Below are 144179 nucleotides of genomic sequence, written 5' to 3'. Positions count from 1 at the left end.
TTTCCTTGCCCTTTTGACTGAATAACAGTTGATATCTACTCTAACTTTTGCATCTTTCTTTTCAACCACAGTAGAAAGTGCTATCAAGTTGGGGTAAATATATGCTGACTGACTCCCCTGTGTCCATGTATTTTTTAGAATTGTTCATTAGTGTAGGCCTTTCCTTTCAAAACACTAGAGGGTGCTGTTTACCTAGAAGCTTGGTCTGCCACTCTCTGTTTTTGTATTTAGTGTAGGTCTTTGCTTCATACCTCTCCCTCCATCTTGTAACTTTTAAGTGCTAATGACGTGGAGCGACATTTGGACACTATTTTGCATCCTCCTCTGCAGCCATTTTGCACTCTCCCTCTTGTCTAAAAAAATCAGTTGATATCTACTCTAACTTTAGCATCTTTCTTTTCAACCAAAGTAGAAAGTGCTATCAAGTTGGGGTAAATATTTGCTGACTGACTCCCCCGTGTCCATGTTTGGTCCCTTACATTTACAGAGCCCCTTTAGATGACTACAAAGGCAAGCACTCCTGATACTATATAAGAATAAGTGCTTCTCTTTAGTGCAATCATGTTGCAGCATATGCAGTGTAAACACTAGATGGTGCTGGTTTACCTAGAGGTTTGGTCTGCCCCTTCCTGTTTGTGTATTTAGTGTAGGCCTTTCCTTTAAAAATGACTTGACCTCTTTTCTAAATTCAGGGGCAATAAAGTTCATAATTGTTGTATTTGCATGAAGTGCTTTTAAATGTGTGAAAAGTCCACCCATGCTGAAAAATGCTGAGTCGTTCCAAAGATGTTATATCGGCAATCAAAACTTGATGGGCTTTACAGAAAAGCAGAGTGTCAACGACCACGGCAAAGCCAAGGACACACTTATATTGGGTGCTGGTAAACCACATGGCTCAGACCAGCTCTTCCTAAAAGCAGGCAACATTCTCCACGTGTCTCTGACTGCAAAGGATCTCGTCCGGTCCTGCCGTGTTCCAGGCTAGAAACTGGAAAAGATTTTCAGCTGCTACTACTGTCACCCTCGGTACCCTCACAATGGCACTAACTCGTCTGTTGTATTTGGTAAGTGCTATTTGTTGGGGTAGTTTCAAGTGATCAGTGCTTCAAGAGACAATTGCCTTCAAGAACTACAGACTGCGTTCTCCATGCAATGCTCATTTAATCATGCAGAGTTCAACCCATTAAGATTACTTCAAATGGGAGCATTGATTGGTCCTGTGTTCATAAGTGCTTCTCTTTGGGGTAGTTTTAATGAGGAAGTGAACTACAGGCAAGACTCAACCTCTTTTCTATGGAATTTCATTTTTCAGTATAGCTAATATTGTAAACCCTTATACCTCTCCCATCAATGTTTAAGTGAAAACACCTTAAAGCAACATTTGGACACTTTTTTTTGCATCCTTCTCTGCTGCCATTTTTCATTTCCTTGCCCTTTTGACTGAATAACAGTTGATATGTACTCTAACTTTTGCATCTTTCTTTTCAACCACAGTAGAAAGTGCTATCAAGTTGGGGTAAATATATGCTGACTGACTCCCCTGTGTCCATGTATTTTTTAGAATTGTTCATTAGTGTAGGCCTTTCCTTTCAAAACACTAGAGGGTGCTGTTTACCTAGAAGCTTGGTCTGCCACTCTCTGTTTTTGTATTTAGTGTAGGTCTTTGCTTCATACCTCTCCCTCCATCTTGTAACTTTTAAGTGCTAATGACTTGGAGCAACATTTGGACACTATTTTGCATCCTCCTCTGCAGCCATTTTTGTACTCTCCCTCTTGTCTAAAAAAAATCAGTTGATATCTACTCTAACTTTAGCATCTTTCTTTTCAACCAAAGTAGAAAGTGCTATCAAGTTGGGGTAAATATTTGCTGACTGACTCCCCCGTGTCCATGTTTGGTCCCTTACATTTACAGAGCCCCTTTAGATGACTACAAAGGCAAGCACTCCTGATACTATATAAGAATAAGTGCTTCTCTTTAGTGCAATCATGTTGCAGCATATGCAGTGTAAACACTAGATGGTGCTGGTTTACCTAGAGGTTTGGTCTGCCCCTTCCTGTTTGTGTATTTAGTGTAGGCCTTTCCTTTAAAATGACTTGACCTCTTTTCTAAATTCAGGGGCAATAAAGTTCATAATTGTTGTATTTGCATGAAGTGCTTTTAAATGTGTGAAAAGTCCACCCATGCTGAAAAATGCTGAGTCGTTCCAAAGATGTTATATCGGCAATCAAAACTTGATGGGCTTTACAGAAAAGCAGAGTGTCAACGACCACGGCAAAGCCAAGGACACACTTATATTGGGTGCTGGTAAACCACATGGCTCAGACCAGCTCTTCCTAAAAGCAGGCAACATTCTCCACGTGTCTCTGACTGCAAAGGATCTCGTCCGGTCCTGCCGAGTTCCAGGCTAGAAACTGGACAAGATTTTCAGCTGCTACTACTGTCACCCTCGGTCCCCTCACAATGGCACTAACTCGTCTGTTGTATTTGGTAAGTGCTATTTGTTGGGGTAGTTTCAAGTGATCAGTGCTTCAAGAGACAATTGCCTTCAAGAACTACAGACTGCGTTCTCCATGCAATGCTCATTTAATCATGCAGAGTTCAACCCATTAAGATTACTTCAAATGGGAGCATTGATTGGTCCTGTGTTCATAAGTGCTTCTCTTTGGGGTAGTTTTAATGAGGAAGTGAACTACAGGCAAGACTCAACCTCTTTTCTATGGAATTTCATTTTTCAGTATAGCTAATATTGTAAACTCTTATACCTCTCCCATCAATGTTTAAGTGAAAACACCGTAAAGCAACATTTGGACACTTTTTTTTGCATCCTTCTCTGCTGCCATTTTTCATTTCCTTGCCCTTTTGACTGAATAACAGTTGATATCTACTCTAACTTTTGCATCTTTCTTTTCAACCACAGTAGAAAGTGCTATCAAGTTGGGGTAAATATATGCTGACTGACTCCCCTGTGTCCATGTATTTTTTAGAATTGTTCATTAGTGTAGGCCTTTCCTTTCAAAACACTAGAGGGTGCTGTTTACCTAGAAGCTTGGTCTGCCACTCTCTGTTTTTGTATTTAGGCTGCGTTCCAGTCCAAAATTGTCATGCCCTTCACTTGCTAACTTCCCTTCGTCTCGTTCACTCGGATGTACGTCATTGCGAGTGCCCACTACTGGCAGAAACTGCAATGGTCTGAACTGGAACATCCTAAGCCCTTGATCACTTGGAATCAGCTGTGGAGTTGATTTATTATTTACATTTTGTTCCCTTTAAGAATTTGTTTAATGCAGCATCCAAATGTTTATAGGTGTGTTTGGGTTGTTTTAAATTTAAAAAATATATAATTAATATATCATAGAGTTGTCTGTTGTGGTGGTGATTAGACGAGATCTGTGGTGACGTCACAATCGTACTGCATTGTGGGACATATAGGTGCCTGAAGTGTACATTTGAAGTAGACTCGCTCCCTCGGTCAAAATCGAGGGAACGAGGGTCTGTCCATATAAACTTCCCTCGTCCACTTCACGAAGTGGAACGCACTTCAAAATGGCGGCAGGGATTCCCCCGAGGGGAAGTGCTTAGGGAAGTTCGCAAGTGCGTGTCTAAAAGTGGACTGGAACGCAGCACGAGTGTAGGTCTTTGCTTCATACCTCTCCCTCCATCTTGTAACTTTTAAGTGCTAATGACTTGGAGCAACATTTGGACACTATTTTGCATCCTCCTCTGCAGCCATTTTTGCACTCTCCCTCTTGTCTAAAAAAAATCAGTTGATATCTACTCTAACTTTAGCATCTTTCTTTTCAACCAAAGTAGAAAGTGCTATCAAGTTGGGGTAAATATTTGCTGACTGACTCCCCCGTGTCCATGTTTGGTCCCTTACATTTACAGAGCCCCTTTAGATGACTACAAAGGCAAGCACTCCTGATACTATATAAGAATAAGTGCTTCTCTTTAGTGCAATCATGTTGCAGCATATGCAGTGTAAACACTAGATGGTGCTGGTTTACCTAGAGGTTTGGTCTGCCCCTTCCTGTTTGTGTATTTAGTGTAGGCCTTTCCTTTAAAAATGACTTGACCTCTTTTCTAAATTCAGGGGCAATACAGTTCATAATTGTTGTATTTGCATGAAGTGCTTTTAAATGTGTGAAAAGTCCACCCATGCTGAAAAATGCTGAGTCGTTCCAAAGATGTTATATCGGCAATCAAAACTTGATGGGCTTTACAGAAAAGCAGAGTGTCAACGACCACGGCAAAGCCAAGGACACACTTATATTGGGTGCTGGTAAACCACATGGCTCAGACCAGCTCTTCCTAAAAGCAGGCAACATTCTCCACGTGTCTCTGACTGCAAAGGATCTCGTCCGGTCCTGCCGAGTTCCAGGCTAGAAACTGGACAAGATTTTCAGCTGCTACTACTGTCACCCTCGGTACCCTCACAATGGCACTAACTCGTCTGTTGTATTTGGTAAGTGCTATTTGTTGGGGTAGTTTCAAGTGATCAGTGCTTCAAGAGACAATTGCCTTCAAGAACTACAGACTGCGTTCTCCATGCAATGCTCATTTAATCATGCAGAGTTCAACCCATTAAGATTACTTCAAATGGGAGCATTGATTGTTCCTGTGTTCATAAGTGCTTCTCTTTGGGGTAGTTTTAATGAGGAAGTGAACTACAGGCAAGACTCAACCTCTTTTCTATGGAATTTCATTTTTCAGTATAGCTAATATTGTAAACCCTTATACCTCTCCCATCAATGTTTAAGTGAAAACACCTTAAAGCAACATTTGGACACTTTTTTTTGCATCCTTCTCTGCTGCCATTTTTCATTTCCTTGCCCTTTTGACTGAATAACAGTTGATATCTACTCTAACTTTTGCATCTTTCTTTTCAACCACAGTAGAAAGTGCTATCAAGTTGGGGTAAATATTTGCTGACTGACTCCCCTGTGTCCATGTTTGGTCCCTTACATTTACAGAGCCCCTTTAGATGACTACAAAGGCAAGCACTCCTGATACTATATAAGAATAAGTGCTTCTCTTTAGTGCAATCATGTTGCAGCATATGCAGTGTAAACACTAGATGGTGCTGGTTTACCTAGAGGTTTGGTCTGCCCCTTCCTGTTTGTGTATTTAGTGTAGGCCTTTCCTTTAAAAATGACTTGACCTCTTTTCTAAATTCAGGGGCAATAAAGTTCATAATTGTTGTATTTGCATGAAGTGCTTTTAAATGTGTGAAAAGTCCACCCATGCTGAAAAATGCTGAGTCGTTCCAAAGATGTTATATCGGCAATCAAAACTTGATGGGCTTTACAGAAAAGCAGAGTGTCAACGACCACGGCAAAACCAAGGACACACTTATATTGGGTGCTGGTAAACCACATGGCTCAGACCAGCTCTTCCTAAAAGCAGGCAACATTCTCCACGTGTCTCTGTCTGCAAAGGATCTCGTCCGGTCCTGCCGAGTTCCAGGCTAGAAACTGGACAAGATTTTCAGCTGCTACTACTGTCACCCTCGGTACCCTCACAATGGCACTAACTCGTCTGTTGTATTTGGTAAGTGCTATTTGTTGGGGTAGTTTCAAGTGATCAGTGCTTCAAGAGACAATTGCCTTCAAGAACTACAGACTGCGTTCTCCATGCAATGCTCATTTAATCATGCAGAGTTCAACCCATTAAGATTACTTCAAATGGGAGCATTGATTGTTCCTGTGTTCATAAGTGCTTCTCTTTGGGGTAGTTTTAATGAGGAAGTGAACTACAGGCAAGACTCAACCTCTTTTCTATGGAATTTCATTTTTCAGTATAGCTAATATTGTAAACCCTTATACCTCTCCCATCAATGTTTAAGTGAAAACACCTTAAAGCAACATTTGGACACTTTTTTTGCATCCTTCTCTGCTGCCATTTTTCATTTCCTTGCCCTTTTGACTGAATAACAGTTGATATCTACTCTAACTTTTGCATCTTTCTTTTCAACCACAGTAGAAAGTGCTATCAAGTTGGGGTAAATATTTGCTGACTGACTCCCCCGTGTCCATGTTTGGTCCCTTACATTTACAGAGCCCCTTTAGATGACTACAAAGGCAAGCACTCCTGATACTATATAAGAATAAGTGCTTCTCTTTAGTGCAATCATGTTGCAGCATATGCAGTGTAAACACTAGATGGTGCTGGTTTACCTAGAGGTTTGGTCTGCCCCTTCCTGTTTGTGTATTTAGTGTAGGCCTTTCCTTTAAAAATGACTTGACCTCTTTTCTAAATTCAGGGGCAATACAGTTCATAATTGTTGTATTTGCATGAAGTGCTTTTAAATGTGTGAAAAGTCCACCCATGCTGAAAAATGCTGAGTCGTTCCAAAGATGTTATATCGGCAATCAAAACTTGATGGGCTTTACAGAAAAGCAGAGTGTCAACGACCACGGCAAAGCCAAGGACACACTTATATTGGGTGCTGGTAAACCACATGGCTCAGACCAGCTCTTCCTAAAAGCAGGCAACATTCTCCACGTGTCTCTGACTGCAAAGGATCTCGTCCGGTCCTGCCGAGTTCCAGGCTAGAAACTGGACAAGATTTTCAGCTGCTACTACTGTCACCCTCGGTACCCTCACAATGGCACTAACTCGTCTGTTGTATTTGGTAAGTGCTATTTGTTGGGGTAGTTTCAAGTGATCAGTGCTTCAAGAGACAATTGCCTTCAAGAACTACAGACTGCGTTCTCCATGCAATGCTCATTTAATCATGCAGAGTTCAACCCATTAAGATTACTTCAAATGGGAGCATTGATTGTTCCTGTGTTCATAAGTGCTTCTCTTTGGGGTAGTTTTAATGAGGAAGTGAACTACAGGCAAGACTCAACCTCTTTTCTATGGAATTTCATTTTTCAGTATAGCTAATATTGTAAACCCTTATACCTCTCCCATCAATGTTTAAGTGAAAACACCTTAAAGCAACATTTGGACACTTTTTTTTGCATCCTTCTCTGCTGCCATTTTTCATTTCCTTGCCCTTTTGACTGAATAACAGTTGATATCTACTCTAACTTTTGCATCTTTCTTTTCAACCACAGTAGAAAGTGCTATCAAGTTGGGGTAAATATATGCTGACTGACTCCCCTGTGTCCATGTATTTTTTAGAATTGTTCATTAGTGTAGGCCTTTCCTTTCAAAACACTAGAGGGTGCTGTTTACCTAGAAGCTTGGTCTGCCACTCTCTTTTTTTTTATTTAGTGTAGGTCTTTGCTTCATACCTCTCCCTCCATCTTGTAACTTTTAAGTGCTAATGACGTGGAGCGACATTTGGACACTATTTTGCATCCTCCTCTGCAGCCATTTTTGCACTCTCCCTCTTGTCTAAAAAAATCAGTTGATATCTACTCTAACTTTAGCATCTTTCTTTTCAACCAAAGTAGAAAGTGCTATCAAGTTGGGGTAAATATTTGCTGACTGACTCCCCTGTGTCCATGTATTTTTTAGAATTGTTCATTAGTGTAGGCCTTTCCTTTCAAAACACTAGAGGGTGCTGTTTACCTAGAAGCTTGGTCTGCCACTCTCTGTTTTTGTATTTAGGCTGCGTTCCAGTCCAAAATTGTCATGCCCTTCACTTGCTAACTTCCCTTCGTCTCGTTCACTCGGATGTACGTCATTGCGAGTGCCCACTACTGGCGGAAACTGCAATGGTCTGAACTGGAACATCCTAAGCCCTTGATCACTTGGAATCAGCTGTGGAGTTGATTTATTATTTACATTTTGTTCCCTTTAAGAATTTGTTTAATGCAGCATCCAAATGTTTATAGGTGTGTTTGGGTTGTTTTAAATTTAAAAAATATATAATTAATATATCATAGAGTTGTCTGTTGTGGTGGTGATTAGACGAGATCTGTGGTGACGTCACAATCGTACTGCATTGTGGGACATATAGGTGCCTGAAGTGTACATTTGAAGTAGACTCGCTCCCTCGGTCAAAATCGAGGGAACGAGGGTCTGTCCATATAAACTTCCCTCGTCCACTTCACGAAGTGGAACGCACTTCAAAATGGCGGCAGGGATTCCCCCGAGGGGAAGTGCTTAGGGAAGTTCGCAAGTGCGTGTCTAAAAGTGGACTGGAACGCAGCACGAGTGTAGGTCTTTGCTTCATACCTCTCCCTCCATCTTGTAACTTTTAAGTGCTAATGACTTGGAGCAACATTTGGACACTATTTTGCATCCTCCTCTGCAGCCATTTTTGCACTCTCCCTCTTGTCTAAAAAAAATCAGTTGATATCTACTCTAACTTTAGCATCTTTCTTTTCAACCAAAGTAGAAAGTGCTATCAAGTTGGGGTAAATATTTGCTGACTGACTCCCCCGTGTCCATGTTTGGTCCCTTACATTTACAGAGCCCCTTTAGATGACTACAAAGGCAAGCACTCCTGATACTATATAAGAATAAGTGCTTCTCTTTAGTGCAATCATGTTGCAGCATATGCAGTGTAAACACTAGATGGTGCTGGTTTACCTAGAGGTTTGGTCTGCCCCTTCCTGTTTGTGTATTTAGTGTAGGCCTTTCCTTTAAAAATGACTTGACCTCTTTTCTAAATTCAGGGGCAATACAGTTCATAATTGTTGTATTTGCATGAAGTGCTTTTAAATGTGTGAAAAGTCCACCCATGCTGAAAAATGCTGAGTCGTTCCAAAGATGTTATATCGGCAATCAAAACTTGATGGGCTTTACAGAAAAGCAGAGTGTCAACGACCACGGCAAAGCCAAGGACACACTTATATTGGGTGCTGGTAAACCACATGGCTCAGACCAGCTCTTCCTAAAAGCAGGCAACATTCTCCACGTGTCTCTGACTGCAAAGGATCTCGTCCGGTCCTGCCGAGTTCCAGGCTAGAAACTGGACAAGATTTTCAGCTGCTACTACTGTCACCCTCGGTACCCTCACAATGGCACTAACTCGTCTGTTGTATTTGGTAAGTGCTATTTGTTGGGGTAGTTTCAAGTGATCAGTGCTTCAAGAGACAATTGCCTTCAAGAACTACAGACTGCGTTCTCCATGCAATGCTCATTTAATCATGCAGAGTTCAACCCATTAAGATTACTTAAAATGGGAGCATTGATTGTTCCTGTGTTCATAAGTGCTTCTCTTTGGGGTAGTTTTAATGAGGAAGTGAGTTAACTACAGGCAAGACTCAACCTCTTTTCTATGGAATTTCATTTTTCAGTATAGCTAATATTGTAAACCCTTATACCTCCCCAGCTAACAGGGAACGTTCCCAGAACTTTCACTAACGTTCTTTAAAAGTTGTGTAAATGTTAGTACAAAACGTTATTAAAATAATGTTTTCAGAACGTTCATATAACGTTATTAACGTTCTTGTAACGTTGAGAAAAAAACGTTCTTAGAACAACGTTCTTGTAACGTCTTTATGACGTTATTTCTGTTTGATGAAAGTTCTCATAATGTTGATAGAAAACGTTAAAAGAAAACGTTAGAAAAGTTTGACGTTATTTGTGTTTGAAAGTTCTCTTTATGACGTTATTTGTGAATGATGAAAGTTCTCATAACGTTGATAGAAGACGTTCTTTGAACAACGTTCTTGGAACGTCTTTATGACGTTATTTGTGAATGATGAAAGTTCTCATAACGTTGATAGAAGACGATCTTAGAACAACGTTCTTGGAACGTCTTTATGGCGTTATTTGTGAGTGATGAAAGTTCTCATAACGTTGATAGAAAACATTCTTAAAACAACGTTCTTGGAACGTCTTTATGGCGTTATTTGTGAATGATGAAAGTTCTCATAACGTTGATAGAAAACATTCTTAGAACAACGTTCTTGGAACGTCTTTATGGCGTTATTTGTGAATGATGAAAGTTCTCATAACATTGATAGAAAACGTTCTTAGAACAACGTTCTTGGAACGTCTTTATGACGTTATTTGTGAATGATGAAAGTTCTCATAACGTTGATAGAAAACGTTCTTAGAACAACGTTCTTGGAACGTCTTTATGATGTTATTTGTGATTTTTGAAAGTTCTCATAACGTTGATAAAAAAACGTTTTTAGAACAACGTTCTTGGAACGTCTTTATGCTGTTATTTGTGATTGATGAAAGTTCTCATAATGTTGATAGAAAACGTTCTTAGAACAACATTCTCGGAATGTCTTTATGATGTTTCTTTGTGAATGATTAAAGTTTTCATAGAAAATGTTCTTAGAACAACATTCTCGGAACGTCTTTATGATGTTATTTGTGATTGATGAAAGTTCTCATAGAAAACGTTCTTAGAACAACATTCTGGGTACGTGCTTATGCTGTTATTTGTGAATGATGAAAGTTCTCATAACGTTGATAGAAAACATTCTTAGAACAACGTTCTTGGAACGTCTTTATGATGTTATTTGTGAATGATGAAAGTTCTCATAACATTGATAGAAAACGTTCTTAGAACAGCGTTCTTGGAACGTCTTTATGACGTTATTTGTGAATGATGAAAGTTCTCATAACGTTGATAGAAGACGTTCTTAGAACAACGTTCTTGGAACGTCTTTATGGCGTTATTTGTGAATGATGAAAGTTCTCATAACGTTGATAGAAAACATTCTTAGAACAACGTTCTTGGAACGTCTTTATGACGTTATTTGTGATTGATGAAAGTTCTCATAGAAAACATTCTTAGAACAACGTTTGAGGAATGTCTTTATCACGTTATTTCTGATTGATGAATGTTCTAAAAATGTTGATAGAAAACATTCTTAGAACAACATTATCAGAACAACTTTATGACGTTATTTGGGATTGATGAAAGTTCTCATAATGTTGATAGAAAACGTTCTTAGAACAACGTTTTCGGAACGTCTTTATCACGGTATTTATGCTTGATGAAAGTTCTCATAACGTTGATAGAAAACATTCTTAGAACAACGTTCTTGGAACGTCTTTATGATGTTATTTGTGATTGATGAAAGTTCTCATAATGTTGATAGAAAACATTCTTAGAACAACGTTCTTGGAACGTCTTTATGACGTTATTTGTGATTGATGAAAGTTCTCATAACGTTGATAAAAAAACGTTTTTAGAACAACGTTCTTGGAACGTCTTTATGCTGTTATTTGTGATTGATGAAAGTTCTCATAATGTTGATAGAAAACGTTCTTAGAACAACATTCTCGGAACGTCTTTATGATGTTTCTTTGTGAATGATTAAAGTTTTCATAGAAAACGTTCTTAGAACAACATTCTCGGAACGTCTTTATGATGTTATTTGTGATTGATGAAAGTTCTCATAGAAAACGTTCTTAGAACAACATTCTGGGAACGTGCTTATGCTGTTATTTGTGATTGATGAAAGTTCTCATAACGTTGATAGAAAACGTTCTTAGAGCAACTTTCTTGGAACGTCTTTATGACGTTATTTGTGATTGATGAAAGTTCTCATAGAAAACATTCTTAGAACAACGTTTGAGGAATGTCTTTATCACGTTATTTCTGATTGATGAATGTTCTAAAAATGTTGATAGAAAACATTCTTAGAACAACGTTATCAGAACAACTTTATGACGTTATTTGGGATTGATGAAAGTTCTCATAATGTTGATAGAAAACGTTCTTAGAACAACGTTTTCGGAACGTCTTTATCACGGTATTTATGCTTGATGAACATTCTCATAATGTTTAGAGAAAACATTCTCATAACATTCTCAGAATGTCCTGGTATTATTTGTTAAGTTACCCATTAACATTAACATAACCCTAACCCTAACCCTAACCCTAATCCTAACATAATACAAATATTGCTTGGAACCTGAAAGGATTAAAAATATAATTGGTACCAGAGAAAATATTGGTATAAGAAACTGACTTCACCCTCAATGTTTGTAACTTTAAAAATGTTCAACCAAGGAAAAAAAATAAGGCTTTCGGGGGGTGCAAGGACCCTAGGTTGATTTTACTATCCCTTTTAGTCAGGTCTCAGTGTGAAGTCCAATTTTCCTATTAAAAGTTGGAAAAAAAATCTGGTTGTAAGGGACAACCACTCTGGGCCCGGTTTCCCGATAACGCTCACTCTTAGAGCGCTAAGAAAGCTCGAAAGATATATCTTACCAAAGTTGTTTATGTTCCTAAGTGTGTTCCCCGAACCATACCTTAGGAAGCTGCTTAAGATATACCTTCTTACGTGCGACGTTACCCGGCGCTGTCCGTGGCGATGGTGCTGAATTGTTTGATATCGATGGCTCGAGAATCAATTATTCTCTCGTGCAGGGGCTGTTTATGTGAGAAAGCGGTGATCTTTATAAATGAAGCACTTCAGAAATAGTTGAAATTGCAATTTATTATGATTATTGGATATTATAAAAAATAATCCAAACTATAATAACCTATAATAGCCTAGCCTACATATTTTAAAATTGTAACATATATTGCTGCCACAATAACCTTTTCAAAAATTTACGTGCCTTCTTCTCTTTCCCATTTTTGTTCGCTGAGGTGGAGCTGCGATGAAATATTGTTCTTGTAAATACTTTCCAGCATTTCAGTAATAAAAGTTTACATCTTGCTTACGGTGCTCGGAGTCGGCAGTGATCAAAAAGGATTTAAACCATGAATTTTGAATCTCTTGTAAACTCAGAGATGTGGATTCAGACGGCAATTAAATTACCACACGACCTGTTTGTCAAAAAACAGAAGGTACTAATTTGGCCAGGGATTTTTACGCGGGTTGGGTGAGAAAAACACTGATATTATGGATTCGGACGGCACTAAAATCACCGACTTACCCCTGTAAATGTTTAAAATACCGGACGAGCCCATGAGAAACAATATTAGCGTCCGAATAGGACTTAACTGACAGTAGCCTATGCTTTCACTGGCCTTTAAAAGAGCGTTTTAATTAAATTAATAATATTGTATAATAATATAATTAAAAATCTAACAACAACCAGTGTAATGACAATTTTATTCTTTGCATAAAAACACTTGAATTAGCCTAATTGAATACTGTCTGGGTGTATTAAAACTTCAGAATTATATTCATATAGACCTGCAACAGTGATAAGGTAAAGCTAAGAGTGGTCCAGACCAACCTTACGAAAGTGTGACTTACAGAAGATATACTTAGCGAACGAACGTTTCGGGAATCGTGCCATAAGATTAAGAGAGAGGTTAAGGAATAGGTTAAGAACTACTTAGAGATAAGAACGCTTTGGGAAACCGGGCCCTGGTCTTTTTTTTTAACACTCCATGATGCATAAAAGAGCCATATTCAGATATATCAGCCGAATGGTTTAGTGCAGGCACTAATGGCTCCATATATGTATCTCATAAATTACCCCACTAATAATGCCCAGAATGGGACCAAACTTCTACAGTAGTACAAATAGGTTCTGTACTCAGAAACGAGGCATTGGAAAGTTTGTAAGTACATCAGGAGTTTATTTTAATAATACTTGCTGACGGTTCATTCTTCTGCTAAACCGGATGCCAACATCACTTCATTGAGTTGAGAAAAGCATGTAAAAGTCCTGGCAGAAACCAATGCATAAGGATGTACTGTAACTAAGTTGTCAATACTTAGAAAAAAAAAATCTTCGTGTTAACTAATAATTGTTGTAAACTGATACTACCAACAAAATATTAGCATGCCTGGAACTTGCCGTCATATTATACTACATGCAGTGTGTGAATAGGCTACTACAAATGATGGCAAAGTGCCAGTGCAAAATCAGTTTTTGTGTGTGTTTTTAATAATTGTTGTTTTGGTGTGTTTGAGTGCTCATTGTTACAATTACACAGCAAAAGTTCAGTGACATTTTTATTTATGCATGGAAGAAGCACCAAGGAAAATTTAACTACACGATTCAGGGAGCAGGCTACACAGTGAACTCAGAGAAAAGCTGTGAATAAAATACAATATTCAGAAGTAAACAGTGTAGCTGACAGAGTGTTTATGCCAGAATGTTTATTTTTAAACAATTACCTTATTTTACCGATATATTTAACAATATCTTTTGCATTTCTAAAACAAACAACGTCAAACTTGACACTGCACTTGTGCCCGTAGCAAAAAACCTGTCAAGTTTGAAAATGTTGTTAACAGACAGACAGACAGACAGACAGACCTTCCTAATTTATAGATAGATGTATAGATAGATATGCTATTCACATATGTGAAGCACTGTTAAATATATTGAAATACATTGAACATAAATCTTTTAAATTGTTCCTCATGTTACATCTGTAAATATGTGTACGTATGTATATTTCACAAAATATATTCATGCCTTATATCATGTTTAGTTTTTAATAAATGTTTTTCCAATTTTATTTCTACACCACGTTAACCATTTATAAAGCTATATAATATTATAGGCTTTTATATATTACATTATATTATAGCCTATTATAACCTATTATATAAATGATTTTGTAAACATTGTTTTACACTCATGCTTCATACTCATTCCGTTTACAGTTTGGTGATGGCCACTAGCCTATACAATTAATAATGTTAACCTCACATTTCAGGATATTTTATCTGATTATCAAATAATTCCCTCCATCAATTATGTAAATGCTGCGTGACTTCTACGTCTTTTAATTGGCGCGCGCACTTGAGTTGCATTTGAACCAGATTTGAACTGGAGTTACTATGGAAACGGGCGGGGAGCTCAACTGACACAAGCTCAACTGGCAACAAGCAGCAGCTCCGTCTCTCACTGTTGTCTTCGCTAATTTCAGGTAAGTTTAGTCACCAAAATTACACAAATAGTACACAAATGTTTCTGACACATTCTTTCATGTAAATGACATGCTTCCGTTGAATATTTACTTTATAGAAATGGTTTAGTGTCTTCGGGAAAAGTCAGTTAGCATCTCAACTTTTAGGCTAACGTTAACTAAATTAGAGGTAGTCCAAATAGGTGGTTCGTGGAAAAACGGCCATACAAATAAGCTGCCATTGGACGCTTAGTGCCCCCGATGGATCGCAGGGCGAATATGGATGACAATTGCCCATTAAATAGTGGGCATTTGTCACTTTGTGATAACCCCTGCTCCCGCAACGCACTGTTGCAATAACCCCAGAGTAGTTTAGTTGGCGCTATTGAGCTAATGCCCCCATAAACCACCCCAACTAACCCTCCCCCCCCCCCCCCACATCCCACTAACCCACTATTTTGTCCAATAAACAACTACAGTTTTGAAATGTTCCGTTGTCCTCCCCCCCAACAACTGCTAAGGTTCGCCCCCTTCCCATGATTTCACTTTTTGTCCGATAACCCGTAAAAAATTTTTTTCATGAAATCCGCACAGAGTTGAAATTTCAATCTGGCCTATCTCTGGAACCAAGTTGAGTTGGGGCCCCATACTCTGGGCAGACAGGGCCTCATAGTGCACTGCAATTTGATCAATATTATAACCTTATTCAGTAAGAAACATAGGGGGAACAGAATCCGACGGCAAATAGTTCAGCTGTCGATATCCGTTCCCCCACCCCAATGATGAGAGGTGTTGATGTATCGGCTTAAAATATGCTGATTCTATTTTGTGTGTGGATGGAGCTTAACTTGCATCAGTTTAAAGAATATATTTATTTATTTTTCCTTTTATTATGATTGGACAGTATTGTAAAGTTCGACGACCCGGGACTTGAACTCGGGTTGCCCAAAGCTAAAAAAACAAACAAAAAAATGGTCAGGTCACTGACCACTAGGCTATTGAGGCTACTAATTTGCTACAATTTGATCAATATTAGAACCTTATTGTGTAAGAAACATAAGGGGAACAGAATCCGACGGCAAATAGTTCAGCTGTCGAAATCCATTCCCCCACCCCAAAGATGAGATATGTTGATGTATCGGCTTAAAATGTGCTTATTCTATTCTGTGGGTGGATGGAGCTTAAACAGCATCAATTTGAGAAATATTAGAACCTCAGTGTGTCAGAAATATGGGGGGAACAGAATCCGACGGCAAAAAAAACAGCTGTCGGAATCCGTACCCCCACTCCCATTATAAGAGGTGTTGATGTATGGCTTAAAAAATGCAGATTCTCTTTTGTGTGTGGATGGAGCTTAACTTGCATCAGTTTAAAGAATATATTTATTTATTTTTCCTTTTATTATGATTGGACAGTATAGTAAAGTTCAACGACCCGGGACTTGAACTCGGATCGCCAAAAGCTAAAACAAACAAACATTGTCAGGTAACTGACCACTAGGCTATTGAGGCTACTAATTTGCTACAATTCGATCAATATTAGTACCTTGTTGTGTAAGAAACATAGGGGGAACAGAATCCGACGGCAAATAGTTCAGCTGTCGAAATCCGTTCCCCCACCCCAAAGATGAGATATGTTGATGTATCGGCTTAAAATATGCTTATTCTATTCTGTGGGTGGATGGAGCTTAAACAGAATAAATTTGAGAAATATTAGAACCTCAGTGTGTCAGAAACATGGGGGGAACAGAATCCGACAGCAAAAAAAACATCTGTTGGAGTCCGTTCCCCCACTCCCATTATGAGAGGTATTGATGTAATGGCTTAAAAAATGCTGATTCTATTTTGTGTGTGGATGGAGCTTAACTTGCATCAGTTTAAAGAATTATTATTTTTTTTTCGCCTTTTATTATGATAGGACAGTATAGTAAAGTTCGATGAACCGGAACTTGAACTCGGGTCGCCCAAAGCCAAAAAAAAACAAAAACATTATCCTGTCACTGACCACTAGGCTATTGAGGCTAGTAACTTTCTGCAATTTGAGCAATATTAGAACCTTATTGTGTAAGAAACATAGGGGGAACAGAATCCGACGGCAAATAGTTCAGCTGTCGAAATCCGTTCCCCCACCCCAATGATGAGAGATGTTGATGTATCGGCTTAAAATATGCTTATTCTATTCTGTGGGTGGATGGAGCTTAAACAGCATCAATTTGAGAAATATTAGAACCTCAGTGTATCAGAAATATGGGGGGAACAGAATCTGACGGCAAAAAAAACAGCTGTCGGAATCCGTTCCCCCACTCCCATTATGAGAGGTGTTGATGTAATGGCTTAAAAAATGCTGATTCTATTTTGTGTGTGGATGGAGCTTAACTTTCATCAGTTTAAAGAATATATTTATTTATTTTTCCTTTTATTATGATTGGACAGTATAGTAAAGTTCAACGACCCGGGACTTGAACTCGGGTCGCCCAAAGCTAAAACAAACAAACATTGTCAGGTCACTGACCACTAGGCTATTAGGGATCGCAATTTACTACAATTTGAGCAATATTTGAACCTTATTGTGTAAGAAACATAGGGGCGAACAGAATCCGACGACAAAAAAAACAGCTGTCGGAATCCGTTCCCCCACTCCCATTATGAGAGGTGTTGATGTAATGGCTTAAAAAAATGCTGATTCTATTTTGTGTGTGGATGGAGCTTTACTTGCATCAGTTTAAATAATATATTTATTTATTTTTCCTTTTATTATGATTGGACAGTATAGTAAAGTTCAACGACCTGGGACTTGAACTCGGGTCGCCCAAAGCTAAAAAAAAACAAACATTGTCAGGTCACTGACCACTAGGCTATTAAGGCTAGTAATTTGCTGCAATTTGATCAATATTTGAACCTTATTGTGTAAGAAACATAGGGGGAACAGAATCCGACGGCAAAAAAAACAGCTGTCGAAATCCGTTCTCCGACTCCCATTATGATAGGACAGTATAGTAAAGTTCGATGACCCGGGACTTGAACTCGGGTTGCCCAAAGCCAAAAAAAAACATTATCCTGTCACTGACCACTAGGCTATTGAGGCTAGCAAATTGCTGCAATTTGATCAATATTAGAACCTTATTGTGTAAGAAACATAGGGGGAACAGAATCCGACGGCAAATAGTTCAGCTGTCGAAATCCGTTCCCCCACCCCAATGATGAGAGATGTTGATGTATCGGCTTAAAATATGCTTATTCTATTCTGTGGGTGGATGGAGCTTAAACAGCATCAATTTGAGAAATATTAGAACCTCAGTGTGTCAGAAATATGGAGGGAACAGAATCCGACGGCAAAAAAAACAGCTGTCGGAATCTGTTCCCCCACTCCCATTATGAGAGGTGTTGATGTATGGCTTAAAAAATGCTGATTCTATTTTGTGTGTGGATGGAGCTTTACTTGCATCAGTTTAAAGAATATATTTATTTATTTTTCCTTTTATTATGATTGGACAGTATAGTAAAGTTCAACGACCCGGGACTTGAACTCGGGTCGCCCAAAGCTAAAAAAAAAAACACATTGTCAGGTCACTGACCACTAGGCTATTAAGGCTAGTAATTTGCTGCAATTTGATCAATATTTGAACCTTATTGTGTAAGAAACATAGGGGGAACAGAATCCGACGGCAAAAAAAACAGCTGTCGAAATCCGTTCCCCCACCCCAAAGATGAGATATGTTGATGTAATGGCTTAAAAAATGCTGATTCTATTTTGTGGGTGGATGGAGCTTAAACAGCATCAATTTGAGAAATATTAGAACCTCAGTGTGTCAGAAATATGGGGGGAACAGAATCCGACGGCAAAAAAACCCAGCTGTCGGAATCCGTTCCCCCACTCCCATTATGTAATGGCTTAAAAAAAAATGCTGATTCTATTTTGTGTGTGGATGGAGCTTAACTTGCATCAGTTTAAAGAATATATTTATTTATTTTTTCCTTTTATTATGATTGGACAGTATAGTAAAGTTCTATGACCCGGGACTTGAACTCTGGTCGCCCAAAGCTAAAAAAAATATATATATTGTCAGGTCACTGACCACTAGGCTATTGAGGCAAGAAGTTTGCCACAATTTGATCAATATTAGAACCTCAGTGTGTCAAAAATATGGGGGGAACAGAATCCGTTCCCCCACTCCCATTATGAGAGGTATTGATGTAATGGCTGAAAAAATGCTGATTCTATTTTGTGTGTGGATGGAGCTTAACTTGCATCAGTTTAAAGAATGTTTTTTTTTTTGTTTTTTTTTTTGCCTTTTATTATAATAGGACAGTATAGTAAAGTTGGGTGTCTCAGGCAGCAGTCATTAAGTTACGGGTTCTGGTTTGAGTGCACGCTGGCGCGCCTAGTTGCCGCTACTCACCGGTGAATTTTTAATGTTTTAATGTTTTGATTTTAATGTTTTGATTGTCTACTTGCATTACTGGACTGTGGATTTTTACTCATCCAACCATTAATACTTAGTCTATTTTGCTCTACCGTGAGAGAACACGTACTTTCCTCCGGCTTCTACTCTGCTCTGCTTCTGTAACTGCTTGCTACTATGTGGACCAACTCTATTCACGTTTGGTCTGCACTCATCTGGACTCTATCAATAATCCTCCACCAACCTGTTGCTGGTCTGCACCAGTACACAGCCGCCGAGCTCCTCTGGATCCGCCACCTACCTGGATCTCGACCGGCTTCACTACACCTCGATCCGGACATCGCTCATCTTTTCCGCCGGAGATACATCCACCGCACGTCACGCAGGAACTTTCATTACGAAAACTCCACTGCAATTAAATCCTTGTGGTCCACCTCTCGCCGTCGTCCTCACAGGAATTCCAGCCGGGCAGCTGATCAATCCTCGTTGGCCAGCCTAGCCAGGTCGGCTAACACCACTAATGGATGTGGCAACACTACCGTCAACTTTGGCTTCCTCAATATCCGCTCTCTCACTGGAAAGGGTCATTTCATCCACGATCTTATCAAAGATCGTGACCTTGACTTCATGTGCTTATCTGAAACTTGGCAACAGCCAAATGACTTCTCCCAAGTTAATGACGCTACTCCTCCGGGGTTTGTTTACCTCTGCAAACCACGTGGTTCTCGCGGAGGAGGTCTCGCGATAATTCATTGCGAGAAGTGGAAAGTCTTGCCGGAGTCTGTTCCTGATTTTAATTCATTTGAGTATTTGGTTTTTAAATTACACGGACCAACCCCAACGATCATCACATCAGTCTACCGTCCCCCTAAGCCACACAAGGACTTTCTGCTTGAACTCTCAACATTACTCACTCACCTATCTACACTCTCATCAAATGTAATAGTGCTTGGGGACTTTAACATACATATGGACAATAGCAATCTTCTTCTCACCAAAGACTTCTCATCCTGTCTGGACAGCTTTGGATTTAATAAATACATCAACTGTGCAACTCATTCCAAAGGCCACTGCCTGGATTTATTGTGCTGCTCTGGACTTACCCCTCTTAACTGTGCAGTTGATGATCTCCTTATCACCGATCACTTCTTCATTTCTTTCAGTGTCACACTTCAGCTCTCCTCAACCAAACCAACCCGGCTTATCTCCTTTAGGAATATTAAGGACATTAACCCTGATACCCTCTCCTCCTGCATTGATAATATTAACCTACTGGACAATAACTCTCTACCTGATGACCTGGTTGTTCACTATAATGATCAATTAGCTCTCATTCTAAACTCCCTTGCTCCAGTTAAAACTCGTTCTGTCTCTTTCACTCAGTCTGCTCCCTGGTTCACCCCTCAACTCCGGACTTTGAAAACTAAATCCAGACTGCTTGAGCGCCTCTACAGAAAGACTGGTCTCACTATCCATAAAGAAATGTATAAAGCTCATATGTCTCACTATAAGGACTCAATCGTACAAACCAAATCATATTACTACTCTGGTCTAATCAACTCCAATAGAGGCAACACTAAGTCACTGTACTCCATACTCAATAAGATTCACCAGCCACCTGACTCCCTTCCTTCACACATGTACTCCACTGCCACCCGTAATGCCCTCCTGTTATTTTTTAATGATAAGATTCATAACATTCATCGTCACATTGATCCAAACATCCTTCCCACCTCCTTATATGATTCTCCCCAACCATCACAATTATTATCCATCTTCCAACTTCCCAGTCCCTCTGAAATTGCAGAAACAATCCGTAAGTCAAAGCCTTCTACCTGTCTGTTAGACCCCCTTCCCACTAATCTGGTTAAATCTTGCCTCCCCTCTCTGCTCCCCCTTATCTCCATCATCATACATGCATCTCTTACCACCGGTATTGTTCCTTTCCTCTTCAAAACTGCTGCAGTCACTCCAATACTTAAAAAGCCTGGTTCAGATCCAAACATTTTTAATAATTTTCGTCCCATTTCTAATCTACCCTTCATCTCCAAAATTTTAGAAAAAATAGTTGCTGCCCAGCTCCACATTCACCTCACTCACAACTCCCTCTATGAACCCTTCCAGTCTGGTTTCCGTCCACTCCATAGCACAGAAACAGCCCTCCTCAAAATAACAAACGATCTTCTCATTGCAGCTGATTCTGGTTTATTATCCATCCTGGTTCTCCTTGATCTGAGTGCGGCCTTTGATACAATTTCTCATTCCATCCTCCTCCATAGGTTATCCTCCATCGGCATTGTTAACACCCCTTTTCATTGGTTTCAGTCATACCTATCAGGCCGCACTCAGTTCATCACTATCAAATCCTTCCGCTCCCAGCCGTCTCCAGTCACCTCAGGTGTGCCCCAGGGCTCTGTCCTGGGGCCCCTCCTCTTAATCACATACATCCTTCCCCTTGGCAATATTTTCCGCAAATTCAACATTCAATTTCACTGTTTCGCGGATGGCACCCAGCTTCACCTTTCCAGCAAACCAAACTCCACACTTCCTCCCTCCTCCCTCACCACCTGCCTACAAGAAATAAAATCTTGGTTCAGTTCAAACTTCCTAAAATTAAACACAGATAAAACAGAACTTCTTGTCATCGGCACCAAAAACACCCTCTCTAAATTTGACAGTTTTTCTCTCCTCATTGATGATACCTCAGTTTCCCCCTCCCCTCAGGTAAAGAGTCTGGGTGTCGTCCTCGACAGTACACTATCTTTTCAATCCCACATCAACAGCATCACACGGTCAGCTTATTTCCATCTCCGTAATATCAACCGTCTCCGCCCCTCCCTTACCATTTACTCTGCTTCCATCCTTGTTCACAGCTTGGTTACATCGCGCATTGACTACTGTAATTCTCTCCTTTTTGGTCTCCCTCACAAAACCCTTCGTAAGCTCCAGTTGGTTCAGAATTCAGCAGCACGTGTCATAATCAAAACTCCCTTTTCGCACCACATCTCGCCTATTCTTCAACAACTACACTGGCTACCAGTTCAATACAGAATTGAGTTCAAAATTCTCCTGCTCACTTACAAGGCCATCCATAACCTCGCCCCTCCTTACATGTCAGATCTCCTCCATGTTGTCACCCCGTCCCACTCTCTCAGATCCTCCTCCTCTACCCATCTCTCTGTTCCCTCTGTCCGCCTCAGTACCATGGGGAGCAGAGCCTTCTGCTGCTCTGCACCCAAACTCTGGAACTCTCTTCCGCCTCACATCAGGAACATTAACTCGCTCACAGAATACAAATCCATACTCAAAACTCACCTGTTCAAAATATCTCACTCATTGTGAAACACACATTGTCCTGTTTACTTGTATTTGTGCCATGTTTTATTTTTATTTTATTTATTTGCTTGTTTTTTTTTATATTCTTGTGTTTTTATTTTGTACAGCGACCTTGAGTGTCCAGAAAGGCGCTTTTAAATAAAATGCATTATTATTATTATAAAGTTCGATGACCCGGGACTTGAACTCAGGTCGCCCAAAGCCAAAAAAAAACAAAAATCATTATCCTGTCAATGACCACTAGGCTATTGAGGCAAGAAATTTGCTGCAATTTGATCAATATTAGAACCTTATTGAGTAAGAAACATAGGGGGAACTGAATCCGACGGCAAATAGCTCAGCTGTCGAAATCCATTCCCCCACCCCAATGATGAGAGGTGTTGATGTATCGGCTTAAAATATGCTGATTCTATTTTGTGTGTGGATGGAGCTTAACTTGCATCAGTTTAAAGAATATATTTATTTATTTTTCCTTTTATTATGATTGGACAGTATAGTAAAGTTCGACGACCCGGGACTTGAACTCGGGTCACCCAAAGCCAAAAAAAAAAACTAAAAAATGGTCAGGTCACTGACCACTAGGCTATTGAGGCTACTTATTTGCTACAATTTGGTCAATATTAGAACCTTATTTTGTAAGAAACATAGGGGGAACAGAATCCGACGGCAAATAGTTCAGCTGTCGAAATCCGTTCCCCAACCCCAAAGATGAGATATGTTGATTTATCGGCTTAAAATATGCTTATTCTATTCTGTGGGTGGATGGAGCTTAAACAGCATAAATTTGAGAAATATTAGAACCTCAGTGTGTCAGAAATATGGGGGGAACAGAATCCGACGGCAAAAAAAACATTTGTTGGAATCCGTTCCCCCACTCCTATTATGAGAGGTATTGATGTAATGGCTTAAAAAATGCTGATTCTATTTTGTGTGTGGACTGTGGATGGATCTTAACTTGCATCAGTTTAAAGAATGTTTTTTTTTTTTTTTTTTTTTGCCTTTTATTATGATAGGACAGTATAGTAAAGTTCGATGACTGGGGACTTGAAAACGGGTCGCCCAAACCTAAAAAAAATAAAAACATTATCATGTCACTGACCACTTGGCTATTGAGGCTAGCAATTTGCTGCAATTTGATCAATATTAGAACCTTATTGTGTAAGAAACACAGGGGGAACAGAATCCGACGGCAAATAGTTCAGCTGTCGAAATCCGTTCCCCCACCCCAATGATGAGAGGTGTTAATGTATCGGCTTAAAATATGCTTATTCTATTCTGTGGGAGGATGGAGCTTAAACAGCATCAATTTGAGAAATATTAGAACCTCAGTGTGTCAGAAATATGGGGGGAACAGAATCCGACGGCAAAAAAAACAGCTGTCGGAATCTGTTCCCCCACTCCCATTATGAGAGGTGTTGATGTATGGCTTAAAAAATGATGATTCTCTTTTGTGTGTGGATGGAACTTAACTTGCATCAGTTTAAAGAATATATTTATTTATTTTTCCTTTTATTATGATTGGACAGTATAGTAAAGTTCAACGACCCGGGACTTGAACTCGGGTCGCCCAAAGCTAAAAAAAAAAAAAACATTGTCATGTCACTGACCACTAGGCTATTAGGGATCACAATTTACTGCAATTTGATCAATATTATAACCTTATTCAGTAAGAAACATAGGGGGAACAGAATCCGATGGCAAATAGTTCAGCTGTCGAAATCTGTTCCCCCACCCCAATGATGAGAGGTGTTGATGTATCGGCTTAAAATATGCTGATTCTATTTTGTGTGTGGATGGAGCTTAACTTGCATCAGTTTAAAGAATATATTTATTTATTTTTCCTTTTATTATGATTGGACAGTATTGTAAAGTTCGACGACCCGGGACTTGAACTCGGGTTGCCCAAAGCTAAAAAAAACAAAAAAATGGTCAGGTCACTGACCACTAGGCTATTGAGGCTACTAATTTACTATAATTTGATCAATATTAGAACCTTATTGTGTAAGAAACATAGGGGGAACAGAATCCGACGGCAAATAGTTCAGCTGTCGAAATCCGTTCCCCCACCCCAAAGATGAGATATGTTGATGTATCGGCTTAAAATATGCTGATTCTATTTTGTGTGTGGATGGAGCTTAACTTGCATCAGTTTAAAGAATGTTTTTTTGTTTTTTTTTGCCTTTTATTATGATAAGACAGTATAGTAAAGTTCGATGACCCGGGACTTGAACTTGGGTCGCCCAAAGCTAAAAAAAAAAAATACATTGTCAGGTCACTGACCACTAGGCTATTGAGGCTACTAATTTGCTACAATTTGGTCAATATTAGAACCTTATTGAGTAAGAAACATAGGGGGAACTGAATCCGACGGCAAATAGTTCAGCTGTCCAAATCCGTTCCCCCACCCCAATGATGAGAGGTGTTGATGTATCGGCTTAAAATATGACTATTCTATTCTGTGGGTGGATGGAGCTTAAACAGCATCAATTTGAGAAATATTAGAACCTCAGTGTGTCAGAAATATGGGGGGGAACAGAATTCGAAGGCAAAAAAAACAGCTGTTGGAATCCGTTCCCCCACCCCAATGATGAGAGGTGTTGATGTATCGGCTTAAAATATGCTGATTCTATTTTGTGTGTGGATGGAGCTTAACTTGCATCAGTTTAAAGAATATATTTATTTATTTTTCCTTTTATTATGATTGGACAGTATAGTAAAGTTCGACGACCCAGGACTTGAACTCGGGTCGCCCAAAGCTAAAAAAACAAAAAAATGGTCAGGTCACTGACCACTAGGCTATTGAGGCTACTAATTTGCTACAATTTGATCAATATCAGAACCTTATTGTGTAAGAAACATAGGGGGAACAGAATCCGACGGCAAATAGTTCAGCTGTCGAAATCCGTTCCCCCACCCCAAAGATGAGATATGTTGATGTATCGGCTTAAAATGTGCTTATTCTATCCTGTGGGTGGATGTAGCTTAAACAGCATAAATTTGAGAAATATTAGAACCTCAGTGTGTCAGAAATATGGGGGGAACAGAATCCGACGGCAAAAAAAACATCTATCGGAATCCGTTCCCCCACTCCTATTATGAGAGGTATTGATGTAATGGCTTAAAATATGCTGATTCTATTTTGTGTGTGGATGGAGCTTAACTTGCATCAGTTTAAAGAATGTTTGTTTTTTGTTTTTTGCCTTTTATTATGATAGGACAGTATAGTAAAGTTCGATGACTGGGGACTTGAAAACGGGTCGCCCAAACCTAAAAAAAAAAAAAAACATTGTCATGTCACTGACCACTAGGCTATTGAGGCTTGTAACTTGCTGCAATTTGATCAATATTAGAACCTTATTGTGTAAGAAATATGGGGGGAGCAGAATCCGATGGCAAAAAAAACATCTGTCGGAATCCGTTCCCCCACCCCAATGATGAGAGGTGTTGATGTATGGCTTAAAAAAATGCTGATTCTCTTTTGTGTGTGGATGGAGCTTAACTTGCATCAGTTTAAAGAATATTTATTTATTTTTCCTTTTATTATGATTGGACAGTATAGTAAAGTTCAACGACCCGGGACTTGAACTCGGATCGCCCAAAGCTAAAACAAACAAACATTGTCAGGTCACTGACCACTAGGCTATTAGGGATCGTATTTTTCTGCAATTTGAGCAATATTTGAACCTTATTGTGTAAGAAACATAGGGGGAACAGAATCCGACGACAAAAAAAACAGCTGTCGGAATCCGTTCCCCCACTCCCATTATGAGAGGTGTTGATGTAATGGCTTAAAAAATGCTGATTCTATTTTGTGTGTGGATGGAGCTTAACTTGCATCAGTTTAAAGAATATATTTATTTATTTTTCCTTTTATTATGATTGGACAGTATAGTAGAGTTCGATGACCCGGGACTTGAATTCGGGTCGCCCAAAGCTAAAAAAAAAAAAAAAAACATTGTCAGGTCACTGACCACTAGGCTATTGAGGCAAGAAATTTGCTGCAATTTGATCAATATTAGAACCTTATTGAGTAAGAAACATAGGGGGAACAGAATCCGACGGCAAATAGTTCAGCTGTCGAAATCCGTTCCCCCACCCCAAAGATGAGATATGTTGATGTATCGGCTTAAAATGTGATTATTCTATCCTGTGGGTGGATGGAGCTTAAACAGCATAAATTTGAGAAATATTAGAACCTCAGTGTGTCAGAAATATGGGGGGAACAGAATCCGATGGCAAAAAAAAATCTGTCGGAATCCGTTCCCCCACTCCTATTATGAGAGGTATTGATGTAATGGCTTAAAAAATGCTGATTCTATTTTGTGTGTGGACAGTGTATGGAGCTTAACTTGCATCAGTTTAAAGAATGTTTTTTTTTTTTTTTTTGCCTTTTATTATGATAGGACAGTATAGTAAAGTTCGATGACCGGGGACTTGAAAACGGGTCGCCCAAACCTAAAAAAAACAAAAACATTGTCATGTCACTGACCACTAGGCTATTGAGGCTAGTAACTTTCTGCAATTTGATCAATATTAGAACCTTATTGTGTAAGAAACATAGGGGGAACAGAATCCGATGGCAAATAGTTCAGCTGTCGAAATCCGTTCCCCCACCCCAATGATGAGAGATGTTGATGTATCGGCTTAAAATATGCTTATTCTATTCTGTGGGTGGATGGAGCTTAAACAGCATCAATTTGAGAAATATTAGAACCTCAGTGTGTCAGAAATATGGGGGGAACAGAATCCGACGGCAAAAAAAACAGCTGTCGGAATCCGTTCCCCCACTCCCATTATGAGAGGTGTTGATGTATGTCTTAAAAAATGCTGATTCTCTTTTGTGTGTGGATGGAGCTTAACTTGCATCAGTTTAAAGAATATATGTATTTATTTTTCCTTTTATTATGATTGGACAGTATAGTAAAGTTCAACGACCCGGGACTTGAACTCGGGTCGCCCAAAGCTAAAACAAACAAACATTGTCAGGTCACTGACCACTAGGCTATTAGGGATCGCAATTTGCTGCAATTTGAGCAATATTTGAACCTTATTGTGTAAGAAACATAGGGGGAACAGAATCCGACGGCAAATAGTTCAGCTGTCAAAATCCGTTCCCCCACCCCAAAGATGAGATATGTTGATGTATCGGCTTAAAATATGCTTATTCTATTCTGTGGGTGGATGGAGCTTAAACAGCATCAATTTGAGAAATATTAGAACCTCAGTGTGTCAGAAATATGGGGGGAACAGAATCCGACGGCAAAAAAAACAGCTGTCGGAATCCGTTCCCCCACTCCCATTATGTAATGGCTTAAAAAATGCTGATTCTATTTTGTGTGTGGATGGAGCTTAACTTACATCAGTTTAAAGAATGTTTTTGTTGTTTTTTTTGCCTTTTATTATGATAGGACAGTATAGTAAAGTTCGATGACCCGGGACTTGAACTCGGGTTGCCTAAAGCCAAAAAAAAAAAAAAAAACATTATCCTGTCACTGACCACTAGGCTATTGAGGCTAGCAATTTGCTGCAATTTGATCAATATTAGAACCTTATTGTGTAAGAAACATAGGGGGAACAGAATCCAACGGCAAATAGTTCAGTTGTCGAAATCCGTTCCCCCACCCCAATGATGAGAGATGATGATGTATCTGCTTAAAATATGCTTATTCTATTCTGTGGGTGGATGGAGCTTAAACAGCATCAATTTGAGAAATATTAGAACCTCAGTGTGTCAGAAATATGGGGGGAGCAGAATCCGACAGCAAAAAAAAACAGCTGTTGGAATCCGTTCCCCCACTCCCATTATGAGAGGTGTTGATGTAATGGCTTAAAAAATGCTAATTCTATTTTGTGTGTGGATGGAGCTTAACTTGCATCAGTTTAAAGAATGTTTTGTTTTGTTTTTTTTGCCTTTTATTATGATAGGACAGTATAGTAAAGTTCGATGACCCGGGACTTGAACTCGGGTCGCCCAAAGCTAAAAAAACAAACAAAACATTGTCAGGTCACTGACCACTAGGCTATTGAGGCAAAAAATTGCTGCAATTTGATCAATATTAGAACCTTATTGAGTAAGAAACATAGGGGGAACTGAATCTGACAGCAAATAGTTCAGCTGTCGAAATCCGTTCCCCCACCCCAATGGTGAGAGGTGTTGATGTATCGGCTTAAAATATGCTGATTCTATTTTGTGTGTGGATGGAGCTTAACTTGCATCAGTTTAAAGAATATATTTATTTATTTTTCCTTTTATTATTATTGGACAGTATAGTAAAGTTCGACGACCCGGGACTTGAACTCGGGTCGCCCAAAGCTAAAAAAAACAAAAACATGGTCAGGTCACTGACCACTAGGCTATTGAAGCTACTAATTTACTACAATTTGATCAATATTAGAACCTTATTGTGTAAGAAACATAGGGGGAACAGAATCAGACGGCAAATAGTTCAGCTGTCGAAATCCGTTCTCCCACTCCCATTATGAGAGGTGTTGATGTAATGGCTTAAAAAATGCTGATTCTATTTTGTGTGTGGATGGAGCTTAACTTGAATCAGTTTAAAGAATATATTTATTTATTTTTCCTTTTATTATGATTGGACAGTATAGTAGACTTCGATGACCTGGGACTTGAACTCGGGTCGCCCAAAGCTAAAAAAAAAAAAAAAAAGCATTGTCAGGTCACTGACCACTAGGCTATTGAGGCAAGAAATTTGCTGCAATTTGATCAATATTAGAACCTTATTGAGTAAGAAACATAGGGGGAACAGAATCCGACGGCAAATAGTTCAGCTGTCGAAATCCGTTCCCCCACCCCAATGATGAGAGGTGTTGATGTATCGTCTTAAAATATGCTGATTCTATTTTGTGTGTGGATGGAGCTTAACTTGCATCAGTTTAAATAATATATTTATTTTTTTTCCTTTTATTATGATTGGACAGAATAGTAAAGTTCGACGACCCGGGAGTTGAACTCGGGTCGCCCAAAGCTAAAACAAACAAACATTGTCAGGTCACTGACCACTAGGCTATTAGGGACCACAATTTACTGCAATTTGAGCAATATTTGAACCTTATTGTGTAAGAAACATAGGGGGAACAGAATCCGACGACAAAAAAACCAGCTGTCGGAATCCGTTCCCCCACTCCCATTATGAGAGGTGTTGATGTATCGGCTTAAAATATGCTGATTCTATTTTGTGTGTGGATGGAGCTTAACTTGCATCAGTTTAAAGAATATTTTTATTTATTTTTCCTTTTATTATGATTGGACAGTATAGTAAAGTTCGATGACCCGGGACTTGAACTCGGGTTGCCCAAAGCTAAAAAAAAAACAAAAAAATGGTCAGGTCACTGACCACTAGGCTATTAAGGCTACTAATTTGCTACAATTTGATCAATATTAGACCCTTATTGTGTAAGAAACATAGGGGGAACAGAATCCGACGGCAAATAGTTCAGCTGTCGAAATCTGTTCCCCCACCCCAAAGATGAGATATGTTGATGTATCGGCTTAAAATATGTTTATTCTATTCTGTGGGTGGATGGAGCTTAAACAGCATAAATTTGAGAAATATTAGAACCTCAGTGTGTCAGAAATATAGGGGGAACAGAATCCGACGGCAAATAGTTCAGCTGTCGAAATCCGTTCCCCCACCCCAATGATGAGAGCTGTTGATGTATCTGCTTAAAATATGCTTATTCTATTCTGTGGGTGGATGGAGCTTAAACAGCATCAAGTTGAGAAATATTAGAACCTCAGTGTGTCAGAAACATAGGGGGAACTGAATCCGACAGCAAATAGTTCAGCTGTCGAAATCCGTTCCCCCACCCCAATGATGAGAGGTATTGGCTTAAAATATGCTTATTCTATTCTGTGGGTGGATGGAGATTAAACAGCATAAATTTGAGAAATATTAGAACCTCAGTGTGTCAGAAATATGGGGGGAACAGAATCTGACGGCAAAAAAAACATCTGTCGGAATCCGTTCCCCCACTCCTATTATGAGAGGTATTGATGTAATGGCTTAAAAAATGCTGATTCTATTTTGTGTGTGGACTGTGGATGGAGCTTAACTTGCATCAGTTTAAAAAATGTTTTTTTTTTTTTTTTTTTTTTTGCCTTTTATTATGATAGGACAGTATAGTAAAGTTCGATGACCCGGGACTTGAACTCGGGTCGCCCAAAGCTAAAAAAAAAAAAAAAACATTGCCAGGTCACTGACCACTAGGCTATTGAGGCAAGAATTTTGCTGCAATTTGATCAATATTAGAACCTTATTGAGTAAGAAACATAGGGGGAACTGAATCCGACGGCAAATAGTTCAGCTGTCGAAATCCGTTCCCCCACCCCAATGATGAGAGGTGTTGATGTATCGGCTTAAAATATGCTGATTCTATTTTGTGTGTGGATGGAGCTTAACTTGCATCAGTTTAAAGAATATATTTATTTATTTTTCCTTTTATTATGATTGGACAGTATAGTAAAGTTCGACGACCCGGGACTTGAACTCGGGTCGCCCAAAGCTAAAAAAAAATAAAAAAAATGGTCAGGTCACTGACCACTAGGCTATTGAGGCTACTAATTTGTTACAATTTGATCAATATTAGAACCTTATTGTGTAAGAAACATAGGGGGAACAGAATCCGATGGCAAATAGTTCAGCTGTCGAAATCCGTTCCCCCACCCCAATGATGAGAGATGTTGATGTATCGGCTTAAAATATGCTTATTCTATTCTGTGGGTGGATGGAGCTTAAACAGCATCAATTTGAGAAATATTAGAACCTCAGTGTGTCAGAAATATGGGGGGAACAGAATCCGACGGCAAAAAAAACAGCTGTCGGAATCCGTTCCCCCACTCCCATTATGAGAGGTGTTGATGTATGTCTTAAAAAATGCTGATTCTCTTTTGTGTGTGGATGGAGCTTAACTTGCATCAGTTTAAAGAATATATGTATTTATTTTTCCTTTTATTATGATTGGACAGTATAGTAAAGTTCAACGACCCGGGACTTGAACTCGGGTCGCCCAAAGCTAAAACAAACAAACATTGTCAGGTCACTGACCACTAGGCTATTAGGGATCGCAATTTGCTGCAATTTGAGCAATATTTGAACCTTATTGTGTAAGAAACATAGGGGGAACAGAATCCGACGGCAAATAGTTCAGCTGTCAAAATCCGTTCCCCCACCCCAAAGATGAGATATGTTGATGTATCGGCTTAAAATATGCTTATTCTATTCTGTGGGTGGATGGAGCTTAAACAGCATCAATTTGAGAAATATTAGAACCTCAGTGTGTCAGAAATATGGGGGGAACAGAATCCGACGGCAAAAAAAACAGCTGTCGGAATCCGTTCCCCCACTCCCATTATGTAATGGCTTAAAAAATGCTGATTCTATTTTGTGTGTGGATGGAGCTTAACTTACATCAGTTTAAAGAATGTTTTTGTTGTTTTTTTTGCCTTTTATTATGATAGGACAGTATAGTAAAGTTCGATGACCCGGGACTTGAACTCGGGTTGCCTAAAGCCAAAAAAAAAAAAAAAAACATTATCCTGTCACTGACCACTAGGCTATTGAGGCTAGCAATTTGCTGCAATTTGATCAATATTAGAACCTTATTGTGTAAGAAACATAGGGGGAACAGAATCCAACGGCAAATAGTTCAGTTGTCGAAATCCGTTCCCCCACCCCAATGATGAGAGATGATGATGTATCTGCTTAAAATATGCTTATTCTATTCTGTGGGTGGATGGAGCTTAAACAGCATCAATTTGAGAAATATTAGAACCTCAGTGTGTCAGAAATATGGGGGGAGCAGAATCTGACGGCAAAAAAAACATCTGTCGGAATCCGTTCCCCCACTCCTATTATGAGAGGTATTGATGTAATGGCTTAAAAAATGCTGATTCTATTTTGTGTGTGGACTGTGGATGGAGCTTAACTTGCATCAGTTTAAAAAATGTTTTTTTTTTTTTTTTTTTTTTTGCCTTTTATTATGATAGGACAGTATAGTAAAGTTCGATGACCCGGGACTTGAACTCGGGTCGCCCAAAGCTAAAAAAACAAACAAAACATTGTCAGGTCACTGACCACTAGGCTATTGAGGCAAAAAATTGCTGCAATTTGATCAATATTAGAACCTTATTGAGTAAGAAACATAGGGGGAACTGAATCTGACAGCAAATAGTTCAGCTGTCGAAATCCGTTCCCCCACCCCAATGGTGAGAGGTGTTGATGTATCGGCTTAAAATATGCTGATTCTATTTTGTGTGTGGATGGAGCTTAACTTGCATCAGTTTAAAGAATATATTTATTTATTTTTCCTTTTATTATTATTGGACAGTATAGTAAAGTTCGACGACCCGGGACTTGAACTCGGGTCGCCCAAAGCTAAAAAAAACAAAAACATGGTCAGGTCACTGACCACTAGGCTATTGAAGCTACTAATTTACTACAATTTGATCAATATTAGAACCTTATTGTGTAAGAAACATAGGGGGAACAGAATCAGACGGCAAATAGTTCAGCTGTCGAAATCCGTTCTCCCACTCCCATTATGAGAGGTGTTGATGTAATGGCTTAAAAATGCTGATTCTATTTTGTGTGTGGATGGAGCTTAACTTGAATCAGTTTAAAGAATATATTTATTTATTTTTCCTTTTATTATGATTGGACAGTATAGTAGACTTCGATGACCTGGGACTTGAACTCGGGTCGCCCAAAGCTAAAAAAAAAAAAAAAAAGCATTGTCAGGTCACTGACCACTAGGCTATTGAGGCAAGAAATTTGCTGCAATTTGATCAATATTAGAACCTTATTGAGTAAGAAACATAGGGGGAACAGAATCCGACGGCAAATAGTTCAGCTGTCGAAATCCGTTCCCCCACCCCAATGATGAGAGGTGTTGATGTATCGTCTTAAAATATGCTGATTCTATTTTGTGTGTGGATGGAGCTTAACTTGCATCAGTTTAAATAATATATTTATTTTTTTTCCTTTTATTATGATTGGACAGAATAGTAAAGTTCGACGACCCGGGAGTTGAACTCGGGTCGCCCAAAGCTAAAACAAACAAACATTGTCAGGTCACTGACCACTAGGCTATTAGGGACCACAATTTACTGCAATTTGAGCAATATTTGAACCTTATTGTGTAAGAAACATAGGGGGAACAGAATCCGACGACAAAAAAACCAGCTGTCGGAATCCGTTCCCCCACTCCCATTATGAGAGGTGTTGATGTATCGGCTTAAAATATGCTGATTCTATTTTGTGTGTGGATGGAGCTTAACTTGCATCAGTTTAAAGAATATTTTTATTTATTTTTCCTTTTATTATGATTGGACAGTATAGTAAAGTTCGATGACCCGGGACTTGAACTCGGGTTGCCCAAAGCTAAAAAAAAAACAAAAAAATGGTCAGGTCACTGACCACTAGGCTATTAAGGCTACTAATTTGCTACAATTTGATCAATATTAGACCCTTATTGTGTAAGAAACATAGGGGGAACAGAATCCGACGGCAAATAGTTCAGCTGTCGAAATCTGTTCCCCCACCCCAAAGATGAGATATGTTGATGTATCGGCTTAAAATATGTTTATTCTATTCTGTGGGTGGATGGAGCTTAAACAGCATAAATTTGAGAAATATTAGAACCTCAGTGTGTCAGAAATATAGGGGGAACAGAATCCGACGGCAAATAGTTCAGCTGTCGAAATCCGTTCCCCCACCCCAATGATGAGAGCTGTTGATGTATCTGCTTAAAATATGCTTATTCTATTCTGTGGGTGGATGGAGCTTAAACAGCATCAAGTTGAGAAATATTAGAACCTCAGTGTGTCAGAAACATAGGGGGAACTGAATCCGACAGCAAATAGTTCAGCTGTCGAAATCCGTTCCCCCACCCCAATGATGAGAGGTATTGGCTTAAAATATGCTTATTCTATTCTGTGGGTGGATGGAGATTAAACAGCATAAATTTGAGAAATATTAGAACCTCAGTGTGTCAGAAATATGGGGGGAACAGAATCTGACGGCAAAAAAAACATCTGTCGGAATCCGTTCCCCCACTCCTATTATGAGAGGTATTGATGTAATGGCTTAAAAAATGCTGATTCTATTTTGTGTGTGGACTGTGGATGGAGCTTAACTTGCATCAGTTTAAAAAATGTTTGTTTTTTTTTTTTTTTTTTGCCTTTTATTATGATAGGACAGTATAGTAAAGTTCGATGACCCGGGACTTGAACTCGGGTCGCCCAAAGCTAAAAAAAAAAAAAAACATTGCCAGGTCACTGACCACTAGGCTATTGAGGCAAGAATTTTGCTGCAATTTGATCAATATTAGAACCTTATTGAGTAAGAAACATAGGGGGAACTGAATCCGACGGCAAATAGTTCAGCTGTCGAAATCCGTTCCCCCACCCCAATGATGAGAGGTGTTGATGTATCGGCTTAAAATATGCTGATTCTATTTTGTGTGTGGATGGAGCTTAACTTGCATCAGTTTAAAGAATATATTTATTTATTTTTCCTTTTATTATGATTGGACAGTATAGTAAAGTTCGACGACCCGGGACTTGAACTCGGGTCGCCCAAAGCTAAAAAAAAATAAAAAAAATGGTCAGGTCACTGACCACTAGGCTATTGAGGCTACTAATTTGTTACAATTTGATCAATATTAGAACCTTATTGTGTAAGAAACATAGGGGGAACAGAATCAGACGGCAAATAGTTCAGCTGTCGAAATCCGTTCCCCCACCCCAAAGATGAGATATGTTGATGTATCGGCTTAAAATATGCTTATTCTATTCTGTGGGTGGATGGAGCTTAAACAGCATAAATTTGAGAAATATTAGAACCTCAGTGTGTCAGAAATATGGGGGGAACAGAATCCGACGGCAAAAAAAACATTTGTTGGAATCCGTTCCCCCACTCCCATTATGAGAGGTATTGATGTAATGGCTTAAAAAAATGCTGATTCTATTTTGTGTGTGGACGGAGCTTAACTTGCATCAGTTTAAAGAATGTTTGTTTTTTTTAACACTAGACCATCAGAAAATGTTAAATCATACACTTACAGACTGTATAGGCTAAATGATGTATAAGATGAGTCATATTTACAAAAACAATTCATCACATCTTTCTGACTTATTTCAGAAGCATCATACAGTTAGTACTACATTCTCTTTAATAAATGATTCAATAACAAATACATTTTATAACAGTCACTTGTCCCCACCTTGTGGCGAAACAATATAATCGATGCATGCGTTATTTTAAGGGGCCAATCACACCTAACGCATTTTTGGAAGTGAGAGGCGCCTTTTTTCAATTGATTTCCTATGGCAGTGCACGTTCTCCGTGCTGTTTATGCGCCCCAGGCGCCTCGCGTTTAACCGCCGGCTGCGTCTCACGTTTTTGGAGTTTGTTAGAAATAAAGTTCATTCCAACACGAAGTGCCTTTTCTTTCCGTCCTTTATTTGGTAGTGAATGAATAAAACAAAACAAAAGAGACCAGCCTGGGAAGCTTAAGAGACAAAGCTTAGCTCCCCAATATTCTACACAAAGAATATATAATGAGAGTATAGAGGGAGTATCATTATCTTAACCAATAAAATCATACATGACATCATAGGTATCATATATACTGTTGTATAACATAACTATAAATGGTCAATATCCGATACATTTTCCTTTAGGTCCTTTAGATCCGAAGGGCTTCTGCAACACACAATACATAGAAAACACACACATCTCTCTCCCCCTTTCTATATTGGGGTGCTCCAGATGTTGCCTTACGTACACACAAAAGGAATGTGCAAACCAGGCCTTTTCGTCTGGACTCAACTTATGCTATGGACAAAACTATTACATGGACAAAGCTGAGACAAAGAAAATACATTTCTAACAATGGCCCCTTTGATAAGATAATTATCATATAACATAAGAGAGAGTATAGAGGGAGCCTTTCTGTCACTTTTGAGTGATTTATGACCCTCTAAGCCCCGCCCCTTTTGACCATGGGAATTTCCCACGTTGGCTCCTCCCACTTATGGACTGTACGTACACTGTGGGAAAATCGGACTTGTGGCACGCCTCCTTATGAACATCTGAAGCGTGGGAAAATCTCCCACGCTCAGTAGTTCTAAACAGTGTATATTAAAACTTTTTAAAGAAATGTGCAATAAAGACATAGTCGGAGATGAGATCAATGTTTTTTATTTATTAAAGAAGACATATGTACATTCATCACTTTTAAAACGTTAAAACATCAATGAAATAAGTTTAAATTGCATTTTTTCTCTAAAAAGAGTTATTAAAAAATTAGTTACTGTTATTTTAAGATGTTAAAACATTAAAACAACTTTTTCATTTACAAAAAGATCATTTTTACATACCCAGTTGTTAAAAACTCAGAGTTTAAAGATTCAAAAGTGTTTTCCTTGTGTATTTTTTCTGGAGCAAAGTGAAAAAATGTCCACACAGGCCGGAGGTCTGAGAGGAGTAAAATTTTCTGAAGGTTACAGAGAGACAGACCCAAGCTCCACCCCTACCCCTACCCCCACCCACAACAGATGTCACCCTGGGAAACCCCCACATCTCCTATCCACTCCCAAACAGAAAAAGTGACCGTTCAGCTCGGTGTCCGAGCCGAAATGACCAAAGAAAACCAAAGCAACGGGTCGAAGAGACCACACCCCCTAACACACCCCTCTCAAAGCTGAGAGGTCAATCTCGATTTAAGGGGTGTGTGTAAAAAATGACATCACTCACGGGAATCCCCCTCCCACAGCGTCACAGTCACATGAGATGTTTAAAAAGGAGCGCAAACTTACAGTGAAATGCTATTTGTTAATCACTTTGAACATCCATATGAAATGTCTAATTGTCACAAAGTTCTCCTATGTTTTAAAGTTTAGGCCAAGTTTTTAAGGTTATACAACACACACACACACACACACACACACACACACACACACACACACACAAAACCTCACCCGCCACACATACACACACACACACACACACACACACGCAAACGGTCGGATCCATCAGGTCTGCAGTTGCGCTGATATCAAGCTGTTTTATGTTTTGTCGAGCGAGAATTAGTTTTTATTACAGGCTGTATCCGGAAAAGATTATCCGGACATGTAAACAAAACGACCATATGTTGTTCTAGTTGTAGAAATCACGACGAAGAGGGGATGTTTTCTTTGAAAAAAATAAGCGGGAGAAATGTGTTTTTCAAATCTCTCGCACAATCTTTAAAAGGAAGGAAAGTAATTCATTAATTCACGCACCAAACCATTGAAGGAGACTGAACGTCGAATCGCGAATCCTAGCTTCATTATGTCTGCAGATTATCAGGGAACAGAAGAAGCAGCTATACCTGACCAATTTTTTGATGCTGAATTAGCGGTGATTTTAAACGAAATATGTGAGTTTTTCATCATAAAATATAAATTATACATTATATCCCACAATATTGAAAAGATATTTCAATAAATGCTTTTATTTGCAGATGATGCGTCATTTCCTGAAGGAGTATCGCCAGATGACTTTTTACAAGGTATGGTATTTTGTTATGTCTTTTTAATATTTTCTAATTACTAGGCTATATATTTTAAAGAAAAAACAACTCATTATTTCAACAGAATTCACAGGGGACGTTGCGACTCATAACACCCCCCATCCGGCGGAGCCATCAACACACCCAATGGTTGTTGTTTCAAGCCCGTCCAATCAGATTTACGAAGACGTTACACCAAACTCGACACCACGACCTCAAGCCTCCAGAGAGGCACAGAGTATCGAACGCCAAGTTTCACCAGCAGCCGAAGAGAAATCTCCTACTCGTTTGATAAACAGAGGAGCTGCTAACATCTTTGATGGGTCAAGAGGGGTGAAACGTCTGCGGGAAACTTATGGAGAAGAATTCATCTATCCGGACAACGGTAAGAGGAAAAACTATATTTTGTCTAATCATAATATTTTATTCGTTGATTTTTTATTTTTTTATTTAAAAAAATATAATGTTGTTTTTTTTTTTAGAAGAAAACACTGAATCTGTTTCATCAACAACTGGAAGCAAAAAACGATTTGGAAAATATTCTCACGAGAGTCCGATTTTTTCGGAAGACGGTAAGATTTCATGGGTCATTATATTTTATCTATATTAAATAAACCGTATAATACATGTTTGATTGTTTTTTCTCTAGAAGAAATCTCAGACGAAAGAGACGAAAGAGACGCAGACATCTTTTTCGAATCCGAAGATGCCGTTCTGAACATTATCAATTCTGAGCGGGAGACATCAGAGAACAGTGATGATGATGACGGGGATGATGAACGAGCCTTCACACCAGTATTCAACGTTGGAGAACTTCAAGGACTAAGTTATGCCACTTTACGCTTAGCCAACAGAAACTTCCAACGTGTCTTGGAAATAGCTTCAGCGCCACTATCATATCATCAAACGGAGAAGATCGTTTCCGAGTCACAAAGAGAAGTTATAGCGCTACTCCACAGAATCTCAGATCAGCAAACTCACCATACGAATGAATTAAGAAACGCTGTGGAGTTTTTTGGGAGATGTCACGATCAAACATCGGACGAAATCAGACAATTAAGCAGTGATGTGTTTTCACTCCAACAAGAGCTGACAGAGGTGAGGAATGATGATTCATTACGTACAACTGTTTTATCTCTGATTTCTGAAAGATTGAACATCATCCAACGAAATTGGACCAATTCACAAAATCCAAGAAGAAAAATTGAAGTGAATTTTGAATGCGTACAAATTGTACCACAAAGCAACTGATGATGAGAGAATCGACTATGATTTTACATCGTTGTATCCGTATGTACAATCGAGTAAAACGTATCCTATCGGCCATCCTAAAATCATCTTCAAGGACTTTGAAAAGATAGAGAACTATTTTGGTCTCGTCAAAGCCATAGTTATACCGCCCCGAGGAATGTACCACCCCGTGTTGCCTTACAGATGTGGGGGCAAATTAATGTTTCCTCTCTGTAGAACGTGTGCCGAAAAACAGATTCAGGATACACAATGCTGCCACACAGAGGCAGATAGATGTATTACAGGTACCTGGGTCAGCGCGGAACTCCAGAAGGCTGTTCAACTCGGCTATCGCATAATAAAAATACAAGAGGTCTGGCATTTTCCACACACATCTGACAGCTTATTCACCGGTTATGTCAAAACATTCCTAAAATTCAAACAGGAAGCCTCAGGATTTCCTTCTCATGTTGTGACAGAAACAGACAAACAATCTTACGTGGATGAATATCTCGAAAAAGAGGGTGTTCAGCTAGAAGTCTCTAAAATAATAAAAAATCCGGCAAAAAGATCTATTGCTAAGCTCGTCTTGAACACACTTTGGGGGCATTTCTCTCTGCGCACGCATCTGCCAACCACAGAGCTCCTAACAGACCCGGAAGACTTCACTCAGCGACTCTTTAGCCACGCCCACATAATACGTCATTTCTCTTTTGTATCTGACACGGTGGCAATGATTCAGTGCTCTAGTTTAACGCAAGACCCTGAACCCACACACGACGTGAATGTGTTCGTGGGCGCTTTTACAACATGCTACGCTAGACTCGAGTTATATAATCTTTTGGAGAAGTTAGACAGACGTGCGATTTATTCAGATACAGATTCAGTGGTTTTTGTATCAAAAAAAGATGATTGGATGCCAGAAACAGGATCTTATCTCGGTCAGCTCACAAATGAGCTAGATCCTGATGACAGCATTTTGCAGTTCGTCTCATCAGGACCAAAGTCATATGCATTTAAAACAGCAAAAGGCTATACGTGTCTCAAAGCGAAGGGTATTACACTCAATGCAAAGAATGCAGAAATAGTTACACTACAGAGTCTGACCGATCTTGTGCGAGACTATGTCGAAACAGGTGTCAAATTACACCTGTTAGCAAAAACAGACACCATCACAAGAAACAAGAGGGGATTCACACTGCACAATAGATCAGATGTGAAAAAATTCTCCGTAGTGTACGACAAAAGGATTCTCCAAAGAAATTATACAACATTACCTTACGGATTCTAGTAATATATTTAAAAATGTGTGAAACAGATGTGTTTGACTGCAGAATGCAGCATCCATTCTCCGCAATCGTAGCAGGACCAAGTGGTTCTGGGAAAACTTTTCTTGTGAAAAATCTAATGTATAATTCAGAGAAAATGTGCTCTGTGAAGTTTGACAATTTTGTGTACGTGTATACAGCCTGGCAACCAATGTATAATGAAATGTCACATGCTTTTGATATTAAATTCATTGAAGGTATACCAAAGAAGCTTGATGATGAATCGTTATTTCCTCCTGGTAAACGTTCTCTGCTCATTATGGATGACGTAATGCTGGAAGCAGCGTCCAACTCTGAGGTCGAAATCGTTTTTACACGACTAGTCCACCACATGAAGATTAGCTGTTTGCTATTAATACAGAATCTGTTTTTCCAGGGTAAATCTTCCAGAACAATCGGTCTAAATACTAATTATTTAATAATATTTAAAAATCCTCGCGATAAACAGCAGATTGGTATTTTGGGTCGGCAAATGTTTCCGGGTAATGCACGGTTTTTTATCGAAGCATAACGATGCAACTGAACGTCCTCACAGTTATTTGTTAATCGATTATAAACCACACACACCTGAAAAATTCCGGCTCAGAGCGGATTTACTGTCAGACTATCCGGTGGTCTACCTCCAAAAGTGAAGATGAGCACACGGCTTTCCAGAAATGTCTACCTCTTAAAGTTATTATACAAGAGTTCGCCCAACCAGCGACGTGTTATTCTCCAATCGTCACCCGACGAGTTAATATTAGCTCTGTGTGAAGTGGCTCTAAATATTATTCATGGCAAGATCCCTCTAACTGCGAAACAACACGGGACTTTAAAAAGAAGAAAAAAAGAATTAAAATACGTTGCAAATAAAAAGATTAATATCAGCAGGAAGAGACGTATGATTAATCAAAAAGGGGGTTTTCTGCTCCCTCTACTCAGCGTAGCACTTCCTTTCATAAGCAGTCTCATAACTAGAAACTGAATCTGAAGATAAAAAAATGCAGCATGCCGAGAAATTGTATCTTGTGCCAAAACATCAGCTGGATAGACTAAGAACTGCACAGCCTCGTGAAAATATTCATACGGTTGTGGAGAATGACTTGGACTCATCCATTAGAGATATACTGCAGAGGCATGATTTGAACACTTACGAAAAATCCAAGCTCTACACTAGTGTTTTACAACGATTCTTAAACGTGGTAAAACATGGTGATATGGAAAGTAGCACTCTAACTCTTACATTACCGGAACACGAGACACCTGCCACCCCCCATACCCCGGATGTTAGGAATGATGACGTCAGTGAGGACCCAGTCGTCTCAGAAGTTTTAAACAATATACCGCAGAGAAGCTTAAAAAATGTCAAATATATTATGGATAAAATGTCCACAGCCAAACACATGTCTTCATGGACAGATGATGGAGAATTTATTTATAAAGGGAGAATCATTCCAGGATCCCATATATTTGATCTGGTAAAGACTCTAACTTCACCACAAATGAAGCATAACAGTCGACACCCTGCAGGATGGTATGAGTTTCTGGATGCATTTGTGGCATTAAAGATTCCTTATTCGACTGTATCCAATCATAATGTAAGACGGATGATTGAAACGATTAAAACAAAAACACACGCGGATGACTATGGTGCTGTACCTACTAAGTCATTGAAAAAACGCCACACGCACACACATGCACACGATCCTGATGAAAACGTATTTAACTCATCCAGTGTAGATGCCTACCAATGGATGAATTTTTAACAAAATATATGTAATAGCATAGCTATGTGTTTTTTTGTTTTTTTTACAAAATATTGTCATGTGAGAGGTTTTGTATCTGTGTTTTAGTTTTTTTAAACTATGTATGTTATTCTACACTATGTTGTTAACATCTATGTGTTATTGTTTTTTGATGTCAAATAAAAGAAAGAAAATGAAATTATTCATCTGTTTACGACTCGCTTTTATTCATTACATATTCTTTATTTATTTGTTACACAGGAATTAATAAGACTGGAACATTTTACCAGACTGTACACACTGGATACATTTAAATCTTTTACTAACACAGACCGTGGGATTCAATTTTTTCACAAAAAGAGACACCATAGTATCATTTCTTAATAGATTATCGTTATGGTAAAATTTCATTATATCCTCATACTCAACACCCCGTGAAATATGATACAGAAAAAAGACACAATGTTGTCCACAGGTGACTGATGTAAAATCTTGGACTTGTCTGGTAGAATGATGAACTTGTGTAGAATTGTTTTTTAGAAAGTCGAGAATGGTCGGTGGAAAAAAATCTGAATCAGGAGGATTTCCAAAACTGTCAAAAAAACATCCGTATCTGTTTCGATCTATGTATATAGATAACCAGTGGCGTCCCGGCTCGTCCGATCGATCCGTATTACAAATTAATAGAGCTGGAACGTCTATCAATGGTTCTTTGGGAAGATGATCGCTAGCAAGTACTCCTAAAAAATTTACATTACACGTAATGTTATCCATAATTTCCGTTAGCTCTACAGTGTTCATTTCAAACTCTTCAGTAGTGGTCTGCCAACACCTGTCTTCTGTGTGATATCTCAAGCAGAGAATCATAGGTCGCATAAATTAAAATGTTTACTGTGTTTTGTAGAGGCTCTCTAAAACGGGCTTCCAACCTAATATTTCCTGACCTAATCAGAGACACATGCTGCTCGCACTCTGAATCTGGCGTAAGGTTATAGGCGAACAATGTGTAGCCGTTGAGAAAATCCTCCCTGTCTATACACTGTAAAAACTAAAGGAGCCTCAAGGTACTAAAGGACTTCGATGACCTGGGACTTGAACTCGGGTCGCCCAAAGCTAAAAAAAAAAAAAAAAAGCATTGTCAGGTCACTGACCACTAGGCTATTGAGGCAAGAAATTTGCTGCAATTTGATCAATATTAGAACCTTATTGAGTAAGAAACATAGGGGGAACAGAATCCGACGGCAAATAGTTCAGCTGTCGAAATCCGTTCCCCCACCCCAATGATGAGAGGTGTTGATGTATCGTCTTAAAATATGCTGATTCTATTTTGTGTGTGGATGGAGCTTAACTTGCATCAGTTTAAATAATATATTTATTTTTTTTCCTTTTATTATGATTGGACAGAATAGTAAAGTTCGACGACCCGGGAGTTGAACTCGGGTCGCCCAAAGCTAAAACAAACAAACATTGTCAGGTCACTGACCACTAGGCTATTAGGGACCACAATTTACTGCAATTTGAGCAATATTTGAACCTTATTGTGTAAGAAACATAGGGGGAACAGAATCCGACGACAAAAAAACCAGCTGTCGGAATCCGTTCCCCCACTCCCATTATGAGAGGTGTTGATGTATCGGCTTAAAATATGCTGATTCTATTTTGTGTGTGGATGGAGCTTAACTTGCATCAGTTTAAAGAATATTTTTATTTATTTTTCCTTTTATTATGATTGGACAGTATAGTAAAGTTCGATGACCCGGGACTTGAACTCGGGTTGCCCAAAGCTAAAAAAAAAACAAAAAAATGGTCAGGTCACTGACCACTAGGCTATTAAGGCTACTAATTTGCTACAATTTGATCAATATTAGACCCTTATTGTGTAAGAAACATAGGGGGAACAGAATCCGACGGCAAATAGTTCAGCTGTCGAAATCTGTTCCCCCACCCCAAAGATGAGATATGTTGATGTATCGGCTTAAAATATGTTTATTCTATTCTGTGGGTGGATGGAGCTTAAACAGCATAAATTTGAGAAATATTAGAACCTCAGTGTGTCAGAAATATAGGGGGAACAGAATCCGACGGCAAATAGTTCAGCTGTCGAAATCCGTTCCCCCACCCCAATGATGAGAGCTGTTGATGTATCTGCTTAAAATATGCTTATTCTATTCTGTGGGTGGATGGAGCTTAAACAGCATCAAGTTGAGAAATATTAGAACCTCAGTGTGTCAGAAACATAGGGGGAACTGAATCCGACAGCAAATAGTTCAGCTGTCGAAATCCGTTCCCCCACCCCAATGATGAGAGGTATTGGCTTAAAATATGCTTATTCTATTCTGTGGGTGGATGGAGATTAAACAGCATAAATTTGAGAAATATTAGAACCTCAGTGTGTCAGAAATATGGGGGGAACAGAATCTGACGGCAAAAAAAACATCTGTCGGAATCCGTTCCCCCACTCCTATTATGAGAGGTATTGATGTAATGGCTTAAAAAATGCTGATTCTATTTTGTGTGTGGACTGTGGATGGAGCTTAACTTGCATCAGTTTAAAAAATGTTTTTTTTTTTTTTTTTTTTTTGCCTTTTATTATGATAGGACAGTATAGTAAAGTTCGATGACCCGGGACTTGAACTCGGGTCGCCCAAAGCTAAAAAAAAAAAAAAACATTGCCAGGTCACTGACCACTAGGCTATTGAGGCAAGAATTTTGCTGCAATTTGATCAATATTAGAACCTTATTGAGTAAGAAACATAGGGGGAACTGAATCCGACGGCAAATAGTTCAGCTGTCGAAATCCGTTCCCCCACCCCAATGATGAGAGGTGTTGATGTATCGGCTTAAAATATGCTGATTCTATTTTGTGTGTGGATGGAGCTTAACTTGCATCAGTTTAAAGAATATATTTATTTATTTTTCCTTTTATTATGATTGGACAGTATAGTAAAGTTCGACGACCCGGGACTTGAACTCGGGTCGCCCAAAGCTAAAAAAAAATAAAAAAAATGGTCAGGTCACTGACCACTAGGCTATTGAGGCTACTAATTTGTTACAATTTGATCAATATTAGAACCTTATTGTGTAAGAAACATAGGGGGAACAGAATCAGACGGCAAATAGTTCAGCTGTCGAAATCCGTTCCCCCACCCCAAAGATGAGATATGTTGATGTATCGGCTTAAAATATGCTTATTCTATTCTGTGGGTGGATGGAGCTTAAACAGCATAAATTTGAGAAATATTAGAACCTCAGTGTGTCAGAAATATGGGGGGAACAGAATCCGACGGCAAAAAAAACATTTGTTGGAATCCGTTCCCCCACTCCCATTATGAGAGGTATTGATGTAATGGCTTAAAAAAATGCTGATTCTATTTTGTGTGTGGACGGAGCTTAACTTGCATCAGTTTAAAGAATGTTTGTTTTTTTTAACACTAGACCATCAGAAAATGTTAAATCATACACTTACAGACTGTATAGGCTAAATGATGTATAAGATGAGTCATATTTACAAAAACAATTCATCACATCTTTCTGACTTATTTCAGAAGCATCATACAGTTAGTACTACATTCTCTTTAATAAATGATTCAATAACAAATACATTTTATAACAGTCACTTGTCCCCACCTTGTGGCGAAACAATATAATCGATGCATGCGTTATTTTAAGGGGCCAATCACACCTAACGCATTTTTGGAAGTGAGAGGCGCCTTTTTTCAATTGATTTCCTATGGCAGTGCACGTTCTCCGTGCTGTTTATGCGCCCCAGGCGCCTCGCGTTTAACCGCCGGCTGCGTCTCACGTTTTTGGAGTTTGTTAGAAATAAAGTTCATTCCAACACGAAGTGCCTTTTCTTTCCGTCCTTTATTTGGTAGTGAATGAATAAAACAAAACAAAAGAGACCAGCCTGGGAAGCTTAAGAGACAAAGCTTAGCTCCCCAATATTCTACACAAAGAATATATAATGAGAGTATAGAGGGAGTATCATTATCTTAACCAATAAAATCATACATGACATCATAGGTATCATATATACTGTTGTATAACATAACTATAAATGGTCAATATCCGATACATTTTCCTTTAGGTCCTTTAGATCCGAAGGGCTTCTGCAACACACAATACATAGAAAACACACACATCTCTCTCCCCCTTTCTATATTGGGGTGCTCCAGATGTTGCCTTACGTACACACAAAAGGAATGTGCAAACCAGGCCTTTTCGTCTGGACTCAACTTATGCTATGGACAAAACTATTACATGGACAAAGCTGAGACAAAGAAAATACATTTCTAACAATGGCCCCTTTGATAAGATAATTATCATATAACATAAGAGAGAGTATAGAGGGAGCCTTTCTGTCACTTTTGAGTGATTTATGACCCTCTAAGCCCCGCCCCTTTTGACCATGGGAATTTCCCACGTTGGCTCCTCCCACTTATGGACTGTACGTACACTGTGGGAAAATCGGACTTGTGGCACGCCTCCTTATGAACATCTGAAGCGTGGGAAAATCTCCCACGCTCAGTAGTTCTAAACAGTGTATATTAAAACTTTTTAAAGAAATGTGCAATAAAGACATAGTCGGAGATGAGATCAATGTTTTTTATTTATTAAAGAAGACATATGTACATTCATCACTTTTAAAACGTTAAAACATCAATGAAATAAGTTTAAATTGCATTTTTTCTCTAAAAAGAGTTATTAAAAAATTAGTTACTGTTATTTTAAGATGTTAAAACATTAAAACAACTTTTTCATTTACAAAAAGATCATTTTTACATACCCAGTTGTTAAAAACTCAGAGTTTAAAGATTCAAAAGTGTTTTCCTTGTGTATTTTTTCTGGAGCAAAGTGAAAAAATGTCCACACAGGCCGGAGGTCTGAGAGGAGTAAAATTTTCTGAAGGTTACAGAGAGACAGACCCAAGCTCCACCCCTACCCCTACCCCCACCCACAACAGATGTCACCCTGGGAAACCCCCACATCTCCTATCCACTCCCAAACAGAAAAAGTGACCGTTCAGCTCGGTGTCCGAGCCGAAATGACCAAAGAAAACCAAAGCAACGGGTCGAAGAGACCACACCCCCTAACACACCCCTCTCAAAGCTGAGAGGTCAATCTCGATTTAAGGGGTGTGTGTAAAAAATGACATCACTCACGGGAATCCCCCTCCCACAGCGTCACAGTCACATGAGATGTTTAAAAAGGAGCGCAAACTTACAGTGAAATGCTATTTGTTAATCACTTTGAACATCCATATGAAATGTCTAATTGTCACAAAGTTCTCCTATGTTTTAAAGTTTAGGCCAAGTTTTTAAGGTTATACAACACACACACACACACACACACACACACACACACACACACACACAAAACCTCACCCGCCACACATACACACACACACACACACACACACACGCAAACGGTCGGATCCATCAGGTCTGCAGTTGCGCTGATATCAAGCTGTTTTATGTTTTGTCGAGCGAGAATTAGTTTTTATTACAGGCTGTATCCGGAAAAGATTATCCGGACATGTAAACAAAACGACCATATGTTGTTCTAGTTGTAGAAATCACGACGAAGAGGGGATGTTTTCTTTGAAAAAAATAAGCGGGAGAAATGTGTTTTTCAAATCTCTCGCACAATCTTTAAAAGGAAGGAAAGTAATTCATTAATTCACGCACCAAACCATTGAAGGAGACTGAACGTCGAATCGCGAATCCTAGCTTCATTATGTCTGCAGATTATCAGGGAACAGAAGAAGCAGCTATACCTGACCAATTTTTTGATGCTGAATTAGCGGTGATTTTAAACGAAATATGTGAGTTTTTCATCATAAAATATAAATTATACATTATATCCCACAATATTGAAAAGATATTTCAATAAATGCTTTTATTTGCAGATGATGCGTCATTTCCTGAAGGAGTATCGCCAGATGACTTTTTACAAGGTATGGTATTTTGTTATGTCTTTTTAATATTTTCTAATTACTAGGCTATATATTTTAAAGAAAAAACAACTCATTATTTCAACAGAATTCACAGGGGACGTTGCGACTCATAACACCCCCCATCCGGCGGAGCCATCAACACACCCAATGGTTGTTGTTTCAAGCCCGTCCAATCAGATTTACGAAGACGTTACACCAAACTCGACACCACGACCTCAAGCCTCCAGAGAGGCACAGAGTATCGAACGCCAAGTTTCACCAGCAGCCGAAGAGAAATCTCCTACTCGTTTGATAAACAGAGGAGCTGCTAACATCTTTGATGGGTCAAGAGGGGTGAAACGTCTGCGGGAAACTTATGGAGAAGAATTCATCTATCCGGACAACGGTAAGAGGAAAAACTATATTTTGTCTAATCATAATATTTTATTCGTTGATTTTTTATTTTTTTATTTAAAAAAATATAATGTTGTTTTTTTTTTTAGAAGAAAACACTGAATCTGTTTCATCAACAACTGGAAGCAAAAAACGATTTGGAAAATATTCTCACGAGAGTCCGATTTTTTCGGAAGACGGTAAGATTTCATGGGTCATTATATTTTATCTATATTAAATAAACCGTATAATACATGTTTGATTGTTTTTTCTCTAGAAGAAATCTCAGACGAAAGAGACGAAAGAGACGCAGACATCTTTTTCGAATCCGAAGATGCCGTTCTGAACATTATCAATTCTGAGCGGGAGACATCAGAGAACAGTGATGATGATGACGGGGATGATGAACGAGCCTTCACACCAGTATTCAACGTTGGAGAACTTCAAGGACTAAGTTATGCCACTTTACGCTTAGCCAACAGAAACTTCCAACGTGTCTTGGAAATAGCTTCAGCGCCACTATCATATCATCAAACGGAGAAGATCGTTTCCGAGTCACAAAGAGAAGTTATAGCGCTACTCCACAGAATCTCAGATCAGCAAACTCACCATACGAATGAATTAAGAAACGCTGTGGAGTTTTTTGGGAGATGTCACGATCAAACATCGGACGAAATCAGACAATTAAGCAGTGATGTGTTTTCACTCCAACAAGAGCTGACAGAGGTGAGGAATGATGATTCATTACGTACAACTGTTTTATCTCTGATTTCTGAAAGATTGAACATCATCCAACGAAATTGGACCAATTCACAAAATCCAAGAAGAAAAATTGAAGTGAATTTTGAATGCGTACAAATTGTACCACAAAGCAACTGATGATGAGAGAATCGACTATGATTTTACATCGTTGTATCCGTATGTACAATCGAGTAAAACGTATCCTATCGGCCATCCTAAAATCATCTTCAAGGACTTTGAAAAGATAGAGAACTATTTTGGTCTCGTCAAAGCCATAGTTATACCGCCCCGAGGAATGTACCACCCCGTGTTGCCTTACAGATGTGGGGGCAAATTAATGTTTCCTCTCTGTAGAACGTGTGCCGAAAAACAGATTCAGGATACACAATGCTGCCACACAGAGGCAGATAGATGTATTACAGGTACCTGGGTCAGCGCGGAACTCCAGAAGGCTGTTCAACTCGGCTATCGCATAATAAAAATACAAGAGGTCTGGCATTTTCCACACACATCTGACAGCTTATTCACCGGTTATGTCAAAACATTCCTAAAATTCAAACAGGAAGCCTCAGGATTTCCTTCTCATGTTGTGACAGAAACAGACAAACAATCTTACGTGGATGAATATCTCGAAAAAGAGGGTGTTCAGCTAGAAGTCTCTAAAATAATAAAAAATCCGGCAAAAAGATCTATTGCTAAGCTCGTCTTGAACACACTTTGGGGGCATTTCTCTCTGCGCACGCATCTGCCAACCACAGAGCTCCTAACAGACCCGGAAGACTTCACTCAGCGACTCTTTAGCCACGCCCACATAATACGTCATTTCTCTTTTGTATCTGACACGGTGGCAATGATTCAGTGCTCTAGTTTAACGCAAGACCCTGAACCCACACACGACGTGAATGTGTTCGTGGGCGCTTTTACAACATGCTACGCTAGACTCGAGTTATATAATCTTTTGGAGAAGTTAGACAGACGTGCGATTTATTCAGATACAGATTCAGTGGTTTTTGTATCAAAAAAAGATGATTGGATGCCAGAAACAGGATCTTATCTCGGTCAGCTCACAAATGAGCTAGATCCTGATGACAGCATTTTGCAGTTCGTCTCATCAGGACCAAAGTCATATGCATTTAAAACAGCAAAAGGCTATACGTGTCTCAAAGCGAAGGGTATTACACTCAATGCAAAGAATGCAGAAATAGTTACACTACAGAGTCTGACCGATCTTGTGCGAGACTATGTCGAAACAGGTGTCAAATTACACCTGTTAGCAAAAACAGACACCATCACAAGAAACAAGAGGGGATTCACACTGCACAATAGATCAGATGTGAAAAAATTCTCCGTAGTGTACGACAAAAGGATTCTCCAAAGAAATTATACAACATTACCTTACGGATTCTAGTAATATATTTAAAAATGTGTGAAACAGATGTGTTTGACTGCAGAATGCAGCATCCATTCTCCGCAATCGTAGCAGGACCAAGTGGTTCTGGGAAAACTTTTCTTGTGAAAAATCTAATGTATAATTCAGAGAAAATGTGCTCTGTGAAGTTTGACAATTTTGTGTACGTGTATACAGCCTGGCAACCAATGTATAATGAAATGTCACATGCTTTTGATATTAAATTCATTGAAGGTATACCAAAGAAGCTTGATGATGAATCGTTATTTCCTCCTGGTAAACGTTCTCTGCTCATTATGGATGACGTAATGCTGGAAGCAGCGTCCAACTCTGAGGTCGAAATCGTTTTTACACGACTAGTCCACCACATGAAGATTAGCTGTTTGCTATTAATACAGAATCTGTTTTTCCAGGGTAAATCTTCCAGAACAATCGGTCTAAATACTAATTATTTAATAATATTTAAAAATCCTCGCGATAAACAGCGGCAAATTAATGTTTCCTCTCTGTAGAACGTGTGCCGAAAAACAGATTCAGGATACACAATGCTGCCACACAGAGGCAGATAGATGTATTACAGGTACCTGGGTCAGCGCGGAACTCCAGAAGGCTGTTCAACTCGGCTATCGCATAATAAAAATACAAGAGGTCTGGCATTTTCCACACACATCTGACAGCTTATTCACCGGTTATGTCAAAACATTCCTAAAATTCAAACAGGAAGCCTCAGGATTTCCTTCTCATGTTGTGACAGAAACAGACAAACAATCTTACGTGGATGAATATCTCGAAAAAGAGGGTGTTCAGCTAGAAGTCTCTAAAATAATAAAAAATCCGGCAAAAAGATCTATTGCTAAGCTCGTCTTGAACACACTTTGGGGGCATTTCTCTCTGCGCACGCATCTGCCAACCACAGAGCTCCTAACAGACCCGGAAGACTTCACTCAGCGACTCTTTAGCCACGCCCACATAATACGTCATTTCTCTTTTGTATCTGACACGGTGGCAATGATTCAGTGCTCTAGTTTAACGCAAGACCCTGAACCCACACACGACGTGAATGTGTTCGTGGGCGCTTTTACAACATGCTACGCTAGACTCGAGTTATATAATCTTTTGGAGAAGTTAGACAGACGTGCGATTTATTCAGATACAGATTCAGTGGTTTTTGTATCAAAAAAAGATGATTGGATGCCAGAAACAGGATCTTATCTCGGTCAGCTCACAAATGAGCTAGATCCTGATGACAGCATTTTGCAGTTCGTCTCATCAGGACCAAAGTCATATGCATTTAAAACAGCAAAAGGCTATACGTGTCTCAAAGCGAAGGGTATTACACTCAATGCAAAGAATGCAGAAATAGTTACACTACAGAGTCTGACCGATCTTGTGCGAGACTATGTCGAAACAGGTGTCAAATTACACCTGTTAGCAAAAACAGACACCATCACAAGAAACAAGAGGGGATTCACACTGCACAATAGATCAGATGTGAAAAAATTCTCCGTAGTGTACGACAAAAGGATTCTCCAAAGAAATTATACAACATTACCTTACGGATTCTAGTAATATATTTAAAAATGTGTGAAACAGATGTGTTTGACTGCAGAATGCAGCATCCATTCTCCGCAATCGTAGCAGGACCAAGTGGTTCTGGGAAAACTTTTCTTGTGAAAAATCTAATGTATAATTCAGAGAAAATGTGCTCTGTGAAGTTTGACAATTTTGTGTACGTGTATACAGCCTGGCAACCAATGTATAATGAAATGTCACATGCTTTTGATATTAAATTCATTGAAGGTATACCAAAGAAGCTTGATGATGAATCGTTATTTCCTCCTGGTAAACGTTCTCTGCTCATTATGGATGACGTAATGCTGGAAGCAGCGTCCAACTCTGAGGTCGAAATCGTTTTTACACGACTAGTCCACCACATGAAGATTAGCTGTTTGCTATTAATACAGAATCTGTTTTTCCAGGGTAAATCTTCCAGAACAATCGGTCTAAATACTAATTATTTAATAATATTTAAAAATCCTCGCGATAAACAGCAGATTGGTATTTTGGGTCGGCAAATGTTTCCGGGTAATGCACGGTTTTTTATCGAAGCATAACGATGCAACTGAACGTCCTCACAGTTATTTGTTAATCGATTATAAACCACACACACCTGAAAAATTCCGGCTCAGAGCGGATTTACTGTCAGACTATCCGGTGGTCTACCTCCAAAAGTGAAGATGAGCACACGGCTTTCCAGAAATGTCTACCTCTTAAAGTTATTATACAAGAGTTCGCCCAACCAGCGACGTGTTATTCTCCAATCGTCACCCGACGAGTTAATATTAGCTCTGTGTGAAGTGGCTCTAAATATTATTCATGGCAAGATCCCTCTAACTGCGAAACAACACGGGACTTTAAAAAGAAGAAAAAAAGAATTAAAATACGTTGCAAATAAAAAGATTAATATCAGCAGGAAGAGACGTATGATTAATCAAAAAGGGGGTTTTCTGCTCCCTCTACTCAGCGTAGCACTTCCTTTCATAAGCAGTCTCATAACTAGAAACTGAATCTGAAGATAAAAAAATGCAGCATGCCGAGAAAGTGTATCTTGTGCCAAAACATCAGCTGGATAGACTAAGAACTGCACAGCCTCGTGAAAATATTCATACGGTTGTGGAGAATGACTTGGACTCATCCATTAGAGATATACTGCAGAGGCATGATTTGAACACTTACGAAAAATCCAAGCTCTACACTAGTGTTTTACAACGATTCTTAAACGTGGTAAAACATGGTGATATGGAAAGTAGCACTCTAACTCTTACATTACCGGAACACGAGACACCTGCCACCCCCCATACCCCGGATGTTAGGAATGATGACGTCAGTGAGGACCCAGTCGTCTCAGAAGTTTTAAACAATATACCGCAGAGAAGCTTAAAAAATGTCAAATATATTATGGATAAAATGTCCACAGCCAAACACATGTCTTCATGGACAGATGATGGAGAATTTATTTATAAAGGGAGAATCATTCCAGGATCCCATATATTTGATCTGGTAAAGACTCTAACTTCACCACAAATGAAGCATAACAGTCGACACCCTGCAGGATGGTATGAGTTTCTGGATGCATTTGTGGCATTAAAGATTCCTTATTCGACTGTATCCAATCATAATGTAAGACGGATGATTGAAACGATTAAAACAAAAACACACGCGGATGACTATGGTGCTGTACCTACTAAGTCATTGAAAAAACGCCACACGCACACACATGCACACGATCCTGATGAAAACGTATTTAACTCATCCAGTGTAGATGCCTACCAATGGATGAATTTTTAACAAAATATATGTAATAGCATAGCTATGTGTTTTTTTGTTTTTTTTACAAAATATTGTCATGTGAGAGGTTTTGTATCTGTGTTTTAGTTTTTTTAAACTATGTATGTTATTCTACACTATGTTGTTAACATCTATGTGTTATTGTTTTTTGATGTCAAATAAAAGAAAGAAAATGAAATTATTCATCTGTTTACGACTCGCTTTTATTCATTACATATTCTTTATTTATTTGTTACACAGGAATTAATAAGACTGGAACATTTTACCAGACTGTACACACTGGATACATTTAAATCTTTTACTAACACAGACCGTGGGATTCAATTTTTTCACAAAAAGAGACACCATAGTATCATTTCTTAATAGATTATCGTTATGGTAAAATTTCATTATATCCTCATACTCAACACCCCGTGAAATATGATACAGAAAAAAGACACAATGTTGTCCACAGGTGACTGATGTAAAATCTTGGACTTGTCTGGTAGAATGATGAACTTGTGTAGAATTGTTTTTTAGAAAGTCGAGAATGGTCGGTGGAAAAAAATCTGAATCAGGAGGATTTCCAAAACTGTCAAAAAAACATCCGTATCTGTTTCGATCTATGTATATAGATAACCAGTGGCGTCCCGGCTCGTCCGATCGATCCGTATTACAAATTAATAGAGCTGGAACGTCTATCAATGGTTCTTTGGGAAGATGATCGCTAGCAAGTACTCCTAAAAAATTTACATTACACGTAATGTTATCCATAATTTCCGTTAGCTCTACAGTGTTCATTTCAAACTCTTCAGTAGTGGTCTGCCAACACCTGTCTTCTGTGTGATATCTCAAGCAGAGAATCATAGGTCGCATAAATTAAAATGTTTACTGTGTTTTGTAGAGGCTCTCTAAAACGGGCTTCCAACCTAATATTTCCTGACCTAATCAGAGACACATGCTGCTCGCACTCTGAATCTGGCGTAAGGTTATAGGCGAACAATGTGTAGCCGTTGAGAAAATCCTCCCTGTCTATACACTGTAAAAACTAAAGGAGCCTCAAATATCCTGTTGGATACTCAAGGAACTTCAAAATGTAATTTAGGTGCCTCAAAGCTCTTTCCCCTATAGTAGGGTTACTGGAGGAGCATTGACAAACTTTGAGGTTCTTGCTGGAACTTATGGGATCCTTTAAGCACTTTGTATTTAGTTCAGAGGTTCTGGAGTCACCTTTTCATTACCATGAGACCTCGAAGTGCTTTGGGGGAAAATAGAGGAACTTGAATGCGATAAAAGGGTTATTGAAATATCTTTTAACATTTAAGTGGTTCCTGGAAGATCTCTTATGTTAAAGCCAGCATCTGGAGGAACCCAATGGTTCAGTGAGGCCATAAGATTATTAATATCCGATTATTATTATTATTACTACAGGCTATTAAGTTTGATTCAGCATACATACCCTGGTGAAAAAGACTAAATGTATTAAAAATGTACTTGAGTGTGTTTTTAGTAGACCTACAATACAAATATACTTTAATGCATTTTAAATACATTTAACAGTAGCCTACATCTTTTTCACTTGGGTAGCTTACATTTATTTAGTATAGGCCTATTTTATTAAGTAATTTAAACCTTAAACAACAACACTAAATAATAATAATATTAATAATATGAAGAAGAAGAACCAGGAGGAGAGAAGTTTTATTCTGTCACGAAACTGCTGCTATTCCTCTGCTGTCGTCTCTTCAGTGATCCTCGCGCTGCTCGCGCGCACCAAAGCTCAGCTGATCGACGTCATCGGGTTTGAAAGTAACGGCTCCCCTCATCAAAGCGTCCGCCGTTTGTTCGGCTCTCAGTTACGAGGTTTGTAAACTCGCCAAATAAATATACATACAGAGTCTACTCACTATATATTCAAACACACATATAAACACACATATATATAAACTAAATTTATTATACATTACTACGTTTTTACAGTGTTTACCACTCATTTATTGCACAGTATCTGGTATGAAGGTCTTAGCCGCGATGCTAACTAACTGTTACGTTGATCTAACGTAATGATCAAATGGAAATTATTGACTTATTGTCTTAGATTGATTTAGTCATTCAATTCAACATATTCTGTACAACTGTGTCTTCAAATTGCTGATATAGCCTAACTAATTTAGCTGATTCCTGCTGTCTTTATTGGCGTTTGTTATTAATAACAAAAGCAGGTTAACTTTACTTACTACATGTTCCCTCATTCTCTCACATACCATTTTAAAGCCATTTACTGGTCAATAAATATTATGTTGTGAATAATCAGCTTTGTTCTTTTGTTTCCCCAGAACAACCATTACATTTCTAAAATAATCTGAACATTTCAGTGGCAACATTGAATTACAGTAAGTTACCTGCACCACATGCAAGTACTTTATTACTACTTTAGCTGTGTGAAATTGTATTGTTTGACTGTGTACTTGTGTTTTTTAATCAGTTATTCTCTGAAAATCTTCCCTCATGCTCTCAAATCTCATTCATGTTACTCAGAAAAATAATATCACAGGTTTGGTTCACAAATAATGCTATGCTATGCTTTATCATTTGCATTTGAATATAAGACATTTTAACTCTGAATTATAACTTCAAGTTTAGTCTTTTTCGACAAAAAAAAAAAAAAGCTATTATATGGCTTCAGAAGACTTACAACACAACCCATAGCACATGAGTTGTGAACTCATTGATTATTTTTAGGATCTTTTCTGGGACATTTTTGGAGCTTAACCATTTTTACATAAATTGTTGCATTGAATTGAGCTAGACAAGTGTACATAAGAATGGTTTCATGAATGATTTACACAATTTTTTTCTGCTTGTGTTTCATGCAGTGAAAGCGAATGGTGACAGGGGTTGCATTATGCCTGAGATCTGCTTTTGGGTTCCACAGACAGAAAGTCAAACAGGTTTGGAACGTCACAAGGCTGAGGAAATTATTTCAATTTCACAACTATCACTTTAATAACATTACTAACAGTAAATTTTGTACTTTGCAGGGACCTCGGTAAGCTGAAATACAAGTTTGAACAAGAATAAAAATCCTCCTGTAGACCTGCAAATCACTGAAGTGCCTGGACCATCCACCAGTAAAGAGGAAAAACACACGGAAAACGAATCTGCTGTACCTTTTCACTTTTCTAACTCTTTAAGTACCTCACACCAACTTGGTCCCATAGTGACATTTTTGACCACAAACGAAATTGCTGATCGTGTGGATTCTTATTGAAATGACTGTAATTCACCAGTGAACATTCACAGAACAACAGATCATTTTACTGCACCTTAATACTGTTTCCAGGTCGAAGCCTCTACTTCTACTTCCTCTATCTTGTTTCATGAGAATACTCAACAACCATTTATGAACACTATTGATTTAAGTCACACATTTAAGCTTTTCAAAAGCCATAGTGTACATTACAGTCTCCAGTCTAACGGCATCCCAGACTTCAACACTTTATGATTCAAAATAGCTGAATAACTAAACCATCAGAGATTTCAGTATAGAGATAAAGGTTAGGATAATAATTGTATATTTTGTATAATTGTATGTATATTAGCACTGTTTGTTGTTTGTTTTTGGCATCTGATAGAGCTTTTGGACTTACCATCGGACTGAAACACAAATGTTTTAAAGTTAAGTAAAGATGGACATTTTTAATTGGTCAAAATGTAATTTTTTTACATTGATTTATTTCGTGGAACATATGTGTTTCCATGCATTTTGTTGAGATGTCTTTTCTTGTTTATCTATTGTATATACATGGTTGATTATTCATGTTGCTTATGTATTGTACTATTTTTTTGTGTATTCATTGATATTAATCTATAGTTAGCTTTTTTTTCCCATGTGCATGGAAGTGTATGTATAAAAATGAATATCAAATATGTAATAAACAATTCTTATTTTGTATTTGGTTCAATTTGTTTATTATAATAGAAGTCAAAGGTAACCACAGTAACAATGTGAAATTAAATATTTAAAAAAAAATTAATTTGGTTCCTGGAGGCACCCAAAGTGGTTCCACACAGTGCCTAATATAAGAGTTCCTCAGGAAACCTGTGTGGTTCCTCAGAGAACCGGCCCTTTTTAAAGGGTGCCTAGAGGATCTACAGATGGTTCCGCCGGTGTGGCGAAGTGAAGAACCCCAAAAGGTTCCTCCAGGCACCTTTTATTTTTACAGTGTAGCGAGAGACTGATTCTTCAGATGGCGCCCCGTGGCTGTAACCAACTGATAATATTCTTTTACCGCGTTGCCTAAATTAAATTGCGGCTGAAGCGGACGGTATGGGACATGCCCGCCGTCTGAGGTGAGATTTAAATATTCAAGATGAAAGTGCTTGAAGGCGTACGGATTTTTTTCGTATGATCCAGTGAAAGCATCATTATCCGTCATTGCTATAATAATGGATTTCGGGAGAGTTCCAAGGAAGAGATTTTCGTGATTTGAGACACGTGATCCAGCAGGTACAGAAAAAGATTTCACACAGACTTTATCATACGGGTATTTTGCTGTTGCTGACAGCAGAGCCTGGGCGTGTCCTAATCTGAGCGATGGTGAGACAGACACTCTTTTGATAAAGAGAGAAGCGGAGATTATTTTTAGTTTATAATCGATCGCATCCCCTCGCATAAGACAGAATTCGTCTTTTGCTCTAGTTAAACGAATACGAATATCTACACCGTTCAATAACAATTTCGGCTGAAAAAATATATCGCTATGTATCGGTCCCAGTAGTTCGACAATATTCCCGCCTTCTGTAAACGCAGCTCTCTTTGTTAAACCTGCATTCGCTCCAGCAGGATCTGTTGCATCCATGTGACCTGCTGTATCCTTGTAAAACAAACCTGCAGAAAAGTTGTTCTCTAGGGTATCTTTTCCATAATTAATAAGCATCTCCAGAATGCACCTGTAAGGATACGTATTGGAGGATTGTGATACCAGCCGATCTCCTAACGACACATCTACCTGCGAGAAAATACTCGCGGAAGGATAGTTAACAAGGCCCACAGGGGCTCCCGCTGGTAAATCCTGGTCATTCGGAAGGGTTATTTTAACGCGCGTATATAACAATGTATTATTCAGATCAGTGTAATCCTCGCCAGTCCCTGCAATGAAAAACTCAATCGGAGAAGCATCATTAAGCGCTGACATAGGCGGGATTTCCACATAAGTGTTTTTCTCAATAGCTGTCTGAGTTAATGGAAGGGTAAAAATATCCAGTTCGGATTTAATACATTCGTCTGACATTGCATGAATCAAGGACATGATTTAGAAGATAGTGTTGCTTCGTCTTTTCAAACTTGTAGATTTTTTTACACGCTTCGTCTGGCTTCTTCGCCCCCTTTTTGCAACTGGGCGTTTCTTCGTGACACGTCTAGTCTTCTTTACACCGTGACCACGCCCCCTCCTCATACGGGTCCCAGGGGGCTTCAAACCTCTACGCATGACCATAAGTCCTTGACCTCTCTGAGTCTCAGTGTTATCATTATTATTATTAAATGATTTTGACAAGGCGCTGGTAACTACGTCACTTACTATATTTTTTGACGCAGCTTTTATGTGTGGTTTTGCAATACTAAAGCCCCTTCTTAGAAACGGTATTGCCATACGATATAATCCACGAAACAGACCCCCGATCCCTGACGCAAAACCGGAACCGTACATAACACCGCTTCCGGCATAGCCCGGCATGCCTTGACCCGTCTGGGCCTGGTAATATGATATGTAGCGGTGTGGATCTTCTTGGTAGGGATGGAGATAAGCCATTTTTAAAACAAATGTTTTCTCACTGGTCTAAAGTGCAGCTTCGTCACAACTTTACCGTAGGTGAATCGCACGTCTTTATTTTGATCGTCTTTAATCTCGATCCCGATATCTGATATGATGTTTTTATTAAGACGTACGTAATGAGTCTTGTTGTACCTCACATTGACTGCTTTGTTAGTGGTCGGTTCAATATGTATCGTCTCTAATAATGGAACATACGCGTCCCCGACTGCTTGATATTCTATTATATCTATGTATACAAATAGAGTGTAAAATCCTCCGCTTATATCAGCCTGGTATGGTGCGTATGTGCTCGCGTCTTCGTTTTCATCCGAACTGTTTACATTTTCTATAGGGACACCCGGTTTTAATCCTAGAATAATGGCCAACTTTCCGTAAAACGTTAGCGATGCTCTCTGAGCTGTTTTCAGAAATATCTTATTCTTTATATGATCGTAGCCTAGCTGCACCCGTGGTGGAAGAGTCGCGTTTATTTCCTTGAGTAATACGGAAATATCCTCAAAATAGCCGTGTTTTATATTATTATGATTCGTAGATATTTTTAGGGCTTTCCGGAAAGTTTGAATATTAAGATCCCCACGCACTTTACTACGTTCATCGGTGTTCAAACATTGATCGCATTCAATAATAAAAGCAGAGTCTTCCTCGTTGAAAGTGTGCCAAGTTTTTGGATAGTGAAACTCAACCAACGCCACTTCCCATAATCCTTTTAAATGTATATCTCTTGCCAATCTAGTTCTGTAATTAGATATGCGATTCTCGGGGTATACATTTGCAGATGCATTGCACGGGAGCGTGACGTAGAACCCCTCCTCCTCAGACATGTTAGATGTTTTTGGATAAATGAGAACGCGAGCGACTCTCCCTAGGGTTTTAAAGGAGACTGAAGATCGATCATCTGTTTTTCAGGAATCCAGCTATTGAATTTTGAAGGCCATCCAAGCCATTTCACCAGAACGTACATGGCTTTTCCGCGTCGTTGTTTGTCCAAAATTTTTCCGACCTTAAACGATTTATCATCACTCACAATAATTTTTTGGAGTTCTTGCTCATAAAAACAACCATCTACTAATTTGCCATCATAGTCCTGTATCCTGTATACGACTGGATTTCGGGGTATACACGCACTTATAGTAAAGTATTCTTCAGTATAATTCTGTTCATAGCCTTTGGCAAATATATTCCGAACTTTAGATACCCTGACGATATCTCCCACGGCAAATTTAAAGACTGGTGTCTCTTTACGCATTTTTCCGTATAAATTATTAAACACCACAGTTTCATTTTCTTTATTCACGTCCAACGGCCGCATTTTAATGGATTTGTGATGACTAGAATTATACGCCTCTGTCAGATCTTGCAATATATCACAGTAGCGTCTGGAATTTATCGATGTAAGATAGCGCCACATTCTTCCTTTTAAAGTTTTATTAAACCTTTCTACTACACTCGCTTTTAATTCAGAAGCTGTTGAAAAATGTGTTATATTATATTTTTTCATCATCTGTTGAAAAGGTTTGTTGAAAAACTCTGTACCCTTATCTGTCTGTAACTTGATGGGAATTCGCCCCTCTTTCAAAACTGACAAAAATGCTTTAGTTACTTCACAAGCAGATTTATTTCGCAACAATCGTGTCCACGCGTACTTGCTAAAAACGTCTATAATGGTAATTATAAACTTGATATTGTCGTTCTCTTTTGCGTATGCGGACATATCGACTAAATCGGCCTGAAATTGTTGGTCTTTCCCATACACCACTACGCGGTTCCGCTTATAATTTATTGGCGCAGTTCTATGAAGAGTGTATGTGTCCTGACTAGCGAGCCATTTGGACACTTCATTATCAGATAGTCTTACACCGTGTTGTTCTAACACAGCTTGTTTTAATCTGTCTTTACCCCCAAAAGAGCCAGAGCTCGCGGGGTCATAGTATATCTTTTTCATTAGTTCTGCCATGTCAACGCTATGAGATTTCAGTCATAATGAATCGAGTTGCAAATTTGTTCAGTATTTATTTATTTATTTATTTTTTCACAAGATAAAAGTCACAAACATTTTTTTTATTTCACAACATAAGTTACAAAACATTTTCTTTTTATTTTACAATATAACGTTACAAGAAAAACATTTTCAAACAACAAAAATTATTTTATTAGAAAGTTACAAACATGTGTAATGTGAATTATATCACACAAACAAGAAATAAAATTTAACAGACATTTCAAAATTCTTCTCTGTAATGTATTCAACTAAAAAATCAATAATATTACATACATCAGGGTTTTCGTTATTTAACAAACTGCAGACATCTGTTACATACGTACAAATACACAATATATTTCCTATTCTAAAAAGAGCGTTCTGATCGTTAGACATTAGATCGATAATGTTTTTGATAACAGCAGATGGTATGTTGGCGCTGGTGACAGACATGTTTATCATATCATTCCAGTCTTTCGATAATCCCCTCACGACATTCATTAAATCCATCAGCCGTTTTTCATCAGAAGTTATGGGTGTATTTGTATTCCAATTATTCCGGATAATCTTGTGGAGCAGGATAGATATTCCACATTTAACACGTGATTTAAAGAAATATTTTGTAATCCATGAGGTAGAGCAGAAGTTTCCCATTTTCAAACCTGCGTGATCTCCGGATCTTCAGTTACGGCAAGTTTCCATTTATCCACAGCCGTGTAAATTATTTCCTCGCACGATTCGTCGATACATTTCTCACGGATTAAAGATAATTGTTCCACTATGTACATTTCATCTTTGAGGCCGTATAAAATTGCCTCAACAGCTCCCTCGATCCTCTGGAGATGAGGCCTGCCACCGTACTGACTCAAGGCCTGAGCCAATATGTTTTTTAACTCCGGGGTGAGAAGTTTCAGACTGATTTCTTCAAAACATCCGTAAAAATAATATGCAGAAGGTTCAAACAAGCAACTGTGTCTTGTTTGCGAAGGATGGTCCACCGTGCACCCGACGCATTCTTTCTTCATTTGTTTGTCGACCAAAATTTCCAGAATAACAGCCAAAATAGCTTTGATAATCCGGTGACCTGTATCCCCGAGACAGCCATCCGTCTCATCGTTTGTTGTGTCTGGGGTCTCGCTCGCAGGGGCAGGTGCAACTCCGTAGTTTGTGAGGAAAGCCAGATTGTGGTATCCAAGTTCAGTACAGAATGTATTTATCCAATCGATGCTTTTCTGAGGTAATCCATTTGCCATAGTCATTAATCCGTTTGTTGTAAATCCATCAGTAGTTCCAAGCAGTTGAGATGATGATGATGATGATGAAGAAGGAGAACCAGTATCCTGAGACATGATGCGTGAATGAGGTAAGCTTTCAAGAGGCCTCCTTTTAATGCTTGTAGAGAGTAGGTGGGGTTATATAAGAACCGCGCCTCTCTGGGACCGCCCACTCGGGGTGGAAAAGTTTCACTTTAATGTTGGCGTAGCGTTCATACGCATTGGTCCACTGGAAAAGCTGATTGATCTTGGAAAAAATATTTTCCAACACAGCTAGATCCTTCCATTGGAACATGAATTTCAGATCATATAATTCTAAATGATCTTTTTCACAAATTGGCCACGAGTATTCTGCAATCTTGCCAAAATCACTACAAAGTATGTAAATGTAGTCGTCTGGATTTTTATGTATCTGGTCCGCCAAAATCCGGTATCTTGTACCCATGGTTAATCCACTCCACTCACCAATAAAAAGAGGTGTATCCATCCCTTCATTCAAATCTCTCCATACTTTTGTGTAGAATAAAATCCAATCCCTTTCTGTGAATATTAAATCCGGGTCCCCCGTTGATTTTGTGGTGAATCTCTCATCATTATCCACGTTAACCAATCTGACTTCTCTGTTGATTTTGTCATAATCATATGTACACGCACGTCCTTCAGACAAGTGAAAAGTATATTTCACAGAATCTGCCGGCTCGTGAAGAAATCGCGTTAAGCATGGGCCGTGCGTTTCCCGTTTTTTCCGCGGAGCTAGAGTCAAATGCTCCATAGCTACATCGATGCTTTTTTCAGGTGTTTTCGGGGGTGCAGCCGTTGCCATTGCAGATTTGTTTTGTAAAATCACAAGTATCTCGTCATGTTTGCGCTCCTTTTTAAACATCTCATGTGACTGTGACGCTGTGGGAGGGACGAAGGGAGGGGGGATTCCCGTGAGTGATGTCATTTTTTACACACACCCTTAAATCGAAATTGACCTCTCAGCTTTGAGAGGGGTGTGTTAGGGGGTGTGGTCTCTTCGACCCGTTGCTTTGGTTTTCTTTGGTCATTTCGGCTCGGACACCGAGCTGAACGGTCACTTTTTCTGTTTGGGAGTGGATAGGAGATGTGGGGGTTTCCCAGGGTGACATCTGTTGTGGGTGGGGGTAGGGGTGGAGCTTGGGTCTGTCTCTCTGTAACCTTCAGAAAATTTTACTCCTCTCAGACCTCCGGCCTGTGTGGACATTTTTTCACTTTGCTCCAGAAAAAATACACAAGGAAAACACTTTTGAATCTTTAAACTCTGAGTTTTTAACAACTGGGTATGTAAAAATGATCTTTTTGTAAATGAAAAAGTTGTTTTAATGTTTTAACATCTTAAAATAACAGTAACTAATTTTTTAATAACTCTTTTTAGAGAAAAAATGCAATTTAAACTTATTTCATTGATGTTTTAACGTTTTAAAAGTGATGAATGTACATATGTCTTCTTTAATAAATAAAAAACATTGATCTCATCTCCGACTATGTCTTTATTGCACATTTCTTTAAAAAGTTTTAATATACACTGTTTAGAACTACTGAGCGTGGGAGATTTTCCCACGCTTCAGATGTTCATAAGGAGGCGTGCCACAAGTCCGATTTTCCCACGGTGTACGTACAGTCCATAAGTGGGAGGAGCCAACGTGGGAAATTCCCATGGTCAAAAGGGGCGGGGCTTAGAGGGTCATAAATCACTCAAAAGTGACAGAAAGGCTCCCTCTATACTCTCTCTAACATAATTATCATATCACCTCATTCTCAGCATGTCCATTCTTGTAGGATAATACATTGAAACATTCTTCAATCAAACATTAAGGTTTTACAGTCCTGTTCATCATAGCATATTGAGAAGATACAAAAGTATTCATAGCACAATAAATCAACATCCTAATAAATGGAATAATACAGCAAACAATAAATGCAAGGATTAACAGTATAACTCCTATTGGAATTAAAGCAGATACAAGCATCTGCTTCCAGCTCGTTATCCAATCACTGAAGCCACTTCTATCACTCACTTCTCTCCTCTGTAGTTCATCAGCAATTTTTGTCATATTATTTATTCCTTCAGCGATAACATGACCATCTTCGTCATTCGCCGGTATAAAAGTACAACAAGAGATACCAACGATGACACACACCCCTCCTCTGGCCGCGGTTAATTGATCGAGGACTAATCTATTCTGTAGCGCCGTCAAACGAAGAGATCGAAGTTCTTCTTGGACACCAGCTAAAGTGTCTCTTGTAGTTTTAATGAAGGAAATCAATTCATATCTTGTAACTTCGACTTCAATTTGAAGACTGCTAATTCCTATTGTTGGAAAAATACCTTCAAAGAATCTTTCCATGCCAGTCCATAATCGATGTTCTTTTGGTACTGGATTAACTCTACCCAAACTACTAACTGAACTGCGGTCAGAGAGAGTGCGTGTGCTTCTTTGATTCATCACATTATCATTTCTATGTGGTCTAATAATCATAGAATATTCTTCTAAAGTTACTAGGGCACATCGTCCACTCCAATTAAAAGGTAACAAGGTGTAAACCATGTGCCCGCATAACCAGAACCAATCTCTCAAAGCTCTTGTCCCTTTTACAGATGGAACATACCTATTACAGTTTTTTCCCGAGTAAAGTCCACAATACTCATCACACAATTCTTGAATCTCAGGAGTTGCTGATCCATAAACACTCAAAGTAGATATAGGGTTTGCAGATGTTTTGGTACATAAGTCCAAGTCAAATTTTCCTTTTCCCGACAAACAGCTAAGACAACAAGGCATGTTTCGTACTTCACAGCGGCGATATATTTGCTTACATTTACTCTCAGGAATTGTACCCAGTGTTGCAGCTCCTACTTTTCTTTCAATACAGAACAATGAGTCTGGAATGGGACCTACAGTTGCCACTTTAACATGTACTTGTACTGCAACTGTCACTCTACTGTCATCAGGACAAGTCCAATTTACTGTTGAATTTTGAGGTGCAATCGATCCGATACTACTAAGAAATAAAGGACAGAACAAGTCTTCTTCTGTCGTTGGTGATTTAACACTTACATGAGGTCCGGAAGCACTTTGTGGCATTTTCGTGCAAACATAACAGTCACCCTTTTTTCCTGTAGACTTAGCAGTGAAGTTGGCTAACCTCCACCACATATTGGAGGCAAACGCATGTGGTTCGTCTTCGTGTGCCAACCAGGTTTCATTACCACTGCTAATAAGGGCTTGTGTATAAATGAGCATGCTTGTCAGCACGAGCAGGTGTAATAGCAACTTTGCAGACATGGCTTAATGGATGCAATGATAATTATTGCTAATTTCAATCAGCAATCTCGTTTTTCGTCTACTTCTCTTCCTCGCTCTCCTTTCGATCAGTGCTGGAGGTCCACTCCCGCATAGGCTTATGCGTTCCCCTGGGATGGAGCAGCCTTCACTCTGCTAGTTTTGTTCAAACGTTCCACGTTCGCTGAGCTCTGCGGATGATAGGGAATGTGAAAATGCCAAGTAATATTAAGCTCTTTGGCTAATAATTGTGTGACTTTCGAAACAAACGGAGTTCCATTGTCGCTTGCTATAACGGTTGGAATGCCGAAGCGCGGTATAATTTCTTTTGCAAGAACCTTTACTACCGTCTTTGCATTTTCTTTGCCACACGGAAAAGCTTCTGGCCACTTAGAAAATCGATCAATAATCACAAGCAGATATTTGTTATTTCCACATGGAGGCATGTGTGTGAAGTCGATCTGTAAATATTGAAAGGGAAGTTCAGGATGCGGTAACGCATCATGGGCGATTGCCTTATGCCGATTTGTTCGTGCACACACCAGGCAAGCATCCAAAATCAACAAAGTATTCCTTCGCACGTTTGCTATGCAATATGATTGATTCAGATTTTGTATCACTTTCTCTTTCGATACATGCGATACACCATGATAATGCCTGCACAACATTACAATGGTGGATGCAGGTAGTGCGATTCTACCTTGTTTATCTCTCAAAATACCAGCTTGGTCTGGTTTTACTTCATTGGCTGCCCAATGATTCAAATCATCTGGAGTAGGATTCGCTTGTAATATTTTTATGTCCAAATCATTAGTCAATGACGAATTCATCATTGGCACTTCAGTGCTTTGGTCATTTACATGTGGGCTACGTATCGCCTCTTTTGCTGCCCATTTTGCTACTTCATCTGCAAATCTGTTTCCTTTTGCTTCATCAGATTCACCTGTCTTATGACCAGCTACTTTAATGACAGCAAGCTTTAATGGTTGCTGTGCTGCACTAATTAGCTCGGCCACAATATTATGATGCGAAATTGGTTTTCCGTCGGAGGTTTTGAAATTTCTTTCCTCCCACAATTTAGCAAAATCATGGACTACACCATACGCATATTTGGAGTCAGTGTATATGTTAATGCACTGACCTTTTGCCAATTGACAAGCTCTTGTTAGAGCAATCAACTCTGCAACTTGTGCTGATTTATATGGCAGCGAATATGCTTCAATTACATTATCGGGCAATTCAACAATAGCATAACCACACAAATATGTACTGTCATTTGGCTTAAAACAGGATCCATCGATATACCAATTCCGTCCCTCCTCTAGGACAGATGTAGATACATCTGGCCTACAGGCAGTCGACGTCTGGATCCTGGTCAGGCAGTCGTGGTCGTCACTCTGAAATTCACCTTGTGTCAGTAACCTGTGCAAATGTACAGTGGGACCGTGAACAACAGAGGTTACTTTCAAAGTTAAATTAGCAGTGGCTAACAATATAGCCTCATAGCCAAAACGGCGTTGAGCAGTCATATGCTGTGTAGAAATATTATGCATAATAGCTCCGACCTGATGAGAAGTGTGTACAGTTAATGTATGAGATAAAACAACCTTTTCAGCATCCTGTACCATGATTGCTGTAGCAGCCACTGCCCGCAGACAGGCAGGGAGACCCCTAGCCACTGAATCAAGAGTTTTGGATAAATAAGCTACTGGACGAAAAGTACCCCCATGATCTTGGGCCAGGATTGCCGCCGCCATTCCTCCACTTTCGTGTATATACAGGTGGAAATCACGAGAGTAGCATGGTAGGCAGAGAGCAGGAGGCCTTAGGAGAGTGGATTTCAAATGTCTGAATGCCTGATCCATTTCAGCAGTCCATGTAATGTCCTCTTTATCACCCAGCGTAGCTTCTCGCAGAATTTTGTCATACATGGAGCAGTTAGGGACCCATAGCCTGCAGTAATTGACCAGTCCCAGAAAGCTTTGCATTTGCTTCCGTGTTGATGGAGGCTTGAATGCAGCGATGGCTGTGACCCTGTCAGCAGACAGACGGACTTGGCCTTGTGACAGTTCATGGCCCAAGTAGGTGACTTTTCTCTGCACCCACTGGAGTTTCTCTTTGGATGCCTTGAATCCAGCCTCAGCTAGAACATTGCAGACAATTGTGGAGGCAGCAGCACACATCTCTGCAGAGGCACCAGTGACTAGGATATCGTCCGCATACTGGAGCAGGCAAGTCTCTGGAGGGAGTTTGACATCCTTCAGTGTGGCTTGCACTACAGCGGAGAAAACGGCGGGGGAATCCTTAAAGCCCTGGGGTAGGCGTGTCCACATGTATTGACAGTTCTGAAAACAAAATGCAAACAATGGCTGAGTTACACGATCAACCGGGATGCTGAAAATCAATAACAGAAAAGAATGCATGTTCTGAAGGAATAGAATTGATTATAGTCTGTACATCCGGCACAATTGGTGCAAGTGGTTTTATCAAATCATTAATTTTTCTCAGGTCTTGCGTTAAACGCCAAGAACCATTTGCTTTTTTGATAGGATTAATTGGTGTGTTATAAGGTGAATGAGTGCGAACCAGGATGTCTTGAGCCAATAGCTGTTCTATGAGGGGTGCAATTCCCTCCTCTTTTTCCTTTGAAAGCGGGTATTGTTTCTGAAACACCGGCCTATTGGTTATCAAATTTGCCCTGTAGGGCCGGACATCAATTAGCCCTACGTCATCCTTGTGTTACATTTACATTTATTTACATTTATTCATTTAGCTGACGCTTTTATCCAAAGCGACTTACAATTGCTATATATGTCAGAGGTCGCACGCCTCTGGAGCAACTAGGGGTTAAGTGTCTTGCTCAGGGACACATTGGTGTCTCACAGTGGATTCGAACCCGGGTCGAACCCGGGTCTCTCACACCAAAGGCATGTGTCTTATCCACTGCACTACCACACCCACAATTGTTCCGCCCACAATTGAGGGTTGACGCCGGAAATTTCCTGTGGCAGCACAGTTGCAGGCAAATCATTGACAAGAGCACTTCCTGTTTCGGTTGTGATGGAAAAAGCTGCAGGAAACATAAGTGTCAGAGAATCAGTGTCAAAATCCAATTTCATACCAAGTTTATGCATTAAGTCTCTACCCAACCGGCAGAATGGTGAATTCGGTATGAGTGCAAAGTCATGCATTTTAAACAATGATGGTACATCCTTAGAAGTAACCAGTAAAGGTGGCGACATTTCACATTTTACTGGAACGTTGTCAATTCCAATAGAACTGATTTTCTTTCCAGTGATCAGGCCCTCATAAAAGTTTGATGACAATGATGATACACTGGCACCTGAATCAACGAGAAATACATATGGTTTGTGATCAACATTTAATTCAATGAATGGCAAAACATTTGACTTGTTACCATAATTCAACGTAATCATTGAAATGTTCGATTCCTGAGTGTGCAGGCTCAGTCATTGCTTTCTCCATTCAGTTGAATACTGTCTCCCTTGTTCGGAAGAGCGCAAGGAGGGGGCTTTTGGCCCGCAGCCATCAGAGCGCCTAAACATCTGGTTTCCATTAGGCTGCTGCAACTCAGCTCTCTTTCTGCAAAACCTGGCAGTATGCCCAGGACGGCCACAGCAGAAACAGGTTAGAGGTTTTTTAGGAGACGTGAACGGACGATTTTGAACATTAGCATTAACCTGTAACATTGTTGGAATTTTTCCTTTAGAGTCAAAAGCACCGGCACATAAAAAGTTCACGTAAACGTTTGCCAAGGTCATCAACTGACATCGTAAAGAGTTGAGACGTCGTAATTCGAATTAATTGTGCAGTCTCGTTATGCATGTTGTTCAGAAACGTGTTCACAAACAACAGACAATTATCATCATCGATCGGAAGTGCTGATTCCTCAATCCAAGTACGCTTGAATCTATTAAAAAATGCCGTTGGCGTCTCGCCAGGCCTCTGCTTTGTATTTGCGGCATGCGAGATATCTTGTTTAGCAGATGACAACTTCAGCAAAAACGTAATTAATTGCTTGAAAAAAAGTTTAAGTTTACTTGGATTGGCCCATATCCAACCTTTATCCGCGTCGTCCTCATCTTCATCATCTCTAAATCTCAAACCACGAAAAGATTTGGAGAGGTCAATCGGTTCAGGGTCTGTTTTCACAAGACGACGAGGCGGTGGTGTATCGTTACCAGGATCCAAAAGATCAACCGCTTCAATTCATTCTTCCTCCGTAATTTCAGCAGGAAGGGTTTTGGTTAATATAAAGCGATAATCACGGCCAGTCAGCTGACTGTAAGCAGTTAAACGCTTCAAAACGGATACATACTGATGCAGAGTTTTTGACGGATCGGGCAGTTCTTTACAGATAGCCATTACTTCTGAGATATTTAGCGGATGAACTTTAAATCCATCTGAAGTTTCAACAAAAGGAAACGCAGTCGCTTGCTTTAAATCTGGATATAATCTATTTTTAGCGGGTGCTTCAGCGGGAGCTTGAATGCTCTCATATTTGGGAGGGAGGGGTTGCAGCGTCTGTGTCTCTTCCAGCAGAGACTTTTTTTCCTCGTGCAGAGAACTCTTTTCCGTCTCTGACTGAGGGACAGAGATGGCAGAGACTGCACTTTTCCTCACAGCCAATTCAGGGTATGGAAAACTATTATTTTCAGTATTCTTAACTCTTACTGGACCTTGATCCCAGTATTTTTTCATGCTTTGCCAAGTTTTAAAGGATTTCTCCATATAAGAAAAATCCCATTGCGGATCGCCCCATCCATTAAAAATCATATTTTTGGCACTTTGCATGTCCGCATCTTTAAACGAACCCTCGCGAGGGAATTTATCTAGCTGTGTTTTATCTTGGGACCAGCTTACCAGATTCGAAAGATAAGGTTCAGTAAAAAAGGCTTGATCATTTCGTACCATAAAGTCTTTTGGAGATTCATCAATTAACGGAGGAGATATTTTATTGCCCATTTTAAGCCACACAAAAATTTCTCCTCAAATTCAAAGCAAACAAATTTCAAAACAATCAAATAGGGAAACAAAAGACAAAATCCGCAGTTCGGATTGTTAGTAAATTTAGCCAAGAAAGGAAACAAAGAGATAAAAAGAATAGACAAGGAAGAAATCAGATCATGTACTGTATCATTCATTCACAACCACAAAAAAAGGAACGGAGCACTTTGAAATATCTCGCGACAATATTTCCTTCTTACAAAAGTAAGGTAAAACCAAAAACGCAGAAAAAGTGATCAATTTTTTCTCACGCTCTTCTTGTATTAATTAAAACACAAGGAACACCCAAAAAGCAACGATAAAAGATCACTGTCTTTTGTCGTTCTTCCCGTCTCAATTAAAGCACGCCTTAATTAAACACGAGGTAAACCATGACGATAGAAAGACTGATCAGGTCTCCCTTTCGTCCGTCTTGCTACTGCAAGGATAACCAATTATACCAAATATGGTACAAATCACGGCACGTATCAAAATTAATCTATCTCAGCAGATAGTAAGAAACTGTTCTTATTTAAAGAAGAAATGTTCTTACCATCTGGAGTAGATCCCGGACGAGCCCCCATTTCTGTTAGTAATAAAGTTCATTCCAACACGAAGTGCCTTTTCTTTCCGTCCTTTATTTTGTAGTGAATGGATAAAACAAAAGAAAAGAGACCAGCCTGGGAAGCTTAAGAGATAAAGCTTAGCTCCCCAATATTCTACACAAAGAATATATAATGAGAGTATAGAGGGAGTATCATTATCTTAACCAATAAAATCATACATGACATCATAGGTATCATATATACTGTTGTATAACATAACTATAAATGGTCAATATCCGATACATTTTCCTTTAGGTCCTTTAGATCCGAAGGGCTTCTGCAACACACAATACATAGAAAACACACACATCTCTCTCCCCCTTTCTATATTGGGGTGCTCCAGATGTTGCCTTACGTACACACAAAAGGAATGTGCAAACCAGGCCTTTTCGTCTGGACTCAACTTATGCTATGGACAAAACTATTACATGGACAAAGCTGAGACAAAGAAAATACATTTCTAACAGAGTTGAAAAAAAAAAAATCAACTCGAATCGAATAAATGGAGAGGCGGGTCTTCCGTTGTAGTGATGAAAGCTACAGTTGCTTTGAATGCCGGAGAGTGCGATGATGGAGGATACATTTGTGGTGCTCTCGCGGGTTGGAGCTTAACAACTTCACGAATCGTAACTACCAAAATGTTAACAGAAAATAAACAAAGTTAATAAAAGGCTGATTTGACGTTTACTTGACTGACAGGACAGCTGTTTCAGTGTTTGCCTAGCAACAAAAAACGCAGTTCACTGCTCGTTCTGTGTGACTGGGGCAGTGCTGTGCGCCTCGCGTTTTCGAACCGGAAAAACGTTTTTAGAACATTTCAAATCAACGTTCCCACAACGTTCTTAGAACATATTTTTGTTAGCTGGGTCTCCCATCAATGTTTAAGTGAAAACACCTTAAAGCAACATTTGGACACTTTTTTTGCATCCTTCTCTGCTGCCATTTTTCATTTCCTGCCCTTTTGACTGAATAACAGTTGATATCTACTCTAACTTTTGCATCTTTCTTTTCAACCACAGTAGAAAGTGCTATCAAGTTGGGGTAAATATATGCTGACTGACTCCCCTGTGTCCCTGTATTTTTTAGAATTGGTCATTAGTGTAGGCCTTTCCTTTCAAAACACTAGAGGGTGCTGTTTACCTAGAAGCTTGGTCTGCCACTCTCTGTTTTTGTATTTAGTGTAGGTCTTTGCTTCATACCTCTCCCTCCATCTTGTAACTTTTAAGTGCTAATGACTTGGAGCAACATTTGGACACTATTTTGCATCCTCCTCTGCAGCCATTTTTGCACTCTCCCTCTTGTCTAAAAAAATCAGTTGATATCTACTCTAACTTTAGCATCTTTCTTTTCAACCAAAGTAGAAAGTGCTATCAAGTTGGGGTAAATATTTGCTGACTGACTAACCCGTGTCCATGTTTGGTCCCTTACATTTACAGAGCCCCTTTAGATGACTACAAAGGCAAGCACTCCTGATACTATATAAGAATAAGTGCTTCTCTTTAGTGCAATCATGTTGCAGCATATGCAGTGTAAACACTAGATGGTGCTGGTTTACCTAGAGGTTTGGTCTGCCCCTTTCTGTTTGTGTATTTAGTGTAGGCCTTTCCTTTAAAAATGACTTGACCTCTTTTCTAAATTCAGGGGCAATAAAGTTCATAATTGTTGTATTTGCATGAAGTGCTTTTAAATGTGTGAAAAGTCCACCCATGCTGAAAAATGCTGAGTCGTTCCAAAGATGTTATATCGGCAATCAAAACTTGATGGGCTTTACAGAAAAGCAGAGTGTCAACGACCACGGCAAAGCCAAGGACACACTTATATTGGGTGCTGGTAAACCACATGGCTCAGACCAGCTCTTCCTAAAAGCAGGCAACATTCTCCACGTGTCTCTGACTGCAAAGGATCTCGTCCGGTCCTACCGAGTTCCAGGCTAGAAATTGGACAAGATTTGCTACTACTGTCACCCTCGGTACCCTCACAATGGCACTAACTCGTCTGTTGTATTTGGTAAGTGCTATTTGTTGGGGTAGTTTCAAGTGATCAGTGCTTCAAGAGACAATTGCCTTCAAGAACTACAGACTGCGTTCTCCATGCAATGCGCATTTAATCATGCAGAGTTCAACCCATTAAGATTACTTCAAATGGGAGCATTGATTGGTCCTGCGTTCATAAGTGCTTCTCTTTGGGGTAGTTTTAATGAGGAAGTGAACTACAGGCAAGACTCAACCTTTTTTCTATGGAATTTCATTTTTCAGTGTAACTAATATTATAAACCCTTATACCTCTCCCATCAATGTTTAAGTGAAAACACCTTAAAGCAACATTTGGACACTTTTTTTGCATCCTTCTCTGCTGCCATTTTTCATTTCCTTGCCCTCTTGACTGAATAACAGTTGATATCTACTCTAACTTTTGCATCTTTCTTTTCAACCATAGTAGAAAGTGCTATCAAGTTGGGGTAAATATATGCTGACTGACTCCCCTGTGTCCATGTATTTTTTAGAATTGTTCATTAACACCACTAGCACTCCCACTGGCACTGATGCGATGGCCGGCTCACACATCTGCTCAGTCGGGCTTCTCTTCCTGAATGGACAAGGCTGCTGGCTCAGGCTCCGCAGCAGGCATTGGCTGAGTCTCTCAGTCTGCGGTGGGCTCTGGCTCCATCTTCGCAGTGGGTGTGGGTGCTGGGTCTGGCTCTGGGGTGGTGATGGATGGCAAGTGGGGCTGGATGCTGGCGGTGGCCTCGTCCACTGTAAAAGAAGATCCTTCCACCCATAAGGCCAAGTTGATATACTCAGCCAGCGTCCAGCAGGAGTTTCCTCTTGGCATCACCATCTGGCTCTCCCACTCTCGAGTCCGACCCAAAATCCCCCCATGAGTGTGATGTCGCTGCAAGTGGCACGATGGCAGATGCTCAAAAACTCCTCCACATACTCCTCCATGTCTCTGCCGTTTTGAAAAATTAAGCCCCTGATGTTTGGATAGAATTCCCCATTGGGGCCACATTTATGGAGGCAATCTCCATTCTTTAGGGGTCTGGTATTCTGTCACGGTTCTTTCAGATGAAGATAAAAATAGGTACAAACAAGTTTCTACAAACAACAGGTTATTTAATTAAAACAAACTCAGGTAATCAAAATGCAAGAAGCCAACATAACAGAGTGTCTACACACAAACAATACCAGACAGCAACTGAATGAAAAAGAGGATCTTAAATACAAATCAAATGATGGAAATAATGACAAACACCTATGATGATTAATGAATCTCCACAGTAACTAGTGGCAGGAAACTAAACAAAATGAACACAGGTGACTGAAAAATAACAAACTAAAAGTCCATAATGAAACAGACAACATAAACATGGCAGTATCTCTCGTCTGTCATCTCTCATTGTACATCATTAAAAACTAGTTGTTCAGTTTGGTTTCATGAAAAAAAAATATATATATATTTTTTTTTATTATTATTATTTTTATTTTTTATTAATGCCATAAACCAGAACAATACAATGAGACATTAATTCAAAATAAAAATACAAAGTAGCTAAAGTAAAATAAAATAACAGTGCAGGAGGACAATAACAAAATTATATATAACAACATCATCTAACAACATTGCAATGTTATAAGCTCTTTTTATTTGTGCAATTAAACAGAACAGAACAATAAAGTTTGAAATCATTTTTAAAGCAAGAAAAGTTAGGTTTGGAGTCAGACCATTTCATTTAATTAATGTGGAACTTCCCATGAAGTATGCCTTATCTTTCTCAATCTAATCATCATTGAAGTGTATTATTATGTAAAATCCACTCAGCTGCAAATCAATGTTCATTTTTTTCTTAATTAAAGCTGCAGTCCGTAACTTTTTTGGGTTAAATACATTTTTGAGCAAGTACATAACCAGACAGTGTTCAAAACTATCTGCTTGCCTTAGCTCAATTCAAAACGGTAAGCTTGTAATGTTTTTAATTCTAGTGGTACTGGTGGATTTCCACAGGAAATTCGAGCATGTCTTTGCGTCATTACGTCACATCTGTACACATAAAGAAGGTGTCTCGGCTAGTAGGCTATATTGCGTGTGAGGATGTTGGAGGTGGAGATGTATAGCCTTTTCCAGGGCCGTCGCTAGTGGGGTGAAAGGTGGTGACAATTATAGGGGCCCCCGCTGCCCAAATAAAATTGACTGCATTCTTGTCAATTTCTAAATGTTTACTTTTTGATTTATGAATTATAACAGACTGATGGGGGAAAAAACATTATTTTGTTTTTACTTCTTTTTTAAAATTGGTTTTATTATTATTTAACAAGTTCTTGCTTTTTGTTAGTTTTTATTAGTTGTAATTTATATATAAACATTTAACTTTTAAAATAAAGGTTTTACAACATCACCATATTCTGTTATATGTGGGCCTCCATGCTCATCTATTGTACAGTATATGATATTGGTGGAGGGTGGTGGGGGACCACATCACTATTTTTTCTGGGGGCCCCGAATCTTCTAGCTACGGCCCTGGCCTTTTCTCACAGCACTTGATATAATTAAACTTATCAATTTGATGGAAGATCCAGGAAGGTTTAAACGACAATCACTAGTGACAACTGGAGATTCACCAGTTGTAAAATACAAAAGACTTTGGAGTGGCTACAGAAAAAAAGAGACTGCAACCGGGCCCATGCGAAAGCAAGGACAAATATCGGAAGGGCTTTTGAAAGGTAAAAATAAGATTATATTCCAGTTTTAAATATGCATCTGATTACAGATACGTGTGTTTGTATTTCAAAGAGAACCAGTTCTAAGGAACATTAATTTGTTGGTATGACAATTAGAAATTAGACTGCACATGTAAACTGAACTACAGGAAGCCCTAATACACATTAAATGTAGTCACGCAATGCTGATGTTGTTAACATTAACAATTTGAGAACAAAGTATAATTTGCACGATTTGATGTGATATAATAAGCGATCGTTAGATTTAATCAGCGCGATTTACTGCAATGCTTTTTTTGCCTTAGTTGGTCCGAACAAAAGTGGATGTTACTTACGTGTTCAGATGACATTTTCCAGTGAAAATTCTTATGTTGGTCATACTTCCAAAAAGTAGAATCTGTGATTCCGAATGACAGTAAACACACCGCCGCGGTGACTGACAGCCGCACATTCTCCTCAAAACATTGGATTCATCCGGGCTGTGCCGTGCCAAGGCACAATCCACGTAATTCCACGAATAACTGCAATTGCAGATTTTGAACAGAGATGGCAACAAAGAGGACAAACTACGGACAGCAACTTTTACAAAATATTTCTTGTATGTATGCAAAGCAAGGCTGTGAGGGATAGACATGTATCTCTTCAGTGAGTTGTACTGTTATTTTAATGTGTTTTTGGATTGTTCAGCTGATGTAACACTGCAAAAATGTCTTTCCAAGAAATTTCAGTAGACAAAAAACTCCAGACAACATGAGCTGTGGATAATTATAAGTGATCTAGGAACTCCTACAGCTCTTTACAGTGGATGCCACTGAAAACACTGTAAGTCTATAGCCTCACTTTCTTACCTCTCATGGTGCTGCTCTGAATAAGGTCTATTGGTAATCAGGTTGTATTTTTATTTATTTTTTTCAAAGGGTGGACATGCATTAGTTTAACCTAATCCCTTGTCAAAAATCTTTAAAAAATCCAATAAGAAAATTTTACAGGATTCTAATCAATCAAATTCTATCATATTTTGGAATCATTCCTACATAATTGTCTCATAGGACAATACATAAATATCCTGTAGGATTTCTACAGGATTTTAATGGGATCTAATTGGATTTCCTTTTCTTTTTTTAAGAATCTTTCAAGAATTTTTAAGAATCATAAAGGTGCACTTTTCCTAGTTTTTTTTTTTTATTATTTTTTTTTTTTTTTACTAATAGTTGTTTTTGATTGTGTCTTGCAGTTTGCTAAACTCACCTTGATGTAGACATTGTTCATTGTTTAATTTATGTTGTGCAACCTGCAGTCACAATATAAACAACGTGGGATGTCATTTGTGCACACAGCATTAGTGCACAAATTTCTAAGGCACTGATAATGGATTGATGAAATAAAAAACCAAATCAACAAATGCATGTTCTGTTATTGCTGTTAGTATTGTTTTTCTACTTTCATAACTTGAATGAATGCATTACTTTTTTTTATAGATTAATTCATTACAGACTTACAGTACAACACACGCTCACACACACATACAACAAAAACTGTGAAATACAGCATTAAACATCCTGAACAATTCAGCCTGATTCACACAAACTTTTATGAAAATTAAAATATTTTTAGACTTTAAAAATATGACATGAAAACATGTCTATTAAAACATGAACGTATGACTAGAAAAAATAACACTGCTAGATTATGATTCATCAATTTTATTGAAAAAGAAACTTCTAAAAGGAATAGCTGCTTGAGGTAAAGCTGAAGAATAAATGATCTCCAGTAAACTGAAGCCTGTTTCATGACACGTCCTGATTAATCAGATATCCTAGATACATAACATAAACATTACATTGCAACTTGCATCTGCACAAAAGGACACGAATGCGCATCTGAACTTGAGTGTGCTAGATTTTTACAGTCTATGGTTTGAAAGGGAAACTCTGGATGTGCTCTTCTCTTAACAGCGCGATGATACATGGGCAACTAAAGCACAAAGAATTTACAACATTCTATCACAATCCTGTGCTAATTATAATGCTGAATATGGCGTGTATATTGGCGCTGCACATCTTGCACTTAATTTTATTTTTCATGATAGAAAGTGTTTTCAAAGCTATAACGAGAAACAACTGAAACATGGGTTTACTGTTAAAAAATTACAACAATATTTTTGTAAAATTCAATAAAATCAAGAATCTGTTATTTGTTCATTCTCTTGAGCCTTTATTTAACTGACAAAATATTTCCAATGTTTTCACTGACCAACTTAATTTTATTTTGTAAATATAAACAAGTTTTGATTTTGATGGCTGCAACACACTCCAGAGAACATCACCTTTCCTTTTAATTACACTTTTTAATCATTTGAGAATTGAGGATACTAATTGTTGCAGTTTTGCAAGTGGAATATTTGCCCAATCTTGTCTGATACAAGACAGCTGCTCAACAATGGTCATCGTTGCCTGATTCTTCTTTTCATGGTGGGTCATACATTTTCAACAAGAGACAGATCTGGACTGAAAATAGCTTTAACCTGATATCAAATCCTCACTATAGTCAACAAATATGTGTGTGTTTACTTCATTCAAGTGCCACAAAACACAAAGCCTTGTACCATTTTGATGAAGTAAAATTGTAAAACTTCCAAACACGTAAATGTACCAGCTGGGTTAAAAAAATGTTATATATGTATCATATTATTACTTGAAAGCACTGTTACATGTTAAAATAGGCTTTGATCATATTACTAGATTTTTGGATCCAGAATCGAGTTGCCCCCTTCAAAAGACAAGTCGATGGCGAAGAAACAACACGAATGACTCCCCTGCGGACAGTGAGGAAGACGAGGAGGAATTTTATGATTCTGTTGATGAAATAGACCATAATGAAGATGAGTGACACTCTGGGAGAATTAGACTCTACTATGGAAGACACTGCTGTCACAAATACTGATTCTAATTCACAATTTGAAAAATCTGGGGGCCCTCTTTACACAGGATCAGAGATAACAATTGCACAGGCAATACCTCTAATTTTGTCCTTTTCACTGAGGCACAGTTTAACTGCAAGTGCTGTGGAAGACCTTTTAAAGCTCTTAAATGTCTTTCTCTCAAGTAGAAACATATTGCCACAGTCTCTCCACCTCGTCCGAAAACTATTCCATGATCCATCTCTAAATGAGATGAATAAAAGAGTCTCTAAATGTTAATCTTTTCTGCAACATTTGCTGGATCTTCCAAAGAACAACATGCATTGTCCAGAGTGTAATGAGATAAATGACCCACAAAAGAATATTGCAGAAGGCAATTTTTATATAAGCCTCTCTATTGAAGACCAGCTAAGAGACATCCTACAAAAAGAAGATTGTGCATTTCAATCAGAAGTATATGGAACAAATTCTGTGAGAAAGGGTGAAATATATCAAACACTCCCTAATTTCACAGCTAATGACATATCACTACTATGGAACTATGATGGCATTCCAATATTTAAATCTTCACCTTTCTCATTGTGGCCCATCGGATGTGTAAAAAATGAACTCCAACCAAATGTTCATTTCAAAAACATGATACGTGTCTAGTTTGGGTGTGGTAAACCTGACAAGTTCACCTACCATAAGCATTTTGTGGATGACATTCTAAAAATGAATTCACAAGGTCTGGAATGGAGGCAACCCACATACGAAAACAACTGTGGTGTCTAAAGTTGTTTACCGGTAGATGTCTAAAGTGTCGTGTCTAAAGTGTCCCGATGTGTGCTTCAAGATCAGTTCAATGGTGCATATGGATGTGGACATTGACATATGCCAGAGACTATCCACCCACTGAGGCACAGAAAAGAACCCATGGCCATGCCATTGAATGTGAGCAGAGGGCCATTGAGAATGATGTTGACTATGCGTTTAGGGTGAAGACAGTATCACCATTAGTTCACCTGCTCGCTCGCACCTAAGGCAGTAATTGTAAGTGAAATTATCATAGATAATAGTTTTGATGTACTCTGCCTCAGCGAAATCTGGCTTAAACCAAATTAATATTTCAGTCTTAATGAGTCTACTCCAGCAGGCTGTTATAAACACGAGCCCTGTCTGATTGGTCGTGGCTGCGGTGTTGCAAGTCAGTAGAGATATTCTCAGTGTTACTCATAAAACAAAACACAGGTTTAATTCATTTGAAGTGCTTGTGCTAAATGTTACACTCTCAGATATAAGAAGAAAAAAAAAAAACCTACTATCTCATGCTTTGGCTACCATATACAGACCTCCAGGTCCTTATGCTGATTTCTTAAAAGAGTTTGCGGATTTTATCTCAGACCTATTGGTCAGTGTCGTCATTCAAACAATCAATGGTCAATGTCAAACATTCATATAATTCATAATTCAAATGATGTGTTAGGGGCTGCGTTTACAGAATTACTAAACTCATTTAGGGTCAAGCAAAATGTCACTAGACCCACCCATCGTTTTAATTATACACTAGATTTAATTATATTGCATGGAACCAATCCTACTGATATAGATATTCAACTGCAAAGTGATGATATCATTGATCACTACCTTGTAACGTGCATACTGCGTACTGCTGAAATTTGCCATGTCGCCCTGCGTTATCGGCCAGGTAGAACAATTCTCCCAAATACTATAGATTCACAAAAAACCTGCCTGATCTCTCTCAGCTTCTCAGTGTACCCAAACACATAAAGGAACTAGATGAAATTACTAGCAGTATTTGCACCATTTTCTCTAGTACATTAGAAAGTGTTGCACCGATCAGAATAAAAAAGGTTAGAGAGAAAAGTACAGCATGGTACAACAGTATTACTCAAGCAATGAAAAGTGTAACTCATAATCTAGAGCACAAAAATGGAAACAAACTCATTGAGGTCTTTAGAATCACGTGGAAAGAAAGCACTTCCCATAATAAAAAGACTTTAAAAGAAGCCAGGGAAAACTACAAACTAATAGAAAATAACCAAAATAATCCAAGATTTTTTTATGTAGTACAGTGGTGAGATTAACAAATAAACAGATATTATCTGAACAAATTATTCCATTACAGTTTAGTAGGAATGACTATGAATTTCTTCAGTGAGAAAATCGAATGCATCAGAAATACAACTGTAAATGTTAACAGTTTCTTAAGATTCAGCCTCAATTACCCCCCCCCCCCCCCCCCCGCCCCCCCATAAATAAATATATATTTGCATCTAAACCAGCAACATGTTTGGTAGATCCAATACCCACTAAATTACTGAAAGAGTTGTTACCTGTAGCAGAAGAGCCTCTTCTCAATATTATTAACTCGTTTTTATCTCTAGGTTATGTTCCAAGTTTGTTCAAGCTGGCAGTTATTAAGCCTCTCATAAAGAAATCACAATTAGATCCAAATGAATTAGAAAATTACAGACCCATTTCAAATCTTCCTTTTATGTCTAAAATACTAGAATTTATATACTAGAAATACTAGAATCATGTCCGCTCAATTAGGCTCTTTGTTGTAAAATAATGATATGTATGAAAATTTCAGTCTGGATTTAGGCCCCATCCTAGCACAGAAACTGCACTCGTTAAAATCACAAATGACTTACTTCTAGCTTCTCACTATATCTCTATACTAGTTTTACTTGATCTTATAGTGCTGCATTCGACACCATCATAAAATACTCTTAGATCGATTACCAAATTACACTGGTATTCAGGAACAGGCATTAAGGTGGTTTAGATCATATCTATAAGGTATGTCAGTAAGATAATGTCAGTAAATTATCAGTAAAAGAGCTCGCTCAAGTACTGCGGAGCTAAACCATTTAGTGCTTTGTAAGTGATCAGCAATATTTTAAAACTGATGCGATGTTTAATAGGGAGCCAGTGCAGTTTTGACAGAACCGGGCTAATATGGTCATACTTCCTGGTTCTGGTAAGAACTCGAGCTGCTGCGTTTTGAACTAGCTGTAGTTTGTTTATTAAGCGTGCAGGGCAACCACCCAGTAGAGCATTACAATAATCTAGCCTTGAGGTCATGAACGCATAAACTAACTGTTCCGCATTTGTCACTGAGAGCATATGGCATAATTTATATATATTTTTAAGATGGAAAAATGCAGTTTTACAGATACTAGACACATGACTTTCAAATGAGAGATGGGCCCGAGTGTGCTCGTTGTACCACGGCGTTGGACTATTTTCTTTAATCTTCTTTAAGCGCAACGGAGCAACTGTGTCTAAAGTGCTGGAAAAGAGAGAGTTAAAAGTTTCTGTTGCAATATCGAGTTCTTCTAAGCTATCTGGGATGCTGAGATGATGAAACTGATTAGGAAGATTATTAATAAAGCAATCTTTAGTGGCAGAAGTGATAGGTCTAACATATTTGAAACACGGAGTCGGCTTTGCAGCCTTGGCTAAATGAAGTTTACACGAGACTAGATAATGATCTGAGATGTCATCGCTCTGCTGCAGAATTTCAACGGCATCAACATCTACTCCGTGTGATAATATTAGATCTAGAGTATGATTACGACAATGAGTAGGTCCTGACACGTGTTGTCTAACTCCAGTAGAGTTTACAATGTCTTTAAATGCCAAACCCAATGCATCTTTTTCATTATCGATGTGTATATTAAAATTACCAACAATTAGTACTTTATCTGCAGTCAATATTAATTCTGATAGAAAGTCCGCAAATTCTTTGATAAAGTCTGTATGGTGCCCTGGTGGCCTGTATACAGTAGCCAGCACAAATCTCAAACGTGATTTATCATTTATACTATATATTTTTACATTAAGTACTTAAACACTTCAAAATAATTATATTTAAAACTTGATTTCTTAGTGGTTTTGAAAATATTACTATAAATTACAGCAACTCCTCCCCCTTTGCGTTTCAGACGATGCTCATGTTTATAACAGTAATCTTGCAGGGTGGACTCATTTAAAGTAATGTAATCGTTTGGTTTTAGCCAGGTTTCTGTCAAACACAGCACATCTAGGTTATTATCTGAAATGATATCATTAACAATGAGTGCTTTTGAAGTAAGCGATCGAATATTCAGCAACCCAAGCTTTAGCATTTGCTCGTCTGTATTATAGCTGTTTTTTATTTGTTGAACATCAATTAAATTTTTAACCTTAGATGGGTTTAAACGTTTTTTTTGGATTTCCAAATTCGGGGAACAGACACAGTCTCTATAAGATGATAGCTAGGTGAAAGAGGCTCTATGTGATGGGATTTATCTGACCTGGGTGACGTGAGGCCGCTAGCAGACAGACAAGGTCATACACTTCCGTACATTCATAAGAGTTAATAACAGTTCTTTGTTCCATCAATGTAGCAGAGAGTCATGGGACTCCGCATGCAATCCGCATGCAAATGACCTGTAATTTTCTTCTATTAAATTCAGCTAAGACTGAGGTATTACTTATTGGACCAAAAACATGTATACAGAATCTCTAGAATACAATTTGCATTTGGAAGGATGTACTGAACTTCATCCTCTACAGTTAAAGACCTGGGCGTTATATTAGACAGCAACTAATCTTTCGAAAATCATATTTCATGTTACAAAAACAGCCTTTTTCCACTTCAGAAACATCCCTAATCTCCGGAACATGCTATCTGTTTCTGATGCAGAAAAGTTAGTTCATGCATTCATGACCTCTAGACTAAATTACTGTAATGCATTACTAGCTGGTTGTCCTGCATCCTCAATAAACAAGCTACAATTAGTCTAAAATGCAGCTGCTAGAGTTCTTACCAGGTCAAGAAAATATGATCATATAACACCAATTTTATTATCTCTACACTGGTTACCTATTAAGTTCTGTATAATTTACAAAGTATTGCTACTGACCTATAAGGCCCAAAATGGTTTAGCTCCTGTGTATTTAACTAATCTTATATCAACTTACAATCCATCACGCCCTTTAAAGTCACAAACTAGGCTTTTACCTAGAATATCTAAGTCCACTAAAGGAGGGAGAGCTTTTTCACATTTAGCTCCTAAACTCTGGAATAGCCTTCCTGATAATGTTCGAGGCTCAGACTCACTCTCCAAGTTTAAATCTAGATTAAAGAAAATCTCTTTAGCCTATAGCATTCATATAATGCATGTCCTAGGCTTATATAGTTATATCAGATCAAATGCACATGATTATTCTTGCTTAATGTTATTGATGTTATTAATGTTAATGAACAGCAGCGTCGCTAATTATTTTCTATTTGCTTCTCTGTTTTATCTTGGGATTCCCATCCTGAGGTAACTATAGAGAGTATTTCAGCTCCAGTTTGGATCCAGCCTATTATGAAAACTTTAGATGCCCAACAAATATGAAGAGATGGCACCAACTCCTGCGAAGACTTCAGACGCAAACTCTGAATCAACATGCACCAGTGCTAAAAAATTTTATGTCATTATCATTTGTTTACAAACAAGTATTCATTACTTCAATGCATCAACAAATGCTTGACAAATGCATTGCAACTATGTTATTGAACTTTAATGCATAAAGTAATATATCCTTTCCATTCAACTTTTGGCCCGCAACGAATAATGACAAACAAATAAAAAAAAAGTTTTTAACACCTTTTACATGACACTGGTTAAAATTAAATTAAAAAAATCAGTTGCCATAAAAAAACCCACTATTTCAGTAAAAATAATTCCAGTCCTTCAGATGTTCGCTTCAATACTTTATGGGGGCTTTCAGGTCGCTAGCAACTTTATGGGACGTACGTGCTAGCTTTGCAGGTCATGCATTCTGTTTCACACGGATCCCGACCGAGACGAAAACACAGGAATTTTCTCTGTAACTCATCTGTGAATTTACATTTGTGCTTTTTTTAACGCTGTTCAGAAGCTATGTGCCACTGTTGACAAGCAAGCGCTGCTCTGTGTCTCTTGGCTGTTGCCGTGGTGCTGAGGGTGATTGAGATGCAGTTTGACCAATAGAGGGTTTTCACTACATGTCATCAATCCGGAAGTCGGCCATTTTGGAGGCACTGAATGTAAACAATGCCACTGAACTGAACGACTCGCAAATTTGGCTGATTATTGCTGCTGAAAATGGTTGAGTTTTGGACTGTACTAATCAGTCGCACCGGGAAAAAACATTTAGAGTTCTTTAGACTGTCAGAAGTTAAATAGCAACAAACTGATGAAAGAAGGCATTTGTGGTTGAGAGAGGCACAGCATCAGCCACATGTGTAAATGAAGCGTTGACTATGGCTAAAATGTTGACATAGTTAACTATGGCTACATTCACACTGTCAGTCCAAATCCGATTATCTTTGTTTCTGATTGGAATGTGATCTAAAATGATGTCCACACTGTGTATCGCAACTGTTCAGATCCGATCTGTGTGTCCATACAGCTCTTTGGCAATATGGCAATGACGTTGCGTTGTTGGAGGGGTTTGCATTTGCAATAGAGATGTTGTCTTATTTAAATTTTACAACATGGAAATGTGTAGCCGCCGCGCTGGACTACTGCGTCTTGAGCATTGGTCTTGAGCCTGCTGCAGAACTGTAGGAGGCTAGTATGCACAGCTTTTTTTCGCGCTCTTATCTGTGCCGGTTTCAAAAATAATAATTTTCTGCTCGTCCGGCACTTTGCAACAACACAGCCATGTTTCGGCAGCGACTTTCAGCATGTTCCCTATAACAACGTCTGACGTTTACATTTTACGTGGCGTGAGAAAGTAACTACCATGCAAGATCCGATCAGAGCGTTCAGACTGAAGTGGATTTCCTGACATGTGATTTGAATAGGATTTCAAACCACATATGGATGTAGCTTGAAACGGATGTCATGTGCTTTTTTGGACTGACAATCTGAACGTAGCCTATGTCGGGATAAGAAATAGAAGGAAGAGTTGCAGTAAGGGCTAGAGAAGCTAGCTCGTTCGGATCTTTACCACATATTAACTTTAGTTTGGCAAAATTTTACGCTCTTTCCTGCTTACTAAGTTCTTCTCTATATGATTTTGCAGCTTCCATGTGTTTTTTTCCGTGGTTTATTAGTGTAACAGTGTGTTCAGTAGTACATAAATTGTGCAATCTATGCTGTTGTTTACATCCGAGTGCCTCCATAATGGCCGCGCATCCGGGTTACCGCCCAGAACGTGACGTCGGTGAAAACCCTCTATGTTGAATTACCTACATGACTGACCGACCGACCAATGTTGCCGTGCGAGAAGGCGGGACCTAAAGCGATGCAATAACGCACATCGATCACTTCTTTGTCATTCATGTAAACAGTACATTCAGATTCATAAATCTGAATGAATTCAGTTCGATTAAAACAAAAGGTGTACATGTAAACACAATGAATGGTGACTGTAGAAAGCAAAAGCCAAATCCCGGACATTTTGGGCGATCTAGAAATCCCGGCCGGACGCATTTTTTTTTAGGTCCAAAAAGAGGACATGTCCGGTAAAAAGAGGAAGTATATGGTCATAGTATAGGCCTAGCATAGAGCTCAGCTGATGGCTGAATATTTTTATAGTAACTTAGCTGCAAGGTGTTCCTGCAAGTGATTGTAACAAATCATTTAATTGTGTCGACTATATGACATTCTATCTAAATTGTATTTATATTCTTTTATTTATGAATCTGTTAATGTATATAATTTCTGAATTTAAATGATTAAAATTATCCCAGACAGCAACATAGTGTCGCCTAGATCCAGCCCACATCCAAGGGGGTAATCCATCAGCCGGAAACCGAAGCTTCGCCGGGGGCCGCCATTGATTAGCAGACCATCACCTGCTGTTAGCATTCCATTGACTCTCATTCATTTTGGTGTCACTTTGACAGCGAATAACTTTACATCTGAGGCGTTTAAAGACTCCATTTGTCCATTATTTATTTCTAAAGAAACACGAAAATGTATAAAAGGCTCCATTACCTTGTATCTTACGTTATGGCCCCGTAGAAGCAGTTTTTGTAAAAATAGGCGACGCGACTCTCTGTCGCACAGTAGAGAGATTACCGTATGGACAGGAGAAGCTCGCAGGCAATCGGGGGAACGTGGAGGCAAAATGACAAAATTATTAATCAGAATACTTAGCAAAAGTTGCTCCTGCACCTAGCTCATGGACAGCTCCTACTCACGCTCTCCGTCTCTGCAAGTTTCGGAAGGGAATGATTCAGATTTCTCTTGGCACAGCTACTAGAAGACAGACAGGTTGCTCACTCACATCTACGTCGTCAAGCTCAGTTTGAGTTTGCGCAGTACGCTCTCGCTCAGACATCAGGAAGTGAGTGCTTCTAATTGCTTCACTTTTCTCCGTTGAAGTCTATGGGGTCGCTGTGTCCATTTCTTTTATTTCATTACTGTCTATGCCCACATCTGGTGCGCGTGGAATCCACATAGGCTACCAGATGTGGCTCGGCTGACATTGGTTAATCTGGGCATTAACATGATGTATAAATGTTTACAATATTACCTGGAAAAACAGCACAACATACTGTGCTAACAATAAAATATTAGCACAGTATAGCTTTAAATAAAAAATTAACTCTGTTTAAAACTTTGTGTAGAATTACAATTTACAATACATATATTTATATGTTTACAGCATGATTTTATCCCTCATATATATGAATATGTATATATATATAGAAGAGAGAGAGAGAGAGAGAGAGAGAGAGAGAGAGAGAGAGAGAGAGAGAGAGGCTACAGTATGATTAAATATAGGCTACTGCAGGACAAACTTGTTACTACCGTATTGATAGCGGACATTTCCTATGATTAAAGAAAGATACCAAATAATCACAGAGGCGTTCTTCAGTCCTCTTCAGCAGATTGAATGTGTTTTTGTTGTAAAGTATCGTCGTCTGAACTATGATGTCGCTAGTGTCTTCTCACTCCAGTGCTGCAGGTGGCGATATGCCGCTCTGTAGCCCCTAGCCCGACGGTGAACTCGATAAAAAAAGAAGAAAGGTTTGAACGCCTTTGAACAACACAGAATTGTTTTTATATTGCATGGTTTAACGCGTATTTTACTTGCTGGGAAACTGTTTGCTCTCATTTCATATTGTTGAGTGTGAGTAACGTTACGTTACGTCAAACGTTTATTTGATGTTTTTGTGTGTAGATGTTGATGATGAGAGCTGATGTGGATCTGATCTGTGACTCTCAGTCCTGCTGCAAATCTGTAGAAACTGATCTGTCCATGCTGGATATTGATGATTTCATCACAGAAATCTCTCAGCTAAAGAAAGAGGTGGCATTACTGGAGGCAAAGCTGAGGGAGAGGGGAGACAAACTCAATGGAGAGGTAACGTTATGGACACATTCAACATTCATTTACCTTATTGACTGTCTGGATGTAAAATCGTTTCATTAGATTAATCATTATTGACTTATTAGACTGAATTGCAATCCATATGCAAAACAAGTTTAATAAAGCACAAAGTCAATTTCATTATATATATATATATATATATATATATATATATATATATATATATATATATATATATATATATATATATTAGGGGTGTGCAAAGCAGCCGGTATTTGTATCTGTATTTGTATTTGTTGAGGGGGAAAAGTATTTGTATTTGTATTCGAGTAAAATTCAAAATAGGTGTAAAAATCCATTTTTTTTTTGCGTTACACTTCTAATTTACGTTATAGTGTAAGTATTCTTTAATTATATCCATTATAATAATTATGGATATGCAATATTGGTTGATGTTTTTCCATAAATCCAGCAATGAACATGTAAAAAGGAACGTTACCTACGAACCTACGTTAATGTTACTCTGTCAACAGCCTATTGTCTAAATTACAGAGCTAACAGAGCTACTAGTGTTGTCATGGTAGGCTACCAAAATTTCAGTATTCGGTACCAATACCAGTGAAAATCCACGGTTCTCGGTACCAATTTCGGTACCAAAGCTTAATTTAGATTAAATTTACATATATTAAAGTGTATATCATGGTTACAAAGATGGAAACTGTAGTATTAAAAACACTTTACAATAAGATTCCATTTGTTAGATAACATTAGATAAAATTACCTAACAATAAACAATAGTTATAGCCTACTGTCATAATTATTCTCCTTGGGGTTCATTTAAAAATACATTTTTAAAATCAAAAGTTAACATTATTTATGTTAACATTATTTAATGCACAATGAATGAAGTGAACAAACATGACCAATGAAGTGTTTGTATTAAATAACATTCACAAAGATTAATTAATGTTGTAAAAATATATTGTTCACTCAATGTGTTGATGTTAGATAACGCATTAAGTAATGTTAATGAAGGGTATCTTATTGTAGTGTTACCAAATACAGGAGATAAAACGTGTTTTATTTGACTTGACTGTACTTTTATTTAATCCAAAACTGCATTCATATTTAATTTTAAAAGGGCTTTTTAAACCTGCTAAGAGTTATCCAGCCAAGAATAAGCCTAGAACTGCTTTTCTGATGGACTGATATTAATGACATAATGACGGCTTTTTATTTCATTTCTCATCTCCATAAATATATCTAAAGCTAATGCAGAGCTAGAAATCAATTAATTCTTTGCTGATACTTCCTCGTCATCATGGAGAGCGCAGTTCGCACCGCTTTCTCCTTTCCACAAGCGCTTGTTCTCTCGTGGCGTCTGTCGTTGCTATGCAACATGGACATAGGCACGCAAATCTGCACGCGCAAAAAAAAAACGCGCTATGTGAACAGCCCCTTATGACAACGTGACATTAGCCTAATCCAAAATATTTCCATATGTGGCTCTTTCCTCCTTTCTTATCAACAAGTGGATTTACAGCCACCACATCAGCAGCGCCGCCGGTCGGATTTCCTGTCATGAGTAAACGCAGCTTTTTGATATAAAGTTTTTCTTGTTCCCGAATACAAATATTTTTAAAGTATTTGTTCGAAATAAGTATTCGGAAAAAACACATTATTTGTGCCTTTCCGAATACCGTATTCGGGTTCGGCTCCACCCCTAATATATATATATATATATATATATATATATATATATATATATATATATATATATATATATGCACATATACACATATACACACAAGTAGTTCATTTTCGAACGTTCAGTCGAGTCTTAGACTTAGCTTAAAGGTCGTATCAGTGATTTCAGGCCCCCCCAAAAAAATGATCACTTTCATCTAATCTTTCCTAACGATCCGCTAGCTGCCCGCCCCATAAGCATGCCGTCAAAAAAACGCGTCTCTGTAGGCAGCCTAGACTCTGAGATCTGCACACAAAAACAATTGGTTTCACCAACCACTCAAAACCAAAACAAATAGTGTTCCAACCAATCACAGACAGGGGGAGGGTGTTGTGAGTTTTTGTGCTCGTGTACGGCTGCACGCGAAGTCGGCGCTGAAGAAGAAGCTGGCTCAAAACCTCACAACACCCTCCCCCTGTCGGTGATTGGTTGGAACACTATTTGTTTTGGTTTTGAGTGGTTGGTGAAACCAATTGTTTTTGTGTGCAGATCTCAGAGCCTAGGCTGCCTACAGAGACGCGTTTTTTTGACGCCATGCTTATGGGGCGGGTAGCTAGCGAATCGTTAGGAAAGATTAGATGAATGTGATCCTTTTTTTTTTGGGTTTGAAATCTTTAAGACGCTAGGGGAAAACTCCTTTCTCCGAAATACTGAAGCCTTTATAAAATAATAACGTGCTACTGCCCAGCCCGACAGTAAACTCGATAAAGAAAGAAGAAAGGTTTGAACCCCTTAGAACAACACAGAATTGTTTTTAAATATATTCCATGGTTTAACATGTATTTTACTTGCTGTTTAATGTTTACTCTCTTTGGTGTTTTAATCGCCCATTACCCTATACTGTAACATACGTTTTTCGCGCTGTTTTCACACAGTTAATCACAGTTTCAGGACAGACGAGCAGAAATCTGACAACAAAGGGCGACGTGTATCACAACATCCAAGAATATTTCTGCTCAGAGGAGCCACAAAATGTAACTAAACACAACACAACTGCATTTATGTTTATTTTTCCTCAGAAACTGTTTGCTCTCATTTCATATTTATTTTTGAGTGTGAGTAACGTTACGTTACGTCATAAATGTTTGCTTGATGTTTTTGTGTGTAGATGTTGATGATGAGAGCTGATGTGGATCTAATCTGTGACTCTCAGTCCTGCTGTAAATCTGTAGGAACTGATCTGTCCATGCTGGATATCGATGATTTCATCGCAGAAATCTCTCAGCTAAAGAAAGAGGTGGGATTACTGGAGGCAAAGCTGAGGGAGAGGGGAGACAAACTCAATGGAGAGGTATGGACACATTCAACATTCATTTACCTTATTGACTGTCTGAATGTAAAATCGTTTCATTAGATTAATCATTATTGACTTCTTAAATTGAATTGCAATCCATATGCAAAACAAGTTTTATAAAGCACAAAGTCAATTTCATTATTTATATATATATATATATATATATATATATATATGCACATATACACACAAGTAGTTCCTTTTCGAACGTTCAGTCGAGTCTTAGACTTAGCTTAAGATGCTAGGGGAAAACTCCTTTCTCTGAAATACTGAAGCCTTTATAAAATAACGCAGTGCTACTGCATACAGTGCTGAGACTTACTCGCATGCTATTGGCTGGTCAGTGGAAACTGCACGAACCAATGGCAAAGCGGCGTAACTGCGCGAACCAATCAGTGCGAAGCCCGCCGAACTGAGCAAACGGCGTTGTAATGCTGTGCCACACATGTGGCACATGCAGAGCCTCTTTGCATCATGACGATGGTCACAGCGAGTGTGTTGTCTGCCTGCTTTCAAAGCCCCACGCTGACATTGCTCTAAGCGAGTCCAGCTGCTCTCACTGCGGGAGTATGCTGCTCGCCTCTCTCCGCTCATTGATAGCGCTCTTTTCACAGCACCACCCCGCCCCTCGCGCTCTCCCGTTCCCTTTTCCTGCCAAACTTCGGCGGAAAAAAACGGCGGAGTCAGAGGGCTGAATATCAGGAGGTCGGTACGCCCGGTTCCCGCGTGCCTCACTGCCTCCTCAGAGAGAGATGTCGCCCGTGATATTTTCCCACGCAGACCAGCACCCCCTGCCCAACGCTGGGGGTCTAGTCTCGTTCGGGCGATATGATGAGGACCCGTGCAATGACTCAGTGTCATTGGAGGCATCTGACGCTGAGGATTGGTTGGGCTCCTTCGAGGACCCCGTCCCCTCTCCGTCTCACCACCGCAGCATCTCGAAGGCGGGAAATGTGGACGCCAGAATTAATCCGCGTCCTCAATAAGACCGTCAGCAAGCTCGGCTTGGACTGGGCCTTGCCCGTAGAGGCCTCACCCGGAACCTTTCTGCGACCTCGCTACGAAAGCCACCGCCCAGGCCATAAGCAGATCCATGGCCAGCCTTGTGGTGTTAGAGCGACACCTGTGGCTCAACCTAACTGATATCAAGGATGCCGACAAAACCGCCTTCCTTGACTCTCCCGTCTTATCTGCCGGTCTCTTCGGCCCCGCGGTGGACAGTTTTGCGGAGCGTTTCACCACACCACAAAAAGCATCCCAGGCTATGAGACACTTTCTGCCCAAACGCTTTAGCTCTGCTGCCTTGAGTCGCCAGAAAAGCGTGCCGACTCACCAGCAGAAAAAGCCAGCGCCTGCAGCCACTCAGCCACGCAACAGCAGCACCGCAGTCAGCAGTCACCCTGAGCAAAAGAAGTCTTCCTGACCTGCAGAATAGGGATGGGCGATATCTTATCGTTTGCGATATATCGTTGAAAATTCTCCTCACGATAAACATTTGTCTCCTCACGATAATAACGATAAGTCTAGTTGATGACGTAGTTTTGTGCGCGCGCGCGCGATTCACTGTTCACGTGCGGACATTCTCTGTGCGGAGTGAAAACATGCATGGCGGAAGGCGGACGTGAGGCTGAGGAGGAGCTTGTTGTGAAGCGAGGAGCTACCTCCACAATTTGGAACTGGTTTGGTTACAAAAAATCAGATGAGGAGCAAACTACCGTAATATGCAAAGTTTGCAGAAAAACGGTGGTTACAAAGAGTGGAAACACGTCCAATTTGTTCCACCATCTGAAACACAAACACAAACCAGAGCATGACGAATGTCTGAAGATACGCGAGGCAACGGAGGCGAAAACTACAAGTGGACCTCCTAGGGGTAAGAAAATTACCACCCAGACGAAAATTGCCAGTGCATTTGCTAGTTGCGTCCCTTATGATAAGCAAAGTAAACGATGGAACGAATTGACGGAAGCAGTGGCGTTTTGTTTGACAAAAGACATGTTGCCATTCCAAACTGTCGAAAAAGAAGGATTCAAGCGAATGATCCATAAACTGGACCCAAGATACAACATGCCATCAAGGAAGTACTTTTCCAAAACAGCCCTGCCAGCGATGTATGAAGAGTGCCGCGGTAGGGTACAAACATCACTGTCTACGGGGGATTTTTATGCTTCAACTGCCGACATGTGGAGTAGCAGAGCGACTGAGCCGTACATTAGCCTTACGGTCCACTACATAACGAGTGACTGGAGTTTGAACAGCTGTTGCATCCAGACAAGTTTTTTCCCAGATGACCACACGGGTGAAAACATCGCGAGTGGCTTGAAGCAGTTTCTTCAAGAATGGAATTTAGATGAGGAGAAACAGGTGTGCCTAACAACGGACAGCGGGGCCAATATAGTAAAAGCAGCCACTCTAAACATGTGGACAAGACTGTCTTGCTTTGGCCATTGTCTACACATTGCTAGTGGTAAGTTTACTCTTTCTCTTAGTGTCAGTATATTTAATGCATGCACACTTAGCAAACATGAGCTTAATATTAACTGTATTTATGTATTCATTACATTAGCTAATGTTTATATTATGTGCATTTAATATTAAATGTTCATTTATTTAAATGATTTTTTTAGTTTCAACTATTTTAATTTTAACTGAACTTTAACTTTTTTCTTTTAACTTTTTTTTGTTTTTGTTTGTTTTTTATTGTATTTATTTTATTCTTGTGCAAAAGAAACATAAATAAATGCATAAAAATAAATAGTTTTTTTGTTGTTTTGCAGAGAGAAGCATGAGGGATACCAGGATTGACAGAGCTGTGGGAGTCTGTAAGAAGATTGTCAGTGTTTTTTCGCACAGCTGGAAAAAGCAGCGAACACTCAAAGATGCTCAAGTAGAACTTGGCCTTCCGCCACACAAACTTGTGACTGAATCGCCAATACGATGGGGATCAAGGCAGAAGATGATCGAGCGGATACTTGAGCAAGAGAAGGCCATTACGCAAGTCCTGGCTGCTGACAGGTCAACCAGGCATCTGGTGCCTACTTGGCAAGATATTGATGTCCTAGACTCTGTCAGTAAAGCACTTGGGCCTCTTCTTGATTTTACAGATGCCCTCTCTTCTGAAAACTATGTCACAGTGTCATGCTTGAAGCCTACTCTTCACCTATTCAACAGTGAGCTGCTGCAGGGGAAAGATGAAGACACAGATCTCACCAGGACAATTAAAAGTTCAATATTGGACTACATGAACACCAAATATGGTGACCAAGAGGTTCAGGAACTGATCAACATGGCAACAATTCTTGATCCACGCTTCCGCACTCAGTATATGAGTCAAGAAGAGATCCTGGTCATCAAAGCCAGAGTAGTCAGAGAGGTGGAATCCCTTTCTGTCATGCCAAGTGATGCTGGCTCTTCTACCCCTGTAACGTCATCTGAATCAACAAAAGAAGCTCAAAGTGCATCTAAAAGGCAGAAGAAGAGTCTTGGAAGTTTTTTCAAGAAACCAGCTGCTGAGATGACCACCCTTTCTGAAACAGAGAAAATTGAGGCTGAATTAAACAACTACCTGCATGGGCCACTTGCAGATGGTGAAAGCAATCCCCTTACGTGGTGGAAGGTACATGAGGTGAATTTCCCTAACATCAGTCGTTTGGTGAAAAAGTACTTGTGCATCCCCGCCACTAGTACACCCTCAGAGAGGGTGTTCAGCGCTGCTGGAAATGTAGTGACATGCCAAAGGTCTCTTCTGAAACCAGCTACAGTGAATATGTTGGTCTTCTTGACCAAAAATCTTAAGGTGTCCCTGTTCTCTTTTTGAAAGCTACTGAATCACACTAGTATATGTGTTATACAACTTGCGCTACCAGTTCATGTCAGCCTCATTTCTATATTTTGCAAGAGTATATCAGTGTTTACAGTTTAATTAAACTTTTATTTAAATTTAATTTATTGATTTGTTTTTTTAATTTATCATCTTGTTTTGCACTATTTTGTAAACTATCTGAAGACATAGTTGGGATCATTACTTTTTGATACAGTGTTTGCACTATTTTTACAATTTGTTCCATGGGACAAGAGTGTTGATAATTTAACTACCTAATTGGTGTTAGCATGTTCCACTTACGTATTATATTTACATTCTAAGAGTGTGTTTCACTCTGAACTTCTTTACTTTATCAGGTTACTTTAACATGTTTGTTACTTTATCAGGATTTATTTGCAGTTGTACTCTGTTGTAATTTTGAAACACAACTGAAGACATGGTTGGTGATTGTTACTTTTGCTGTTTGCTTTGCACTATTTTTGCACCATGAGAGTATAAATAAATAAAGAATCTGTGTTTACATTTTAAACTTGTAATTGATTTGAATTATTATTGTGTAATTGTTGTTGTGTGATGTTTTTCAGCACAGTAACTGGAACACAACTTAAAAATAACATAATCTGATATTTTACAGAAGAAAATAATTTATCGTCATTTGTATCGTTATCGCAATAAATCCCTGAAATTATCGTGATAAGTTTTTTAGGCCATATCGCCCATCCCTACTGCAGAACAGGAAGATGGGAGGATCGAGTCCCGCCAAGGCAGGACCGCCTTCCAAAGTGCACTCGACTGCTGTTATAGCGAACCCAGTAAAAAACTAAAATACTCAACAAAAGAGCATTCTTTCTCTTCCGCACCACACAAGCGTCGGCACCCTGCTCAAACGCACCACGCCGCCTCTCAACACTATAAAACCCCTGGCCAACTGGGCAGAGGCTTGGAAAGACATCCCTGGTGTGTCACAATGGCTTATAAACACAATAGAGCAAGGATGCTCGCTCCAATTTGCTGAAAGATGCTTACTTTCACATCCAAATAGCGCCCTGTCACAGACTGTTCTTGAGATTCGCTTTCGACGGGACAGCTTACCAGTATACAGTCCTGCCATTCGGACTGTCTCTGGCCCCCCGCACTTTTACAAAGTGCATAGATACAGCACTCTCCCCTTTAAGACAAATGGGAATGCGCATTTTGAACTACCTCGACGAATGGCTCATTCTGGCCCGGTCAGAGGTGGAACTGAATTTCCACAAATCTGTGCTCCTCCTAACCTACTCCCCGGTGACCTACTAATGTAACCTCGGTTCCCTGAGATAAGGGAACGAGTACTACGTAGACGGCCGTGCTATGGAGCGAACGACTAGCGATCGTCGCTTCAGTCGATTAAAAATCTGAATCCATGGCAATTCGAGCATCTTTTATAGGTGGATTCCCCTGTGCTCAGTTCGGCAGGCTTTGCACCGATTGGTTTGCGCAGTTACGCCGCTCTGCCATTGGTACGTGCAGTTCCCACTGACCAGCCAATAGCGTGCGAGTAAGCCTCAGCACTGTATGGATGTGCTGTAACACTGCATTATTTTATAAAGGCTTCAGTATTTCGGAGAAAAGAGTTTTCCCCTAGCTTCTTAAGCTAAGACGCAGTACTCGTCTGCCTTATCTCAGGGAACCGAGGTTACATTAGTAACCAGGTACATTTGGAAACATTAATGTTTTTGAAAGAAGTCTCTTATGTCCTTTAGAAATCATTCTAATATGCTGATTTGATACTCAGTTATCAATGTTGAAAACAGATTTTTTTGGAATATGTGATACTTTTCCCAGAATTCAGCATTTATTCAAAATAGAAATATTTTCTAACAATATAATATAATCTTTAATATCACTTTTTTTGAGCAATTTAACACATTCTTGCTGAACTAACCTCCTGGGGTCGGCGATCACGCCGGTGTGATCAGCTCGCTTTTTTTCTTATCAGTGCAAAAGAGACTCAGAATACTCTGTTGATTTTGATCTTACATATAAGTGTTATACATCATTCAATCCTGTTAAGTGTCTATTTTTTGTGTATACTTACAGTAAAAACAAAGTGTTGTGCTTCTTGCCAAATAAAGAAAAATAAACATGATGCGAGTTCTGCCTTCTCTCTGTCAGTTAAGTCCATTCTGAAACGCATCTGAAAATGAACTAACTCAGCGAATACTCAGTCACACAGGCACGAGAGATATGTCTTTATAACGCTTGAATTATCTTCTTTTAAATTAAGTAATTTATATAAAAAACAAATATTCTCAGTTTATGTAATCTGTATGAAAAGAGAGATGTCAGTCGTTCTCATTTCAGCTCATTATGGCTCATTATCTGCTAATGTGATCACGCCCACTGAGAGGCGTGATTACATTAGCACTATTAAACGCAAATGATCTGAGGCAATCCATGCAAACGTGTCAACGTCCACATCAGCTCGATAAAACACATCAAGTTTAATCAGACTCATGTACTTTAGGTCGTTTTGCGACGGTCTGTAAACCGCTAAAAGACTGTTTAAATATGAATTGCATGTCTATGTGTGAATGAATGAACTCAACAGATGCGCGCTGTTGTTTACTATAGAACAGCTTGCATCTGTATTTCTATAGGCTACTAAGATGAGTAAAAATCGACTGAAATACGTTGAAATAAAATGTCTTTGTATAAGCAACGTATTAAACTGCAAATTAACATTTATATGCTAATATATCATGAAAATGATGTTACAGACGAAATATGAATGTTTAGACAATATTTCGTTGATTTAGCTTTGTATAGATTATAACGTTTTTACTGTAAAAAAGACTACTGTCACATCAAATAAGCTTTTGTTCGCCAATTTCTGCTCATATGTTAAAAATATAGTTTGTGATGTTTTGTCAAAAATAAAGTAGGTATATTGAATTATCAACTAAGATGTTATTATAGTGTTTGTTCCAATATTCAAACTAATGAATCCTTAACTTTGAAATACGTATGATAAAATGTATACTTTTTTACAAAGAAAGATTGCCCTTGAAATATTGTTAAAAGTGTAATTGTTGTTGATTTACATGTGAATACTTTTTAATAAAATAGCTAAAAATATATGTTCAAGGTAGATGTAAGCAACATTAACCTTCTCATTAAATTATTTATTATTGTTTTTTATTAGTGACACATTTGGGGAAAGGATATATTCCAAAACTTTCTGAAAATACAGTATGAGAATTAACTGCATAGTTACTAGAAATGTTTACCTTGGATATTATACAATTTGCATGCATACAAAATAAGTCCTCACAATCTTTACTTGTGGTACTCTCAGTGACATACCTGACTGAAAGGCTCATTATGCGGCTCATTATGCAGGTCATTGTCTTCTCAGGTGTGAATCAGAGCATTATTCATTATCATTCACGCCCCCACGCATATTGCCTTTCCAAACAAAACATGTCTTACAAAGTTTAAATCAATGTATTGTTTTATGTGAATGATTAGGCAGGATGATTTTCAGATCATTTTGAAGCAAAAACTCTAGGCGACAACATCCATTAGTCAAAAGTCTTGTGGACACATATTTAGTATGTGTTTTGTGGCCTTATTTCAGAAACTTTCATTTTTAGTTTTTTCAATTGCCATGCATAAACATTATTCTCTCAAAAATACAAAAATGTACATACATGTTCCTCACATATTGTGGTAGTCCTTTTTGTGCTAAACAGTGTAATTACCTTTGCCATTAATATGTTTATAAGCAATTGATAAAAGCACAAATGTAAGGGCTTGTCAAAACATTTCAAGGAGCCCAAAAGACCCCAGAGGGCCTATTTCTTTCAAATAAATAAAGAAACTAAATTTACTAACCCCAAATTTTTAAATGGTAGTGTATATTGTTACAAAATATTTCTATTTTAAATAAATGCTGCTCTTTTTTAACTTTTTATTTATCAAAGAATCCTAAAAAAAGAATTCTTACAAAAAGATTTAAAATAGTAACTTTTGACCAGTACTGTATACATGTATGTGTGTAAAATATACAGTATATCTATTTATTTTTCCTCACTTTTTCATTTTTATGAGAATACACACGGGAGAAAAGCCATACAAGTGTCCTCATAGGTGTTTTTTTTTCTTTTTTTTCTGAATCTAAAAACTTCACATCTTCACTTCTGAAAAGCACAAACAAATGCCTCTCTGCGCCTCTGAGGTGCAGTGGTGCAGAAAGAAATTTGGCTTAACATATTTAATTATGTCAAGCTTGTCACAGGGGTTAATTTATTTTCTTTTTTTCTATCTTTCAGGGTGTGGGAAAGGTTTCCTGTCCATATTCAGTGTGTCTGACTGATGGGACCTCCACAGAAACTCAGGATTCAGTCTGGACCTGCAGAGATCAACCCACACCGCAGCCACGCTCTGAACAGAGATTCACTGACACACAGGACTCAGAGCTTAGCCTCACTTTACTCTGTTACACTGAGCCAAATCCCACAGACACTCAAGAGAGTGTATGTGAAAGTGATCAGGGGCTGCAGGATGGATCCGTGCTCTCTCTCCACTGCTCCAAAGAATCTCTGGGTTCAGTGTGTAACGGTGGAGAACAGCAGATCCTGAAGACGCCATTGAAGATGTGTTCAGTGAGACTGGTGGACTGCATGATTGCAATAAACATTAAACAAGAAATAACAGCTCAAGCAGAAGGAAATGATTTCCTTGAAGGTGATGATGAAAATAATGATAACTATTAATGATGGTGATTGTATACCTTAAGGTTAGTTTTTCCTTTTAATGTTGTTTTTATTTTTTCCTACATGAACCCAATAGACATAAAAGAAGAAGTAACAGATGAAGGGGATCAGAATGATGATGATAGGAGTGATGATGATGATGATGATGATGATGATGATGATGATAGTGATGATGATTTTCTTCCTTCAGGTATGATTCTTTATTGTTTTATCATTTGGATGTTTGACTGTCATGTCATTTCTTGGTGTAAAGATGCTTGTACATCACTCTTTCAGTACAAATGAGGTTTCAAACGTGCTACAACAAAATTTGATTTTAAAAAGATGTCATTTCTGCTGTCATATTAATACATTTCAGGCTGCTAACAGTTATAGATACATTACATATATTCATATTTGCAACAGTGATGTGGTCCATGATGTCCATTTTATGATGCAGAAAGTTGATTCACCTTCTTGTTTTTATTAGTTGCATATAGTGTACTTGTAAGTCAAATGATATTTTATTACCATCTTGTTCATTTTAGATTCAAACAGTGGTTCATCTTCTGATGGAGAAATAGCCTCTACAGCGAAAGAGCGACCAAAACTCTATTCCTCTAGATGTGGGATGACCTTTTCTACTGCACACAAGAGGAAACATCATTCAAAAATGCACCAAAATAAGGACTTTCACTGTGAGGCAGAGTCTTCTTCTTCTGATGTTCTGAAAGGTGTGAGAAAGTCTTTCCCCTGTAGTGAGTGTGGAAAGAATTTCAGCACCAAATCAAATTGTGATATTCATATGAGAATACACACAGCAGAGAAGCCATTCAAGTGTCCCCACTGTGAGAGGAGTTTCTACCAATCATCTCATCTAGCTCAACACAAGTGTTCACACACCAACGAGAGGCCGTATCAGTGCAGCAAATGTGGCAAAACCTTTATGCGGTTAGAAGCTTTAAAGCAACATCAGCAAACACACTCTGATTTTGTTCCTTCAGGTATGTTTCTTCCTTTAATGTTTTATCATTGATAAATATTTTTATTTTTCATTTTTTTCAAATCAAATTTATCATGATGTTTGACTGTCATGTCAGTTCTTGTTTTAAAGATGGTTGTACATCACTCTTTCAGTACAAATGAGGTTTCAGACGTTATACAACACAATTTGATTTAAAAAAATAAATAATTTCTGCTGTCATATTAATACATTTCAGGCTGCTAACAGTTATAGATACATAACATACATTCACATTTGCAACATTGATGTGGTCCATGATGTCCATTTTATGATGCAGAAAGTTGATTCACCTTCTCGTTTTTATTATTTGCATATAGTGTACTTGTAAGTCAAATGATATTTTATTACCATCTTGTTCATTTTAGATGTAAACAGCAGTTCATCTTCTGATGAAGAAACAGCCTCTACAGTGAAAGAGCGACTGGCATCTCAGAGTCTTTACTGCAGCACCTGTGGGAAGACATTCAGCTCACAGGGATTGTTAGCAATACATAAGAAACAACACACAGAACCAAAACTCTATTGCTCTAGATGTGGGATGACCTTTTCTACTGCACAAGAGAGGAAACGTCATTCAAAAATGTGCGACTGTGGAAAAACCTTTATGCTGTTGGAAGCATTAAAGCAACATCAACAAACACACTCTGATTTTGTTCCTTCAGGTATGTTTCTTCCTTTAATGTTTTATCATTGATAAAAAAATGTTTTTTTTTTTTTTTTCATATCAAATTTATCATGATGCTTGACTGTCATGTCAGTTCTTGTTATAAAGATGTACATCACTCTTTCAGTACAAATGAGGTTTCAGAGGTGCTTCAACTCCATTTGCTTTTAAAAAGATGCAATTTCTGCTGTCATATTAAGACATTTCAGGCTGCTAACAGATATATACATATTACATAACAAACACTATATTGCCAAAAGTATTGGAACACCCCTCCAAATCATTGAATTCCAATCACTTCCATGGCCACAGTTGTATAAAATCAAGCACCTAGGCATGCAGACTGCTTCTATAAACATTTGTGAAAGAATGAGTCGCTCTCAGGAGCTCAGGGAATTCAAGCATGGTACCGTGATAGGTTAGCCTGGATGCCAGCCGAACTTAGCCCCGCCCACAATATTTGAGGTCGGGAAGTTCAGTCTGGACTTCGTCCATTGTGGAGCAACTATGCTCGAACCAGAGCTGTTCGGACCAATCAAATTGTCAGGGCGGGCTTTATACGATGATGGACAGATGATCAACAGTAACATAATCATCCACATCACCAAAGAGCGCATGGGTTGAATTTGTTTACAACAAAAATGACTGCTGCTGGAGAATTGAGATGTCTAGATTCCGCCATCGCATCTGTTATAGAAGATATCGACAGCGCATTAATTTTAAAAGAGGAACAGAGAACTGCGATCAAGGCATTTGTCGATCAGAAAGATGAATGAAGAACATACATCACTTACTTCGTTGCTCTGATTTGTTGTAGGTGTATCCAATTGAGTGCAGAGGCATTTTCCTTCCTGGTTCGGTTGAAACACGCCCCTTAATTACAGCCCAATGGAGCAGTATCAGGCTCATATTCTGACTAGAATCTGAGTATGACGACGTCAGGCTAGTGATAGGTTGCCACCTGTGCAATAGCTGGGTTTCAGTCACGTGATTATGATGACGCGTGAAGGCGGGGCGATTTCAGATGGAGGGCAGGAAGTAAACGCGAAGAATACGTCTATGGAGGAAACCGTTGCGGAGTGTCCGTATTGTACCTTTATCAGATTTTTTTGACCGTCCGTTTACACGTTCTTTCAACTCTGACCCATATCCGGTTCATGTGTTTACACTTGCCATACTATCTGAAACTTCGCGCATGCTTAAAGGGTTAAATTCTCTTGCACAGATGGGCGGACGTGAAATATGCTTGATGCTAGCTCTGCGATGTATGCGAAGTTCGCCAAACGTCATCATGATTATGAGGCGGAGGAGGATGAAAAGTGCTTCAGTTATTGTGTGTGAGAGAGATCTCAGGACTGGTGGGAGCATATTGTGTCTAAATATTGGCTTTAACCACGGAGACGTTGCCTAATGCCTCAGAAAATCCGATTTGCCTGTTTATATGACAGTCGCATTGGCACATATCCGATTTATTTCCACATATGAAGGAGTCCTGAAACCGATCTCGAAATATCCGAATGCATGCATTTTTTTCCTGTTTACACTGTCATAGAACACATCGGATCTGTGTCACATATGAGCAAAAAATTGGAATTGGGTCACATTTCACTGACAGTCTAAACAAGACCTAAGTAAATGAGCATTTAACGACAACCTAATGCTATATAAACACAGACACAAAAAACACGTTGGCTAGCTAACATACCTCGGATGAAGTGGTCGCTGCAGACACGGGCATTAACAGACTCTGCTCCTCCCAACCGCAGACGTAACTTGCGTTAAAAATCCACTTTTTACGCGTTGTTCTGTGATCTTTTTACATTTCTCACCTTTATGAGTGACAATCTTCGGTACTCTATAAAAACCCTTTCCCTCTTCTCGATTAGAACGATTGGAGCAGCCGTAAACTACACAAAACGGCATTTTTTCAGACGGCAGATCCTCAGCTATTTCACTTCCTGCCCTCCATCTGAATTTCGCGCTCTCGCGATGCAGCAGCATGACGTCACGTGAAACCAACCTATAAATCCATTTGTGAAATTTCCTCACTATTAAATATTCCATGGTCAACTGTTAGTGGTATTATAACAAAATGGAAGCAATTGGGAACAACAGAAACTCAGCCATGAAGTGATAGGCCACGTAAAATCGCAGAGCGGGGTCAGCGCATGCTGAGGCGTGCTGTGCTCAGAAGTCGCCATCTTTCTGCAGAGTCAATAGCTACAGACCTCCAAACTTCTTGTGGCATTCAGATTATCTCAAGACCAGTGCATAGAGAGCTTCATGGAATGGGTTTCCATGGCCAAGCTTCTGCATCCAAGCTTTACATCACCAAGTGCAATGCTAAGTGTCGGATGCAGTGGTTCATGTGCATGCAAAGGCAGATGCCCTAAAACTTTTGCCAATGTAGTGTATATACACATTTGCAAAAGTGATGTTTCATGATGTCCATTATATGATACAGGAAGTTGATTAATCTTCTTGTTTTATTATTTGCAAAGTATATAGTGTACTTGTAAGTCAAATAATATTTTTTTACCATCTTGTTCATTTTAGATTCAAACAGTGGTTCATCTAATGGAGAAACAGCCTCTACAGCGAAAGAGCGACTGGCATCTCAGAGTCTTTCCTGCAGCACCTGTGGGAAGACATTCAGCTCACAGGGATTTTTAGCAAGACATGAGAAAAAACACAAAGAAACAAAACTCTATTCCTCTAGATGTGGGATGACCTTTTCTACTGCACAAGAGAGGAAACGTCATTCAAGAATGCACAATCAAAAGGACTTTCACTGTGAGGCAGTTGTTTCTTCTGGTGTTCTGAAAGGTGTGAGAAAGTCTTTCCCCTGCAGTGAGTGTGGAAAGATTTTCAGCGATGAATCAAAGCGCAATATTCATATGAGAATACACACGGCAGAGAAGCCATACAAGTGTCCCCTCTGTGAGAAGAGTTTCTACTACTCATCTCATCTAACTCAACACAAGAGTTCACACACCAACGAGAGGCCGTATCAGTGCAGTGATTGTGGGAAAATCTTTATGTGGTTAGAAGATTTAAAGCAACATCAACAAACACACTCTTCAGGTATGTTTCTTCCTTTAATGTTTTATCATTGATAAATCTTTAATTTTTAATTTTTTTCAAATCAAATTTAACATGATGTTTGACTGTCATGTCAGTTCTTGTTATAAAGATGGTTGTACATCACTCTTTCAGTACAAATGAGGTTTCATAGGTGGTTCAACACAATTTGCTTTTAAAAAGATGCAATTTCTGCTGTCATATTAATACATTTCAGGCTGCTAACAGTTATATACATAAAACACTATATTGCCAAAAGTATTGGAACACCCCTCCAAATCTTTGAATTCCAATCACTTCCATGGCCACAGTTGTATAAAATCAAGCACATAGGCATGCAGACTGCTTCGCCACAGACATATGGTCTGTATACACAATATACACATATTGGTCTCATCGAGCCGGACAATTTTCTAATTTACAGTAATTAGCTCCGAGTAACAGGAAGTCAGATATTTTGGTTTGAATGTGGATTTCTTTGCAAAATCAGCCTCTGTATTTTTACCCACTCCTCTTAAGTGGTTTATTTTATTCCCACCAAACTTTTTCAACATGATGAAAATACATTAAAGATGCTAAATTGTAAACAGATAATAAATATCTCAAACGGTTTTGCTATGGCGAGGGATTAAAGTAATGTCAAAAAAGGAAACACTAAAAACCTAAAAATCTTCTAAAAATGTAATTATACACCATTTATTTCTATATAAAATTATACAAATATCAGAACTAAACCCATTTTATTCTTTTTTTTTTTCAATTTAATAATTGTTTATTTATTTTGTTACATATATATAATGTATATATATATATTTTTTTTTTTTTGTTACATTTATGATATATATATATAAATATAGCTGCGAGCAGCGATGGAGGGCCCAAGCCGGTGACACCGCCACCCCGGTGGCTTTAGTGTAACTAAAGGCACCAGGGTGGCGGTGCCACCGGCTTGGGCCCACAAACCTACAAGTGTAATAAGCGGGATAATGTATAGATAGGCGGTCGTACATTACGTACGGACCAAATGTACCTCCGCTTCGCGTCGGGGTCCCGTTCAGCCTGTCGGGCTTGTTATTCGCTATAACGACCGCCTATCTATACATTATCCCTTAGTTAGTTATCGTTTTTTTGTAATGCCTCGTTTTTATTTTTATTTCAGTTAACGACAATGTTTTTTCCCACCTAGTTTTCATTTTTTCGTTAGTTTTTGTTAACGATTATAACCCTGGTGTGTGTGTGTGTGAGGTAAACGAAACAGGCCGCCATATGCGCCATTCAGAGACACGGAAGCAAAAATATACAGAAACAAGATGTGATCTGTAGATCTGTTCAAGGGACGTTTCATGGTGTTTTTTTCCCTATTCACCTGGATTTTTCCCATCTTAGAATTTAGAGAACAAATGCTTAATTTGCATAAAAAATGAAATCTCAGACAACTTGCAATGGTGTTTTTCTTAGTTATTATGTAATATGGAATACATCACATATCATATATACACTGGGAACATTTAAGAGTGATATTGATTGAATATGTATGTCGGCCTTAAAAAATGACACAAATAATGCTTAATTTCACCTTAAAAGTTGGTATTTTGCATATATATATACAAAAAAATGGCAGTGAGCCTCCATTACATCTTTGCTCTGACCCTTGACTATCGATCTAGAATCTTAATTTCCTCATCTTGATTGCCTACTTACAAAAAAACTAGGGGAAAATGGTCCAACGACTGAGCAAGATAGGCAATTTGGCGGCCATTTTGATATGCAAATTAGAAGGTAAAAAACTCAATTTCGCTTGGGTACCATTTTTTTGGACTCAGCACCCTTGAAATATGTAAGGTAGGCCGGTTCCCGACTTGTACCCATAAATGCTCCTCACTTCTTATAGAATAGTGCAGGGCCATATGTAGCAAAATAAAGTGTTTGGAACATTTCATATAGATTTTTGCAAATGATGTTTTTTGACTTCTTCAGACCCTATAGTTTGCAAAACTACCTGTTTCCGATTTTTTCCCAGGCTGCACAGGCCCAAAATCCAAGATGGTGGATATATCACCAAAAATTGCACATAATCGCCTTTTTAAACACTTCAAATGGATATATGTTAGGTATATCATTATATACATACATTTTCTAATTAACTGATTGACTTGGGTAATAAATATGACCATGGGTAACATGAATTATCATGATTATCAACCAATGATGGGTGTAACCACCATTATGCTATTTATTGGCATACCCGGAAAAATGCATTGACTGATTAAAAGTTTCCTTCATATAACCTAATAATCATTTAAATTAAAATAATGTTCTGCGCTCACCACAATAATTCTGTTAACAATCAGATGACATGGAAAATTATTGGGGAGAATGGATTACATGAAGCCAATGGGAAAGATAGCCAGCCTTTGTTACTAGGAAACGATAAACAGAATGAAACTATTGAGCTTTTGCAGGAAGAGGGAAATTATTTTTCCAGCCTGGGCAACTGGTGTTTTTTTACTTGCTAGGACCCCACTGAATACAAAACAACCTGTTTCCAATTTTTTTCTTCATTTTTAGTGCCAAAATTCAAGATGGCAGACAATATGCAGACAAATCACATAAAATAAAATATATAATCTTTTCCCTTTAAAGGCTTTAAAATGGTAAACTTTTGATGAATGTATTCCTAATAAGGCAGACAAGTGAGACAGACTATTTTCAAAATATTTATTGGATCATTTGCCAAAAAAATTGGGTGAAAAAAATAGAAAAAATGGAGAAAAAAAATCTGCATTTTGTTTCATTATTGAAGAGTTCAACAAAACAGTCAGCCATTGTCACTCAAGTATTTATCCTCATCACTCTCACTGTCACTGTCTGACTTTTCAATATTGGTGCATGTCTCCTCAGAGCCCTCACACCGGCAAAGTTGCGTGCATGGTAAGTTGTTGCTCTTGCAAGAACACCTTCTACTGCATTGGCTGGCAAGACAAGAGCACTTCACAAGCTCCACAACAGCCTCTGGTGCTGGTGGAAGTTTTGACAGGACAGGAGCCCATTGCCCATCATCAATTTGCCTCCATCCCAGTGATAGTGCGTCAAGAATCTCCGTGGGAAAGGAAAGGTTTCTTGTTTCAAGTCATTCATGGAGACAGATGATGATGTCATTAATGCACTTTGTAGGCTTGGTGTAGGTCCTCATCCATCTCCAGACGTGTTAGCTGGATGTCAGAAATTCATGTGTCAGCTCTTCAAACCTGGTTATGAAACAGCTAAAGACCTTCGGTGGAACATGTTTAAAACTCTAAAACCCAACCAGGGAGTGTGAAAACTATGTCCCACATTTCAGGAGCAGTTACAGAGCACATTCTGAGAGCACACTGGCAAGCAAATGTTTGGGCACAAGATGCAGTGCCTGCTCCAAAGATTCTTGACGCACTATCACACTGGGATGGAGGCAAATTGATGATGGGCAATGGGCTCCTGTCCTGTCAAAACTTCCACCAGCACCAGAGGCTGTTGTGGAGCTTGTGAAGTGCTCTTGTCTTGCCAGCCAATGCAGTAGAAGGTGTTCTTGCAAGAGCAACAACTTACCATGCACGCAACTTTGCAGGTGTGAGGGCTCTGAGGTATGGCAAGCTGTTTTAACTTTTATTAATTTCCAGGATATGAATCCTTGATATCCAGGGCTGGACTGGTAATCTGGCATACCGGCCAACGTGCTTTTTGGGCCGATACATCTCATTTTTTTAACGGCCCATAAAACTTGTACATCGACGGCCCATTCGTTTTGTTTTGTTTAATTGACGGCGCTGGGTTAGTGCCGGTGTAATGCATTGGTCAAAAAAAAGTAAGCGTTAGTTTTTTTGAAACCCGTGAAAACCCGTAGATCAGCGGCCCATTGGTTGTTTTCTTGATTGACAGTGGGCTGGCCCAATCACATCTTTAAACACCTCCCCCTTTGGGCTTTGAGTGAGCGTGCAGTGTCAAGTGTGTATCTGTCAAAATAGTCTGAGAGATGGAGAAGAAACGCAAGGAATGTACAGAGAAATAGCGTGAAAAATAGTTACAGGCCCTTCCAGCAGACGCTGTAAAATGTGTCAAAATATATATGTTTTCTGCAGCAGCATGACCTTCATCAGCTCCAGTGGCTGATGAGGAGGATCAGGAGAGAGATGAGAAAGTGTAGAGTCCGCGGTAAGCAGAACTACTTTCAAAACACTTTGGCTATGAGTGTAGCCCATTACCCAGTTACGCATTATTTCCACATCTGCATTGTTGACGATTACAGAAATTTACTAGAACTTTAATGAGACGCGTTTTTATCCATGTTTTCCGCCAAAATAAAAGCTTGATGCAGTTTCTGTCAAAATAAGAGATCATGTGCTTATCTCTTTCAATTTTAGAAATTAGTTCAAAACTAATTATGAAAGTTTTCTTTATTTTTCAGTACATTTGTTTTGCAATATATGGCTATTAGGCTACTGTCATGAGATTAATATTATAACTATTATTATGTAGTAGTGTAATATAGACAGACACTGTTACTAAAAGAGGTTTGATTTTTTCTTTGTTTAATTTGCACACTTAATATGGGTTGGAGCTTTTTAATTTTGAACTCTCAAACTGCACCAGATTGATGAATTTAACATTCAAATGCACAAAATTTTCTTGGGGGGGATCGGGGGGGGGGGGGGGGGGGCGGGGCGCATGCCCCCGAACCCCCCGAACCCCCCTAGAGGGACAGAGGTCCACCCACCACAGTTTTACCAAGATCCTGTGGGAAACACTGGTATTGCTATGCCAATGCAGCTTTATAGCTTGTTTTTTGGATGCATCACTGTGGAGTATAGTTAATTATTATTATTATTATAGTATTAATAAATAACAATTTTGTACTTATTTCATCTGTTAACTCGTTCCTACTCACTCATTACATGGCATTAGTGGTTTTAATGAATAGGAGTTGAACAAAAACATATTCAAGGGCGTGCAAAGATGGGTGATGTATATGGTCATATGTAGTGGGCCAGTCTGGGCCAAAATGCCAGGGCCGATTTTCTGTCCCAGTCCAGCCCTGTTGATATCAACAATTCAATTTTCACTAGTTAAAATTATAATTCTTGATATCAGGAATAATGTTTCTACTAGTAACAATGGCAATTTTTGATATCAGGAATTACATTTCAACTATTAAAAATGTTCATTCTTGATATCAACAATTGAATTTTAACTAGTAAAAACTATAATTCTTGATATTAACAATTGAATTTCAACTAGTAAAAACTATAATTCTTGATATTAACAATTTATATCCTGGGAATGGCAATAGGCAAGCCATTTTGACTTTTAATCATTTGCAGGATATGAATTCTTGATATCAACAACTAAATTTTCACTAGTTAAATTGATAGTTATTGATATCAGGAATTAGATTTCTACTAGTAACAATGGCAATTTTTGATATCAGGAATTACATTTCCACTAGTAACAATGCTAATTCTTGATATCAGCATTTACATTTTCACTAGTTAAAATGATAATTCTTGATATCAACAATTGAATTTCAACTAGTAAAAACTATAATTCTTGATATCTGTAATTGTATTTTCACTAGTGAAATGTCACCATAGGCTGCCATTCAAAATCAATTGTTGATATCAAGAATTGATTTCTTACTTGTTGAAATTCCAGTTTCACATATCAGAAATACAATTCTTACTAGTAAAAACCTTTATTTTTCATATCAAGAATTCAATTGTCACTAGTTGAAATGTCTATTCTTGATATCAACATTTGAATTGCTACTAGTAACAATGTTCATTTTTGATATCAATAATTCCATTTTCACTAGTGACAATGTTAATTTCTGATATCATGAATGTGATTGTTACTAGTAAGAAAGCCATTTTAGATATCTGAAATTATATTGATATCAGAAATACATTTTCAGATATCAAAAATGAAAATTTTTACTAGTAGCAATTCAATTGTTGATATCAAGAATAGACATTTCAACTAGTGACAATTTAATTATTGATATCAGTAATTGACATTTTTACTAGTAACAATGTAATTATTGATATCAAAAATTATATTTCTATTATATTCATCTTAGGATCTCAGCTTTTTAATGCATCTAATTACATTTATTAACTCCTAACGAGTGCTGAGGAATCCCTCTAAAACCGAGTGTACCGCCAGCAGGCGCCACCTAGCTGCGACAATATTCATTACCATATTTTTCTAAAATCTTGCCTTGATTAACACAAAGTTGATGTCATTTGAAAGTTTAGAGTCTGAACTTTACAGTGAATGTATCCACTTTGAAAAACTCTTAAGTATTGCTGAGTTATTTGCTGATAAATAGAATTTCTTTTTTTTCATAATCTATAAAAAAAATGTACTGCAATGTGTCAAAAACATCATACAGCTCATGAAACATTCACAGATCATTGAAAATGGCACTTCATTTTTTACAGCATATTATTACAATTAAAATGAGTCCAAAATTAACATAATCTATTGCTTTTATGACAAGATATTCTTCATGGAGAAAAAAATGCCCATGAGGGGGTGTCAAAGATAAAAAACCTACAAAAAGGCTCTCTTTTCCAAATGCTGTAACTTTTGATTCCTTTATCCAAAAATTATTTATTTTTTATCCAGATGCAGCTAACATGTAGGGGGACTTCACTAAAAAATAATTTTCCTCCTACCTTATTTCCTTCCTAAATTATTCCATGACAAATAAGAAAGATATGCAAAATCATAATAAAAATTATATATATATTTTTGTCTTTTATCAGCCGTTTCTCGGCAGGACAATGTCCAAATGTAATCTAATTTATATTTTCAAAAAATGTAAAAAGAGTTCTTTCAAATGATACCTACCTTTTGACTCTCCTTGCTACAGTTTTGGAGTTATGATTATATAGTTTTTATATAGTTTGGAGCATAATTTGTTGTGTGTTTGTGGGTGTGGGTGTGTGTGTGTGTGTGTGTGGTTGGGGTGTCATATTTGCACTCTTGATGTTTTAGAGTGTCACCCCTTTATTGCTGTGCACTTTTTTTCTGCACAGTGGCTGATTTGTAGTTTGTACCACCAAAAGTTTCTCTGAGTTTCTCCCATTCATTTCCTATGTCGGTCATTTTTGACCGGGAGGAAGCTAAGTGTGACTATTTTTTTTACGACCCTTTAACATATCCGAATCATGTCCATGATTTTTTTGTGTGTTCACATAGCTAATACAACAAAAGTTTTTTTTAAAAAATAAAAAAATTCAAAATGTAAAAGTTTTCATACGTTTTTGACCGAAGAAGCCCAGAGGGGTTATTAACTAGTGAAAATGTAAATGCTGATATCAAGAATTAGCATTTTTACTAGTGGAAATGTAATTCCTGATATCAAAAATTGCCATTGTTACTAGTAGAAATCTAATTTCTGATATCAATAACTATCGTTTTAACTAGTGAAAACTGAATTGTTGATATCAAGAATTCATATCCTGGAAATGAATAAAAGTTAAAACGGCTTGCCATACTGAGAAGACATGCACCAATATTGAAAAGTCAGACAGTGACAGTGAGAGTGATGAGGATAAATACTTTAGTGACAATGACTGACTGTTTTGTTGATCTCTTCAATAATGAAACAAAATGCAGATTTTTTTTATTATTATTTTTTTTTATTTATTTCCTTTTTTTTTTTTTTTGCCCAATTTTTTGGCAAATGATCCAGTAAATATTTTAAAAATAGTCTGGGTCTCACTTGTCTGCCTTATTAGGAATACATTCATCAAAATGTTTACCATTTTAAAGCCTTCATAGAAGTGAAAAGATTATATATTTTATTTTCTGTGATTTTTCTGCATTGTCTGCCATCTTGAATTTTGGCACTAAAAATGAAGAAAAAAATTGGAAACAGGTTGTTTTGTATTCAGTGGGGTCCTAGCAAGTAAAAAAACACCAGTTGCAAAAATCTATATGAACCGTTCCTAAAATAACACAATTCCCCACACTAGAAGGCCATTTTTCTGAAATCCGTCTAGTAGATAAAGTTCCATTTATAACTTAAGGCCATATTATTTCCGTGTTGCTGAGGGAATTGACAATATAACGCAGATGTCATGTAAAATGCGCGATTTGATAGATGTATGAATAAATTAGTGGTGGGCCGTTATCGGCGTTAACGCAAGACTCTTATCGCGCGATAAAAAAAATATCGCCGTTAATCTATTCTCCAAGTTGGGTTGGGAGCTGGCTCAAGCTACACAAGCTATGATGACGCAATCTACCCGCGGCCGCGAGGAACACCCGGCTGCAACGCATCATATTCGTCGTCATCTTAAGTAAACACGGCTGAAAGTGAAAGCTGGTGTAAAAGATCGGTGCAACATCCATTATTTGGACTTGGTTCGGATTTAAGCCGTCCGACGTAGACTGTGTGGTGTAACAGTTCGGTAAGTTAACACACGACTAATCCGTTCTACCACCTCAAATTCAAAACGAAACATATCACTGAATACCAGCGCGCGCGTATTATTCCCAATATATCTTAGTGAGTGGTGTAGCACATAATCTCTTTTTATTAAAAGCGCCCGATTTTAAGAATCGTTGTTGTGTTTCTTTTTAACTGAAAAGACATCAGTTAGACAATATTCTCATTTTAAATTTGGGGTTTCATAAGCTCCAAGCCATAATAAACATTAGACTAAAAGTCTCTGCAGCTAGTGTACTTACATTTTATTTATCTGCAAAATTATGTTGTATACTTACAGTTTTGCACAATATATGTTCTCAAAACTACATACACCCTTTCAAAAAAAAAAAAAAAAAAAAAAAAAACATTTAGCAGTTGTTTAGCAGGGTCTGTGTAACCTGTTCTGAAATGGTTTTATTATAATATCGTTATCGCAAGAGGCTGCAATGTATATCACAATATGGATTTTAGGCCATATCGCCCATCCCTAATTGATAGCCTATAGTAGTTGATAATAACATAGGCCTACCTAATGTTGCCTACGTACGGTAACAGTACAGTAGTAACCTTTTACAGTCTATGAGTAGAACAGCTTTCTCAAGCAGTTTGTGATGCATTTTGGAAACAGGAGATGAGCCCCTGGTCTAATGCGCCACCTGGCTTGAGAAACCCGTTCTCAAAGACTTACTTTTATAGTCATTATTTGGGTAGCACACATATTCTGAATGCCTTCGGCAGAATTCAAATGAGCCATTTTAATCTAGATTAATCTAGATTAATCTAGATTAAAAAAATTAATCTATGCCCACCTCTAGAATAAATCTAAAATATAGCTGTGCAATAAATCAAATTGCTATATAAGTGTGTCTATTATACAGCGCAAAAAAAACCTGCAATACTGTAAATCCAGGGCGGTTTCTTCATTAGGGCGATTGGGCGACGCACCGCCAATTGTGAAAGGGACTTTTTCAATCACATTCGCATTCAACCACAGAGTTACGCTTGCAGTCACTGTTGTTCTGCCTCTGGATATAGTCCAATTAGCGTCAAGTCACGTTCTGTGGAGTACCGCCTCTTTTTGGGCAATATCACTCTGGCCGAGAATCGCCCTGAGTGTTCCCATAGAATTCCATACAAAGAATTATTTAGTTTTTTTTCGAACTGCAGGCACTGCAATGCATTCTCTATGGGTTCCGGTAGGGCTCGCACTAACGTGCTTCCGACATCATACGTAAACTTCACTTGTGCAGCGATTGGTGGAAACAAATATACCTCTATTAATAATCTTAAGCTGAAGTGACATCCAATAATTTCCTCAGTGCATAACTTACATTCCATGGACATATTCTCCATCTGTAAATGTTAGAAAGTCAAGCAAATATTTCCATTTTGCTGTCATGAGTGGACGAACAGATGGAGCACAATAGAATAGGAGCGCAATAATTCTGACTAAAATATACATTAACACTAAATTATAAATATATTTTGCTAAAATATTTGTTGTTGAATATTTGTTGTTGTTGGTGAACATAAATGTGCTAAAGCCTACAAGTGTATTTTTATGATATCTCTTGTTTTTATTTATTTTAATTTTAAGTTTTAAGTAAATTTAACTACTTCTTTAAAAAGCATTATTTTGTTTTCAGATTGTAATGTTGCAATGTTAGAATGTAATGTGATTTTGACCCCTTTTTTTGGATGGACTGCAAGGTAGATATAGACTGCAAGGTTACATTCGCTATGTTTGTTTTCATAGCCTTCAATATGAACATTGTTTGTAGGACAATATTGATCAAGATATGAAATTAAAAAAATAATAAATACAGATTTTCTTTTTTAAATTCAAATTGAAAAAAAAAATATTAATACAGAGATTATGCCCAAAAATTCTGATTTCTTTGGTAATTGGCTATTGCCCATACCTTATGGCATGCTTTAAATACTGAGTTTTCCATTTTTAGCTAAGCAGTAGGCTAATGATACATTATCACTGTTAAATGGTCATTTAACAATTAGCCTACATCCAGTCATGCATTAATAATTCAGTGCCCCCCCCCCCCCCATATCTTTTTAGCACCAACCGCCACTGTATAAATATATATTCTGCTTGTTCTGTGTGAATGAGCAGCGCCATTTCTCCTAGTATATACTCAAGTATGTGTGATGCTCATGGTGTTTAAAGAATCTGCCGTCTCACTCACTATACGAGGACGTGAACACATGAACATATCCAGAGCTTCTCTGAGAGAAGCTATTATATTGCTATTGTACAATAGAATGTAGCCAACTTAAAGTTATAACAACAACAATAATAATAGTTTATTTAAACATTATTTAAGAAATAATATAGTTTTTTGTCTGTTTTAATTTTGTAAACCTCTGTTGTGCAGATCTGCAGACAAACAAAAGTTGTTACATTTCATCTGATTGTATTTTCAATAATAGATTTGTATTAAATCATAGAATCCAGACAAATTATATCAGACAACCCAGAATTTCTGAGGAAATAAAATGCATCTCATAAGACTCTATTATCTAATAATTATCTTAAATAATAATAAATCAAGAATAAAAATAAATTTCCTCAATACTAAATATTCCATGGTCAACTGTTAGTGGTATTATAACAAAATGGAAGCAATTGGGAACAACAGCAACTCAGCCATGAAGTGATAGGCCACGTAAAATCGCAGAGCGGGGTCAGCGCATGCTGAGGCGTGCTGTGCGCAGAAGTCGCCATCTTTCTGCAGAGTCAATAGCTACAGACCTCCAAACTTTTTGTGGCATTCAGATTATCTCAAGACCAGTGCATAGAGAGCTTCATGAAATGGGTTTCCATGGCCAAGCTTCTGCATCCAAGCTTTACATTACCAAGTGCAATGCTAAGTGTTGGATGCAGTGGTTCATGTGCATGCAAAGGCAGATGCCCTAAAACTTTTGCCAATGTAGTTTATATACACATTTGCAAAAGTGATGTTTCATGATGTCCATTATATGATACAGGAAGTTGATTAATCTTCTTGTTTTATTATTTGCAAAGTAAGTATATAGTGTACTTGTAAGTCAAATGATATTTTTTTACCATCTTGTTCATTTTAGATTCAAACAGCGGTTCATCTAATGGAGAAACAGCCTCTACAGCGAAAGAGCGACTGGCATCTCAGAGTCTTTCCTGCAGCACCTGTGGGAAGACATTCAGGTCTCAGGGATTGTTAGCAAGACATGAGAAACAACACACAGAACCAAAACTCTATTCCTCTAAATGTGGGATGACCTTTTCTACTGCACAAGAGAGGACCCATCATTCAAAAATGCACCAAAATAAGGACTTTCACTGTGAGGCAGAGTCTTCTTCTTCTGATGTTCTGAAAGGTGTGAGAAAGTCTTTCCCCTGCAGTGAGTGTGGAAAGAATTTCAGCAGCAAATCAAATTGTGATATTCATATGAGAATACACACTGGAGAAAAGCCATACAAGTGTCCTCACTGTGAGAGCAGTTTCTACCACTCATCCCATCTGAAGGTACACATGCGTTCGCACACCAATGAGAGGCCGTATCAATGCAGCGAATGTGGGAAAACTTTTAAGTGTTCAAGATCTTTAAAGCAACACCAACATACACACTCTGAGGACAGCCGCTATCAATGCTCATATTGTGATAATCGTTATCGTCAACGAACTCAACTAATACGCCACATGAGAAGGCACACTGGAGAGAAACCGTACCTCTGCTCTACGTGTGGAAAAGGTTTTTCTGATCCAAGTCATTTTAAAGTTCATCAGAGAATACACACAGGAGAAAAAACATATCACTGCAACATTTGTGGAAAGAGTTTCAGTCGAATCGATAACCTAGCAAAGCACAAGAGAATACATACTGGAGAAAGACCTTTCAAGTGCTCTCACTGTGACAAGAGTTTTCCTCAATTAATTGTCCTGAAAATCCATGAGAGAATCCATACAGGAGAGAAACCTTACCACTGCTTCATGTGTGGGAAGAGATTTGGTAATTCAAGTGGTTTGTATAAACACAAGAAGAGACACACTAAATATCAAACTCCCCTGGGAACATCCTATCTTACATAACATATATATGTGATAAACCATCTGTCAAGATGAGACACTTTCAGCTCATCCCAAAACTGTCCAATTTGCGTGGTTTGCATAAGTCATTTACCCAATTATTTGCATATTTAGAGAATTACTGGGACATATTCTTGAGTAAATTATATTTATCATGCTTTAGGAAAATCGCTTCAGCTGTGTGTTATAGTTTTTCTGACAGCTAGATGGTGGCATTACTTTCAGTTAGCTGTCATCCAAAATTTTAATTTAATTTTACTTTATTGTTCTTTAACTTCTTACTGCCAGTTTAATGTTATGTCTTTCAGTCTTCATTTATACTTGTTAATTGATTCATTGTTTTATATTATATTAATAATATTTTATTTTATATTGACAGTGCTCCTTGAATACTGAACAGCATTGTAATAAATACTAATGTTTACTGAAATCAACTTACTGTGTGTTGTTTGTTGACAGTGAAACTGCTGTGAAAGAATATATTAAGGGATGGGGGTCATTTTGGGAGTTTTATGAATGCACTGACAGGGCCCTGCTCACATTTTGTTAACATGTTTTCATTACTTCATTGAGCACATTGTTTCTGCCTTAAATTAATACATTGTTAGCTAACTGTGTGATTTGTATACTGTATGTACATTTCTGAAACCCATTACTTGGACATAGTCACCTCTGATTACAGTGTAATGTAGACACATGCATTTTCTGGAAAAGCTTATTTAAAACGATATGCGTTGTGAAAAGCACTATACATAATAATATGTGATTGAATTTGACAGTTTTGTTTGTAGGGCCCCCAGAAGTCTAGTATGGAAGCTTGTTTCCGCCACGGAATAAAAAAGAAAAAAGGTTATTGTGACTTTATCTCACTATTCTTAATTTTATTCTTGCAATTGCGAGCTTACATTTAGCAATTCTTGCGATTTTTATTTATTTTTCTCTCAGAATTGTGAGATATAAACTCTGGGGGGAAAAGGTCAGCTCACAATTCTGACATTTTCTTTCTTTCAATTGGTGTGTTATAAAGTCAGTATAGCGTGATATAAAATCGCAATTGCGAGAAAAAAATTCTGAACTGCCAGGTATAGCTAAACTCGCAATTCTGAAGTTTTTTCTTGCAATTACGAGTTTATATCTAGCAATTCTTACATTATAAATCCCAATTGGGAGTTTATTTCTTGTATTCTGAGAAAAAAGTAAAAAAGATCAGTAAGTCAATAAGGAAAAAAAGTAGGTAAGATCGGAATTGCAAGAAAAAATGTGAGATAAAAAGTCAAGTCCCCTTTATTTTGGTACTTTATTCTGGTACAGATTGTACCAAAGCAGCTTTACAGTGATAACAGGAAATTAATGGAACAGAGATTGTTTTGGCTTCACAGCAGCTCTAAGAAAACGTTATTGTCCAGCTAAAGTAAGTTTTTGATCGATTCACTTCCGTTGCAAATATCATTAGTTATTAATTAAAGGTGCTCTAAGCGATGTTGGGTGAGGTCACTTCTTGTTGACGTTCAAATATGGGATAAATATATCACAATGATTAACACGTGCAAGCACAATAATCTATGAACTTGATAAATGTTGCAGATATGTTTTACTATCTAGGCTACAACCAAATGCCTTTCAACTTGCGTGTGCAGAATTCTAAATTGAATGAATGTGTAGCAATTTGTACAAATAGAGACATTTTTTGTAATACAAATGTTTTCTTTTGTATTAGAGTATCATAATTTGTGCATGCAACAAAGAAGATATCGGGTGGCACGCACGTGCATTCATTGACGTCTTTTCATTTGATTCATTTGGATTTTGAGACTTTCTTTTTGCGGTTTTTAAGCATTTCACAACCCACACACAAACAACTACAAATGAATAGGCCAGGGGTCCGTTCTTCGTACGTCGCTAACTCACTAAGCTGGATTTGATTGTTGGCGATTTGGCATGATCTTGGATTGTTTGGTTCTTCGACGCTCATCCTGGACTTGCTTTCATAGCAACATGTGCGCAAACTTAAACCTGCTCGGGAGCAGGCTTATTTCATGTTAAAGCTCCAATATGTAACAATTTTGTAATAAAATTTCCGAAAATAACTTGCACAGTGTGATATATTTCCTCCAGTTGTGTACTTACAATATCTCAAAAGTCTCCAAAGATTTTTTTTATTTCAGAGAAATTCAGATTTTAAATAACTGTCCGTCCCGGAAAAGAAATGTCGCCTCTCAGTGACGCAATGTCCGCACTATCCTTTTTTTCCGGTGTGTGGAGTGGACCATGTGATATTCCACCACACCGGAATATCACATGGTCAAATGCGGAAGTGGTGGTTATAGCGTTATAGCCATAGACTGTATGGTTAGCTGTTATGGATCACGATTACTCTTTGGCGAGTATTGAAGTGCCAACAAAACGAAAGCGTCCATATTCGGATACACGCAGACTGTGTGACAAATGGAGGAATAAAACCCAGATAAATATCGGCCAGGCGTTTTCGAGATGGAGAGAGCTGCGTGACAATCTTGGACTTGACAGAGACTCTGCTCTCGTGAGTGTATTGATAGACAGGTAAGCAAATAATTTTTTTTTTTTTATTGTACAAGTAAGTTATATTGCTCTTTGTACTTCGGTAAGGCTTTTTATCATGTGTGGTGGCCGAGATTATGGCAGTACAATTAAATACAATCGGATATGTGTTGTTAAAAAAAAAAATTTAGTCATTACTTGCAAATGTTGTTCAAATTTACTTTTAGAACGATTGGTTTGAACACATTAAACAACACGGCATTAACCATAAACACGTAAAACTGCACAACATTAACCCAACAAATCATTTGACAAATAGCTGTAAGTTGTAACGGCATAATATAGCATAACATTTCACATTCCTTGCAGTTCATTAATTATGATGACATAAAATAATACGATCAGACATACAGGTAATACAAAAACGAATAAATTACCTCACCCGTGATCATGATTCATTCATTCCATTTAGATACATCGCTAGATGGTGAAAACGCATTAAAAACGACCTCTCCCATTGTCACCTCCTTCATAGCGTCATCAAGCTTCGCCTTTGTTATTGTTGGAAACTGCGCCCTCTTGTGGTGAAATTTTTTTTACATATTGGAGCTTTAACAAGATTAGACCACGGCTTCATAAGCGGAGCTGATGCGGGAAGTCCAGCGCAGCGCGATAGTGCACTTTCTGAGATATATATTTTTCCTCGTGATTCGTGAGATTGTCGTTTTTTGTCGCTTTTAGGTTTAAATAACAGTTTTAGTTTTTTTTGTGGCATTTCCAAGCCACTTAAGACCCAATGTTGTAAAGCAGTTTTTTTTTTTTGTTTTTTTTTCACCTGTTTTTTTTTTTCAGGATCTGTGCATGACTTAGCCTAGGAATTTTCAGAGATTCACATTTATGCACATTATTTGAAAGTGGTAAGAAAAGTTCCACAATTAAATATCAAGCTCACTGTATTACATAGCCTACACTTATGCTGATCCTAACAGAACTGCATTTTTTCATAGGTGATTATGACATGTTCCTGCAGACAGGTGTTTTATGACCCCATTCCCTGACCCAAACCAGTTACAATGCAGCTCTAGCCAGGACAAGGGCACACAATGAAATGAACTTTGGCTAACTAAAGGGAAGATGTCAGTGTCTGAAAAGTCTGAGGGTTGCACACCTGACAGGGTGAAATTTAATGAAAAAAAACACTTTTCATTAAATGTTTAATAAAAGACAAATATGTTTAGTTCATTGAGTTTTATTTCAATTGTTATTTGTAAAGAAAAGCCAGTGGTCAAGTGCCTGCAACAAGAGATATTGGACACATGCCTCATGCAACAAATAAAAAGGAAAAGTTGGCTATACACTGCCCACCTGTAGGCCTATGTCTCCTCTGTCTGTGCAGACTCTTCTGTAGGCCTTTCTGTAGATGTGGAATCCTGCAACTTATATTGCAGCCATAAAGCATACAAGGATAAATTAAGTAAAGTTATTTATGCACTTGCAGGTAGGCTAGTTCCTCCATATGACAGTTATCTGAGAGGGTTTATTCACTGTCCAAAGCAATGGAAACAAATGGACATTACAAAGTCTTATACTTTCTTTCCTTTGGAAAGTTAGAAAATGTCCACTTACTGCACATATTTCAGCCACCACTTTCTTGGGAACAGATACAAGTGTTGGTGTATTATGTAAAAGTGCACAAAAGAGGAAAACACAATGTCATTACAATGAACCACTCGGTAAAAATGTGATCAATGATCATGGCAAAATATTTTTACATTAACATAAGTTTATCAGTTTTCACTTTCACAAGTCAAAGCAATTCATCATTACTCAAGATTTAACAGTTTACAAATGACTATACGGCCTTAATTTAATGCAGCAGAAATGATTTTACAGTGTTAGGCTACTAAGATCTTTTCTATTTTTTTCTCAGCCTTTTTCTTGGTTGCTTTTATAAACAGGCAACCATTTATTTAACAGTGTCTTTTATAAAAGAGACTATAGGCTATAACTAAAAATGACCATTATGTAGAATATTTTTGTACTTCACTTTTATTTGTTCCCATGTTCTAGTGTGGTGACTGACATTACAATGCACAAAGTAATTATGCAATTATTAAAATACAAAAATATAGGCTAATAAGTGATAAAAACATCTAGCATGGCCACTTCTAACGGATTTAAATTGTCTGCTACTTTTTGCCAGCCCTCTCTCCTGGCTTTTGCAGACTTTGAGGTGTTCCCTGGCGTTTTGATTAAACATTAAAATTCCGAATAAACTTCGACTATATTAGTTCTTCTTGCTCTGCTGGGGAGAAAAACTGAGCCCGCTCTTTGGCCACGCTGAGCAGCCAATAGCAGCGTTGCTGATCAATGTTTCTACTATCTACATATCCCCTTTTAAACCAGCGCATGAACGCGCAATTATCTCTGATAACTCAATCCAGCGATACTAATTATATCCGGCAAGTGTGTTCGAAGAACCGAGTTAGCCAGATCATGATTTGCACGATGATATCATCTTGGATGTGTCATTTGATCTCGGATGTAATAAGCAACGTACGAAGAACGAGCCCCTGGTGCTAATTATAATGTGTGCAAAACTACCTATTTATTTGACAAATTCACAAATGTGCGTCACGACATTTAAACTAATAGCCCTACAATACAACTTCTGTGGGCAAAATCCAGATATGCATGAATGTGCAGCATTTTGTACAAATATAGTTGTTAATACAAAACCTTGATTTTGTATTAGGTAATGTAGGTCAGAATATGTGCATGCAACAAGATGTGCATTTGTGGATCAGGTGACACGTGCGCGCGCATTCATTGACGTCTTTTTTGAGTCAATCCTATTTGATTCATTTGGATTTTGAGACTTTCATTTCGCCGGTTTTTTATACTGTCTGTGTCTATGGTTTAGCCCTTGCATGATCCATACACAGCTGTCTGAGAAAACCTGCTACAATATGTGCTAAAACTGACAACGGCACCGTAATCGTTCTTTTCTCATATAATACGCTTAATGGCTTTAGAAAGTGATATTGATAAGCACCAAATTTAGTACACAATATAGGCCTAACTTATTAATAAAGCATACTTTGTAGAGGCAAACAGATTATGAACAACACCCAATGTGTGTGTGTGTGGCTGTCATTTAAATTTGTCCACGAAAATGCCTTACGATTTCAGGATAGTTTCCTAATATATTGCAACAAATCAATCAGTCCAATGAAAACAATCCAGTGAACGAACGAAGTTTTTAAAAAGTGTAATTTGCCATCACTGCTCGACTGTCACGCGCCGGTTCGCAATCGCATCATTCTAAAATTCAAACAGAAACAAATAACAAATACGACTGCGGTGCGGTCTGATTTTTACCAGGCAGTTTCTCAGTCGCGATGATGAGTGAAAATAGCTCAAGTGGTCAGGGAAAAACAAGCTGGGCGGAACTTAAAGATCTCGAAAAAGGAAGACGACGATCAGTGTATGTTGAAGGCAACAAAAATGAAGAGAAAAAGGAAGCTGAAGGTGAAACCCACCGCTGGGTCTTGAACCCACGGAGTCACTTCAGGTAACGTTAACGTTACTTAACGTTGACACAGACTCACTAACGTTAGCCTGGAAACTAACGCTCACCATATTTCATATTAACCAAGCTAACGTAATTCAGTTTCTAATTATTCAGTATCAGCATATGGTAACTTAATTAGGAGTGTGATCATTGTAACGTAAGAATGTAGCCTATATAGACTATATTGACGTCTTATTTTATCTCTAGAACATGAATGACAGACGAGAACTGATTATACTAGCAGTACATATTTCACATTCACATTTTTAATACACGCGATTAAATTTAAATAAATATAAGTAATATAAAATATGCTAAAATTAAAAAAATGTAAACTTGCAATTGAAATTAATAACGTGTGCTACTAATGATACTATGTGATATGTACCATGTTTTTGCATGATAATTCAAGGTATAAAGTCTTCTTTGGCATTATTATCACTATTTAAATAAAAAAAAAATGTTGTCATGAGGATGTAATGTCTTCTTGTGTCTGTCAATGTGCCATTAATGACATCAGAGTGATCTAAAAAGAAATGTTAAAAATTGCCTTTTTCTGTCTTTTAGGCACTGCTATCTTGTGTATATGGTGGTCTTAACATTTGTGAACCTTATAACAATTCCTCTGGACATTGCATTTTCTGATGATATGCATGGAAGTGCCCACAAATACTGGGTGGCTTTCAATGTATTCTCAGACCTCCTGTTTTCTGTTGATGTTGGCCTTAATTTTCGAATGGGCATTTTCGGTGAAGACGGTCAGGTATGAAGTTGAACATGCCTTCATTGTCTTGTATGTCTATAGTGTAATATTAATATTATTATATTATGGCTTTACGTTTCTAAAATACGATTAAAAATGGATACAATGCATTCCTGTTTCTGTCTAGGTCATCCTTGATCCGAAATTAATAAGAAAGGATTATTTCCGGTCTTGGTTTGTTCCTGATGTGGTGGCTGCATTTCCGGTCGACGTTATCATTATTACTGTGGTAATTGTATTCATCAGTTAATATCGCTCACACTGATCAATTGTAGAGATACTTCTTACAGTACAACCAATTCACCACAGGAGCATTTTGATTACGTTGACACTACTTCACTGATGGCTTCGAAGTTGGTGCGGATACTCATGTTTGTGAGGATTCTCAGTATGATCCGTTTACTCCGTGTGCCAAAGCTTCTGAGATTCTGCTTTGAATTGGAAAGTGTAAGTTTCAGCACAACTCACTGTCATGATGCAAGAAATTTTCAATGGCAATATGTTCACACTGTACAGCCAGAGGAGAACTTCCCTTGCCACAGTCACCTTTGGCTTGCTCACAGGGGAAAAAATAATAAATGAAAGAAGGCACAATTTCAAAAAGTTATGAAACTTTAAAAGGAACTTCCAAATGATCACATATGGAATTTAAGATATTATTTATGTACAGTAGCACTTTACATTGTTTCAAAGCTTGACTTGACAGATGCGTAAAAATAAAGGCTCCAATAAAAAGGCTGTCATAGTAAATGTTATATCAAGAAGGACTTGTTATTCTAGTTTTTCAGAAAACCATCTATCATTTAAAGGGATAGTTCACCCAAAAAAGGAAAACTTTGTCATAATTTACTCACCCTCATGTTGTTCCAAACCTGTATGAGTTTCTTTTTCTGTTGAACAGAAAATAAGATATTTTAAAGAATGTTGGTAACCAGACAGTTGGCAGCACCTATTGACTTCCATAGTATTATTTTCCTACTATGGAAGTCAATGGGTGCCTTCAACTGTCTGGTTACCAACATTCTACAAACTATCATCTTTTGTGTTCTAAAATATAAAAAGTAACATAGCAACTCAAAAACCCCAAACAGCCTAAATAGTTTTTTAATAATAAGATTTAAAAATAAGATGAAAGGATTTTTTAATTTTGTTTTCTGAAGTATTTTCTATATATATATATATATATATATTTTTTTTTTTTTTCCTCCTCTGTCATAACACGATAAACCAGCAAGCAACAGGACATTTTTGGTTGTATGTTGTACGCTCTTACTGTTCTATGGATACTTAATGTTTTATTATCTTTCATTTTAGTTGTCTGATGTACAGCTTGAAGAAGTCAAAAAGTTATTCAGGGTTGTCTCACTTTTCCTGATGACGGTCCTCATTTGGCACTGGAACACTTGCGTTCAGTACTTCATATCTGTAATGGAAGAGTTTCCCCAAGACTGCTGGGTTGTAAAAGAGAAAATTGAGGTATGTCTTATTTTTTATTGCTTATGCAGGCATTTGTTTGACATGATGTGTTCAACATGTGTTCCTTTTTTTCTGTTACATTTTGCAGAATACCTCGATCGGGGAAAAATACTCCTATGCTTCCTTCAGAGCTTTCTCTCAAATGGTCTGGAGATCAACTGACTCACCAACACGTACGCCGCACAACATTCTTTCCACATTAATTATATTTTTGAGAAATGATAATCAATCTGATAATTAGCCTTTGGTGCAGAATCACTTTTACGATCAGGATTTGGGATTTTTTTTTCAAACCTGTGATACAAAGTTAGTTAATCTATGATGTGCTGTTACTTTTAAGTGATCAGACATGTGATTTCTATCTGCCAGATGAAAACAAAAAAGGCAATGGCTTAGCCATTGTGGCATGAGCAAACACCACTGAAAAAGTAGTTTACATTGAACTAAAGTGATTGCCTTTTGTTTTTTAGGTGTGGATGAACGGTGGATAGCTGTTGTTAGTATGGTGACTGGATATGTAATGTGTATTGCATTTATTTCTTGGATGATCACAGCATTTGGGAGCATTTCTGCGACTGGCAATGCATACAAGGTAAATGTGAATTAAAGCTGAGTTCAAATTAAAGCTGTTTGTTTATTGTTTGTATTTGTTAAGTTTGTTTATTCAACAAATAAATACAAGGCGGCTCTGATGATATTATGCCATGATATGTAAATATTTCAGATAAACCAGCTACAATCCTCCACAATGTTCCAAAAGCTGCCCAGAGTGTTGCGCCAACGAACCACTGCCCAGTACAAGTGGCACTGGGATAAGAAGAACATCCTTGACATCATGTCAAAACAGCTCAGAATGGTTTCTAATTGATTCATAAATATAAACTTCAGATAACACACAATATGTTTTTCTGCTGTTCAAACAATCATTTGACTAAAAAACAGTATTTTTTTATAGAAATCATTTTTAATAGTGCTGTTTTCGGTTTCAAAGGATATCATGGCAGAGAGATGCTCCAACCTGTTGAACAAAGGCATGTTTTTGTCGCACAACAAAGAGTTCACCGAAGCCATCTTGATGAAGTTGGACAATGAGTTCTTCAATGCTGGTGACATCATAATTCATCAGAATGCTCAACCCGACAAAATGTTCTTCATTGACTGTGGACGGGTACTTGTGAAGAACGAGGCTTTCCAGATGGAGCTGTGTGATGGAGATTACTTTGGAGGTGATGTATGAGAAACTTACTGTTGTGTGATTCAGTTGATAAGTAGTCTCGTGTAGAGGTTCGGCATAAAGTCAGGTCCACATTGCAGTGCTAGTCAAGTCAAATTTAGTGCTTTTCACATACACATTGTTTCAAAGCAGCTTTACAGAAAATCATGTTAATGTTTAAAATATCTGAATTTCTGCATGCCTCTGATACCTTTGTTTCAGCTGCCTGATTTATATATATATATACAGTATATATATATATACACTGCTCAAAAAAATTAAAGGAACACTTTGAAAACACATCAGATCTCAATGGGGAAAAATATCATGCTGGATATCTATACTAATATGGACTGGGTAATGTGTTATGAACGAAAGGATGCCACATCGTTTGATGGAAATGAAAATGATCAACCTACAGAGGATTGAATTCAAAGACACCCCGGAAATCTAAGTGAAAAAATGATGCAGCAGGCTTGTCAATTTTGCTGAAATTTCATTGCAGCAACTCAAAATGGTACTCAGTAGTTTGTATGGCCCCCACGTGCTTGTATGCATGCCTGACAACGTCGGGGCATGCTCCTAATGAGACGACGGATGGTGTCCTGCGGTATTTCCTCCCAGATCTGGACCAGCGCATCACTGAGCTCCTGGACAGTCTAAGGTGCAACCAGGTGATGTCAGATGGACCGAAACACAATGTCCCAGAGGTGTTCTATTGGATGTAGGTCAGGTGAGCGTGGTGGCCCTTCAATGGTATCATTCCTTCATCCTCCAGGAACTGCCTGCATGCTCTCGCCACATGAGGCCGGGCATTGTTGTGCACCAGGAGGAACCCAGGACCCACTGCACCAGCATAGGGTCTGACAATGGATCCAAGGATTTCATCCCGATACCTAATGGCAGTCAGGGTGCCATTGTCTAGCCTGCAGAGGTCTGTGCGTCCCTCCATGGATATGCCTCCCCAGACCATCACTGACCCACCACCAAACCGGTCATGCTGAACGATGTTACAGGCAGCATAACATTCTCCACGGCTTCTCCAGACCCTTTCCTGTCTGTCACGTGCTCAGGGTGAACCTGCTCTCATTTGTGAAAACCACAGGGGACCAGTGGCGGACCTGCTAATTCTGGTGTTCAATGGGAAATGCCAATCGAGCTCCCTGGTGCTGGGCAGTGAGCACAGGGCCCACTCGAGGACGTCGGGCCCTCAGGCCACCCTCATGAAGTCTGTTTCTGATTGTTTGGTCAGAGACATTCACACCAGTGGCCTGCTGGAGGTCATTTTGTAGGGCTCTGGCAGTGCTCATCATGTTCCTCCTCGCACAAAGGAGCAGATACCGGTCCTGCTGATGGGTTAAGGACCTTCTACGGCCCTGTCCAGCTCTCCTAGAGTAGCTGTCTGTCTTCCTGGAATCTCCTCCATGCTCTTGAGACTGTGCTGGGAGACACAGAAAACCTTCTGGCAATGGCACGTATTGATGAGCCATCCTGAAGGAGCTGGACTGCCTGCGCAACCTCTGGAGGGTCCAGGTATCGCCTCATGCTACCAGTAGTGACACTGACCCTAGCCAAATGCAAAACTGGTGAAAAACAGTCCGAAAAGATGAGTAGGGAAAAAATGTCAGTGGCCTCCACCTGTAAAACCATTCCTGTTTTGGGGGTTGTCTCACTGTTGCCCATCTAGTGCACCTGCTGTTAATGTCATTAACACTAAAGCAGCTGAAACTGATTACCAACCCCCTCTGTTACTTAACTGACCAGATCAATATCCCAGGAGTTTAACTGACTTGATGCTATTCTCTGATTAAAAAGTGTTCCCTTTATTTTTTTGAGCAGTGTATATATATATATATATATATATATATATATATATATATATATATATATATATACACATACACACACATAATAGATAAATATAATATACTATATACAGTGGGGAGAACAAGTATTTGATACACTGCCGATTTTGCAGGTTTTGCCACTTACAAAGCATGTAGAGGTCTGTAATTTTTATCATAGGTACTCTTCAACTGTGAGTGACGGAATCTAAAACAAAAATCCAGAAACTCACATTGTATGATTTTTAAGTAATTAATTTGCATTTTATTGCATGACATAAGTATTTGATACATCAGAAAAGCAGAACTTAATACCTGGTACAGAAACCTTTGTTTGCAATTACAGAGATCATACGTTTCCTGTAGTTCTTGACCAGGTTTGCACACACTGCAGGAGGGATTTTGGCCCACTCCTCCATACAGACCTTCTCCAGATCCTTCAGGTTTCGGGGCTGTCGCTAGGCAATACGGACTTTCAGCTCCCTCCAAAGATTTTCTATTGGGTTCAGGTCTGGAGACTGGCTAGGCCACTCCAGGACCTTGAGATGCTTCTTACGGAGCCACTCCTTAGTTGCCCTGGCTGTGTGTTTCGGGTCGTTGTCATGCTGGAAGACCCAGCCACGACCCATCTTCAATGCTCTTACTGAGGGAAGGAGGTTGTTGGCCAAGATCTCGTGATACATGGCCCCATCCATCCTCCCCTCAATACGGTGCAGTTGTCCTGTCCCCTTTGCAGAAAAGCATCCCCAAAGAATGATGTTTCCACCTCCATGCTTCATGGTTGGGATGGTGTTCTTGGGGTTGTACTCATCCTTCTTCTTCCTCCAAACACGGCGAGTGGAGTTTAGACCAAAAAGCTCTATTTTTGTCTCATCAGACCACATGACCTTCTCCCATTCCTCCTCTGGATCATCCAGATGGTCATTGGCAAACTTCAGACGGGCCTGGACATGCGCTGGCTTGAGCAGGGGGACCTTGCGTGCGCTGCAGGATTTTAATCCATGACGGAGTAGTGTGTTATTAATGGTTTTCTTTGAGACTGTCGTCCCAGCTCTCTTCAGGTCATTGACCAAGTCCTGCCGTGTAGTTCTGGGCTGATCCCTCACCTTCCTCATGATCATTGATGCCCCACGAGGTGAGATCTTGCATGGTGCCCCAGACCGAAGGAGATTGACCGCCATCTTGAACTTCTTCCATTTTCTAATAATTGCGCCAACAGTTGTTGCCTTCTCACCAAGCTGCTTGCCTATTGTCCTGTAGCCCATCCTAGCCTTGTGCAGGTCTACAATTTTATCCCTGATGTCCTTACACAGCTCTTGGCCATTGTGGAGAGGTTGGAGTCTGTTTGATTGAGTATGTGGACAGGTGTCTTTTATACAGGTAACGAGCTCAAACCGGTGCAGTTAATACAGGTAATGAGTGGAGAACAGGAGGGCTTCTTAAAGAAAAACTAACAGGTGTGTGAGAGCCGGAATTCTTACTGGTTGGGAGGTGATCAAATACTTATGTCATGCAATAAAATGCAAATTAATTATTTAAAAATCATACAATGTGATTTTCTGGATTTTTTGTTTTAGATTCCGTCTCTCACAGTTGAAGTGTACCTATGATAATAGTTACAGACCTCTACATGCTTTGTAAGTAGGAAAACCTGCAAAATCGGCAGTGTATCAAATACTTGTTCTCCCCACTGTATATGTTAATATATATTAGGGGTGGAACGTGTCGTGGATTTTTCCCTAAACCTAACTATCCGGGGCGTCTGCACTCGACACCTGCCTTAATATCCGGGGCGTCTACACTCGACACCTGCCTTAATATCTGGGGCGTCTGCACTCGACACCTGCCTTAATATCTCTGGCGTCTACACTCGACACCAATACCTTAACTCTCTGGCTCTGAAGTATTACTCTAACTAAGTCACTTTCACCTAACTTACTTGTTCTGTTGCTGCGCAGCATAAATGACAGACAAACTCTGGCAATTGTCCCTTAAATGCTTTTAATCACGGCCGGGAGAGTTTCTCGAGCAGTTCTCAAAGAAATCTCACCCACATAGAAAAATACATCAGGTTATATAGGATAAAAACATGACGCACAGAAACCAAATCACCTGCCTAACTCATGACTTTTAATGCTGTCATTTACTATTAACAGATTGATGTAAGCCCCCTCCTTTCCACCCTCTGTCTAGTGGCATTTAGCAAAAAACACAAGTAAGGTTAAAAGTTCTGTTGATTACTCAATATATCACGAGTCAGCATAGACAGATATTCTTGATTTTTGTTATAGTCAGCATTAAACAATTTTTCCATCACCCAAATAGACAAGAACAAAACGTCCTAGTACAATGTGATTCCAAGTGTTAGAATGTTAGACCTAAAAAGAGGAAATAAAATCATGGGTTAATACTGTTAGTATCAGAGTTAGTTCAAAATACAGTTTATTATTTTATCCTTTAATTTTTCTGTCACATTTCCCCTCTTTGGTCGTAATTTTACATTAAACGACCATAATCAATTTCCAGACCTGTTTAATTTCGCACATTACGGTAATGGCTCTCCGGACGATCAATTGGACGCATCTGCATCTGGTTAACTGGGTGCAACTGCTCATAGTGGTGGCTCTCTTCTTCCTCTTCCACAATGCTTCTGACCAATCTCCCCATACTAGCTCGAATACATTTGATTACACATCCAATCACGGTTGCTACAATCAGCACGGTGACAATTACTGGCAATAAGAGTTTAAGAATGGGTCCGAAGATATTACCAAAAGCATTGTGGAAGGCATCAGCAACCCAATCTAATCCCCATCCCATTACCTTGTTCTTTGCCTGTTCATCCTGCCACAAATCATTCCGCACCTTTGACATATCGTCTAGTACTTTTGAAATGGAACTGCCCTCTTCATCGTAGGCCGGGATATAGGTACAACATTCTTTACCAATTTTGACACACACTCCCCCCTCCTCTGCCAGAATTGCATCTAGTGCCATTCTGTTTTCCAGAGTCACTTGTCTAATGGCCCCCACCTCGCTTTTCAAGAGTGCCAGAGCTAATTGGGTGTCGTTTGCAAATCGAAATAGTTCATAATGGATTCTATTAATCCAGTTCATTGAGTCAGTTACAGCGTTATGGATCAGAAAAGCCTTCCAAAACTGAGCATTTCTAGCAATTACACGGTTTTCTTCGGGGATGTCAGAAATATCATGTCTCCACCAAGTGTCATCATCACTTCTCTTTAAGGCCCTTTTCCCTCTCCTAGATTTTTCCACATAGCCAATTTTAATTCTCGCTCTGAGTTGAACCAAAGCGCAAAGACCATTCCATGAAACAGGAAGACTGGGATATGCAGTATGACCGCACAACCAGTAGTAATCAAGAAGGACATAAGCCCCTCCTGCAAGGTGGTCACTTTTACCTGTGGGCTCATAACAACTTACGTCGTGGATAGTCTCACACCCCTCAAGTATCCCTAAGAATTGGTTTCCCCTTTTTGATCTATAACACTCTTTAAATTTTTGGTTTGGAAAAGGCCAGACCTTTTTCTTCCCCTCAGTAGAGAGGGAGAGCATTGGTGCCGGAATAGTTACATTATCACATTCAATTGGAAATTTCTTACGGAAGATTTTTCGGGAACATTCTGACCCCGGTCCAGCTACGTAAGACAAGATACACTTCAATTTGTGACCCTCAACTGGCTCTGGCAACAGAGGATATGGATACGCAGCGGAGAAAGAGGCATGAGCACAGACATAACAATCTTTGTTAGGTGCAAATTTTTTAGCTGTGTACTCAGCATATTTCCAGAACAAATTTAACCCATACTGGTTTTGGTCGGCGGCGGATGAGTAGTCATGATGAACAGGCACTTCCCTTTTCCCTCTAACCTGATCACTCACTGGAAAGAATCCAAACAGAAACAGTAACATGATCAAAAGCAACACACCTACAAATACAGTAACACATATGCTATATTTAAACATTCTGTCAGACCACATTCGTTCCCAGGTGCCCTCCTCGTCCCGTTGGCCCCACAGACGTCTGAATCGTTCCATCTTCACCTTGATAACTCTTTGCGAGTTGTCGCAAGGTCTATCCCGCGTCGGTAAAGGAGGTCTGTTACCAGCACAGCCTGTTTTCCTCTACTTATCGCTTGCCGGGAGTTGGTGGGGCTTGCAGTGCGATACGTGAACCCAGGTGTCACGCTCAGCAACCTTGATTGCTGTATTTGTTGTTAGAATGATCTCGTATGGACCCAGCCACCTCGGGTTGTTCCACGCCTTGCGTCTGTGGTCCTTGATCCAGACCCACTGTCCTGGTTCGTAAGAGTGCTGTGGTTCCGTACCTGGAACTGGTAAGGCAGCTTTTACCTGAGAATGAATTGTTTTAATGGTTTTTGTTAGTGACAGTATATACTTTCTCATTTGCTCATCCACCCCCGCCAAACCCTCCTGGGGAGGAGGTTCAATTCCTACTCGCATGGGCCGACCTGTAAGAATTTCATGTGGGCTGAGGGCTGTTCTTGCCCCTTTTCGGGCTCTTATGGCCATTAAAACGATGGGCAGAGCTTGAACCCATGTCATTTCAGTTTCGGCCATTACTTTACACAATTTGTTTTTTATTGTTTGATTAAGTCTCTCCACTGCCCCCCCGCTTTCGGGTCTGTAAGAACAGTGCTTTCTCAAATTTATTTGTAGCCCTTTTGCCAATTCAGTTATTACTTTATTTACAAAGTGAGTTCCGTTGTCGCTAGACAGTTTTTCAGGTACGCCCCAACGGGGAATTATTTCTTTGATTAGAGCTTTTGCTACAGCCGCAGCATTAGCTTTTCTGCATGGGAAACACTCAACCCACTTCGAAAACATATCAACAATGACAAGACAATACTTATATCCTTGGCATGGTGTCAGCTCAATGAAATCCATCTGCAGGTGCTGGAAAGGAAGGCTAGGTGTGGGGTGGGCAGAGTAAATAGCTTTTTTACTCTGTCTTCCCACATTATTAGCTTTACAGATGTGGCAATTTCGGCAGAATTTCTCTGCTACTGATGTAAATCCTGGAGCCACCCAGGAAGTACTTATCAGATCATTCATAGCTACTTTTGAAGCATGGTCTAGACCATGAGCCCAATTTGCAAAATTAGGGTACAGTTGTTTAGGTAGAAATGGTTTGTCTGTTTTGGTATCTTTCCAGACACCTTCGTCATCTTTCCCACCCCTCTCTGACCAAATTTTCAATTCCCGTTTAGTACCCAGTCTCTGAATTTCATTTAATGACGGTGGTACTTGGGTGCTGTCAGTAGAGAGAGATTTGAAACCTATAAAGTCAGTCCCTCTGTGTCCTGTCAGTGCTGTGTTTTTTGCTACAGAATCAGCAAAGTTATTACCTTTTGATACTTCGTCACCGGTTCTCATATGTGCACTGCATTTGCAAATTGCTATTTCTCTTGGCATTAACACATTTTCAAGTAATTTATCAATCAATTTTGAATGTGCCACCGGTTTCCCATTAGCAGTGAGAAAACCTCGATTTTTCCAAATCGCTCCATGGTCATGACATACACCGAATGCATAACGTGAGTCGGTATATATGGTGACTGAGCGATCCTTGGCCAATTCACATGCGCGTGCAAGTGCTGCAAGTTCTGCTGCTTGAGCTGAATGATTCTGTGGTAAACATTCAGTCTCAACTATCTCAAATTTTGTGCAAATTGCATATGCAGTTGAAAGCAATCCTGTATGTGGATTTCGGAGACACGATCCGTCCACATAATAAATCAATTCAGGATTTGGTAATGGTGTGTCTAATAAATCGAGCCGCGGCTTTGTCACTATTTCTACTACCTGTGTGCAGTCATGGGGGTCCCCGTCTTCGTCAGTTGGTAGAAGTGTGGATGGATTTAACACGGTGCACCGTTTTAGTGTGACATTTGACATTGTGAGCAGGACATTTTGCCAATGCAGTGAACGTGCAGCAGTAAGATGAGCTGTCCTTGACTGCATCAACAAAGCGTGTACTGCATGGGGAACATACACTGTTAACTGATGGAAAGCCACCAAATCTGAACATGCCAATACTGCTTCGACTGCAGAGGCTACGGAACGTAGACACTGTGGCATTCCCTGTGCGACAGCGTCTAATCGTTTTGAATAGTAGGCAATCGGACGGCGGCGATCCCCGTGAGGTTGTGTTAGGATGGCAGACATGAACCCCTTTTTCTCAGATACGAATAATTCAAACACTTTTTCATAATCTGCCAACCCTAAGCTAGGCGCGGTAGTAAGTGATAACTTTAGCTTTTCAAATGCCAGTTGACGCTCGTCTGTCCAGGTTACTGGATCAGTCATTTTTTGAACCTCATGCGCTGCCATGAGGAGAGAGTTTGAAATTTCAGCATAATCTTGGATCCATGGACGGCAGTATCCCGTTACCCCTAGAAACGACATCATTTGGGCTTTTGTATTTGGTTTCGGAATTTTTCGGATTGCCTCAACTCGATCTAGGCCTAAAGCTCGGCCATTTGCTGAGATGAGGTGGCCAAGATATCTCACTTCCTCTTTCACTAACTGCAGTTTATTTTTAGACACTTTATGTCCATTCTCTGACAAGAAATTCAGCAATGCACGTGTGTCACATTCACAGGAGGCTTTATCTGGAGAACAGATTAATAAATCATCAACGTATTGAATTAATGTACTCCCCTTTGGTGGGATGAAACTTTCTAAATTTCTTGAAAGTTCTTCTGAAAATACAGTCGGGGATTCTGTGTACCCCTGGGGCATTACGGCCCAGGTCCAGCGTTTATTTTTGAAGGTAAACGCCAGCCAATATTGACTATCTGGGTGTACTGGGATTGAAAAGAATGCATTTGCCAAATCGATCACAGTGAAATGAGTAGCGTTGTTTGGTATTTCAGTTAGGATTATCGACGGATTTGGCACTATCGGAGACCGTGGTTGTATGGCTGCATTTACTAATCGCAGGTCCTGAACAAAACGCCAATCACCTGAGGCCTTCCTAACAGGAAGTATAGGTGAATTTATGGGTGAATTTTGGCAAGGCACAATAGCACCTTTTTCAACCAACGCTGCATGTACTTTTGAAATTCCTTCTACAGCTTCTTTACTGAGAGGATATTGAGGCCTAAAGGGCCTATGTTGAGTTTTTGGTGTGATAACGAGTGGCATTGCATTCTTTATTTGGCCAATATCAAATTTATCTTTAGCCCAAAGAGTTTCTGGGATTCCTGATAATAAATCAGAATTGTTTTCAATTGTATCAGGAATTATTTTTCTCTCCTCACTGCACAACCTGTGAACTGTTAACATCTGCATTGCTGAATATGCTCTTACCCCTTCCTCATTTTGATAATAGCCATCATTGTTCCAAGTCCAACCTCCTTTCTCAACTTGCTCCGTGAGCCACACCCCTACTTCCGCCCAGGAGCTCCCTTCCTTCTTTCCTACAGAGACATGAGGCTGAACTTGCAACTGTTCAAAGAAAGCAGATTGAGAATGCGTTAGTTTTACAGTAAATGCAGAGAAATGCTGTGATATTAGAAGATATTCAAGAGTTATTTTCTCACCCAACTCCTCACTAAACCATTTCTCCTCATACTCACTATTTCTCTCGGGGCCCACAAACCACGAGGTACAATGGAAATGAGATGGCTTTTCATAGTCTGTTGGTAAAAACTCATACTCTGCATATGGGTCAAACGTTGGGTTTATAGCCCAGTTATAATACCAATTTGGTGACATTTGAGCAAAAATTCCATTATTTGGTATCACTGTTATGCCTTCTGATGAAACATCTATGGTCATTCCTAATTTAAACATTAAATCTCTGCCTAATAAATTCAAAGGGCATGTTTCAGAAATCAGAAATGGGTGTGTACATGTTCTATCTCCATCTGTCACTGTTAATGGCATTGACAATCTTGCAATTTGTGCTAACCCTGATATACCATACGTTTTACGAGTTTGATCAGAAAGTGGTAATTTGTCAAACCTGGATGCTGTCTCGGTCGTGAGAGTTGAAAACACAGCTCCGGTATCGATTAGAAGTGAAACTGAAAGTCCTTGTATAGATATTGTCATCATTGGGTTTGAATTGGGGTCTTTAGTCAGTTGTGTCAGTTGAATGGCTGTTTGAGTGTCTCCCTCCTCATCCTATGCAGTCCTCGACGGCCTCGGTGGGGGCGGAGGGAAAGAGGAAGTATCATGCTGCCTGTAGTTCTGCTTTCTTGGCGGATAGCTCTGCTGCTGTTGATATTGGTAGTGGTTTGGATACGGCTGTTGCTTACTTTGTTGTTGATATTGATAGTTGTTGTTGTTCGGACAATCCCTCCTCTGGTGTCCTCTCTCTCCGCAGTTCCAGCATACATCTCCCCCCTTCCCATTTCTTGGGTGTTGTTTGTTGTTTCGGTTATTTGGCTGGGATTGGTAAAACATATACTGTGCAGTCTGCAGTTTGTTCTCCTTTTCCGTGTTCTTCTTTTCGTCATTCTGCTCGGCATGTTTTGCGTGTTGCATCACCACTTCCAGATCTTGCGCTTCCCATGCAATACAGGTCAGTCGCACAGCTCCCTGAATGTTTGGAAGCAGGCCGTTGACGAAATGATGTTTCAGAACTCCAGTGTTGTCGGTTCCTTCTGGAAGACCTGCACATTCATCGACAACAGTCTTTAGTCGTGCAAGATAAGCAGTAACAGCCTCACCTTTCACTTGCTTTGTGTTAGTGATTGCCGCCCAGTCTGGTTTGATAGGGAAAGCCAATCTCAGTCTTTCAATCATCGCTGTCCACTGAGCTCTCCATTCTTGAGTTTCAGTTCCTCCTTCGTCCAGTCGCGGCAGGGCGGGGTTGAACACAGCCGCTGGGGCAGCTCCACGAATTTCAGCCCACTTCAGCCCAAGTTTGCCACTGAAAATGGCAGCCCAGTCTCGACCTGTGGGTTTATAAGTCACATCAACATTTGTTACTGCGACTATGAAACGTTCCACTCCCTTTTCTGGGTTTGGGAGGGCAGCTGTCACGTTTCGTAGTTCCTCCAGATCCCATGGCCGTTCTAGCCACACAGGCCCATCCGCACCTGGAAACTGAAGCATAGGCAGATTATATGTTTCTTTGGGTTTTTCTCCTGCTACAGAGATTGCCCGAGTTTTCATTGGGTGTGGGAGAGATGGTTTTTCAGCTGCTTTTCTTTTGACACTTTTAAACACACGTTTGAGTGGCGTCCTGAGTTCAGGCGTCATGGCTTCATTTAACAGTTTTCTTACTTCTTTGTAGATGACCCCTGATTCCCCTTCGTCCTCACCCGAACTTTCGCCTTCTGTTTCCACTTCCTCTTTCTCCGTCCCTTGGAGCAGGCTTGCAGAGCCTCCAGCTCCTGACGCGTGTCTGACTTCCTCCTCTTCATCTTTTGCAGCATTCACACTGTATGGAGGGGGCTTTGCGACGGGCGGTGGCTGTATGTCGTGCAGTTCCTGCTTCCTCTTCTTTGTCTGTAAAGCAATCAAAGATTCTGCAGCTTTCTCACCTTCCATCTGTCTTTCGTAACGTGTTTCAGCCTCTCGCTCCCATCTTCGGAAGAGTGTCCAGTCAATCCTTCTCCGTTTCTTTATGGGCAAAGTTTCAAGGAGGCGTCGTGTCTCTCCTAGAACTGAAACACTCAAAGTCCCACAATCAGCAAACTGTCCCTTTGTCAACTTTGACCACAGCTGAACTTGGTCAATTTGTTCATCCCCCAAATTCCACTTTCTGACCAACTCTTTCAAAGGGCCCTGAATATTACTTTTTTTTGTTCCTTTTTTAGCACAGCAGTTCCCCATTTTAGATTAGAAGCAGTTCTTCAATTGCAGAAATTGGCAAAAAACAATTTAATAGAAAGAGACAATATTCAAACAAAGACAAGCAAGTACTTCGTTGCAGGAAAAGAAAGGAAACAATCTTTATACATTCAGTTTACTGGATATATATCAGATGTGTATCTCCAAGCCCAAATTGGTGGAAATCTTGGAATGGTAGTAATAGGAATTAATCCTATTTCTCCTGTGGCCCTGTCTATATAAGGTCTTAAATTTGGCTTGGTTACTAAATATAGGGATGTTTGCCCTATTTGAAACCCTGGTTCTGTGTGTGGCTGGTTCCACGCCCTTGTACAACCGATTCCTAATACTGCAGAATCTTCTTTAAATATTTGTTCTATCTGGCCACTCAATCTCAATCCTATACGTCGCTGTACATATGTATATCTTGTTAAATAAAAATTATATCTTTGTGGTAAATTTAGTTGACTTTCGTCTTCTCCATAGGATAACGGGACACACCGTTTTAATTTAGCCAGTTTCTTTCTTCCTTTTTCTTTTAAATCTTTATCAATTTATCATATTTCATCACAATTTTATCTTTATCATTAAAATTTAAATCCCTTTTTCTTTTTTATTAATTTCAGATTAACAAAGAAAAACAATTTGTTTTGCACACATCAAAGGAAAACAACCAGAGTTTGTGAAGTCCTATCTTACCCTAAAAGTTCTTTTTCTTTGCCCGTCTGGGATGATTCCTCCGTCGGTGTGAGGTCCCCGGTCCACTGCTGCAAAGTTGGCAGAATTGAATGATACCAGATGAGAAATAAAATAAAGTTCCTCTTTATCAGAACTTATCTAGTTTTTTCCTTTTGACCGGAACCCCAACCGACGAAAGGGAGGATCCTATCCTTGGGCTCCTGGCTGGCTCGCCAAATTGTCGTGGATTTTTCCCTAAACCTAACTATCCGGGGCGTCTGCACTCGACACCTGCCTTAATATCCGGGGCGTCTACACTCGACACCTGCCTTAATATCTGGGGCGTCTGCACTCGACACCTGCCTTAATATCTCTGGCGTCTACACTCGACACCAATACCTTAACTCTCTGGCTCTGAAGTATTACTCTAACTAAGTCACTTTCACCTAACTTACTTGTTCTGTTGCTGCGCAGCATAAATGACAGACAAACTCTGGCAATTGTCCCTTAAATGCTTTTAATCACGGCCGGGAGAGTTTCTCGAGCAGTTCTCAAAGAAATCTCACCCACATAGAAAAATACATCAGGTTATATAGGATAAAAACATGACGCACAGAAACCAAATCACCTGCCTAACTCATGACTTTTAATGCTGTCATTTACTATTAACAGATTGATGTAAGCCCCCTCCTTTCCACCCTCTGTCTAGTGGCATTTAGCAAAAAACACAAGTAAGGTTAAAAGTTCTGTTGATTACTCAATATATCACGAGTCAGCATAGACAGATATTCTTGATTTTTGTTATAGTCAGCATTAAACAATTTTTCCATCACCCAAATAGACAAGGACAAAACGTCCTAGTACAATGTGATTCCAAGTGTTAGAATGTTAGACCTAAAAAGAGGAAATAAAATCATGGGTTATTACTGTTAGTATCAGAGTTAGTTCAAAATACAGTTTATTATTTTATCCTTTAATTTTTCTGTCACAAACGGTACATGTATTCGTATTGAACCGAAACGGTACGGGCGTCACGGTTCGGTGCATACATTTACACGGAGAATACATGGTATAAAAATAAATAAAACTCGCATGCAAATTATTTAATGTAATGCGGAACTACTGTTAGAGACGCAGGTTCTTTAGGGACACCTAATCTGTAGCCCCGCCTTAGCTCTGAAGCAGGCTGCGATGTAAAGATTGCAATGCTGGAATATGTTGTGTGTGTGTGTGTGTGTGTGTGAGAGAGAGAGAGAGAGGGGCGCGGGTGCGATCGAAAAGTTGCAAAGTGTTTACTTATGTTTGTGTGCGTGTGTGTGTGAGGCACGATGAACAGTGGAAACATAAAAACATACTCCGTCATTTTTCCGTCATGTTAATTCAAATTTTAAGGAAAACAAATATATTAATCTGAAATATAGCTAATTAATTTTTAATTCATTCAGGTACAATTACCAAACATCTTTTTGTCTTTTTATTAATTTAATTAATAAAATAATTATATAAAACTATTGTCAGTGCACTACAAATAAACTGGTTCTTTGCCTTTACTTTATTAATAAAACTTAAAAATACAAGGCTTAAGTAATTTATTTTCCTTTGGTGGTACAGCCTGAGACATGCACAAGCCTTCTGCATTTTTGTTTTGCTTTTCCCTCCATTGTACCGAACTCGTACCAAACCGTGATGTCTGAACAGAAGTATAAACCGAACCGTGACTTCTGTGTTCCATTCCACCCCTAATATATAATATATTTTATATTTCTGAATATTTTATATATATATATATATATATATATATATATATATATATATATATATATGTTAACAAATATGCTATTTTTAAGAAATATTTAAAAACAAGAACATTTAGACATCAAAACATGCACACTTATAGCGGGTGTTTACACTTTTTCTTTAAATGCAGTTTGTTACATATCAAAAGGAACCTTGTCTGTCGCTACGTTGTCAGTGTCCTCTTTACTCTGCAATGTTTTTCACTGCATGAGAAAACAGACATGTGGTGTGAGAGCGTGAGAACAGCGTCAATTACATGAGTTTCACACTCAAAATGCTCAGAATTAGATTACAGAGCTTGCCAGATCAAGAAAATGTTTTCCCAGTTTTGTGTGCAGTATTGATCAGATGGTCAGTCAGATAATATTTGCTGTGAAACTCACGTTTTAAACAACCAGCCTCATACTCACCATTTTAAGTTTTGTGTTTCTGCAGAGATCAGCTTCCTGTTTGGTGGAAGGCAGTTGGCCACAGTTTCTGCGCTGACCACCTGCAGCCTTTTCACCCTGTCATTACAAAAGTTTCAGGAGATTGAGGAAGAGTTCCCACATGTTGTGAACGAACTGAGGGGAGCAGCTCAACAGCATGAAAATGATCTAGAAAGTAAGTCTTGCATTATGAGTTGTTTTGTACGGTCATCTTAGTTTTGTTGTGGCCATGGCACATTAACTTGTGGGAACGTGATAAGTTGTGGCCAAGAGATCATTTTGTCAAGTTAACGCATCCTTATTTCGTGTAGTAGTGGGAAGTTCGGATCATTTTACGAACTCAGATCTTTGAATCTCGTTCATCAAAATGAACTAATATTTTTTCGAGTCATTTCGTTCATTTCAGCAGAATGTATTTAAAATGTTACATGTTAGCCAAATTCCCCAAACACATCAAATGTTGATCGCATTTAGAATAAGAAAAAAATTGCAATGCAAGGAAAAGGCCAAATTATGAGAAACAGAAACGATTAATTAATTGATCTTGGTCTTCAGGCTATGCAGTCTGTTAGTTTACCTCACCTCCCGAAGCTGTTCGTTCATCCCGTGACATCCTCATAAACTGAGCTTTGCAGTCTGTAGTACTGGATACAGAATTGATTAGTTCATGTTTCGAGTCTATCGACTTCGGGTTCGAGTCATTCGTTCATCACATGACAGAAGAACGAAAGACTCAGAAGAATCAGACCCAAAGACTCGAGAGGTGAACTAATCATTTCTCTTTCCGGTACCGACAGCAAAGCCTCTATGTGACTGACAGGAAGAACGAAAGACTCGGACCCGAACCCGAAGACTCGAGAGATTAACTAATCATTTCTGTTTCCAGTACAGAACCTATTGGATGTTGCGCATGCGCGGTCAACACAAAATGAACAAATCACTCTCTGAGACAACTCGGTAGTCCCGAGTATTACACCGTGTGCTTACTACACGCAATGATAATATGTGTGATAAATAAGTGTGATAAATGACATGCGATAAAAGGTATCTTTTCCATGTTAATCAGAGTTGTTGTCCTAACCAGCCGCGACGGCGACATGTGACGATTCTATTTTAGAAACGTTTTTTCTGCGATGTCGCGCTGGAACAACAAACACAAAGTGTGCCAATGATAGTCACAGGTACTATTTATGTGCTTTATTTAATGTTAAAAGCATGCAATGTGACTTTGAATATCATTTAGTGCTCCCAGCTTTGTAGCTGTAAAAGCAACTATGGATAATTCACCTCAGATCTTGAAATTAAACAAGTGGAAACAAGAACGTTTAAACTGTGAACAAACAAGTATATTCTTTGTTACGGCCTAAGCCTTATGAGTGTTGTATTTGTATTTTATCTGTTTCTGTGCTCTGATTAGTTTCTTTCTCTTCTTTCTCTTGTTAGGCTCTGCCCCTGCGCACCTGTGCCCCGTTGCTCTAATGGCTCCTGTTGAGAATACAAGCGGAGTGTGAAACAGAATGAGGCACACAGCGGTTTCATTAGCCGTATAATAAATGTTTAAATTGCACTTTGCCTCGCATGTCCTTTTATGTTGCTTACCCCTTTTCCAACGAGCATTTTAAAAACAGGGGTTCGTAACATCTTTGGCAAAGATTGTTTTAGTAACTCAGTAGCCTATGTATTTTTGTGTAATATTTGTGAATTTGATTATGTAGCCATCTTATCCATTTTCTTGCGAGTACCATCAAGATTACTCTCTGGTGCTGTGAACCTAATTCTATTCTCAGGATATTTTTATACCCTACAATTTATAATCGTTTAAATATTGATTGCAAAGGATGGAAATTGACCCAAACAATCTGTAAAATAGTTTAAATGTGCCTTATCCATCACATTCCGTGGCTGTTATTGGTTCATCATTACTATCATCAGTAACAAGATTAATATTCTTTATTTACACGTATCAGTTCAGAAGGTGCCAAATACATCATTGTTATTATTAATCAAGTAAACAGAATAGATGTTGTAATAAGAAAAAGGGGAAAAAACACATTCTGTTCATTTATTCTACTTCTTTCCAAGTAGGCT

The 144179-nt window shown here is 38.7% G+C and overlaps 2 protein-coding genes and 1 long non-coding RNA gene across 4 annotated transcripts; all 3 read left to right on the top strand.

Moving 5' to 3' along the window:
• The first annotated feature begins 56345 nt into the window (after positions 1-56345).
• LOC307174250 lies at positions 56346-57486 on the top strand. The gene is made up of 3 exons (XR_013823968.1): positions 56346-56486; positions 56970-57044; positions 57135-57486. It is a non-coding gene; the product is annotated as an uncharacterized lncRNA (long non-coding RNA).
• Positions 57487-88718: 31232 nt separating this feature from the next.
• On the top strand, positions 88719-118268 carry LOC307174179 (uncharacterized protein). Its single transcript, XM_079897895.1, has 10 exons — positions 88719-88742; positions 88897-89079; positions 91669-91767; positions 91902-92084; positions 100224-100638; positions 100744-100857; positions 101195-101650; positions 102036-102332; positions 104891-105418; positions 116988-118268. Exons 2-10 carry the CDS (start codon positions 88897-88899, stop codon positions 117971-117973), a joined length of 3261 nt encoding a protein of 1086 aa, XP_079754021.1. The 5' UTR covers positions 88719-88742; the 3' UTR covers positions 117974-118268.
• Positions 118269-123692: 5424 nt separating this feature from the next.
• LOC307174181 (potassium/sodium hyperpolarization-activated cyclic nucleotide-gated channel 1-like) lies at positions 123693-143658 on the top strand. 2 transcript variants are annotated; one of them, XM_079897897.1, is made up of 11 exons: positions 123693-124061; positions 124629-124824; positions 124952-125053; positions 125134-125271; positions 126139-126300; positions 126389-126473; positions 126771-126892; positions 127025-127156; positions 127292-127526; positions 142099-142266; positions 143535-143658. In XM_079897897.1, exons 1-11 carry the CDS (start codon positions 123889-123891, stop codon positions 143600-143602), a joined length of 1581 nt encoding a protein of 526 aa, XP_079754023.1. In that variant the 5' UTR covers positions 123693-123888; the 3' UTR covers positions 143603-143658. The 2 variants fall into 2 exon arrangements, with proteins under 2 accessions (XP_079754023.1, XP_079754022.1); XM_079897896.1 differs by having other exon boundaries at positions 126771-126898; positions 143535-143615.
• Positions 143659-144179: the final 521 nt, after the last annotated feature.

The sequence above is a fragment of the Squalius cephalus genome, assembly GCF_949319135.1.
Source record: "Squalius cephalus genome assembly, chromosome: 16".
In the NCBI taxonomy this organism is placed as follows: Eukaryota; Metazoa; Chordata; class Actinopteri; order Cypriniformes; family Leuciscidae; genus Squalius; species Squalius cephalus.
The sequence above is the reverse complement of the archived record's forward strand: the minus strand, read 5'-3'. Positions and strand labels throughout refer to the sequence as shown.

What these genes read in the sequence shown, in the direction of transcription:
- LOC307174179 (XM_079897895.1), top strand. Translation starts at nt 88,897, where the DNA reads ATGTTGATGATGAGAGCTGATGTGGATCTGATCTGTGACTCTCAGTCC. An exon ending in GCTCAGAGGAGCCACAAAAT is followed by an intron (nt 91,768 to 91,901) that starts GTAACTAAACAC and finishes TTTTGTGTGTAG; the next exon opens with ATGTTGATGATGAGAGCTGA. An exon ending in AGGAAATGATTTCCTTGAAG is followed by an intron (nt 100,639 to 100,743) that starts GTGATGATGAAA and finishes TGAACCCAATAG; the next exon opens with ACATAAAAGAAGAAGTAACA.
- LOC307174181 (XM_079897896.1), top strand. Translation starts at nt 123,889, where the DNA reads ATGATGAGTGAAAATAGCTCAAGTGGTCAGGGAAAAACAAGCTGGGCG. An exon ending in TCTGCTTTGAATTGGAAAGT is followed by an intron (nt 125,272 to 126,138) that starts GTAAGTTTCAGC and finishes CTTTCATTTTAG; the next exon opens with TTGTCTGATGTACAGCTTGA. An exon ending in GCATGAAAATGATCTAGAAA is followed by an intron (nt 142,267 to 143,534) that starts GTAAGTCTTGCA and finishes TTCTCTTGTTAG; the next exon opens with GCTCTGCCCCTGCGCACCTG.